A 140,205-nucleotide genomic window follows, 5' to 3' on the forward strand; every position below is an offset into this window, starting at 1 on the left:
GGGTTTGGACTTAGCTAGGAGTCGGCAGGCAACACTACCCAAGCGTTTTAAAATCGAAGCAAATTTAATCTTTCGACAATTAATGCAAAATTAAACGAGCGTTTAATTACGGTAACTTGTGACGTAACTTTACCAAGGAAAGCGACACGGTGGTAACAAGAGGGCGGTCAACTGAGCTGCTAAAACGCTACAAGTCGTTCGAAGCGTGAGAAAGTTATTAACTATGAGGAAATGTCTGTTCACTCTGAAATATCTGAAAATCTTTACATGATCAAAGATAAAAAGACAGAGGCTGTTTAGGTCGCCACTGTGGTTATATTCTAAGTATCTACTGTCGTGGGATTGTAGATGATTGCGTTACTTTTTTTTCGGCGATAAAGTTAGATTGCCTGAATCTTTTTTCTGCTGTACTTTCAACCAAGCTCTAAAACTACTTTAAACGTTTCCGTCCCGACTTACTGTCGCGAAAAACTCTAAAGTATTGCCCAGGCAGAAACTGTCTACAGGAGTACAATAAAGTAAGAGCATTTGTTACAAGTTCGAATATTCAGTTGCAACGCTACATACACCTCCGTTTATTACAATATCGAACTAGGTTGTTCTCATGCATGCTTCCATCCTGTTTCAACACAACAATAGCTGCCGCATCCAACATCACTTTGTTAAAGCTTCATTGTGGTTCTACGACAATTAACCGTGTGAAATTGACCGCGAACAAACTAACCGGGGACAACTGACCGTGACGTAAATTGACCGAGAACCAACTGACCCCTTAGACCCCTTAGTTCAGACCCCTTAGACTAGATATAACACAAAGAAACTGGAAACACATGGTTAGCAAGCAGGTCACGGTTCACAAAATGCATAGCGGTTGATTTGTGTCGCCGGCCAATTTGTTGCTGGTCAGTTGATCAAGACCAATAGTCGCCGGTTAATTTGTTCACGGTTAATTGACGTGATCCCCTTCATTGTTATGTCTATTGGTCAATTGCTTCTGTCACGGGATGTTTTTGCACGTGTGGTATTGTATCACCTTGTTTGTGTGGCGGGGTAGGTTGTTTGTTGCTGTGTACAGTTTGTTTTTATTCCTATTACTCCGTAAACTGTTATTAAGCTTGTGTTATATTGTGTGCGTGCACCGTTTGTTTATATGAGTTAAAATCTATTTTTCTTACCGCTGTGCATTGCTTCATTCGCGTGCTTGACGCTTTCTTCTGAATGCTCTCACGCTGTCGCGCAATTCTTTACCGTGTGCGTCTGTATGCTTTGTAACTTCATCAGGACGCGTTGCTCCGCTGCCCTTGAGGACTTCTTCCTGGTGATGATCGCCCCACTTGGAAGACGCTTGTCGAGGCGCGTCAGTAAATAACCTTTTATTTGAAACAACCCAAAAGCTCAGATAAAGTCTTAAGTATTATAAGATGTTAAAAACCTGATATTTTGGTGATGAACACTGGACCGTTGAAATGGAGCGCGTGAAGTTGTCAGCATGCTTATAGAATTAAGATTGGCGAGGAGCGATTAACATATATTATTTTATTACTATGCGCTCGACTATACTACCAACGAGTTGGTCAGAATGAAAGCATAACTAATTCAATCTCACCTGCTATGACCAGGTATCTTGGACAGCCTTCCACGAAACATGAGCGATTTGGGTTGGAATCGAACCCAGTACCTCAGCCATTGAGCCAAGCCCATGAGCCCATGCGTTTCAGCGTGATTCGCCATTATCTTGTCTAAAGGCGAAGTAGATAAATAATTTGTAACCTACATATTCTGCCTGACCAAAGCAATGTACAGTAGGTAAAGTTTGAAAACAAGATGTCAACATCGGTTAATGCGGCAAAATCCCTTTGTACGTTTTCCGCACCACCTCACCAGAGCTCGCAGGTTCAAACCCTTGCCCAGCCACCTGCTGTCCGGCAAAAACGCACAAATCCCTAACCAGTAAGGTGAAAATGCTCGGGGTTAGGGGTGTGGAATTCAAGACGCAGTGGAAAAATCGGATGACGAAAATCGGGAGCCAGCCAAAGCCAAGCATATAAATGAAATCAAAAAAAGAATATAATCTGGCGAACGATACCAATGTACAATTGTCAAAGTTTAGATACTGAACAAGACTTGATGCTAGAATAATTTACCAATTCTATGATACCAAGTTATCAACATTGGATAATGCTGTAAGTTCCCGTACAACCTCCTAGAGTTTGCAGGTTCGAAACCTTTTCCAACCTCATCATTCTTTTCTTGAAGAACCCTTCGGCGGGATTGTAACAATTTGGTTTCAAAAACGTGCACACAATCATAACAATTGTCATGGCGCAGTGGAAAAATCGGAGGATGACAATCTACAAGTCGCGGGTTCAGGCCAGAGAGTCGCGGAACTCAGAGTGAATTATATGCTTCAAAGCCCTGAGGTGGTTAACTTTTACTCAAAAATTTCTTTTTCCAAACTTAACAACTGATGCAACGTCGTTGTTTAAATACGTTACACCACATTGTTTTCATGATCTGTTCGTAGCTCGTGTGACTCGACTCTGCCCTTGGTGCTAGAGGTCCCAGGTTCGATTCCCGGCGTTAATCCCTTAAGCCACTTATGCTTGAACAAAACGTAAACAACCTAGTCCACGACCACAAGTATAAAGTACGCCGGTTGACAATATTTGTAACTGAGGCGCCTGCCAGACCGGGGACACGAGCTATAGAGTGGAATAATGGCGATCGTATGTAGCTCTTCTATTCCAAAGCATATAAATTTGAAAATCAAAGTGAAAATATGTATTTAACATGATCGTATAAACTTAGCTTTCTGCCATCACGACATAATGTGTGAAATTATTACAATGATAACCTTTAACGTTATCATTTATCTTGCTAGAACGTTTGTTAACATGACGTCTCCGTGGCTCAGCAGTAGCGCGTGGGACTCCAGATAAGAAGATTTCGTGTTCAAACCAGGTCGGAGTCAGTTATCCTTTTATCTCAGTGTTATCAAACTGACGAACGGTTTCAAGTCAATTCCAGTTCTGGACAGTCGAGGAAGATTAAACCTGGAACAATTAAACTCAGGATGAACCAACCAACATGTGTGGATTGAAACCTTGGACTCAATTATCCTTGGTTTCATCGTACGTTGGTTGAGTTCCAGAGTTGAATCGACCGTGAGTTGAAATGAACGGTTAGTCGGCCACCCTGACGAACAAAGGGTTATACGCAGAGCAAGCAAGGTTATACGCAAGGCATACCTCATAGAAATGATCGCGCTTTCCGTCATTGACATCGGTGATAAGGTTCTGGCTTTGACTCCTCACAAACTTCAACTTCTTTTTTTTCTTTTGATGTGATGATGGTATGTGTGCTAACACATGTCCATTAGGCCAGAGAATATGTAGCTTGCGACGTTTATCACAGAAATCGGAGCAAAAGTTACCGAGTTCAGGTCTCTGTGGAGCCATATATGACCTGTGTTTTTCCCTTTTCAAAATTTAACAACTGATGCATCATTGTTAGTTATATTTGTTACACCACATCATATACGTGTGCAACTTCATAGCTCGTGTGCTTCGACACTGCACTCGGTGCTAGAGGTTCAAGGTTCGATCCCGGGCCATGGCAGAATAGAAGGCAATACAGTGAGGTCGACATCTGGTCCATGGTCTAAAACCACCAAATAGGAGGTAGAACCGTGGATCCTCCCCGGATGGAGAGCAATGGGAGGATTGGTGGAAAGATTAGCGTTTTTTCTTATTTGGTTGATGTTGAAAGATATATATTTGAATTTCAATGCAAAATATATTCCTGCGTGTAGCGGGTTTGGATAAAATTTGCCTGCTGGCATGGCGGTAGTAGGTTCGATACCCAGCTAGGGTAGCGCAGGTAAAATATTTTTGGCGCTAATAATTGATAAATATTTTTAGTTCACTAGAGCGTACCGAGGTACCTACTCGCTATCTGTTTGGGTTAGCAGGGCTAGACCCAATCCTGCCAGCTAGTTTCTACCAATGTGGCCACGAGCTTAATCCAAGACGTCGGCTTCACTTGGCACACCTGTAGGCTACCTGTCTCTGAACGCATCTTGACTACCAGCAATGCCTTTCCCCTCTACATAATATATGTCTATTTACCAACCTTGTCAAGTTGTTGACTGACTGAAGTCTCAGAAAGTAACTGGATCATAGAAAACTAAAATGCGCTCCAAGCTGCCATCGATAGCAAGACAACTGCACATTATTATCTCTAACAGGGGAGTAGGCGGATTGGACTGAGCATTGAGAAAACAGACCGATGTTTGAGCACGGCAAGAAAAACTCCACAAAAAGTGTCACGTGGTTTTGCAATTAATTCTGAAATAACCACTGTGATGAAATCGAACAAGAATCGAACACCGGAAATTTAGTACCTCTTTACCAGAGTCTTAAAAAAACAACTGTATTTGCATCCCTAGAAGATATCATCGAAAAGGCGCCAGGCAAAACATAATTTAAGTTTTCCACCGATGCTCGAGCTTGAAAAATTGTCAACTATCGAGCTGCTGAAAAACTTCGAAAAACTTCGCCACATCAGTTTTTGGAAAGCCCCTAGCTGGTTTCGACGGCATCCCGGTTGATCACCTGAAATGATCAAAAATATCGTTCCACGTACTTCTTTACTCGGTCCTGTGCAAGTGCTCGAACACCAAAGCATAAGAGACGCAGAGATCGTAACAAAAGAAGCAATTTATTGTAACAACTGCAGAGATATCTCTTTGCTGAGCGTTGTTGGCAAAGTTATTCGATACCCAGACAGCTGATCCGGTAAAAATATTTATGGCGCCATTAAGTGATAGAGATTTTTAGGGTTCCACTAGATGGACACAAAACATACCCCACCCAACCCCTTTAAAGGTTTCCCAGAGTTTACAGTGTGCGTGTTTATAAATCCTAGCAGACCATTTTTACCCCGAATCTCAAAGGCGGCTTTATAAAAAACAGCAGCTTATCAATTGACTATATTTTTTCTATCCGACTAACCCAGAAAAATATCGAGAAAAAGGTCGGTCTATCGTAGTCATCAGATCATCAAGTTAACGCACGAAAGTTGGTGTACAACTAAATGATACATTCTAGAGAACTTTGCCTAGCTCAGTGACCTTCAGAAAGTAATGGATGATTGATGACAGTCTTCAAGCAACCGATGCTCAACATCTGCCACGAAATCGTAATGAAAGCAAAGAAAATGTGAAGTCGTACATATACGCGACTGGAGAGAAAGTTGAACGCTTTAATAGACGCTGTCTGTGGCGCACCAAGATCAGGAACAGCAGTTTGATGGAGCGCACCGGCTGCAGCTCTCTACTCTATTAGATGAAAGCTCGCCAAATCAAAAACCTAAGACATGACCGCTGACTTCCCGTTGTCGGAATTCCAAAGGACATCGTTCACCACGATGAACTCATTTCTAGATCCAGGCTCATTGGTCGACCTTCCCTGAATTTCTATGACAAGGTGAAGCAGGATATGAAAGAGTTCTACCTTGACAGCAACATGTGGGAAATCCTGGTCAACAACCGACAAGCTTGATTGAAAAAACTCGGAAAACAATATTAGTATTCAATGAGCCGGTGTCCACTAGAGACCCACCATATAATTCACACAGCTTAAACATGTCTTTAATTTTATTGAATGAATCGTCAAAAACAAAATTGACTATTTTACCCTCAGCCGAACTCGAAGTAGGTCACGCTGCCAGTCATTGAAGCTGCTTGGATTTTACTGGGTATTTGATTTAGTCCAGAAAACTTAAGTTAGGTTTAGTTATCTACAGCATATGATAAAACAATTTAGTTCGCTTAACGTGAAATATGGAAAGGAAATTATGAATGTACAATGTTTTTGTTGAAATAGCGACAGCCCAAACACAACTACCAAAAATAATATAAATTTCATGAAAACATTATGATTGGAGAACTTCACTAATCACATGAACAAAGTTGATCCACTACAGAAAACAAAGTTTAATTTTGTGAATTGTTTATAATAAAGTGTTTGCTTTCTAGCCCCTTGATTCTGAGAAGTTGCTGCATAAGAATGAAAACTTCACAGCGCTGGAAGACAGAAATTTCTAGAAAGAGTACGTTATTGGCAGCTTGTTGATCCGAGAATCACCGCTTGAACCTACAAACATTAATGACTAGATTGAAGATATCGTTTACGCTATTTTGCATCTAAAGTTTTCAAGTTAAAAACTTATTATATTTTACAACAAAAATTTAAAAGCCTATAATAGTAGCTTACAAATATTTAGGTTTATTCACAGGATGTCTGTTTACAAAAATATAACCAACCAAAGACAGTTTGAGAGCTAACTTGTACTTATATAACCTAGGAAGCTATAAACCAGCTTAAATAACTGATATAAACGTCAACCGAAAATGTATTCAATAAACCAAAACTCCAAACTGATAGTCTCATAAACTTCAGCCATTTAGTCATAGCACAATAAAGAACATGCTCACGCACAATTAACGAAAAGGAAAAAGTGGTAAAACTCGAACTTTTATAAAACATGCAAGATGCCAACAATACAATTGTGCTACGTCATATTAAGTTAGGATCAAGCTAACAAGTTTAGACAAAATTTGCCACTATCATAAGCATGTTTATCGCTATCAACAAAATACTGAATGTTCAACTCACCAAACGTACCAGAACAAGCTTTCACTCTGCGCTGTAATGTTGAACTGACCAAGCCAACGCACAAGTTCTCACAAGTGCGACCTTCTCAGCCACCGCCAAAATAAAATGACCACGAGTTTTTTTGTTTGTTTGTGACGTCACCTGGCATTCGGCGCGGCGCGCGTTAATTTAAGTTTGGCTTCCTTCCAAAATTATCCGCGTAAAGCGCTTAGGAGTAATTTTGAACTTAAACCAGCAATCTATGATGTCTATGGAAAATGAAATGAAAATCAACCGACTAAAGAAACTTTGAATAGAATAAATAAATAAAACAATAGAAACATTGACGCAATTAATTTGTCGCACCAAAGGGACATTCTGCTATCAGACTAAATAGCTTTTATAAACGTAAGTTTTGTATTTTTGTGCGTTTTTTAATTCCTTTTTCTCTTCTCTTATATTTTTTGTCGTCGGCGTTAGGTGTCAAATCGTCATTATCGTCGCAAATGCGATGATAAATTTGTTTCAGGTACCCCGGGTATACAGCAAACATACCTGAGGTGAAGTTTGGAAGATCCCAGGTAACTTATATCAACTAGTTTATTTGCTTTGCTTAAATATGTTGTCTTAGGCTTTCATACCAATAGTTTTTGTTCCATGTTTATGTCACTGTTAGTTACGCTTTTATTAAATTAGGAGTATTTTTAATATAATAGTAATGACGTAATAGATATATTTATGTTTCTAATTTTAACAGATTTCTATGTCAATGGGAGCTAATAAAGTCCGGTTGTTTTAAATGTTTTTAAATAATAGATTTAAAAAGATATTTATATTTTTATTAAATGCGGAAACAGTTTTTGTTAAAGTTAATTAAATTTCAACATAAATTGTTTGCAGTTTAACCAAAATACATTTGTCCAGTTCCAGTAACAAATCTGCTGGCATTAAGATATACAAACAATAATAACACACGTACTGCAGTCGAAGGCATAATGACTTTCTCCATATTGGGATTGTTGTGTTTTTACTGTTGTATTGCGTGTTGTTTTTTTTATCTGTGTGAACTTGGGCGATCATGAGCTAAAGGGATTCTTCTCTCTTCCTACAGTGTTGTGTGTTTACCGTGTTTCACGATCGCATTCGCGGTCACCAAAAAGTTAGAAATGTGGGGCTGGTGCTATCATTAATACAAGTGATGAAAGTGAACATTTATTAGCTTGTAGATAGCTTGTCTCTATCTGACAATTCAAGTAAATCAAAAAATTTTTAATGAATTTATGTATAATATAAAAATATATTCATCGCCCAAAATATGATGTTTGGCTTATCACGTCACAAACACGCGATGGCTTGTGTTTGGTTTAAGTAAGTACAAAATGTAGGTTGCGCATTGTACGTCAAATATAGGATGTCGATGGTTGCATTAAAATATCATCACCGAAAAGAACACGAACAAAAAATGAGACAAAATAATTTGAAAAACAAAAAATACAGAAAGTTCTTAAAATTCTTTGTAAAAAAACAGAAGATTACTTCGAATAATCTCAAAAAGCTTTCACACTTTTTATTTTCAAGCACGAATTTATGTGAAAAACACAAATAAAAAAAGCCAAAAACGTAATGAATATAACAATATTGTAATACTTGCAACATCGCTATTTGTTGAAGAGTTTGAGTTCATTTTCAGTTTTATTTGTGTCGGATTCAGTTACGTAAAACAATTGCAGGCACTGCGGAAATGTTTCTGAAGGTTTGGTAAAATAGAAAACCGTCTCTTGCAAACGTGACATGAAACCTTTTTTCATGCAAGTAGGTGGCAAAAGATTTTTTCCCACAAACCTTACAAACTTATCTAATGGACGCCAGAATGTAGGTGGTTGTGCCGAAGAACGCTCCATTTGGCTTAAAAATGCTTCGAGCAAATATCACATTTCAATTTTTTACATTTCTTGATTGTGATATCCATGGCATGCCGTTCCAGCAAAATTGATGACTCAAAATCACTCAGTATCATGGGTCAAATAGCTTTGAGTCATTAGCAGTATTCATATCATATTGGTGGCCGCCATATTTACTGTCAGATTCTGGATACTTAGAAAATGTAAGGTCTGCTTTATGGGCTGGTGAGGCCAAAAGATACATCCTACAAATCAGGCTCGAGATTTAGAAAGTTTTTGTTCTTATTTTTCATTACACGTTGGTTGATATTCAACCTTGAGATGGATTGGAACAATTGTAAAAACTCTTTACTGATAGCAGGTTATTACTTGTTTGACCGAATATGCTTACCTCGGTACAGACAAGGGCATGATGGGTGATAGTAACAGGCTTAGAAGCTTCCATACGCTAACAGATTATAAAGCGTTTATCATTGCGAACGGTTCAAGCTTCCGGTTCCATGAGGAAAATTACAACCAGTGGAGAGACAGAAAGGCATATGTACATATATAACTTATATATACTTATGAAAGCCCAACAAAATCACTGCTTGTCACACTCCCAATATATGATGATCGTATCGAGTTGTTGCTACTCCCAAGTCATCAGGGTCTGAAATTCTTGCAAGAAAAAGATAAGTTGCGGATTAGCTGAAGACTATGATGGAATATAACTTCGTCGTATCAATTCGTTCCAGATCACAAATATTTATTTAACTGTTATTAATACAAATATACATATTTCGCTGTGTTTTCGAAATATACGATGAAGCGTTAAAAAAAACAAAAAAACTCAAAAAATTGACTTGCTGTTTAAAAGCAAAATACTGTCGGCAAATTAAAAGATGTTTTACTAGCTGCCAGTAAATAACAGAAGCGACTCCGTAAGGTGGCGCCAATGCTTCACCAGTGACTAAATCATCACTTAAACGAAAATTGTTTGCTTTTTGGCGAGTTGCGTTTCAGGATTTGTAGGTTCTGTGACAACAGACAAGACAAACTCTAACACACGGTTTCTAATCCAAACCAAAATCTTTTAGGTAAAAATAATTAAAAAACGTACAAGATCAATTCCTACAACACAGCTTGATATACCGTACGCAAATAAGCCTGCAGTTGTCAATGATAAAAACAAGGGATTGAAAACTTTGTAATAAGTGACAAAAAGAGGCTAAGTAAAAACTTGTCTTGTGTTCACTTCAACTTCAAAGTTTTCACAGAAAAAATGTTTATTCGGAGGACGGATGACTTCTTTTACTCCAGGGGTTTACTCTTCTGGGAATTCTTGACTTATTAGTTGAAATCACGTGGTGCATGTTGTTTTTGAGGTCACTTTCTGCCCTGTTACGTCATAACACAAACATTGATAAATAAAAGTGATGTCACATTGATAACCTTGTTATGTTGTGACAAAATGTCTGGATAAATAAGCGCGAGAGAAAAACTGGCGATAATTAAATTCGGGGGAAATTTTTCATCCTAATTATTTCTTTTATTGATTTCTTATCTGTATTGTTTAATCCAGTTCAAATCATCGTCATTTTTATTTTTATCATTAGCAAGAAAACACAAAATCAGTTGCTAGGCGCGGGTAAAAAGTCACAAAACCAGAAAGGCTTAAAACGTGCACGAAAATAATAACATGTGGTTAAAAACAAACACGGTCACTACGCCCAGTAAATGTTTTTCCACAAAAATGTTGTCGCTAAAATTTCGTAAATTGTCAAAAGTGTTAAGCGATTTCTATTGGCTCCATTTTGTGGTTTGATATTGAAAAAGCACTCATTGTTTGTGTTGGGCAGAGCAGTTAATGTCAAACAAGTCAAACTGAGTCAGGCCTGTGCAACTGAGACTCTGTTAACGACATAGACCAGCAAGGCAATGTTGCGTATTCCCAAAATTATGAAGAAAACGTGCTAGTAGACACGCAGCAACACATTCTCATAACGCTATACAAGACGTGATAAGATAAGATAAGATATTTCGGCGTCTCGGTCTAAAACTCACAACAACAAAGTTAGACTAAAATAAAAACAGCAATTCTGCGGGGATTCCCCCAACTTGAGTCATCGGAAGCGGCAGACACGGAAACTTTCGCATCACTTGCGACTTGAGAACGCGACCGATTAATTATTATTCATCATCGTACGGCTGCGAACATTGCCATCTCAAGTAGACTTTCTCCTTATCCTAAAACGTGTCACGCTCAGGGGAATTGTGACGTCACCGCGATAATCGATAAACCCTTTTTAAAAGTACAAGAAAAAACACGCGCGTAAGTACATTCCAGAGCGGTGTTTTTTCGAGGTTCTTAAAAAACGAGAAGTTTCGTCAAACATCAGCAGTCGAAGTCAGTAAAACTGACGGATGGAGCTGTCATGGTGTTGTGGTCATGGCACGTATTTACTTGTCCGCTTAGGGGTTAGAATGCAAGTTGTTATAAATAATGCCTTAAACGTATTCAAGGGCGCACGTGTTTATGACACAAGTTACATAGTATTTGTCACCACGTAGGTAAAGACGATTTGCTCGAGTTAAGTTTCCATTTACACTGGGGGCAGTTTTCAGCAAGTTTCTAACTCAACTTTCAATTACAGAAGATTAATAATTGTTTGTCATAATAACTGAATTTTGACTGGTGAGATTCATTGCAGGAAAATCACGCACAATGAAGCTTGCATTTCTGTCGGTTCTAATCATTTTGAAAGTATCGGCGATTCTGGGTGAGTTTTATGCAATTTCTTGCATTGCATTTACTTCGAAATCTTGTTTTAAACGTGCAATTTTGCGCGTAGTTGTTTTTGTATCAGGTATTTCACTCTTCTTTATGGAGTAAATAAGACCCCTTAGTAAGCTGGATAAACTTTAACGATTTTAACCAGCATGCGCAATTTTCAACGCAAAATCTCAGACGAAACATGGAAAATTTTATAATCGCTTTAGGCAGCTCGAGCTGGCCACGGTTGACTGCACGTGTGACGTTAATTTTATAATTTTCTTTAAAGGCTGCAAAGAATTAGAGGCGCCAAGCCGCGGGTCTAAGGTCTGTCTGGATCACATTGACGGCCAGCAAGAATGCTATTTTGCGTGCGAAGACACGTGCACTCTCATTGGTTCAGAAGTGCTCACGTGTTCCGGAGCTAATGGCGAATGGGATGGCAGTCCTCCATTTTGTCAACGTAAGAAGATTTTTCGGTTTATATTTTATCCATTTTGTCATTTTGCCGATTTTAAATGATAATACAGTATTATCGGTATAACTATTCGCATATCGAAGACCGTAGCCATTATTAAATTTTTACCCAGGCAAATATGTTAATTAGTTCCCGATTAGACATGTTGTTAAATGTGACTTAGCACTTGAAGATATTTGGTGCCAGGATTTGAAACAATTTATGGAGGCGAGCGCCTTATTCGACTCAATCTAGCTACTAGCTAGATATCATAATACTCTGGAAGAATTTTGCGTCGGTTTTAAAACTATTTTCTCCTTTGTTTTACAGCTGACTTCACGAAATGTAAATCCGTAAGTAACTAAACGAAAAGTGTTACGTAATAATGACATTATGATGAAATTTCCGATTTAGAGTTGCACAGATTTGAAATTCTAAGTAAAACTCTTGTGCAAGCAGCATACAGACAGCAACTTTAAGGTTACCAGAGTTTCCGTGATGAAAGCAAGAGATTTTGCAACTTTTTGGAATGTGTGAAAGCTCGTATTCTGAAACTCGGTTAGCCCTAAAGTTGCTTAGTGCATCCTGCTTTGATGTTATAAGAGGTTGACAGGTTTTGCCATCGCCCTTATCCTTTTGCTCGGTCGTTGTAACATACCTGTCACGTGAGTGATTGGGTAATACAATATTATTATTCTCATTATGACGCAATAAAAAAATCATTGTTTGTTCACAGGGCAAAAAGTGTCCCAAGCTGAGCAAGGAAGAGTTTAAGTTGGCCAAAAAGTATAAGAACGTGACGTCAGAAGAGGAAGCTATTTTGGCAGAGATTGACGGCTTGTATTTCTCATATGAATCGTCACGGGGAACCTTCTCGCGGTTTCGCTGCATGCCGCAAATGTGTAAGATTCCTTGCAGTTACCTCAGAGGTACGTAGCCCGCCGATATACGAAGTAGAATTACTCTCCACGGTAGTTTTAGGACATTGCTGCAGACCGAGACATAACTGAGTCATTAAACTCGAGTCGCAAGTCAAGTCGAGTCATCTGGCCAATAAGACTCGGGTCAAGTCGTACGAGATCTGAGGCCAAGCCATTGATCTGAGGCCATATAGAAAACAAAAATACCGTTTCTGTCAAGAAGAAACGTTTATAGTTTTTCAAAATTTGCTTGGTTTTGCTGACCCCTGGACACCTTTGTAGACAAACAAAACCTCATTTTAATATAATTGAAAGAAAGAAATAATCGCCTTTATGCTGGAGCCAAATCAATCTGTACCGATTTGAATGAAGTCAAGTCAATAATGTAATTTCTTAAAAAGGGACTCGACAAGAGTGCAGTCCTTGCAAAATGTGACTCGACTCATTGCGACTCTGACTTCTAGTAATACTGTACCGTAGGAAAACTTGGCAAAAATTTTATTTTCATGTCAACCTAGCTGAAGGTTCGCTCTGAAATGTTGTTATTGAATTTAACTTTAAATTCATCTATCTTGATATTCATGAAATTAACTTCACCATTTTTGACGTCTTTTCTCGTGTTCTCTGCTGTCTGCTTAGTTTGAACAACGTATTTACTTGATTATAGCCATCTAACAGCCAATACCTTTCACTTCATACTATGTTCTTACAGTCCGCAGATTGTGTAACGTGTGCAGGAGCTGTAAATTAAAACGAAAATTAAAGTGCGGATCACAAGGAAGTTTATTTGGCCGCTAGATGATGCACTGGTGCTCGAAAAACTTGACTTCCCGAACAACTCGAAAAATTGACTTGCAGTTTAAAAAAAAATTACGCAAATTAAAAGATGTTTCATTTCTATTTCACACTGTCATTATACGGCTAACTTCATAAAGTGATTAGTTCCCAGAAAAATGGGACATTTATGCGCAAAGTATTGAAAGCAACACCATCAGTTCTGTATAAAGCGTAATGTGATGCTTCGTGCCTGTAACTTTGTGTTTATCTGTAAATTGCTGCATGTGCGTTCATTTGTGCTGCAATAAACCTTATTCTTATGTGTTAAGTAATAGCGTGTTGCAAATGACGGCGCCTTACAAGACCTACTGCAAAGTGTTTCTGTTTGGTGCCATGGCCAGGTGCAATTTTTTACCGAGGCAAATACGTGAAGTACGTTCCCGGTTAAGAATGTTGTTAAATGCAGTTTAGCATTAACAATATTTTGAGCCAGAATTCCAAAAAAGTTACGGAGGCTGGCGCCTGATTAATCTCAATGTGGCTTCGGCCTAGTTGTTGTAATGCAAATGTATTATTACGTAACATAGGTTCTACAGGCGTGGCTGAACGGTGATTATAATCACTCAACGAAATCGTTGTAACGCAATGTCTGTATATGTTCACGCACAGGATTATTATCATTCATCTATGCTTTCATACTTAGCAATTACCGTTTGATACATTTTATATTACCTTTAATTACGTTGTCAAAACTACGTTAAATGTAAGATTTGTCATATGATAATATCGTTAATCTCATTATGACGTAATAGTAACGTTAATATCCAGCAGAAATCGTCATTTTTAAACCGATTAAAGTTTTAAACGAACAATATAATTTATAGTTACACAGGGTCGTGTCCGCATTTCATCTTATTTCAAAAATACAGCAATTTTACCACAACATTTGTATTTTGGCGGCAAATCTTTTTCATCAGTTCTTTTTTGTGTCCAAAATAGACGGTAACCCTGGTTTCACAGCAAGTGTTGGACCGATATCTTACGTTATACTACAGCATATGCTGTCTAGCAATACCGCGCCTCTTCTCAAGGAGAATACCTCGGACAAATATTTGTGTTCGTTACACTTTCGACAACTGCATTAGCGAGCGTGCTTCGAACCCAAATATTTTAATAACGAAATCATGCAATTTTGTAGTTACAAGAACATATGTGAGTTTCACTTTTAAATCTATAGCTATAGACACACAACGCATAACCCCAATAAAAAGCGTTTTTTACGTTATTATATATCTCAAGTCAGATTAATGCGCATTGCAGTGACGGCATATACCATGTGAAATAACACAACATTTACATCAGTGGTGTTGAAACTTTACCAACGATTTGTCTGTATTACAAATAGCTTCCAAATAAACGCCGGGCTTCGTGCAGCACGTCTTAGACAACCTTACACAGTATAATATTAAAGGATAAGTTATGTGAAGGTCGTTAGGTCCACGTACCGTTACGCAAGTTGCCTTCACCCCGCTTTGTAAGATTTAATATAGCTCTGTTGACAGGCGATCAAAAAAGTGGTTGTGAAATTTGGCACGAATTCTTCACTACCTTTCAACAGAACGAAATGAATCAAATTCTTTTTCTGTGACGTATTACGATGGTAAACATTTTCCGATCGAGTTCTGTTTAGTTTGCAGAAACTAACCTCACAGTCCTATAATAGCATAGTTAAGAACCTTTGTACTAAGATCATAACGTTGTAATTTATTATTGCTGTGATTTAACCCTATGTTTTGACTCTCTCACACACACACACACACATACACAAACACACATACATACACACACACACACACACACACATATACATAGATGCTACTCACTTGTTTTGTTTGTATAGACTTGTTTGGTTTGCAGATACAGGCAATGTTTTTGCGACAAGACACAGCAATAACAACAGAGGCACATTCCATGCAGCACAGATGAATTTTTCACAAAGGTTCTTGTTTCGACCTGATCTGTTATTTTTAATAGTTATGTCGTCGTAATTTGCACTTTATAGGGTAACTTAGTCCTATTAGCTTAAATCCGCAGGTAAAAACATCATCGACCGATGGCAGATACCACACGTGTAATTGGTTATCATGAAGTTAAGCCAAACACACTCGATTTTTGCAACTCTTTGTGATGTTAACAGCTGTTAGTATTAATTAGAAGTTTATGATTGTTTGGAAGTTTCGCTGTAATTATATTTGTGTGTAAGTTTAAAAGCAGTTGTAATTTGGTTGAAAATTGGAAGCTTACGATTTTACGCATTAAAAGTCCAAAAAAGGAAGGCAATTTAAACCATCCTTGAATTGTCGACCCATTGCGGGCAAGCCTTGACAGTGGCCACAAACTATATTTGTAACCTACCATTTCAGTCCGATGACATCATCGTTTTATGATGTCATTTGTTTATATTCAAATAAATACGCTCGATTGAACTGGTGTGAGTCAATTGCTGTACAGTACACTACAAGTATTTCCGGGGTATGTGAAATAACACTTAACATGGCAACGCGAAACAGACAAATCCAAGTCTAATTCAATTACATCGTTTCCCTCATACCAAATATACCAGGATGTCATTCAAAGAACAGAGACACATTCAAAGCTGTGTTCTTACAAATTTGGTGAAAATTCACACAAATTCATCTTTTGCTGAAATACTTCCGCAGCTTTGAGAATGAGAAATAATGATTCGCATCGGTTAAACGAACAATAACTCACAACTGATATTTTTTAAGCGTGAGGTTTCCTTTTGCCAAACAGAAACCGCTTTTTTCCAAATAAAAACGTAGTTTCGGGAACGTAAGGGTGAAAGTAGGCAAATTAAAACTGCTAAGCTGATTTCATCTCGTGTACTAGAAAAGTATAAAACAGACCGGCAAACTCACGAGACTTAACATACCGGTAGGCGACTATGTTTGGTTTGAAATTAGCGAGAAGATTTTCGTCAATTTTCTATGAGGTCTTTGTTGGATCGACAGAACGGAAGGGGCAACGCGAAGGGTGCAATTAGCGGTTTTGACGTCTAGCTCAAATGCCCCGTAAAAGGTGTCGCGTTTTGAAATGTGACACCGCTAAAATCTTGCGTGACGGCTTTTGTTTAAGCAAAATCTGTTTAATCTAAATTTGATGATTAATAAACAACATTTAGAAGTTTCACTTTAAAGTAAAAAGATTCTTCTCCGAAAGTCAGGATGATTTCACAAGTTTAATGACCCGAAGCTGCTTAGAAATGAACCTGAACTTGGGGCAAACAACCGCAAAAGACAAACATTTCACTGTCACAGTTGCTGTCTGAGACGATATATTAGAAAATTTGGATCGTGAAAAGACAAACGATTTCCGTTTAGCCATTGAACGCTATGGTAGGCAAGTTTTATAATATTCTTTTTTCCAATTTCCGCTTGTGCTTGTAGCCTAAAAACACAATGTGGATTAAATTCAATGTCTTCGTTTTCGAAATACGCATGTTATGGTTTCTGAGAATGCATTTTACCGATTTTCTTGGTGGTTTTTCTACTTCCATTCCAACCACTCGCCCACCCAAGCTGTAAGTTATATTTGGCGGTTTACCTCTGTCCGCGTCGTATATAAATAGTTTTGATTATTTTATTACGATATCTCCACCAAAGCAATTACTCTACTTCATGCGGGATATGATCAATCGCGATTCGTAACAGCGATTCACAGAACGCTGACGATTTGATATCAAGGTTTTCACGTAAAGCTTTCGGTGTCGACCTATAATGAGTAGTACTACGTCACAATGAAAGTCGTTTTGAGCCAAGTGTTTGATCAGCCTTTGCCAATGACAGCTTTTGGCTTGGTCATACTTAAAAGCGCATTATTGTTACGTCATAAGATAAGTCGGACGTTGCGGTGATTGCAAAAATAATTAATCAAATCCGAAATCTACCGACGACATGCACTTCACCATCGTACCTCGACGAGTAAAATTCGATGACGTAGAATCTAGCGGGTCACAGCTGGCGGATTGCATGATTTGGTCTAGCTATGCGTGTTTATCTTGTTGAATAATAATAATTTGCTCGGTGCTTTTCTCCCGGTGGGCAATGAGTTTTATCAGTCAGGCATTGCAACCGCTGCTCATTTCTAGGGTCTAGACAGGGTTAACAGTGTCGATGATACGGACATTTTTTGACCTTTAGGCTTGTTAATCACAGCTTTTTAAATATTTACTACACCGGGTATGCGTCTACTATCCAGTCCCTGTGCAATACCAAATCCTACTCAATATGTTATACTTAATAGCTCGATATGGTACAGGCGCTGTTTTAAAAAACCGACATGTAGGCAAACAATCAACACAAAGATCTGTTTGTCTTGGCTAGAAAGTTTTAAATACCAACAGGCTACTTGTTTCAACATTGCTTACAATCCAGACGATCGGTTACACAAACATTCATAAAAGTAAGTAACTATACAGTCCTTGCTTTGATCCGAACTATACAATTGCCACAATAAAGTTAGGAAAGTGACTATGGCGGTTAGGTTAGGAGAATGGGTCATGAGATGTTGATTTTACAATATTTAGTGTTTAATTAAAGTTTGAATTAGGTTGCTATGTTATAACATTTAAGTCAGGTTGACAAGAAACTGTCAAAAATAGCATTTTCTGGTGAAATAATGGCAACCAATAGTTTTTTATCTTTAAATCAAAATCTGCTACAATACCATTGGAATATGTATAGTGACGTAATAATGAAAGCATGACGTTATTAGGAGTGCGAAAGAGACAGCCGGGCCTTGAAACGTGTTTACATGTAAACCAGATCAATAAATCAATTGTACAAGTTGGGCTGACTGGAACTTTCTCCTTTTTCGGCTGCGGGCGCGGTGAAAAGAAATTGGCTTATAAAAGTAGTCGCGTTTGACCAATTCAGCATTGAGTTAGTGTCATCCAACGTAGTGAGTTGATTTGAAGAGACGACGCAAAGACAGAATTATGTTTAGAAGTGGACTTTTACTGCTTGTGTTTTTGGCGGCAGCTTCAAGCGGTAAGTTTGCGTTTCGGTTGAAGCAATGGCTTACTGTATTCTAATTTAATAGCACTACACAAACTTGCGTGAAAGATCTATTTTGAGGGCTAGGCCTAACATCACTTAATGACAAATGTGAGAGAAAAATGCAACGATTACTTTAAACTGATAGCCTAACTTTTGATATTTTTACAGCCTGTCCGCCAATCGACCTTCCGCCGTTCAGCCAAATGAACTGTACTTGGATTAACGCTTGGGTGAAGCAATGCACATTTCAATGTCAAGCAGGAGTTGAATTGATTGGTTCGTCGGTCCTCACGTGCCGGAAGGGTGCAACGGAATGGGACAAAATAGTCCCCATCTGTTACTGTAAGTTTTTAAGAAAAAAAGCCTTCAAGTGTCAAGTGCTGTCGTTGTGAGCAGAGAAAATGACGCAATATTTTTGTTTTTTTCAGCTGACTACGTGGACTGCGGCAAGGTAAGATGAATAAATAAATGAATAAATCATGATTTTTCAATTGCATTCTATTATTTATCAACCGCAATTTATCATTACTATTTCCATTTTATGAGGTTATTCTTATTTAAATACACCTGAATGTTAAGCTGCCGGTTATGAGGTCATACTAGGAGAAACTTAATACCCGAAATCCGCCTGTGAGGTGTAATTTGATAGATTCCCATCGCTACGCCATTTGAAAAACGACTTCCACATCTAAAACGAATTTTGAATTTCTAAGCGTTCTTATGGACAACGGCTGTTTGTCACCTGATAGTTTGCCTGACTTTAGCCCCTAAATTGCCCAAAAATCAAAATGAATGACCGCATATACCTAAACTTTAGTATAGGATAAGTGTCCCGTCCGTTATCGACGCAATGTTGAATAAAAAATACATAAATAATAAAAGGAATAAAAACCCTTACAAAGAAGCGACCGACAACCCTGTGACAAAGTGATCTATCTGGTCATAGTTGACAAATTTCGGAATTTCTCTCTTCAGAAAAAATGTCCACGTATAAGCGACGAAGAAATCGAGCGATATTCTTCCATGAAGAGGAAGCTGACTCCCGAACAGATGGAAGTGATCCAAGAGGGCCGGATGATTTACAAGAGCAGAAAACTGATGAGGAGTCACTCAAAGATGCCGTGTTATGCGAAGCTGTGCAGGATAAACTGTATTGACTTCCGACGTAAGTCGATAAAATTCCTTACCAGTGTTACCAACCTGGGGTCTGTAAACATACGTGGCGCGGGGTATCCGCATGTTATCCTTTGATTCCCCATAAATAGCAATTTTGGAGTTGGGGTCCGCGAGAAAGGAATTATTGCAGCTAGGGGGTCTGCAAGTAGGAACAAATTGGTAACCACTAGTCTGTAGAGTCAACTGGTAGCCTAAGCCTGGAAGTTTAAATTTATTATGTAATTGTGTATTTTTTTCGATTGAGTTGTTAGCTTGAACTTGGACAGTTAAAAGCGTTTACAAAAATGTTTTTCCTCCTAATTTTTAGCGAACAATCGTATGATCAACCATTGCAGAAGGTGTAAGGCGCCTCCACCGCAAGGAAAGTTAAAGTGTCCGAAGTCGTCGGGAACTTTGTTTGGTTGATTTGCGGACAACGCCTTTATGCGAGCCATTTCGCAATGTGCATATAAGCTCCACAGCGACACCAGGCGTCGCCCGATAGAAGATGACTTTAATGCTTTTTAAGTTAGATTTCCCTAGTTTTCTTAATCAGCATTTTTATATTGTCTTTTGACACCATTTTCATACTTCATTGCCATTTACAAGATGTTTTTGCTCACGCGTTTATGAACACCGAATAAATTCCGACTGATGAGAATTTAACTGTCAAAATATTTTAATTGAAACCCGGATTCTTCCCATTCTTTAGTATCGCGTGGATCCGGTTCGATAGCTTTGATAAAATAAACAAAAAATGGAAGTTTATGTGAATTTCACCGACTACTCGACATTAGATTGCGCAGAAACTAGGCAAAAATAATTTTTGATGGTCCAAAGGAATGGAAAGGCTGAACACCTAGGAGGAGGGTCTTTGGAAGTATTCACGCGCTTTCTAATTTCCCGAAGTATGTAAAAATTTTGAGCAATCTCGTCAGAAGCTGTTGCTGAAAAAGCTTTCAAATGCGAAGTAAACGGATGCAGCCATCGCGCAATGATGTTGTCATGATGACGTAATGTCCTCGGCTATAGTGACAAAACTACCCAGATAAAATACCATCTTATCTTACACTACTTTTTTTGCAACTACGACAAACACAACGTAATGTGTAGTTTATTGTATCACGTATCGGTGCAATTGCAAGATAACTGTTTTATTTGTAGCTTGCGTAGTCTTACAAATAATCCAACTACGGATCGTTAGAAATATCTTTTCGGTCAAAGCAACAAAAATATAAATAAATTTCGGACAAAGTTATAATAAGTCGTCATAACTCGTTAAACTAACTACGCAGTGCCAATGACGTCAAGTAAAAATAAAGATCGAAATAACAGCAATATATAATCGGATGTGATTGCAAAAATTCAAATATCCAAGTTATGTGAACGCAACGCTATTCATACAGACGCTGATACAATTGTACATTCAGTATTATACATACGCGGCTGATATGCGGCTCTTGGGCACATTGCTTGGTTTGGGTTAGCTAGGTTACTGCACTCTAAAAACAAAGACTCTTAAATATGATTTGTTAAACTGACTATTTCAATCGAGTAAATGTCATTAAATGATTTCCGGTATTATCTGTTACGTCATAAATGAAGTTTTCTGCAAATGTAAAAAACGAAACCTCATGCACTATTGTTTAAGTGGTTATTTATTTTGTGTGTAGCAACATGGCGGAATACTGTATCGAAACTTGCTAAAGGGCGACACCTAACGCGTAATAATTTATCAAACTATAACCACGAGATAACGTCCTAGATCCAGAAGCGTCATGAGTACCGTAAAGTACCATTATCAGCAACGGCGCAAAACCATGAGGAATCAACAGAAACAATAGGTTAATAGATTTGGCGTTTATGACAGAAGCTGGTAGTTTATAGCCACCCTTAAACGTGCAGCAATATCAATAAGAAAAATCAAAAAAGATCTGTGTTTTTGAAATTGTAACTCGGTATGAGCGCCGCATCCTCTGTGTATGGCCACCAAGTAATGAAATTATGTTGTCAAACATTTTGCTACAAGACCAAAGCTTAGCCGGAGTGGAGCCCAAAAAGAATAAATAAAACTGACTGCGAGTTTACGCTGTTCACAGTGTTTCAAAACCCGTGACGCATCGGATCGTGGAAAATGTCTGGAATAATTTAGCGTCCACGTGACCACAGCACACGAGCGAGATCGCGCAGCCGGAGTTGAATTGATAACCAGGCAACGCATGGGTACAACCTACAACGAAACGACGGTGCGCTTATTATTATCTTAAAAAATCGGTTTTTAACGGCATGACAAGGGTGCCATCGTCTGTGGAATTATACTGCAACATGCCACATGATAATGTGAGATATTCGCACATCCAGAGGACTAAGCTACAGGTCCATTCGGCCAGGTACGGTTTACACTGGACCACGGCCGTGCCCACATCGGCGGTGACGTTAGTGTAGACGGGGTTTTCCTGGGTACTTGTTATCGTGTACTTGACGTTGTTCAACCCGTCTTCTTGCATTCTCTTCACAGAATGGGAAAGTATCTCGTATCTGTCGTAAGAAAATGAATTGTGACGTAATATTGCGGTTACTATAACACGCAAATAATTGTAAACAAAATTGTACCATGAGAAGTAACAGCATGAACTGTATTACTAAACAGAAAGCGAAAGGTAAAAAATATATGTGAGGTCACAGAGAAAGAAACACCGCATCAATTCAAAATCTAGTTCATATGCTTGGGTAAGGTCAGTACAGCTTTGACCAGGTAAGCGTGGCAACACTTTCAAACCATATCAATAACATAATATTGACAAAATAAAAAAGCAGAATACACGACAGCGCTCTAAAAATATTGACGCGACGCCAAGGGAACCAACCTTTGGAAACTCGAGAAAACAAAACGACAAAGCAAGTCGGTAATAAAGTGCTATAGGACATAGAAGGCACTGTTACCAAGCTATTGTTATATTTTATCCTAACTAAACAGCGCATTTTAGAAATTCAAGTTGGTTAATAAAGCTGAAAGAACCGGCAACGTGATTTCGTGACTGGCTATGTTTTCTTACTCAGGCACAAATTGAGAGACGTAGGTTCTATATTGGAAGCGCTTTTCAAAACACAGATGTAAAAGCGCAATTCAGCAAAGTGAGTTTGAATTAAAATAGCTCAGAACAAACACCAATGCGCTTCGTGGGCAAAGGGTTTAAAACTGTGTAAAGAACACATCACTTTAGTGAGCGCGCTGGAAACTAAGCAAAGACATTTACATTTTACAACGACGAATACCACGCTATACAACATGTCGGAAAGTTGCTATGTAGCAGCTGTAAATGTCCTATTCTGCTGAGGTTGTCATTTTCGCCTCTTAAGCGATGCCACACTTGGTTCAAACGCTCACAAAGGAATATAAATAAACGGAATTTTGACGTCACTTCGGCAAATTATTCGTTCACAATTCAAACAAAACCGTCACGAGATCGGGAATTGAAAGCCCGGACGGTTTTAACACTGAACCAAAGGCATTTATTATTATCACAGTATAAGCATGTCGTGGACTAGTAAAATATAACGACGTTAAAAGGCGAAGTTCACAAATTACTTCAATTATACCCTTGACCACAGTACAGATATCTTGGCAAAATAAGAAATTAGTAAAATATTACACAACTAACAAAAGTCGATTAATCTTGCAACATTTGATGTATATCGTTGCTAATAACTGCGGTTTGCTTTCCTTTAAGGTAAAAAAACGACATTGGGTTCGCGTCGCATGAAAACCGAATAAAATAGTTCCTGTGGTCCTTCTCGTTTGTTTGAGCAAATGTAATAAAAACGTCCAAATTTTTTGCGCTTTCAGGTTATTTCCAAAGAGACTATTAGGCCAGCTAGTACGTCACAGAATTTACGACGGTAGGACAATACAAGTGTGAATGAATTACATTTTGACCAAGTAAGTTAACAAACAACAAAGTTTACTGAAAATAACCTTCCGACGTCAAGTCGAGCCTGTTTGCATTAAGAAAACGAAGCATACGCCAACTGTAAAGTACTGTTACGGATCGACGATGGAGATTTTACGTAATTGACATTTTTAGGAAGGAGCGTGTTTTACCCAGAGATTGTGTACGCCGCGACAAGCCCAACATATAATTTTCCATGCTCATTCTATAGTTGAAAGGTCGATAGCTGGTAAATGTGGCTATTCCCGTCCGGTTTTACGTCTTGCGTGGGATGAATTCGGTACCAAAGGAACCCCTGCATTTTGTGCCATAGAGCTACGGCTTACCATCAGCGTTGACGTGACGTATAAATGAAAGCGAAAAACACTGGACGGTAAAAGCTGGCCCTATTTGCAAACATTTCCCAAATCCATCCAGGCTACAGCGTTGTAGGCAGTTAGCCAAACACGTTAGAGGTATCATTCAAGGATGACCAGCTATGATTAAAACTTACTGCGATCGTTAAAAGCGGAATTTCTTATTTATTCACACCAGCGAAGAGGTGGAAATGTAGTCAATAAAACTACAAAGGGCTGTGGCCAGAAACAACCCAGACCGGACCGATTAAATTGGTGACAATGAATCGGGCACCATACCTCATTAAATTAAGGCGATTCCCCTTGTCGCGATGATGGAAGGTCATCTTGTAGCGGGCGAGGTGAAAAGGAGGCCTTTTGATAGTGTACCCCCTCGTAAATATCCGGTTGAACATATCGTCGTCTTCACCCCCCCATCCCCAGTACATGTTCGAATAACCGTTGACGTCATGAAACTGTTCTTTCGTTAGCATGGTGACGCCTCCGAATAAGGATATATATGGCAGCCTGGAAAAGATATATCAATTATGGGTGTTGTGTGCTTAATTACAATGTGGGAAAGGCAGTCGCCAAGCGGGTGAAAGCGGCCGACTTTCTAAAAAAACAATATTGGCCGGGATGGGCCACAGCTGGTTACCAAGCATATCGTCGAGATTTCACTGGAGCATTCCAATCGAGGAATTCCGATACATCCGTCCCAGATGGATTTTGGGATCGAACAAAACGCGATAAACCGATGTTCTTTGATAAGAAAGCTGCTGTCCTATCACCAACCTGTATCCGTATTTATCGATGGCGACGGACAGATGCTTTGGGGTGTCAATGCAGCTGTACAGAAGCCGGTCGTCTTCCGGCAATAAATCGACGTCATGGAACACTACGCAATCGTACACGTCATCTTTCATGGCTTCCAGGTAGCCGATGTTCATGAGTTTAGCCTTGTTGAAGGCTAAGTTGCCAGCCTTTAAATGAACACGCACTATTAGCAATCAATAGATTTTGCATTACGCTAAATAGGATTCCAAGGAACGCTCAGTATGCTGCTGCCGAACATACTAGCGATTACTTCACTTAAATAAATCAATGTCAGTGATGTCAACATGACGTCATCAATGACGTGTGCATCGAACCTGATGGACGACGTAAATCTTGTAGTAGAGTTGCTGACGCTGTAAGATGGGATGAAGGTGCCACAATAGTGCCCTCAAGTGGAGCTCTCTGGACCTGTGAGGGACGATGAACGCGATACGGTACCGGGCCACGCAGTCGGGGGGATGGTAAGCCCCTCCTTTCCGTATGAACGGATTGTTGTCTGCCACCTGCTGGAGGGTGGGTGGCGTAGCGTTGAAATGAAATTCAAGCCGGCCCACTGCGTACAAAATAAGCGAAATTGCTGCATTTGTGGAAGCGATATGGTCAGACAGAAAATAAGTTTCATACAAGCGGTGCTGCCTGACACCTCTGACATCCGGAGAAACTGCTTATTTTTACCGTTTATCGTTTAACTCTACTGTCTAGGCCAGGGGTTCCCAACCGGTGGTACGCGTACCACTAGTGGTACGCGGGAGCTTTTTAGGTGGTACGCGAGCAGCTTTCCGTTGCATGCGATATACAGTATAGTAGTATAACAATTCAATTTTGAGTTGCTAAAATATGCGAACAACACTTTTATTCCTTTCCGTACTAAATTCTCTGCACTCAGTAAGCTACTTTTGTCGATCTTGCTCCCTGCTGTCATTGTTATTAATACAATGCTGCTGTGCGAATATTGGATAAAATTAGTTGTTTTGAAAATAGTGGTACGTGTTGACAATCCGTGGTGGCTAAGTGGTACGAGAACATAAAAAGGTTGGGAACCCCTGGTCTAGGCTCTAGGGCAGTGGTTCCAAACCGCGGCTCTTAGAGCCGCATGCGGCTCCAAGCTAGCCTTCTTGCGGCTCTCAATGAGCCCTGAAAATCCCACAAAAAAATAAAAAATCTATTTATAATAATTAGGGCGATTATTTTTTGACTTGTCAAAAAAAGTCAAAAATTGGTCTAAATTTATAGTGTTAGGTCAAAATTGTTTACAAATTTTTCATTTTACATCATACAGTTACACCTTGTAGCCTACTTTATACTGTTGTGAATGGCCCATTGTCTACTTATTGTGAATCATAAACGGCCTCCTGAATCCTAAACACAATTGCGCCTCGCTTTGACAAAGTTGTTAAAGTTCAAAGCCAATGCGAAGTTGGACATTAAATTGATTTGTGTTATTTTTCTTGTTAGTGTTGCTATTCGTTGCTACATGCTTTAAAATTTTCGTTATAATTTCTTGAGTGTTTTCATGCGGCTCCATACGTACTCTGAAGTTTGAAATTCGGCCCCGACACCAAAAAAGGTTGGGAACCACTGCTCTAGGGGGTGAGAATCTTTCACAAAATACGGATAAAGATATTTCTGTTGCGCATTGAAATCTTGGAGATGAACTACCGCACAAAGATAGCTTCTATTGAAACTTACATAAATTGGGCGGTGTTAAAGGACAGAGAGGCTTTGTTGCGTAACCATCATCCGAAGCGCGCCCGTCGTCCAGCTCACGCGCAGGCATCGCCATTGTCGGTTCGATCGATTTCCGGGAACGTGGATTGTCAAGCTTGCCTGGAATGATAAGAAATGCAAATCGCAATCTCTGAAAAACGTTTAGATCAATTAGTTTGAGACAAAAAGTGACCAATATGGTTTAAGAGTTGAAAACAATGGACGTGTTCATTAAAGGATGTTTCCTTCTTGTCTTGGACGGAGTTTAACCAGAAAGAACGAGAAATGCTTAATGCTTTACATTCAATCTAATTTACATGCATTCACATTCAAATTCGTAACCTGAGCAGAATATATTCAAACGATGCAAAGGAAGAAAAAACCGCTGTGGCTTGAACGCATGGCGATAATAATTCACATTTCGCAGTAAACTGATCACGTGACGCTAACGTGGCAGAATGCGCCAGTCCGCTGACCAAACACGAACATTTACTTCCGTTTAAGAAAAACTGCAAACCTCCACACACTAAGTGTTATGTGCCGGCGAGAAAACTTACTGCATTGTTTACAAGACTTGGCTCTCTTTTCGGCTAATTTGAGTTGAAATTGTAGGAAAGTGTCACTACACGAAATTTAACCACATAACCGAAACTTTCCACAGAAGCGTGACATGCCGCTATGGAACGAGAAAAACGTGATCGAGGCCAAAAAAATTAACCACGAACAGACTGTTCTGCAGTTTCGCTTCAAACTTATCACATAGACATAGAGCGCACAAAGTAGTCAGCAATCCATATGCGCTTACGATTAAGTTATTAGATTATCAACTTGATTTGATCGATTACAACATACAGACACCGCTGACGTAGCCATTACGCAATAATGCGAAGTATGACGCTTATTGTAATGACAACGTGTGGCCTTTAAGTACAGTGGCATTTATAAGTACAATAACATGCTTCGATGTAACGTAAAGAATTAACGGTTTTCGGTTGCAAAATATATACATGTGAACGCTAATGCCTGATATTTTAATCGCAGATTGCTAGATCATTGCTTTAAACTGATGTAGCCGCAGATTAGTGAAAGTTGAGCTCCGTGGTTTATAATTGTTTGCGCAGAGGGTCGTCCTTAAAACGACTTGACAGGATTAATTTCAACATCAAGCGATGCCACGTCGTTTTTGTCCTGAATTAGTCCATCTAGGAACTTAAACTACCCACTCCACAGCACACGACACAGCTGACAAAACATTGGCTAAGCTTAGGCCAAGTGCTATGCCAGTTTAAAAGCTCTTCGACAAAGCAAAAGCTTGTGGAGTGTTCATTAAGGTTTCTCGCTTTGGAAAAACTGAAAACGCTTCACCATTTGAAGACAAGATGGCAAGTAAATTGACTAAACGGTGATAACGAAAGGGTCACCAGACGATGCGCAATGCGACCATTTCACAGTTAAGTGAACTTTAAGTTAATTTGTAGACTGGTGCAAATCGCTTCCGGCCAAATCGCAAATACAGGGACAAAAATTACGCAAAAGTCTAACCAAGTAATGAATTTTCAAGCACAGGATTTTATCCGACGCAAGCCAGTTCTGATTATCACCTTATAAACTGGATATGTACTGACTTTTAGGAGACTGAACAAGCTTGAAATTGGGCAATGAGCTTTCAACATCGGTCATAAGTATCACGTGGAGCTGGATATTACCAACAACTTTTACTTCTAACAAATAAAATAAATGAATCGCTGGCAATACATTTCTGGCTGGCTCATGGACGCACAGTTGTGACAAAAGACGCTTTGAAACCGAAAGTAAAACGTCTGAAAACTATTTAATTCAAAACCGTGATTAGCGTCGAAAAAAAGTAATGAATTGGCGCACATGCCCACGTTTTAATGCAGGCGATGGTTGGCGATAGAGCGGTATGCCAAAATTATGCAAATTTCTACGTGGCAGCATGGGCGGGTGATTCAAACCAGTGACATTGTCTTATCATTGGCATGAATTTACTAACTTTAAAGGCAACCTTGATGAACTATGGTGCTACAAGAGCCAGATGCTAAAAGGCGGAGTTTCGTCAGGTTATTTCCGCGGTAGTCATACGATTAACATTATTACTCATGCATCGCAATTTCCTTTTGGAGCGTCAAAGGTTCGGGTGAAAGCGCACGCAAAACGCAGCAAGTTAAACGCCGGTATGTACATGGTGGTAAAACACGACCAACACCAACCTGAATGTCTAAAATGTAATTTTTTTTCTCCTTCGGTCTCGTCAGGAAACGACCTAATGCGTCGATCGCCGAATCGCTCTTCGGGAATTCCCCGTCCACGGCGGTCGGCTTGTTCTTCGGAAAATTGGCGAAAATCCATTTCGACTTCGTCTAGGTCCTGGTAATTGCCGGTGTTTCGGATGAACAGAGCAAGTTGCAAAAACACGAAGCTGAGGAACATGACTTTACCGAGCCATCGTATCGTAATTTGATCCATAATTTGTCTATATTTAAAACTTTTAGTCCTTAACATAGCCTTGTAGTCTGGACTTGTGAGACTTCCCAATGAGCTGAGTTCGTTTTTACCACTTCAACTGCGTCACTGGCATTACGTCATAAAGCGTTCTTACATCACTTCGCTAACTCAGTAAGAACAAAATTCACACAAGAACGTCCCAAGTTCCTAAGCCTGTAAGAAGCAAAGTATCTCTAAAGCCACACAACAATGACATTAAACCATTGCTGTTTGGCAGCAAATGGCAAATTTTTATGGCTTCTATTTCTTTTTCAAGCTGCTATGGAGTTTACGAATAATAAATGCAGACAAACAGCACATTGTACTTTATAGCTGGGTTACGTCATTGTACATGGTAATAGCAAAAGCATGATTACCGAAACCCTTGCGTCATGGGGATTTCCCATGAATTTAAGCCGGCTATGACATACACGATTCTAGTGATTCAGTTTCCCACTGTAAAAATCTGCAATTACAATGTTGTGCAATTTCTCAACTGGCCTGCATATATTACTATCTACAGAAAAGCATCGTTTCAGCTTGTTAGTTCGCCTTTAAAATACGCATCTGGGCATGAATACTAACATCTGCTGAACTGTGGATGACATAGTTGGCTGTGTTTGTAATTTTGGTGGATTTGCACCTTTAAAGATTAGGCCTAGCGGTATACAAAAAAATTTATGTTGTACAATCACCATATGCAAGTCCATGACAATAAAAAACTCTCCTTTGGATTTGTCTTAAGTCCGGCAAATGAATTGTTCATATAATTTATAAAGGTAAATATTTGGTAATACATCATCTTGTCTCGCTTGTATTACAAAAATTATTTGAAAATTGATGCTTCTTCACATGAATGTGAAACAAGACACCAAAACACAGACTTTAACGACACACATGGTGATGTAGAGATGGTAACAGCTGACAGCATGTACTGCAGTTTAAAGTCACCAAACCTTTCATCTGCTATATTACGCATACTAGCATGCAGTATATAAGTAATAATAGCAGCTTGTTAACTTCTTTTCATTAAAAAACAGTAAAGAAATAGCAATATTAAATATAACTAAGTTTCCTTTAAACATTCTTTCCTTAGCTTTGTCAGGTGCTTGTAAATAAGCAAGGAACATCTTTCTAATTAATTATTAAGCTAAGATCCATCGGGTAATGCAATGCTGTAATGGTGATTGAAACACTGTGTACACACATAGAATACGGAAGTAAATAATAAGGAGTCTTAAAGGCCAGATAATGTTGCTATTTATTTATCGTTCTGTATTAGAATGCGACTGTTAGTCACTAGAATGTGAAACAAAAGTGGATTAACTAAGATTTTCATATCATTATACGATACATCCAACCATGGAAACCAAATCCATTATACAGTGCAAGAAAAACACATTTAAGTGCAATATTACAATTGTAAACAATAAAGATGATCACTGCTACCTATAAGTCATATTTTTATGTAGATCATACCATAAGGTCTATTATGCGTGAGAATGATTATACTGTGATAGCACAGAATTCTATGAATAAAACCAGTAAACAGGATTGAAAGCGGTTGCAGATTATGTTATAGCAGCTATTTGTGTATTTTTAAACACTTTTCAAAGTTCAAAAATTTAACATTCTTAAATGATAAATTCTTTCAGTTATCCTACTTCCATGTATAGATGTTCCTACACTTTATCTATGTATTATTATGCCTGTTTAACTTTTGTCACAAGACTCAAATGCAAATGCAGGCTAATTTCTGGTTTCAGTATCTCGCTGTACAGAGAACAGTTTTATCCATTTTTGATTTCTTGAATTCTAAAGAGAAGTCTTGTTTGGAAAATGGATCTTTAAATTTGATTATGCATTAAGGTCAACTTAAGGGTCAAGAAATTAAGTTACACAAACCACAATAAGATAGCTGCTAATGATTGTCAAATATACAAGAGAATATATCAGCCAGTTGGAGGCCATTCATAACACCTGTGTTTTCAAATGACCAAGAAGTGTTTGACGAAGCAGAAATGAAATTGTAGACTTGCTGCAAATTTATTGTAGATTATATGCATTCATTATGCACATATTTTACTTACAAACATACTATGTTTTTAATCTCATTACTACACTTACTATATAAATAGTTCAGGATACCTTGCTACCCAAGATAAGACTACAAGCTTACACCTGTCGTTGTGTCAGGCCAGTCAGACTGGAATCCTGTTCACTCATTTCAGACTTCGTATTTTAGCATTTTTGGATCTTAGTCTACTGGTTTGTAACATCCTAACTTTCTTTCTGCTTTTAATTGATTCTATTTGTTGTTTTTGTATACACTCATAAATAGGCTACTGGTACTAACGATGCCATTGTAGACAAAAAACATGTGTATGTAAGAGTACAGTAAATATATATATACACCAGTTGCCAGTTCAAACATCTTCTGTTGTAAATAGGCTGGCTAAGGTATTCACACTTTTCATGGTCTGTGAAGCACCAACTGTGCTCCAAGGTGGAAAGTGTGGCACCTGCACGTGCAAGTCTCATTAACGTGCATGCCAAACTATTCCATCTTTATGCCAATTTTATAACAAAGGGTAAAAGTTAGCAAACTTAGTTGCTGATTTATAATAAACAAACAGGAACCGAAGTTTCAATGCACGCCGATACACCTCAATTTCTCTCTGATGTGCACAGGTCTGACAGGTCAGCAGGTAGAAAAAATAAGATTAAATACTCTAACTGCAAAATGATAACGATAACGTAAGATTGCAGTTTTCGTCGAGATCTCAGTTGTGCAGAAGCCAAATTATGATGTACCTGGAATCAGTGGTGTGCATCGTGGCCAAAGCCAGGATGATAAGGTAGTATTTTTTTATGCAATATTTGGTGGAAAAAAAGAGCAAAAACCAATGTCTTCTATTCATTTCTTACAGACACTGCACTTCTCCAGCCAAAGATCCGGCAGGTCATTTTAGCCTACTAGAGTGCCGATGTGCAATGGTGTTTTAATAAAAAATTTTGAGGTATACACCTGCCTACTCTCAAACTTTGCTGTCTGGTATACAATAAGGCCTTCTTTGGGATGAGAAAGTCTTTGTGTAACATGTGATGAACTAATTAGGCCTAGACCTATGTATCTTTTATATCCTGTCAGTCTTCCACTCTGGTAAGTCCATATCGACCATAGTGGGAAGCGTGGAACAAGCATGTTGTCTTCCGCCTTTTGTCAGGTTATAACACCAAATTACCCTAAAACAATTAACGGTATAGACTAGCGGCGGTAGTCTGAAAGTTATGAATAGCGTACGGTAGATTCAGACATTTTCTGGGTCTAGTGCAAAAGTGCACAACCAAATGACGTCACAGTTCAGTAGCTGCAGGGGGTCTAGTATGCAAATGCATGCTGTGGTTGTTCACTTTTGCACTACTCTCCATTTTCTGATGGACGAACGTTTCACATGCAGTTTTAACCACCTTCCGATAGGATACTTTAATCTACACATCCTGCGCATTTCAAACTTTATTGAAATAATGCCCGCATCTATGTGGCATTCACCAGCCAAGTTACCGGTACACCAAATTTCCCATCCCGTCTAAACACCAGCACCAGTTCTGATCTAACTGCGATAAAATCTCCATGGACAACGATAAAATTCTGCTGTTGTATGTCATCAAAGGGCGTCATATTTAACCCTTCGAGCGTGACGAACGGTGTAAACAGAATTTTATCAAAAGTCAACGATTTCTAATTAAAGGTTGGGAAATGCATTCAATATTATTACTACGTTTGAAGTTTATTTTGGACTATCTACATAAAAATTCCAATTGTAAGTCACAGAAAATAAAAAAGTGATCTCTTTTTATCGAAACTGAATAAAAGCGGTAAAATTACAAAAATATGCAATATTTTCTGTCTTAATTTTTCTCTACCAGTTTGTCTTGAGATCGAAAGCCCTTTGTATTTATCAAAAATTGATTTTTTGCAGCTGCTGAAAATTAAATTTTACTTTAAGCTTCCCATTTCTTTCACTAAATTCTTCAATATTCTGAACCAAGAGAGAGAAGTAGCCGACGATAGCATGACAGCGGCGAATTTTCGATACAGTTTTATTTTTCGGCTGTCACAAAAAATGCCACTGTACAAGATACAGATCCGATCTACAATTCATTTCACTGGACGCTTTTTAGACCTGAATTTCGTCAGAGAAATTTAAACTTAAAGAACGGATATATTGAATAACTGCATTTATAACAGCATATTTCCATAGGTGGGCAGGACCACGGTACTAGGCTACAGTAGGCTACCGAATTATTGTACCCCGATACTTTTTCAGCATCGACACCGGTACCGTGGTACTTTTGAAAAAAAGTACCGAATTATTCTTTGCAAGAAATTTCAGTCGGTCCCGGTATTCAGTACTTTTCACGTCATAATTTCAAAATTTTAACGAGTATATTTTGAAAAGTATAAGCTTATGTTAATTAATCATTAATACTAGTTTTAGCATCTGTTGATCTATTTTAATCTAGAAATGTCAAGTAGGCTATAATTACAAGCGATTAACGTCACATTGTCTTGACCTGGAGAAACCTTTACCGGGAGCATAATAGCGGTAAACATTGCATTTGCAGCAGCAGCTTTTACACAAGAAGTACCGAGTACTGACTAAGTGCCGAAGTACTTTTTTAAAATAGTACCCAATACCGGAACCGTCGGTGCATTTTTTGCCAAGTACTGGTACCGTTGCCAAGGGTACTTTCAAAGTGCCGACTGTTCAGCTACGCACATTTCTGTTCAAATTTCAAGAATATTTTATTTACATACCAAGTGGTTGCAATGACAGCCACAAAAGCTGGTCTAATAAACCTTTTATTTAATATAAGCTGACATGTTTCGGGCAACATTTGTTTTTATCTAAGCCTGAATGAACCGAAGTGGTAGATTAGCGGATATAAATATGGCATAATGTTACATGACAAGAAAAAGAGTTTGGAAATAAATATAGGAATATGGGTTATCAGAGTCTGAACCTCCTTGTTTAACTTCTATATCTCACAAATGGCTCGCATCGCAACCACTTGTTATGTAAAATGTAGTTCAACTCTGCTAAAGTAATTTTATATTTAACTGTTCATATTTGTTTCTTGAGTAAAACGCAAAGAGTTTATATTTACTAATAAACTTTATTAAAGTAGGCTATAACAGACCCAACATCTTACGGGTAATCTGACCTTGTCGAGTATAAAAAAAATTCACAAACGCTATCTACGACTAATCAGACAATCTACGAGCTACCTGGTAAGTTATAGTGACGCAGTGCATAACAGCTAGCAGCAATAGACAATGGTATGAATGGTTGATAAGACTAAGTCGAGAACTCGGTAGAAAAATAACAGCAATAGAATTAGGAACAGTGGATAAATGAAAATATTAAAACTAATAGAAGCAATGTCAAGGTGCTGTCCTCTTTACCCAACACTTTTGATTTTTAACCGTCTGCTCTTTGAGGTTTCATAAATTTACAGCTATCAGTGTTTCACTTTCCATACAAAAAGTTCAGGCCCAGAAGAACTCAACAGCAGTCTTCCGTCCGGGGAAAACCCGACTTTCTCGACGACCCCGCTGTGCCCAGAATAGTCTTGGAAAGTCCCGTGATTGGCGTCTACCAGCTCTAATAACCTGGTACCGGTACCGGAAGCGAGAAGTGTACCGTCTGTGGATACCGCCATGCACTGGGCCCAGTTCGGTAAAGGAATGGACTTGACAACCTGCACCGGGGAAAAATGAAGTAATCTTTCTGCTATCAACTACTCGCATTCGATGATGAGTCAATCAGTAACAGTTAGAGTTCGTGAATACCAATTAAGTACTGAAGCACTGAACTCGATTAACCTTTGAAATAAACTATTGGAAGGCAAAAACAAATGATTTGCGTAATATTATCAAGCAAAGCGATACGAGCTTGTTTACCTTTCTGTTAGTTAGACTGTAATGCTGTAAGCTTTTAGTCATTCCGTAACCGCAGTAGATCAACATATCTGGGTTCGTCGGGTGAAAATAACAGACGCTAGGTGGCAGGTGAGAGATAGATTTCTGTAGCAATCACAAGGTACAAGAAACAGAATTCTTTAAAATATTATTTTCCAATTCCATCCATTCTGTTACAGTTTATAATCATAAACCAAATACAAATAAATTTAATTTCGTAACTGCGCGTCAGTGACGTCACAATTACGTACCCTGTGGTTCTTCGGTAGTTGGCTGCCGTCGGGAGCAAAGCAGGGGGCGGGAAAGGTGAGCCAGTCAATCATGTTACATACGTCATGCTTCCATTCCGTGTCCCACACACTGACCCGTCTATCGCCACCACACAGAAGACATAATCGCGCACACCCGTCGTTGGAGGCGCTAGTGTGCATAGTAAGCGCAGCGGGGTGATCCTATTGATATGGACATGTAGTTATTGTGCTGTCCGTGTGCCTTGTCATATGTCTCGGAGTGTTAAAGAAGCTGTTATTTCACTCTCAAAGAAGGTAATAACTGGGGTTAAAATGTGGAAGTTTATGCGACTCTACAGTAGTTACTATGATACTTATTACTTACTATTAGTAGTTACTACAACAGCTATTAAAGTGCTACAGAGGCTGTTATCCAACTCTTAAAGAACTAATGTAATAATTGAGATTAAAATAGTGCAAGTCTATGTAGTAATACAATAGCAACTTACGTTTCTTAAGGAGCAAGCGATGTTATTTATGGGCGCCCCCCTGTGGTCTTTCAAAACTCTCATTGTGACTCCAGTTGCCATTGACGTGGCGGCGACAGTGCCATCTTTGGCGCCAGACAGCAGGGTTTCATTTGACGCCGCGAATTCCAACGCCGTGACGCTTGCTGTGTGTGGTTGGAATTTGAGCTTCAGGACAAGCTACAAAAGATAGACGGTTGTCGTTATCACAGCGGTTCCCACTCCTTTCTCGCGGACCCCAACTTTAAAGTTATCACAAGTGTAACACGCGGACCCCAGGTTCGGAACCACTGTGTTATCAAAATACTTGTCTACTTGGTATACTCAGAATACACCATGAATTACGTAGGAGTATCAAACTCTATTCTAAATAGTTACAAAATGCCATGAAGTAAAGTCAAGAAAAACAAAACGTCGGCTGTTATAATTCCTATACCTTGTCGACGTCAAACACGCGAACCGTTCCATCCTTGTAACCGGCTGACAACATTTTTGGCTGAGTCATACTGGTAGAAAGTGCTGACTTACACGGATGACTGAAGGTGACCGAAGTACACGCATGGTCAATCACCTGTGACGGAAACAAAAATCGTCACTTTTGATAAAGTCTTCGAAAAACAAGCATGTTAATTGTTGGAGTATATATGACGGGATGTGATCTCAGCAAAGGTGCTGTCAATCCAGCGTACTTAGGACACCAATGCAAAACATTACCACTACTATTTAAACCATTATATAAACACCATCAAACCACCATATAAACACCATCAAACCACCATATAAACCATCATATAAACACCATCAAACCATCATCTAAAGTTATAAAAACCATGAAACCATCATATAAACACCATCAAACGACCATATAAACACCATCAAACCACCATTTCAAAACATTCACCGTGTGCTAAAACCATGATAATACCTGGAACTGCACGGCAAGCTCGAGGGAGTGGAGATGCCACAAGCGAACAGTTCCTTCCTCACTGGAGGTCGCAAAATAATTCCCCTCATCGAAGGCGATGCCGGTTATCTTAGAAAGCAATTGATGTTAAGCTTGGTGTAAGAATGGTTGGCAAAAGCGGTTGAAAAGCCAGACAAGCTACAACGTTTATTAGTTGGTAAGAAAACGAAAGCTTCTATGACGTCACCTTTAATAGGATTATATTGATTGTGTAAATAAAATTAGTTTGGTTAGAACATAACGCCAAAAACTACGACAAGGTTTCACTAACGCACTATATAAACTAATCAATTGTAATACTGCGTAAGGAGTTAAAAAATTCGATATTGCAAAAGCATTCAATAAACTAATTTCATCTTGACACAAATGAACAGCACAAGTTTTTATACAAATATTACCTTGTCTTTGTGGCCGGTGACCATTTTAACTGTAGAGTGCTCAGACCAGTCAAGGTACCACAAGGTACCAGCAGTGGTGCCTACAATGCCCACATCTAAGCTGTCGTCAAACGCACCAGAGATAACCTGGAAACATCAATAGTTGAGATTAAGTGGTGACTGAACCTATCTTTAGGCTCATAACTTAACAGTAGCGCATGCTAACGAAGTTGTATTTCAAAAGATTTTAGTGGAAATGCCTACACTACATGCTTGCATCATACTTAATGTCTCATTTTCATTAACAAGAACTAATCATACATTATCTACAACCATTGTTCTTTAATGTAATTTTGGGGACAGTTGCTGAAAATGTTACTTCTGTAACTACAGCAGAAAATTAGCAGTTGGTCATTTAAAAGTGGCGATTTCCTAAAACTTCTTCGCGGTCACCGAAGTCAAATCTTAAAATAACCGTGATTACAAGTATCCATAAAAGTAAATTTTCCGCTGACCTCTGCGTTGACATTTAGTTCATCATCCATCAGCAAATTTTCTCCCGTCTCCGAGGCATATCTCACTTCCCCCACTCCCGCTAACCCCCACATCTTAGCTCCCCTCGATGCTCCCGCCACAAGAAGTCGATTTCCTCTCGATTTCATGTAACAGATCTCGGCGGAGTCTGCCCTCCAGTGGAGGAAACACGAATTGGTTGAGGTGTCCCACGCCGATACGAATCCAGTGTTTGAGGCTATAGAGAAACGTTTTGAAAAAATTGCCTTGACTTTAAATAATCACTTCTGGTTCACGCGTAGTTACAAGCGTGACATGCAGTGGTTGTATATTATGTGTTTATGTAAATTTGCACAGTATTCATACTGTATTGTAATTCATTTCATGCTTTGTGAAAGGCACCTCTTATAACTTGAGTTTTACATTACACGATGCTTACCAACATACAGGATGTGATCCTCCCCGAAGCAAGCCGATGTAAAGTGGACTAATCTTTCGTTTGTCTCATCCGTTTTAATGGCGTCTGGGATATCAGCTTCATGAACATTTAAAGTGGTCTAAAAAAAACGTCGTTTGAAAATACCAGCAACTCCTGATGACGATCACCTGAGCCTTATCATAATAATTCAACACCGGCCGATTGGTTATTGAGAAATAATTTTAACTGACTTTAAAAGTAATTAAAATGAATATTTCCGAAAAAGTGACCATGTACATCGAAACACAAACCTCTGTGCCGTGTTCATCTAACATCCAGAAACTGACTGAAGCATCTGCACCAACTGAAACAAACTCATTCGGGGTCGCTGGATCCCACACAACCTGCACACGTCATAAAGGGCATCATTTCACGATAGAGAAGCAATCCACGTTATTGAAACATTGCTTTGGATTTTTTTTTTTTTTTAGGCTGAATCAAACTGGTTGAAACACAGTGGATATTTCTCCAACAATCTGACCTTATGAACTGGTGAGTTGGTGTGAGTTGATGCCAGGATGACCGGTGACGATAACCCATTGAAGGAGCTCCATATCACGAGAGCATTTTCACGATAATCACCCATTGATATTAAAAACCTGCAAAGATTATGAGAAGATTATTAATGTCAAGTTTAGTGAAAAAGTCATGTCATTTGACAAAAACATGACAACAACAAATGCAAGTTTGTGAAATGTCATGTTGTGAAGTGTCATGTTGTGAAGTGTCATGTTGTGAAATGTCATGTTGTGAAGTGTCATGTTGTGAAGTGTCATGTTGTGAAATGTCATGTTGTGAAATGTCATGTTGTGAAATGTCATGTTGTGAAATGTCATGTTGTGAAATGTCATGTTGTGAAATGTCATGTTGTGAAATGTCATGTTGTGAAATGTCATGTTGTGAAGTGTCATGTTGTGAAATGTCATGTTGTGGAAGCGAAGCACGAACTCCGACCTCAGTGCTAACCTGTCATCACGTGAATAAGCAAGGGCAACGATGTCATATTCATGATGCTTAAGCGTTGCCCGACATGACAGGGTGCTGGTGTCCCATAGACATATCCTACTCCGCATCAAACCATTGCTTCCCGATGCGGATGCCAGGATCTAAGGAAACATTTGATGCGGGGGAAGTTAAAGAGCTTGTTTTGTTGACCAACATAACTCGAAGAATGAAACTATTTTTGTAACTGGGAACCGTAATTGGCAAAAAGGGAAATTTTAATCCATTTGTGAACAGAATGCACTCACAACTGGTGATAATTGCCTGGTTTTTTTGTATTTGACAATCCCCAGCATATGCCAATGGCTCCCAACATTATCCCACTTGCGGATCCCTAACTGCAATAATTCCTTCCTCACAGACTTCAACTTGGAATCGTTACTCGATAGGTTATTTATGGGGAACTAAAGTATAACTCGCGGACCTCTGCATAAACTTCACAGACTCCCAGGGTTCTGTGGACCCAGGGTGGGAACCACTGGGTTATGCAACGACATCTTTCAAATATCATCAAAAGAAACGAGATTGTACGATTATATACCTGGCCGTCATGCTGCATCGCAAGGCTGGAAACCTCCTCTGTGTGCCCGAGCAAATTAAACTTTTCCTTGCTTGTCAGTTTCTCGAGAACAACCACACAACCGCAAGAATAAGCAAGCACCCCGGTATCAGGGCTCCATGCGAGATTTCCGCGACCATTTCCATTGTAACTGTGAGTGAGACGGGAAAGCTTATTGCGACAACCACAATAAAATGCAAGCAGACACATGCAAGGCTATTTGGCGATGATATATCACTCTCAGATGTCATTTAGCTGATGTTGAACAAAATAATAGTTAAGATTTCTAGTTAAATGAATACACAACCACTGGATGGATTACAAGATATGGAAAGTTAACGGACCAGTAGTTCAAGACTATTGCAGTAAACAAGGTCTGGCATAACTCAAATTTTCGACAAAATAAGAACCCATCTAACAGAGTAATAACAAAAACTTCACCCACCCAACGACTGCTTTTAACTCAAGACCCTCCTGGCCAGCAGGGGCAGCGTAGGTTCGTTGCGGTGCCTGACTAACGGTGAGTCGAGGTGAGAAATGTGAGAGAACGTTCGGACATTCCGCAAAATTCGCAACCTCCACTGTTGAAGGAAGAGGTCTCGGCGATTCTTTCATCGGACTTTTTTGTGATTTTGCCATCCAGGCCACCTTTACAGGGACGCTGTCATAACTCTCATCCACTTCGTTTTCGTCCTTCTCCGGAACAAATCGAAGATCATTGACCTTGTTTGTCAAGTTTGTCATGTTTTTCTTGCTTGACTGCAACATACAAGAAATTTCTGACATTATGCATCACTATACTTCAACTAAAGCCCTCATTGAATGCTGTGTAACTTAGGTACTTTGTTTACTGAACAGCTACTTATTTGTAATCGTTAACTTATCTGTCGTTAACTAATTAATGCACAAATAAGTAAATGATTAAACGCAGAGATTCTCATCATCAACCCACTGATCCTTCTCTCTTCTTGTTCTGAGCCAGTTGGTTCATCATGTTTGCATCCACTGTGAACTCTGAGATGTTACTCGCATCTAGGTCAGAAGTCCGAAGTGTCTCGGGAGGAATCCATGCGGAGGACTGATCCACATCCGGATGTGAGGGAGCTGGAGGCTTAGAACGAGGAGTGATCCCTTCTTCATCATCAACAGCATCTGAGAAGAAGATTCAAAGACATCGTTAAACTTGAATGAAAATTTGAAAACGATCTTCACGATCCCTGGATAAACGGCAGCAACTACTCGAAGCAAGGCTGCTTCCTAGTTATCCACAGTCGATGTTGACCTAATGAAACTGCTTGTGCTTTTCAACTCAATCAGGTTTGTGCCATCAATACCCTATATTGTGTGCCAACGTTATAATTGCCGGCAAAAATTCTGCCAAGATCAAGTTTGTTTGAAATTTTACACGAGCGCAAGTTTTGCTTCTACAGGGCAATTATTCTCGTTCGATGAATTTAATTTTCGATTTACGAGATTGGATGAAAACAAAGTGATCATCTCACCTTGATCTTTCTCCGCTTCTTCGTGATCGGATTTATCTTCACAATTTGTCGAAGGTATCTGTCTTCCTTCACTCGCTCTTAAAGAAATCACATTGCGCTCATTGACAGCGCGAGAACGTGGGGTGTTGGTGACCCCTAAAAAGTCCCACATAAACACGGAGCCCTCCCCAACCGTGATGAGGGTCAGGTGATCCGGGGTGAAGAGGACGGTGTGGATCGGGGAGGAGTGTCCGATAAATGTCTAAAGAGTCAGAAAGTTTGATTAAATTAAAGTAAACTGGTTAAGATCGATTAATCGATGTTAGTTAAAGTTTGTTTACTAAAACTAATTAAATTAAGATTTATCTAAGAACAAGGAATGATGCAACAAAGATACGATTTAACAAGAAATACAAATCTGACAGACAACTGAGGCAGGTGCGAACACCAAGGCATAAACAAAGCCAAGATGGGATTAAAACATGTATTACGAGAATAACTTTAAAACTTTATTGATTTTAGTCAAATATCAGCGAATTTGATTTTGTTTCTGCGGTATCCGGCCTAAATCCTACTTTAACTAGATTTTCTGATGTTTGCCTGGCTAGACACAGACAATGTTGCCATGTGCAAAATGTTGTGCTAAATTTAGCAGTCGATCACAGCTGTTAAACTACCACCGTTAAAACCAACAAGTAAACTTTGCTAAACTTGATCGATGAAGTTAAAAAGTCGTCTTCACCTGACAACAGAGGTCTTTCGACATGTCGTAATCCCAGACTTTAATCAGCTTGTCACCAGCAGTCACTAGGTAGCTTCCATCACTGCTAGCACAGATGGCCGTTGCACAACTCCTTAAAATCAAGGTATTCGTTTAAAACTGTTGACTAAAAAACGCAATGAGTGGCAAAATCATACCACGCCGCTCACCTATGGATGTCTTCTGTGACAGATAACAATTGTCCCGATTTTACGTCGAGCTTAAGCAGACGGTTTGCCTTGGTCATTACAAGAAGATGCTTCTGGGCTGTCGGAGAAAATGAAACCTGAAGCGGTTGATCAACTTTCGGCCTGAAATATAAGATTCTAGTTAGTATTTTAATTGGAAGTTAATTAATAAGTTACTGTTTTAAAAATCCGTTAATATACAATATTGGTATTATACCGTGAATAGATCTACGATTATTTAGACGCGTGTGAATAGATTTTAATGTAATATCACTGTATATGATGTAATGAATCTTTACTTTTGCTCCAGAATGTCAGGTTCAAGTTTAAGCCCGGTTGAAACGTCCACCCGAAGCACTTCATCCAGCATAGACGCAGTTGACACGGTCACTGTGTACTCATTGGGTCCCACAAACGCAATTTTCTGCCCATCCGGGCTTGCTGCTATACTATTGGGGCCGTAAGCTTTTCCGGGTGCAGTAACTTTGGGTAAAGTTCGCAGAAGAGGTGCTCCCACGTGTTCAACGTCAGAAGTGTTGTACACTGCCATTGTACCTTGGGCGAAGGCAAAAATTCATGACACGTTTGAAAATTAAAAAATTGATGACAAAATGTTTAAAATAAAAGTAGAACAGCAGTTTAAAAAAGACAATTCCGACAAATTTCATTTGAAAAACTTAGAGCAACTGACAGACCTTTTTCATCAACACTAATCAGTCGTTCACCGGAAGGTGTGAAAATAACACTGGTAACCTTTGACCTTGCATTAGTGTGTTCTGATAGGACAGTCGTACTGCCGACGTGAAATACTCTTATGGCACCACTGGTGAAGCCACAAGCAAAGATCTAGAAATTTTGTGCAAAAAATACAAGAAATAGTGCTGCTGGTTACAGTTGCTCGGACACAAAATCCATCCCAAAATTGGTGCAATTTGAACTTTAAGTAGAGTTAACAATTTATGGATAATTCTAAGAGCAATATACATTGAGCACACTTGTGCCAAAACTACAGACATAGCTTAACCACAACCATTGAAAGAAGTTCATAATTTATAATTCAAAGAATTGGCCGTGGGGACCCGGCATGTAAATAGCCACCTCAAGCATAGGGTGACAGGTAATGGCTGAGGGTGTGTCATCAGGCGTGGAAAAGTCATAAAGTTGACGAAGGTTGTCGAAATCCCAGACACGAATGGAGTTGTCATGGGAACAAGTTGATATCGTTCGACGTAATCCATCCATGCAGCTGTCGGTTATGCTGAGCAAGCACAGATGAGTTTACTAGATTTATGGTATCATTCCCACTGATTATTCGCAAAATTATTTTTTGGTAAAATTGCGAAATCATCCAGCTTTTTTATTTTTTTGCAGCTAAATTCCAAGATCAAGTCATCTGTTTTAATTAATTAAAAAATTGACTAACCAATAATTAATTTTTGGCAAGATGTTTTTTTGGCAGCTAAATGTTTGAACTAATTGTTGTATTCGAAGCAACTTACACATCAGTATGCGAACGCATGATCGTCTTGTACTTCCTCGTTTTCACATCAAGGTAACCGAGAGTTGCTGAGCTGGTTGAGACTAATACCTTCTCGGCATCTGCCAATCAAATAAACACGAAAGAGTAAGATTTCAATGTTTAAAGTAAGCAGAGTTTATGAACGTTCCTTAGCACATCACTCGGCGCCTGCAGAACTTTTTTTAAGCTGATCATTTCAGTCTGGATATTTTTTTATTTTTACAGCAGCTCAAAAATCTGAAGGTGTGGCAACTGCTATATTTTAAAAATTCTATCTGAGCATCCTATTAGATTGAACTCATTGACAATCTTATTGAACAATATCTCAGAAAAAATTCAGTTTTATAAATAATGAATAGAGCTTTTATTAAACCACCTTCTGTGACATCGACATCAACCACGGGTCCGTCGTGTTCTGCTTCGAGGAAGACAGTTGATAGGTCAAGAGGCCACAACCTTAACACTCCATCGTCTGACCCGGTTATGAGATAATTCGTTGTGAAGCGTAACGCGTTTAACGATATTCCTAGAAAATAAGCAAATTGACAATGCTGATTGAAAAATGTATGGAAATGTTCTGGCTAAAGAAACAAAATTTTTATCAACTACGACAAAACAACACATAAAAGGCGACAATCTGGGAAAGCGCAAATAAAAATGCAGCTTCGCAAAAAGTGACAGTTTTTCTATTATCTTAACCATTATCCAGTATCGTTGGATGACCTTTCATTGTTTCATCTTTCTCAATTTCCTGACCAACAGATGGGAGCAGCTTATGAACTCCACGTACAACAACCTTCTGGAAATCAACCTCCACAAGAAAGCCTCCATTTGTTGAGGCAAACACAGACAACGAATCTTCGTCTCGCCCTTCTACGTGGTTGCTTGGCGACACTAGGTGGCAGTATATGTAATAATAAGCACTAATGCACTCATGAAACACAACTTGCAAAACATTAATACTTTTACATGAAAGTAAATTATAGTTTAAATGTTAACAATTAAATGTCATCTCATTAATAACAACTGAAGCTTATAAACTCATTAGAACATTTGTTTGTACGAACTTTACCGTCCATAAATATGGACTTTATTACAGAACTGATCAACCACTTGTAAATTTTTCTCACCAATTCCAAGCGGGGCGAAGGTCACGTCAGTTATCTCCTGGAAGCTGTGTTCAGTCGGCATGGCAACCGAGCAAGATCGAAGCTGATTGGATCGGACTCTCCAGAATCGAATGTTATCGCGACCGCACGAGACCATGCGCGTGTCATCAGTGGGGCATACCCTGATGCGATGGATCTAAAATTGTCAGACATCAAACACATGGAGAGGTAATAAAGTATTTCAGGTTGATAAGGGAATGGCTTGAGTAGAGAGCATACTTTTAAACATGGTGAGCAACGTTTTGTTTCAATCAAGAAACGTTTTCATTGCTGATGACAGTAAAGTATAGCTGCAGTTTATTTAGTCCTGGTGTTAAGTTGTTTAAAAAGAAATTCTTTTTGTGTTTATTCTACTTACAAATTCTAGTTAATTTTATTTGACTTTTACAAACAGAGTTCAATCAATTCAAGTGCTGAGTATTTCTATGTAAGAAGTATTTTTTGTCACCATAGACATCTACCTCAACATCGGAGTGTGCTTTTGCAATAACGTTCACTGAACCGTGACGAAGTGCGGCACTTGTATCCCAGACCATGAATAAAGTCTTGCCGTGACCATCTCTGAAAGATAGAAGAGGAAATAATTAGAAACATGGTCAAGTTAAAGTTTGTGTAAACTAAATGTTCTATTTGATCGAAATCACAATATTGTATTATTAATAGACACAAATCACAACTATATTGAACACAACACACAAACAATGCAATCATACAATGGTCTATTCTACAAATATTCAAATAAGCACAGTATAACTTTGAGTAAGCGATAGTGTAATAAATCATATATTTCAAAATGAAATGGCAAGCTATACCTCCCAACGCCAACAAGTACTGCTCCTGTTCGAGAAAAAGCAAGTGCATTCATGCACGTCGCATGTTGGCTTCGTATCATCGTTGCACATTTCTGCGTTTCAAATCTCCAGATGCGCACAATGCCACCAGCGCCACCTTGTGCTGAAGCAAGAATACTTGGGGATCCACCTATGAACGGAATAAGACATTTTGTCAGCCTTGATGACAAAATCCATTGCAAAATTTAATACATACCAGTGATTGCCAACCTGGGGTTCGTGAATTATTAAGAATCGGTTGGAAACCACTGTAATATACTAGTCAACAAATATACAACTAGTCCCGATTAATCCAACTATCCGACAACAAAAGCACATGTTATTCTCCTTACCGACGCAGTCATTCATGGCGATGGATCTCACATCTTCTGTGTGTCCAATGAAGAAGTGCTGCACACCACTAACCACTTCCATCGCCACGACGACAGCGTGCACAGCGTATACGACAATATCACTTCCTCCACTGGAAGCGCAAGGGTACCACTTCGAAATCGACCTGTGAATGAAAATAATTGTGACTTTTTGAAAAGCAATGTGTGAAGTGTTTTGTTTAGACAGCAGTTACGTGGTAAGCAAACAACAACAGATGCTAGCGCCATTATGTCTAACCTGTAGGATCTTATATCATTAGTCGAGTCCCCTCCAAACCCTAAAACTCTTCTCAGTTTCAAAATGGGGTCAGGCTTCAACGTGGCCATCGCTCGACGTAAACTCGACGCTTTTGTTATTTCATTTGAGCTTGATTTCTTTTGTTGTGATCGCGCTGATAGTACGAACGTAAGAAATGGTAAGTGGCATAAAACATTGTGTATCCAATTAACAAACGAAGACTAATGTCTACGGCAGTACAATGTGCAATTATGTCAACTACTTTGCTACAAACACTTTGACAACATGCACAACATCACAAACAACTTTTCAAAACCATAAAAACTTTTTTCAAAACAATACGACTTTCATAGTAACTATGAGCACAAACTTGGCAAAATACTTTTGATTATTTCAGTGACAAACTTTCCTGACAACCTACCACTTCTAATAGTGGTTCGTTTAGTTGTGAGTTGTGTTGATGCAACACTCTGCCTTCCCTTTGCTTTGCCTGAGAAATGTCTGTGGACAACAATGTCCTGCTCAGGTGACTTCTCTCCAACAAAGACGTGCACGTCTCCGGTTTTTGATTCAAGCAAAGTTGCACCGGGGTCTGAACAGCTGAAAGAGACGCAAAGATGAGAAATTGTTTTCCTTGTTTTAATTTAAGAGGTCGTTTCGGTTGCTCAGAACATCTTTTAAAAACGTGACTATTAAGACGTGTTATCAACAGTATTTCAACCAAGATTATAAGTTTTTGACAAAAGACAGCTTTACATTTTCAAGAATATGTAAACACGAAAAACAAGGAATAACCTACAAATAAATTAAAACTACAAGAAATAAATCACTGTAATTTATAAGATCTCTATCCGGCACCTTGCTGCAGTGGTTTCTAGCATCGATAATCCAACTGGAGGCAAATCCGTGACAATTTTACGTTTTGACAAATCCTTGCCGACATTCGTCGAGACGGCCATGTTTGTTGTGGAAGAAAAGATTCCTGCTTTTCGGCTCACGTCAACAGTTTTTGGCTGAAATACGACATCGACAACTAATTTAACGCGAACATCCCCTTAATATTTTAAATCTCAATCTACGTGAGAAGCTTCTTGTGCTTAGGATGTTATTTCCGTAGAAGAAAGATTATGTAGAGCAAAAGAGGTAATAATATAACAAAGACATTATAGCAAAATTAATATTATAAAATGATAAACCATACATATAATATATATATATACATAGAATTGGTTGATTTCACACAAAATACCATGCATGCAACGTGGCTTCTTGAAACAATTCTTATACCTGCTCTTTGCAGTTAAAGTGAAAAGGAGGGAAATAATAATAATATACGACTGAGTGCGTTATTAATCATTATTGCATCAGCATTAGCACAATAAGTCACCTTCTCTCTTCTTGGGCTTTTGATTACGCCCAGTCCACCTCTATGCTTATCTTTCGCCTGATTTTTCTGGCAAAATAATGGTTGATTGTTGGAAGCGTCGTCGCGCTGAATAGAGTCGAAGGGAAGATGTATGGGTTGTCGGGATGAGGTGGGATGCTCGAGAGGAAATCTCACGACATCATACAACTCATCCCATTCCTACACGCAAACAATTAACTTCACTGTGAAAAGACCTCATGTTTACGGATAAAACAATAAAAATAGCAAATTTAATAACCGGTTAAGACAATTCAAAAGCACAATTTTAAGGTGGTAGTTGATCAACTGAGTGACAGTTCATTTGAGTGACACATTGGTAAGTACTGTTCAAACTACAGTAATGGGTTAGGGTTAGGGTCACTCGAATGAATAATTTATGTCATAATTATGTCACCCAAATACTGTCACTCAAATGAACTGTTACTCAGATGATATACTCCCTTTTAAGGTATAGTATTATTTCAAATGCAGCCAATTGACCTTATTCTTTGGGAGAAAAAAGTTCATATCGCGAGGCATTGGGGCAAAGTTTTCATCGACACATTTTATCCCGAGCACGCGAGCCTGTCGCACAGACAGGCGGGGGTCGTACGAGAGGTCAGAGGTGAAGCAATTCTTAACAAGCAAGTTGGCACACAGCCTAATGTTCTTCAGGTGGGAATACTTCCTGAAAATTTAGAACTTGCATTATACTTAGAACTTGTACATTATCTGTAACTCACATTTTGAATATATCTAACACTAATTCTTTAACAGTAATGCGACAATTATTTCCTCTTCCTTCAAACCTTCTACCAATTCAAACCCAAACATTAAAACTAAACCTTATTGTCGAGTTAGAATTGTTGTGCTACCTGTTCAACATACTGGCATATTAAATAACATAATCTACCCTATATAAATAAGATATAATAACCAATTCGTTTACTAAAAAAATTCGTTACTGCAGTTGATCAAAAACACAACATTAACCTGTTAATGTACATGGACAGAATGTAATGCAGGTCCAAGACCAGCATAGTCCACTTCTGAGCCAATGGAGCTGGGCCCATGAAATCTTGCTTGGCTCCAAGAGAAGCAAAATGCTCAACACTGCCTGCAAGTGCAAGTATATGCAACGTGAGTTGACGACAGTTCATAAATTTATGTACTTTGAAGCGAACGCTTTTTAACTTAAAGCTGAAGAGACTAGTTCACAACTTCAGTTGTGCAAATGATTTATCCAAAGATAGGAAAGTTGACATTACTGCACAACAATTTTTCTGAGGCTTAAGGTAGATTTATAGTTTTCCAAAAGTTGAAGTGAATCAGATTTAGGTGATCGCACTGTGCAGTGAACAATACAATAATGACCAATACGGACCTTTCGCTGCGTGACATGCGAATGGAAACTGCAGCCAAGTTGAAGTGGACTTAAATTCCTTAAAAAGATTAGAGAAAGAAATCCTAACAACGAGACCATCCTCTGCAACTGTGTCAACATGGACAACAAAATATTTCGTGGGGATGGGCTGAAAAGAAATTGAAAGTTTCAAGAACAATTCAAGCTTTTTCCAAGCACATACTGTCAAGAAAAGTACTTTGAACAAGATGTACAGATATCTCCCGGTTAAACCCAACGACTGTGTTGTTGTTCGAGGAAATTGAATGTAATTTCCTGCTGGCACAGAACCTAGCACCAAAAAAGGTAAGTCTTCAAATTAAAGTGTTTTTGTCTTTTTAACACATTTTCAAATAGTATGTAATATCCAAGTCAGTTTCCGCAAAACCTTTTTGTACAGACCTTGAATTTTATAAACTGTACATTTCAATATCTTGTCAATAGTCGACGTGACGTCGCCCTCCTTGCTGGCTTTTTTCCAATCTTCTATTTTAAATTGCTTGAACACATTGACATATGGGTGCTGCCACACTGCAAAAAATTACCAACTCATATCGAGATAAAAGTATTAAGAGTGACAAATTCAAATTACAAAACTTCTGAAAGAAATGCAATGTTTCTTAGACATTGCAATTTAGCACGACAGACAATTTGAAACATGGTATTACCTACAAAATGAATAAAGCAAAAGAAGTCAATAATGACCTTCGACCACAAGAACCGGACTGACAACTTGATAATACAAATTTTAATCAATTTGTCATTAACAAACAAGAACATTTACAAAGAAATGAAAATAAAACTTACATAATCGTTCTGTTTTCTGAGCAGCATTCATTTTGATTTCTATTGTCCACGGTTAGGCTGGAGTAATCTTCCAAAGCGCTGACAGTCTGACACCCTCAGCTCATTTAAGATGTTAACAACTCAATCTGTTGGTGCCACTGCACTATCAAGCAAAACAACCTAATGTCTAATACATAGAGTTTTCTAAGAAACGTCGGACATAAAACTTTTAGACTACGCTTGAACTGTGACTGAGAAATATTTGCGTAGATATAAACAGTTAACGACGAAAAATAAACAATACAATTGCATAAAATCGTTCAAGAATAAGTTTACATCGGGAAAGACTTTATTTTTTGAGCTATGCCCACCACGATTACTTTCTGAGTTCCTAACTACCGCAATTTTCATATTTAATTGTTTGGTCACCCACGATCTTGCTGAAAACCGCCATACTCAGCAGACCGGTCTGCCAATAGGCTAACAAAACAAAATTTGCTGCTAGCCTAGTATGCAACAATCGCGACAAAAACTTTTGCCTACTAGGCTATAAAGCAAAACATGGCATAGAACTACTTGTGTATTGCTTTAGACACCTTAATACTTCATACTGCACAACAGGTACCTCTTCTTTTTAACCGTATTACCCGCCAGACCGAATTCGTTAACAATTATCAAAACAAACCGAAATGTCGTTGGTGCGTGACGTCAGAGCATAGAAATCAGCTTTGTTGGTCTTATCATAGATATTGCATTACAATGCTCTCTTGCACATTAGGGTTGTTTAGAGAAATTTGAAAATTCAATTCAATTAATTTAAATTCCTTCAAAATTTCCTTGGAGAACAGTTTATAAAAATGATTTGGTAGAGTCATTTAGCCGCGTCACTTTAGTTTCTTCTCTTGGTTTGAAGGTCCAAAGGGAAAAGGTATACCTGGCACTATGAACCTGGCAGTTAGGCTAAATTAACTTGTAACGTTTCTATAAAAGCTACCCCACTGCGCTAAAATAACTATGTGACTGCTTAACATTAACATATGCTTCAGAGACGACATTTTATAGACATACTGCACAACACAATTACACACGTAGATGATTCTCTCTTTAAAAGGCACAATTCTAATTAGGACTGTAATAATATTGCGAAAATGAGTTTCAACCACAAACCATACCGTGAAATTTAGTTGATTTGCAAATCGCTGTTTAATTTAGGGCAACAAAATAAACAGACCTGTTACATTACTGGAGGCGGCGAGCACAAGAAACAACCGCTAGGAACATTTGGTGTGCACGTTACCAGCGAGTAATAATTTGAACCAAGCAAACCATAAGTTTAATTCGTTTGTTTAGGCAAATGCATCTTCTATACAAACATCGCCGGCATAAAGACCTTAAAAAATTATGCCAACTTATGAAATGTACAGAATATTTCCGAGAAAATGTGCACTTCGATTAACACAAAGTCATAACCAAAGGCACGGTATAATACAACAACAGTGTTTACGTCCAGAATTGAATAAATTTCGACAAACTATAAATATAATGTTTTTTGAATTAACCTGATGGATAAGCGCTAAGTTATTTAAGTAATTGATTGATACTATAGATATTATACTATTGATACTATAAATTTGTTTTCAGTTTTTGTTAAATAAATTCTTCTTGTTCGCTCCAGACCGACAAAACGTGGATGACAGTCCTTTCTCCACTTAAGACCACACATCAGCAGAATATCGCCCTTTGTTCATGAGACCCTTCACAAAATCAGTCGCCTGTTGCTGGCTTTTACCTCCGCACTCTACCACGATATCCACAATGGCGTCATGCACCTCTCTTGCCATATGACGTGCGTCCCTGCGTCATAATGACGTCATATTTACAATATGAAAGTTAAGAACATTGGTTAATCGAACCTGAAGCTACTTTATAAAACAATCGGTTAAACGTACCCGCAGACATATATATGTCCGTGGTTTTGAATATTTTCCCACACTGACTGTTTGTTCTCAGCCAGAAGATGTTGAACGTAGACTTTTTTGGGGCCGTCGCGGGAAAACGCGATTTTCAGTTCGGTCAAAACATCGTCTTCTTTCCTGAGGTTTCGAAAACACTCAGTAAATGCTCCAGATCGAAGCCAGTGGTTGTCATCAATACATATTTCCAAGAGCATGTGTAGTTCGTGGAATAACATCAGGTCAAAAACATACGTTTTCCCAAGTAATGTTTTCAAATGGGAACAAAAAACAGGGCGCAAGATAAAAAATGCTGCAACAAGCGTAAACGGAACAAGCGTACTGGAAACCAAATGTTCATAGGACTTGGTAAATATACCACAGCAGTTGCTACTCTAAGAGTTACATTATGCAACTGCTTTTGCATAAAGCAGACTAGAGTTGGTTAAAGAAAAGGTTCTTATTGTGTGTAACATGTTCTGCTTAAACCTACCTCTCAGTAGCATTGGTGTATGGTACATCTACTTAACTAAGTTATAGCTATAAAGCAATGCAAGACCGTAAAGTATCGAGATGGACTTGCCACTTTGTTAAGTGTTCCTCATAAATGAAATCCTCTTCCCGCTTCCGGCATCCAAAGTACAAGGTAGTTTTTCCCACGTCCTTGCCCGCCTCCTTGTGGTAGGCACGATCCTGAATGAAACCGATAAACGGGGCAAGACCGGTACCTGGCCCCACCATCATGACGGGATGCGACACTTTAAATGGAAGTCGGAACTGAGACCTGACAACATAATCAAACTAGGATCGGGCAAAATAAGCAACCTAAGCTAGTACAGTCCCTGGTATGGTCTGGTGGGTCAAGCAACAAAACTCAATTCCCATTGTTGCAATGACACTTACTCGGTGCAAATGAAACTTGAGACACTAACAGGCAAGAGACAGTTACCATAACTTTATATACAGGTGCCTTGTTATGTAAGCATAGCGGCTGATGACATACTTTCGGACATATATGGGTACTCGTGGTTGTACGAAAGCCTCGCTGCCCGGTACCGGTATCTTAGTCTTCAGCCAGTTGGTCGCCACTCCTAAGTTCGTCCTCCCGGATGATGTGTCGTATTCTACGAGGACGGCGCAGATATGGATGCTGGTCGGGTGCATCTGGTGTTAAAATGGAAACGTTAAATCCAAACGAAATAGAAATAGGATTAAATGGAGTCTGAGTATGTGACGAAACCCTGTTTCGAAACTGAAACGAAACAACGTGACTCGTATTGCCAAAGAAAAAAAATTTAAAGTTGTTTATGAAAACTTAACTTGAAAAAAAAACTTAAAATGTGTGAAAAAACTTTAATGCAAAATACACTTTTCTGCCATGAAAAGCAAAAAATGAATGGAAAGAACGCTGAATATGAAAGCGAAAACCCATTGAATAACGCTCAATAACCAACTTAGCCGACATTGCCCCACTTTAACTGTGAACGTGAGTACACACAGGGGCAAACAGGTTTGCGTTCAGTAAATATTTGTTTTAAAGCATACTTCGTACATTAACCCTAATAGCTAGTATATACATAGTTGAGAAAGCCGAATTACCGTAACTGGCAGGGAAACCGAGGTGTAACTCGCCAATCGTGCTGTCGTGCGTTTGGTACTTTTGCTGTGACAAAGACTGACCAAAATGGTTCGAACCAATAACAATCTTTTTACAATTACTGTATTCTCCCAGGGGAGCATGGATGCTACTAGCAAGAGCAAAATTGATGGCTGGTCCCGTTAGTGGGCGCCATGGATAACAACAAAGGTCGCTATCAGCGTTAACACATCGATGACGTCATAACAATTTCCCAGCTTTTAAACGAAAGCTATTACTGTTCACTAATTGGCCGTGTATAGGAAGAGGCCATAGTCCACTTCACCCAAGACCGCATCGTTTGAAAATACTTCCCACAAGGGTTAATATTGCCGGTGTTGACACATTAGTCCTCCTTCTTTGTCCAAACGTGTTAATGAATTACTACGCATGAAGGGCCTATGTACATGCGATCGACTGACTGGTAAAGAAATTTTTGGGGCCAGGTTGTGTGACATCATATATGACGTTTATGCCACGTCTTTTGAAATACTGCGTGATAAACCAATAGGCTTTGGCCACGCAGACCATGTAGTTGCAACTGGGCTTTCAAACAACTTTCCGCTTATTTTATTCTACGAATGCGCGTGATCTAGTCACAAAATCATATGCGACCCGCGTCTAACCTCCGCGAATTCGCGACTACATTTGCGTAGCGGTTCTCAGTCACTCTGAAAATAACTTGTACAGCTTAACAAGACCAAGTGTGAAAAATTGCACGCAAGCACTTGGTTCTATGAGCGCAACTTTCCATGAAATAACGCAAACAAAAAGTTTTTCGTAACATATTAAAAGCGATTCAATGTTAATGGGAGTTGCTAACGAGAGAGATTAGTTTCTGATTAGCATTAGATTAGAGATTAGTATTAGAAAAGAGATTACTTTTTGCGACAACATTTAAAACTTCGCAGTTGCACGAAGGACAGTTGTAAACAAGCGCGTTGCGGTGACAAGTGCGTCGCAATAAAAGATATCGCTTTGGGCATTTCTGTACGAGATTTACATTTTTTCTTCTCTTTACTGGGATGTAGTGTCCACACTCTTTTGGCTTGCGAGAACTTTTGAAATGGTCTAATTCACTTACTCAAGCAGCGCTCTTACACAAAATGCGAAGATATTTAAGCAAGCTTATATTTGTGCTGCTACTTCAGAAACTTGGGTTTTGATTTAGCAAAATTTTAAGCAACTGCAAAGCGGTCTTTCGTCAAGTAAATATAATACCATCGCAGATAAATGTCGACAAATTTTTGAACGTCGTTAGATCCATCAGCATTGCTTCTGCCATCGAAGGACGACGCACTGCGCAGTCCTTTTCTTTTTTGATGGCATAACTTCATTGTTGCCAAGCGCCAGGTCATTTTGTGACAAAAGCTGGAAAGCTTTTCTGTTGGATGGTTTGTTATTAACGCACGTGCCCGTGGGAGCATACAACTGGGCAGGAAGACGCACCGACATACGCGTGTAGGAAAACGATTTGTCTCCTACTCCTTCACCTTACCCAGTTAAGGAGTTGTTAAAAATGTAATTCAAAAGGGTTTTTATCGTAACAATAGTTGGAACCTGGGACCGACAGCTCCAGGAAAACTGCCGGGACATTGTTTCCAATCTCTAAAATCTGTTCAGCGTCGAATTGAACTTTCTGTGAAATTTTGACGTCTTTTAACTCGACCGTTAGGTGGTTTGTAACTAACACACTGCCTTATCAAATGAAATGGTAGAGACATGATCACTGCGTAGAATGTTTAGCGGATCAATAGGTCGCCCACCCTGTACTGTCAGATACATGATCAAGGCAGAAGCGGTTTAGAAACTGCGAAACCCCGAACTATACGCAGCGGTGCAAAGAACGAGTTCATCTTACCTTGGGCGAAGAAGCGATGGAGTAATAACGAGCTTGCAGATGAGGAAGAAGCTCGCAGATATGATCCATGGCAGGATTACAGGATGGGACGTCATCTAGGATAGCCAGTAGGTTCCTGCGGGCATCCATCACCCACTCCTGGTACTTTTTCTGCAAATGAAGATGTGATGAAACCCTAATGAACTGGTAACACGAAGCCGCGTACCGATGTCTTGTCACGTCTACATTGACCGGTCAAAGGTCAATTCCTTGCGCATTGTTGTTTAACAGGTACGTAGCACACACACTGCGCGTGCATAGTACACACATTTTGCTACTGCCGCTCAACGACAAAATTGGGAATGAGTTAAAACGGAATTGAAAAATTGAAACATATTCAAGCTAAGTATAAATAAACACAAGGTTTATCAACTTGGCTGGTTACTTGGCTAAAATCTCTACCTTTCCCTCAGGTGTTGGCGAAGAGAGGAGTGTGAGAAATTCTTTGTCTTTTTCATCGCTCGTGTATTCGACAAACTCGCTTAAAACATTGGTGCGAAGTGGACTTGAGATGTCCAGGTAATGCAAAAGCGCTGTTCGAAATGTTGTGGGGCATGGAAAGGGATGACGCTTGCTTGCATCCTCTGATAAAATACATGGGCGTGTGGTTAAAACCGTCAAGTATAAACCACGTGGCACTGAGAAAGCGGGTAAAAATTTGTCCGTGGATTTTAAGCAATTCTATTTTTATGATGGATATTGTTACATCCAACTGTTCTTAAAGCCAAGGTTATAACAAACTCTTTCCACGGAAATTTCAATGCCCGGGATATTTTTAAAACCAAATAGTTAGCTGATGCAAGGTTATCTTGCTGAATACCGTCAATAGCATCCAAAGTGAAGAATGTATCCAAATCAACATCAAGTCTCTTTGCTATCTTTTCTACCATCGTGACGTCATTGGTAGGGTAAACTGCAACATGATCGCCAGCCTCGTATCTTCAAAGCAAATATCTCGTTTAGTGCTTCGTTGAATCAGAATTTGCATAATTTTCGACGCCAGACGATGTAGGAAAATTGTCCAATTTTGAATCACTAATAACTTAATGCCGGACACATTTACTGCTACTTACAGCCAGAAATTGCTATGGTGTTCTTACATGAACGAACACTTCTATGCGTTGCCAGCTCTTACCAGGCCGTTTATCAAAAACTGATTGTACGTTTTCATCGCAGCAGGAATTATCCTGGGGCGCTGGTGGTTACGTTTGATTGGTCAATTGCTGCTACCACCACCAATATAGAAAAGTTATCATTGCACCCGCCGCTGTGTAAGCTCACATCTAATTAAGTTTGTTAAACGAAATTCTTCAGAAAATAGTGAGATGTCGTTTGGTATGTGGGGACCATAACGTAATTAATTCTGTGTGTACGTGAGCCGAGTCTTTCTGTGTACACTAGACGAACGCGAATAACTTAGTTTACGAAAAAGGTCATTGATCGGAAACGCAGTGGTTCGGGCATAATATGCTTCGCTAAGTCAAAACACTGAAACGACCATACGTGCGGCAATAGTAACTCCATTCAAAAGTACACGCATCGCAGCCTGCTAAATAAACGGGAAAAACCGCAGATAAAAGAGAGAAAATAGGCCACCAGCAACTTTCATGGACGCTGGAGTGGATGAAACAGCCACAAAGTCTGGCATTTAACTGTGTTAATTCGTGGCAGAATTTCTAAGCACGTGCTAAATTCCTTAGACGGGAAAGATTCATGATATCACGGAACTAAACCTTTAAAATAGCCTGAACGTGTCGTCGTTTATTGTGTGTTGGCCTGGCTTTCATTATGCACGCACTGATGTGTCAAATGTTGTATACGTTACTCCAAAAAACCGGCGCAATACGTGCACTACGCTGACTATATGCATATTCCGGTTCGTATGTTGTCAAAATAGTCTCAATACCTAATCTTTGTGTCCGTGATGTCGAACTCAATGTGCATGCAAGATCGGCCACCGCCTTTGTGGAGTTCTCTGTTCACCAATACAGGTGAAAGATATGGGTTCTTCGCATCATACGGCCTGCAAAATAAACAGATGAACAAGGGGATCTAGGCTTTGGTAAGTAGGTTAAGTGAAGTCATTGCATAGGTTCCCTTATAAGGAAGGGAATGTTTGTTTTAAAGGAGAAAAGGTGGGTCAGTAGTTCAAGCAAATAGGAGACTTGCGCAACTTTAGAAGCGGGCAAGAAACTTTTTTCCAGGAACTCACGGCCTTTGGTTCTTGTAGGAATGCAGACGCGCCACTTCACCGCTATAAACAGTCTTCTCGTCAATATCATCTGGTTCGTATTTGGTGAAGGAGTAAGACCGGAACGAGCCTTCCTGCTTTGAAACTTCAATGCCAAACTTCTCACAAACAGTCGGCCATAGACCTTCCTTCCATGTCACAAAATCCTCTTCAATGCTAAATTCACAAATAAACAAACCGATGTTAAAGACTAAATTTAGACTGAAAAAAACCTGTAATAAGGTTAAGTTAAGAAAATACAAAACACAAACTTTGACTCATAACATGAAACTTGTGTATATAAACATCAGGATAACTTAGTGATAACTGATAACATATGCTTTGTTCAGACCACAATACTCCTGCACAGCGGCAGGAAATACCACCGCATATGCAGCATCATCAAGCCGCTGATTGCTTCACACACACACACAAGTGGCATAAAAAAGAGTTCACTAAACCACAGAGTCACTGACTTTGTGTCATCGTCTCCGAGTCCGATCTCATAGACTCTCTCTGCTCCAAGTTCTTCGAGTCTCTTGTCCACATATATTCCCGTTGAATTGTAATGTTCGTAGGTCTTGTTGCCCAGCCCAAACACCTTTATGTGACAAAATTAGTTGGTGGTGGATAGTTGGTTTTGATGGTGATAAAGAGGCAGGGTACTCTTGACAGGAGGTAAAGCATTCTCTTTCTGATAAAACCTTACGCGTTGACGGCTGTCAGTTGTTAACTGAACTTGCATGTAAAAAATAGCATTTTGCCTAATCTGCAACACATGCACTAAGTATATGCCGTAGCAACATTCAACTTTGCGGAAATACTTACGGCAAATTTGAGTCCGTCGAGTTGTGTATCTCCTTGCTGGAGCCAATCATAGAAATCTTGAGCATTATCGGTGGGATCACCTTCACCATACGTGGCCATGCAAAAGATGGCGAGAGAATTTTCAATTTGATGAAGTTCCGCTAACTCCTCCATGTTACATTCTGTATGAAATGTTACACAAACATTTTCAAATTTATTTTTACATATTTCAACATTTTTTTTGCAATACAATATGACATAAAAGAATTGTTCTGAAGCAAATGAATGCTCTGGAAAAATCTAAGCCGGACACATGTTTGATTAACCTTCAGGGTCGACAGCTAATGCTTTCATTCCATATCTCTGTGCATCTTTTGCCAACCTGGTTGCAAACTCTTCAGCCGTACCAGTTTGTGAACCATAGAATATCGCGATGCTTCTGCCCTGAAACAGCATTTTAAAATTGCGGGTTAACAATTAAGTGGACGAATGTTTTAACAACTAGAAACACTTTCAAATAAATATTAATACAAAATGTATCGTATGTGCTAAACTTGCACTATGGTACACTTTTAACTATGGCAGTAGACAGTCTAGCTGTAAAATATGTTGGAACACATTTCGTACAGATTTTTTCATTCGAAAGACTATTCCTGAATCTTCGGATTCACTTCTGTTTAATGTTGGTTGTCTGCAAAAGGGAAATGATAATTAGATATACAACAGTTACAAACAAGAGCATCTACACTAGTTACTGGCTAACTCCACTCTACGTGCAACTTTCGTTGTACATTGGTTTACTGCTGTGAAATCTGCAGCATATTTTGCGAAGAAAATCGTTCCAGACATTTGTATAGAACATACACAGGAGAATATTTGATTCATTTTCAGCTAGAGGGCTTTAGCATGTTGATTAGCAGAAAGCAAGATAAATGGAACTACTGTTCACATTTCACGTACACAACAGACAGTCTCTTGAATTCCTCGTCATTCGGTTTTTCATCTTTTCTAAAGAAGAACCAATAAACTACGAATCCTATAAGCGCAGAGAGCAAAAACAAATCAAAGGTTGACATCATTGGTGCCGGTTCTTCTGCAATTTCTTCGGTACCAGGCATTTTTCTTTTAATTATTCAAAAAACTTAAAGAAAATTAACTACCGGTAACTAAGTTATCCTTATAATCTACAATGACACGCATTTGTTGAAAATATAATCAAGATGGCTAAAACACACCACAAACTAAACATAATACTGTGCAGTAAATTATTCAAACATTTTGCGACCATTTATATAATAATGGCAATACATCAAATATAATTTATGTTGTAATTTATCATTGACGTGCAAAATGTTGTATTGTGAAACTAACACCTAATCTTGGCTGCTAAAATTCATTGTTAACTTAGCACCAAACAGTAATAGGCAATCTTTTTTAAAAACTACCTTCATGATTTGACATTATTCATGACGACAACAATGACAAATCCTGTGTGCCAAATAACACTGTTTCCGCATGATTTACAACTTTCATGTATAACGTGATACATATCCACAACAAAATAGCGAAGTAAGTGCTTTCAATAATGCAGCTTGTGTTCTAAACTTGCTGGGACTGCTGTTAAATATCCTTGGGCAAAGAAACACCATTTTAAGTTGAAGTAATATAAGCAAACTAATTAAAAAAAAATGTAAGAAATGCTTTTGTTCATCTGAACTTGCACAAAGGCTAGCTCAATACTGGGGCTTGAGGGATGAGGAATCTTTGCCAAGTTTAAATTGTGCAAAAGCTTTTCTCAATCCAAGGATAAAGGTTATGATACCACCATATGGCACCAGACTACAAAGTTTTAACTATATGTATATAAACACCAAAAGCACTTCACAGTAAACACCATTTTATGTGTCAAATATTTAGGCAATTTTATGTTCCACATTTAAATGGAAGTAAGTTTTTAAATTGAATGTGGTATATCCCAATCAAATATGACACTAAGCCCAACTGGAAAGTACTGCAGTTATCGACGAGAACTCCTGTATGCAAAGCCACGAATTTTGGCATGCACTAGCCTAGTTTTATTTAATGCCAATTTTTTGTTTATTTATGATCAAACCGGCTTGAAGATAAAATATTTCGTGTGCACATTCATGAACCTCATGTGTGCAGCTGCCACACTTTCACTCAATAAATAACAGAAATGTATAATGGCAAGTTAGGCCTATAAGGCTATCAGTATACCGGTATGTACAAATCTTAAAAACGCGAGTTAACTGGTATTAAATAACAAATTATGTGTTCTTCTTTTTGTATATAAAGAAAAACTAAATAAATAACCAGTACATACGGTATCTTATAGTTATATATAAGGTTAAGGTATCGCAAAAAATGTCACCATTAATTGTTAAAAACCATATCTGCCTAGTTCGAAAGGGCACAACCTTGTTAAAAAGACATAGTGAGGTCACGCTTAGGACTGGTATGACGTTCAAATGACTCATGACATTTCAGGCAAGACACTGTTAAGGCCTGCATTGCGCAATCTGGCAACTTTAGCAATTTGCATTTATTGCCATAACACTGTGACCTACTCACCGGAATTCAGTGCATGACCTAGGCCGTATCCGCTCTGTCTCTTTCGCCTGAAGTTCCTAGCACTAGCCGTTATCACAGCTACAATAACCCACTGCAGACTTGCGACTTTACCTAATCTCAATACAAACTGGACCTTGCACTTGGCCATACACAAGACGGAGATACGAACTAGAATTTGCGCTACAACTCACTCAGCTGATCTAAGGAAGTCGACATCAGTTACACTTACCACATCCAGGAACGTGTTTTACCACTTCCACAAACAAATGTGTAGGCCTTAACTTAAATTGCGCTTTTAATTTCGCTTCTTTCCACGAATCTGCAAAGTTAAATTGCAATCACAAGACAACACTTTTGTACAGTTACCGCAGTATTCACATGGTGCAGATTAGGAAGGAGGCGGTTTTTAAAGTCACACAAACGTCATACAAATGAACGTGGAAGAAAGTAAACGAAACAAACTCCTCATTTCCTCACTTTAACTCATCAACGCTTAGGCAAGAGTTTTGCAACAATTCTGTGACGACAACGGCAATTTGGCATATCATGACGTCATCCTATACGGTTGACTGATTATAAGATTATGCAATGAGGAGAGCGCCCACACCAATTCAATCAAAATTTATAATATGGCAAAGAATGTCATATAGAAATTAATCCTTTGCTGGAATTTATTCCAGATTTCCAGTGATGGTTACGCTATTGTGAAACGCATGTAAGTATCTCATTAAAAACTCGAAATCCTGTCGAAGAATAAAACTGTAGATTTGGAAACTGTGAAAACTTTCATAAGCAAACGAAATTCTTTTTTCTCCCCACAGTCACAGTCACGGGGAAAAAATAAACGATGCGATACGGAACAGTGTCAGCTGGCACACAGATAATACATGACGCAAGATAGCGGGCAGTGTTACGTTTATTCCATACCATAGGAATTTTGCGTTGGCATCTTGCAACCGCGGGAAATGGAAATACAGTCGTTTTTTACTATTCGTGTCAGTGTTTCCATTGAACATCTTCCCCGCGAAATATTCAATCGTTATCAGTATTGGAATAAATTGAGAGCACATTGACTGGGTGCTAGTAAGGACATAATATGTTTGCGAAGTGAAGGCGAAAGCAATGATACCAACGATCAGTGACCTATCTACAATTTTGGGTTGAGGGGAAGCATTGGTTTTTAAAAGCTGAGTTTAAAATTCCCGTGTTTGTCTGTCCTGCACATAATGCGCGAAGCGCAAAACTTTTAGATTTTTACGCTTCAACAAATGCCTTTGAATAATAATGTATTCTTATATATATATGTATAAATACGTATATATCAGATGGCAATTTATGTTGTAGGCTACACGTTTTAAGCGCCACGTACAACGTTTCTATAAGGCCCTATACCGCTTATAACATGTATTTCCTGAAGTTATACACCAAATAAATAGTTGCAAACAAAGTAGTGTGACAAACAAAATAGAATGAAGACGAAAAATATCCATGGCTCTCAAAAATTTGGGCTTGTGAGGGGGCCATGTCCCAATGCCTCTCTCCCTAAATACGTCACTGCCAGCAATAAAAGACATAGGCTACATACTACAGCCAGCACAACCTAACCCCTAACCTTGCAACCAAGAACTTTAGTTCCGCTTATTGCACTTTGGAACTCAACCGAAATTGGTTTTAAAAACATTCAGACAATGCAAAGCCATCTCATACAGGCGATTGTAATTATTAGAATGGTTAACGCAAAACAAAACGCTGCAAGTTAAAATAATTAAAGAAAATATTTACAGATTTAAACGTATTATCATACTGATAAAATCTCAACACATAGCAAAGCTTACAGGGAAAAATTAATGTCGATATAATCCGAACGTTCTTCAACAAAGATTTGATATTTGTCACAATTTAGCAAATACCTGAAGTTCAATTTAACTAACCGTGCATTTCAATCAAAAACTAAATATATACTAGATGTGTTGATATGATGATGTGATGTGAAGCGATATTTGTTACAATTTAGCAACAACTAGAATTTTAATTTTAATAACCTTGTATTTCAATCAGAAACTAGATATTGGCCTACACTAGATGTATAGCCTACATTAGCAAAAGTAATAATCGTTGTGTTTACAACGTGCTATATGTAGGCTACTCTTTGAACACAGCAACTGTCCAAGTAATACTTGCTGGTTATGTACATGCAATTGTTCAATTACTGTAGTTAGAATTAAGCTATCCGTTGATGTTGTAGACAATAGCAAAACCATGCACTTTCCACTTCTGCAAAAGTTGAAAATGCCCAATCAAAAAAATAGTCGAATCCTGTTTCGTTTGAGCTCGACAATAGAACCAACGGGGACCTTTAAATTCTGGAAAAAGATGAGTTTGTTTAACTTTTAGTTGTTTGCCGATGACGTCAACCTTGTAGAATTCTAAAGGAGAGTATTCCTTCTAAAGATACGTGAGATTTTGCAACACAAACAACTATGTTAATTTTTAAGCTGAAGTCTCACTTTGTATACAATTGACCGTTAACACCACCGTTGGATTACAGCAAATATAAAATATGCTTAATTATTGATACATTAAAACACGTTGTATAAGTTATATGAGGACAAATCTTCCAGCTCAACAGCAAAAGGCAACAATAATAACTTTATAATATAACAACTTTCTTCAGTAAAAGGTAACAATCGGTCTATAAAAGTAATGGCTTATAGAGCCTTATACCGTGTCTTTCATTTTATCCAAGACATCAAGAATTTTGATCCTTTCTGACTTAGATGGATCTCGAAAATTTCCTTGGCCATCGTCGAAGCTTTTAGCTAAGTCCAATTGGGTTTTCACAACTTTTAGCAATCCAATGATGTCATCCACATTTGTTGGGTCAAGTTTGTTTTGAATTAAATTCAGATTTGCTATCTACATTACATCTACATTAAAACAATTTTGTCGATGCTCATAGACAAATTTTACTTTACAAAACATTAAACGTTTTTTTATGTTGATGTTTTTAATGTTAATTAAATCTTCATTGACACAAAAAATCATACCTGGCCCGATTTCAAAGTTTTTATTGCAGAAGCGATTTGGTGAAAACTTTCCTTCTTCAAATTGCAGTTGGATAAATCCAGCATCTCTATATTCTTGGTAACGTGTTTTAAAACGAAGCAAAATGCTAAAATTTGATCGTTTGTCAACCAGATGCCAAATAAGCTAAGCGATGCTGGAAACCCTATGACTGCTATATCTCTTAAGTGTTGTTTTTTCTTCTTAAAAGCTTCCACCCAAAAATCTAACAGCTTTGCTGGATTATCTGCATAAATATTTTATACGTGAGTAAAATAGGTTTTTGCATATTCAGTATCAAAAAACTGATATTTCCTAAGCATTTCCTTTTGATGTTTTTAATTAAAATTACAATTCCGTGTATATGGGTGCAATTGGACCTACGATGCGTGGTGTGAAACACCGTAGATACAATAACTATGGAATCATTTTTGAATAGTCTATTTATTTTCAATACGTTATAATTAGCTTTATGCATATACCGGATGGGATTGTAGTAACACGGTTTATATCTTCAGAGATTGCATTTTGGTTTTCCTGAACGAAGCTCTCATCATCAAGGACTTCTGTACAAAACATTCCGGAAAATTATGATTGGGTTAGCCCATACAATATTATTTCAAGTAAAATGTCTAGTTTAGTTCTATATAATTTTTCCATCAAAGGCTTAGAGCAGTATAAGCGTATGCTTGTCAACTCTTTTCTGGCTTAAGTTATTTGGGGTTAAACCTGATTTCTCTCACCTTTATCACTATATTCCGTAAGAGAAATGTCGGCTTCATAACCATGTCTAAGGTCTTGAAGGCTCTAAATTTAATAAACAATAATGGTTGAAATATGGCTCCAAGTATGTTAGGAAATTCGATGTAGACCAAAGGGACCCTTTCTAGGCTCTTTTTCAATCATTTTGCAGTTATTTCAATAGTTATTAAGCGGCGTGTTTGTTTGTTAGGGTGCTCGTAAATAATGTTTTTGACCTTTTCTAATGCTTTTAACCTTTTTCTGATCTAACCAAGAAGCGCAAACAATCGATTTCACTGCGCTAATTTGCATGGTCGAGTCGAAACGAAGCTCGTGTCAGTTTAAAAAAACGTTAAGTGTCAGATTCGACAAACGTTTTATTTATGAATCCAATGAATCAAATGCTTGTACTAAACCAGCGTAAAAAGCGTAAAAATCGTAAAAAGCTCTTCCGCGAATTGCCGTAAATAGTATTACAAAGAAAAAAATGAAATGATTCAAATATTTTAGAATTTGCATTTAATTTTTTGACAATATATTTAGAAATAAGTTAATTGAAACTCACTTTGCTTTGCTGATTCTTTCCTTTTAGATGCGATTTGGAGGGATCCACTTTTAAATTGATTTCTACATTTGCCTGACTCATGCTTGATTGAAATTGGTTATCCGACATTTTGTTTGCGACTTATCATTAGCCTCGCTATGGAAAACATTCGATAATTTGTTACATTGAAGAGTGTTAGGTTATAAAATCTACCTTTAACTTCATACCTGCTTAATCTTAACAAACAAAGACATTCCTTATCAAAACAATTTATTGTTATTAGTTATTACACTTGCACAGCAGCAACTTGAGTCACTTGACTATCACCGTAACAGTTGCCTACATATTGTTTGTTAGGGGAACCATTTGCGGAGAAACAGAGATTTTCAGGAGAACATCTACAGTCTACACCGTATATATTTACACGATTATGCCGTCGCAATAAACTACACGAGCAAACAACTTTTAATGTTGTATTTAACTAAAGCGAGCTTTAACAGCTCTTATAAAGTAACCTTTTATTTTCCAAGCGAGCACACATTTATGGAAGTAAGTTGCGTTCTTGAACCTTCAAACTGTTTCCCCTTTCTTGCTTAAAGTGAGGGGCAAGTCCAAAAACTGCTATTTTATTTAAATTATTATTTTACCAAACTGTTCAGTTAATAGTGTTTTTCTTATAAGATCAACTTATTTTTGGACTTGCCCCTCACTTTAAGTTTCTAAAAAAGTTGACCGAAGTGAAAAATCTTTAAAGGTTGAAATTGTTTTTTTTTTCAAAACAACAATAAATTTTTATTTGAATAAAATAAACATTTGAATAATCTTTTCTATCCGTAGATTTTTCAAACTTTTGTCTCGACAGAAATTTTGCACCTTTCGCAGAACACTTGTAAACCAAAGCTAGCAACGTAGTGTTCTGTCCAAACCTAACCTTTACAAGTCGTCTTGAGATACTATAAGTTTGGCGGTATTAAAAATCTTTATTCACCTGTTTTATGATATCAGCTTGTGAGTTTGAAGCCATTTACATCCCATAAATACAAAGAAGAATTTTCATTGTTACTTATTAACTTGACATATAAAAAAATTAGCCCTCCCGTTAAGACTTCATGCGCAAATAATCTTGTCTTAACAAGACAGTTTGCGTTTGGCGACAACTGGTAGAAGTTGAAAGTGCTTTAAAATAATCGCCATAATTGTTGAATTACGATTTGTTAGCTTACTTCCCCAGTCCAAAAGTCTCGGCAACGGTTCTCCGCCTATGATTTATTCGCATTTCAATGGAACAAATGTCTTGTCCAGGTTAAGTAACAAAACTAATTCACTATTGACTACCAAAGTGGTTTTCTTGAGCGCACATCGTAATATATGATTATTACCTGATGCTGAATGTGTTTGCTTCCAACTATCAATCGGCATTAGATTCAAATTTCCTTCTTTATTATTGCACTGCGGTATGAAACCTTTCCGAGTTACGACCGCCACTTTTTTGGGATGGCAAACATTTTTCGATCGCCTATGCCCTATACTTAACAATGGAAATTGTCGACCCACTTTGATTCTTTTTAAATTGCAAGCGTTTTGGACATCGGATTGTAAAGATTTTGCTCAGGTGGGTGGCATGTGAATTCCTTTACACGATAAAGACAAATCATTGAAAATACGTTGCCTAGTATTTATTTTACAGCGGTTTGAATCCTACGCACTGGATATAACGTATTGCCAGTTATTATTATTATCGTAAATATTAAAAATCGTAAAATCAAAATAAGGAAAGTTCAGTAAAATGATAAGAGATGTTGGCATTTATGACATCACAGTGACCCATTAGCAATGAGCGAATGTTTGGACGAACTATGAATAGAAAGCTTGTAGTGCAAGAGACGAGAATAAAATTATTATTAAAAAATAAAGGTATTAAAATGAAGTGGTGTATTGCTTGAAAGAAAAGTAAAGTTGCCTTAAAGATTTGGTAGGTTACAGCTAAACATTCCCTGCGACCGCCTTCTCTTAAAGCCAGGGGGAGTCCGCCCAACCGTTGACGATCGTTTCATTTCATGTAATTACCTGTAACCTGTAAATAACCGCCGCAATCGCGCAAAAATGAAACAACGAGGTTGGGCGGACAAGCATTTGGGGACCCAAGAAGAAATATTTTAAAACTTTTTTATAGAGGAAAAGGCAGCAAAAGTAAAACAACAACTCATGACCCTACCTCATCTAGCAAATGTTAGAAGGGCCAAGCCTGTTCAAACTATTCGATAATTCGCCTCGGATCTTCCAAACGTCACCTCAGGTACAACTGATATATACCCGGGGTACCTGAAACAAATTTATCATCGCATTTGCTTTAACGCCCTCTACCGACGACAAACAATTAAAGAGAAAAAAAAAAGAAGTAGAAAAACACACAAAAATACAAAACTTACGCTCATAAAAGTTATTTAGTCCGATAGCAGAATGTTCCTTCGATACGACAAAATATTTACGTCCATGTTTGCATTTTGAAATTTATTGCGTCAACTTGGTTGATTTTCATTTCATTTCCACAGACATCATAGATTGCGGGTTTAAGCTCAAAATTACTTCTCAGCTTTTTACGCGGATAATTTTGGAAGGAATCCAGACTTTAATTAACGCGCGCCGCGCCGAATGCCAGGTGACGTCACAAAAAAATAAAGAAACTCGTGGTCATTTTATTTTGACGGTGGCTGAGAAGGTCGCAGCTGTGAGAAGTTGTGCGTTGGCTTGGTCAGTTCAACATTACAGCGCAGAGTGAAAGCTTGTACTGGTATGTTTGGTGAGTTTAACATTCAGTATTTTGTTGGTAGCGATAAACATGCTAATGATAGTGGTATATTTTGTCCAAACTTGTTAGCTTGATCCTAACTTAATATGATGTAGCACAATTGTATTGTTGGCATCTTGCATGTTTTATAAAAGTTCGAGTTTTACCACTTTTTCCTTTTCGTTAATTGTGCGTGAGCATGTTCTTTATTGTGCTATGACTAAATGGCTGAAGTTTATGAGACTGTCAGTTTGAAATTTTGGCTTATTGAATACATTTTCGGTTGACGTTTATATCAGTTATTTAAACTGGTTTATAGCGTGCTAGGTTATATAAGTACAAGTTAGCTCTCAAACTGTCTTTGGTTGGTTATATTTTTGTAAACAATATGACAACATTTTTGATCAAATTTTGTAAGCTACCATTATAGGCTTAAGTTTTTGTTGTAAAATATAATAAGTTTTTAACTTGAAAACTTTAGATACAAAATAGCGTAAACGATATCTTCAATCGAGCCATTATGTTTGTAGGTTCAAGCGATGATACTCGGATCAACAAGCCGCCAATGACGTACACTTTCTAGAAAGGTTCTGTCTTCCAGCGGACCAAAGTTTTCATTCTTATGCAGCTAATTCTCAGAATTAGGGGGCTGTAGCAAACTGTAGAACTGTTTATTACAGTTCACAAAATTAAACGTTTGTTTTCTGTAGTGGATCAGCTTTGTTCATGTGATTAGTGAAGTTCTCCAATCATAGAGTATTCATGAAATTTCAACTATTTTTGGTGTTAATTTTTGAGCTGTCGCTTTTTCAACGAAAACATCGTACGTTCATAATTACCTTTCCATACCTCACGTTAACTAAACTTCAATGTTTTATCATATACTGCTGATAACTAAACCTAACTATATATGTTTTCTACACTGTCATTCATGTGTTTAAAATTTAAACACAATTTTACTTCTTTAAACATGTTAAAGTGTTTAATTATGTGTTTAAGTGTATAAATTTTGTTAATTTGACAAAATTTAAACACTTTATGGGTTAAACACCACAATCCATTACACGTTTAATAATGATTTAAGCCTATTGTACACTTTTTCCACGCTTTAGGCGTTTAAATGTTAAACACATAACACAAAGATTACAAAATGTGTCAAACAAAAAGGTGTTTAGGAGGAATGTGTTTATTTTGATTAGTTTTATTGAATTATATCTTATACTTTAAGTTGCTTTAGAAAGAATCTATCAAAAACAGTTCGGTACTATATGCTTTAGAATTGTTCGCATTACCCAATTACACGAGCTATTGTTCAGTATAAATTTGTATCTCGGACTCAATTCTTAGGTTTAAAGTTGGCAACTTGTAGTCGTTTTAAAAATTTTCCTGTATGGAGTGGCTGAACACTAAATTGTATTGTTCAGGCCTTACTGTAGGCTATATTTCAAAGGGGTGAAAGGGGCCTTGGCCACCCCGCCCCCATATTTTGTGTCTATAGGTTTCTACATCGGGTGGTGGTGTCTTAAAACCAACAATTTGTATAGTTCTCTTTGTAATTTCATGAAATATTTGACCCCCCCCAATTTTTTTCTGGCTACGCCACTGGCTATGATTGGTTTTCAAGTAAAGCCATTCACCCAGGAATGGAGGGTGAAAAACCAATTACCATACTTTGCCCATCAAAGTTTGAAATTACTCGGGCATAGCCTAACGTGGGCGTTCTCTTCTCGTCGTTTGATTGAAAGGTAAATGATAAGCGTTCACTATCAGTTAGTGCAGGGGTGGGCAACATACGGCCCGCGACGGGATTTTGCGCGGCCCGCAGACAGTTTCCGGTCTTACATAATAATGTGGCCACATTCTGCCGCAATCCCTGTATTGCGTCACTGAATAAGTCCAAGTTTGCCAACCTGAGAAAGATGGCCATAAATCTACTTGTTCTGTTCGGGTCTACATAGCCTACATTTATGAGCAAACATTTTCGACCATGAACATTAATAAGACAAAGCTGTGTTCCAATCTATTCAGGAATCCGGCCCGCCAAGTACTTCATTTTCTCATATCAGGCCCGCCGACCGAAGAAGTTGCCCGCCCCTGAGTTAGTGGAACGTCTGAATAACGTTTGTTCATATAATGTAGATTGTGTATCTGAAAATAGTAAGTTATAACTATTTATTCCATGTTTAAATAACTCAAAACCTAAAATATTAAAATAAAAAAACTTTCATAACATTACATTAAACTTTATGTTTTACATTAGAACAAGTAATTGTTGTTTTTATTTGCTTTTTATCCAGCAAGTTTGCTATTTCAAAATTATTTTAAGTTCTATGAAATAATATGTTAAGTTCTACCATTGTCAAAAATGTGGGCGCGCAATTACCACCTTCAGACGGCTACAAGATATCTCTAAAATCTGAATTCTGAATCCTCTTTTCAGCTTACATAAAGACAGCGAATTGTTTTATGACGTTTCGTAGGGCTGTAGCTTATTGTCACAGTTTGTTTTCTGTAGCCTATATAGGTAGCCTGGTGTAGCATATTTCGCTGTATGGTTCAGGTTTGTTACTGCAAGGCCTAGGCTATATTCCAGGCATAAAGGTTTACAGAGTTACAGACGATAACAAATACTTATAGCATGTTTTCGATACCCGATGGTGCCAAACCGTTGTAATGCTCTTGGGAAAGGCAATGGCCTTCGGTAAGCATTTGATGTTGATAATTTATTACTGTAGAAAGAAAATTGTTGTAATAACTGTAATGATAAATGTCTTAGCCTACAATATAAAATATTTTGTACTCAGTTTATACTAAGCTGTTTCTTTACAGGCGTTTTCTGTAGAAAGTTATTGGAAAAACTTAGAAACTTATGTTGGAAGAGAAGCCATCCACCTGTGCCATCACTTATGGTATAGTAAACAACCCTCATCATTAGGTTTCCTTCAGCTACACTGGCAGGTGATGCAGAATTATATATTTATGATCCACATGACATTTTTATTATTAACAATATTGAGTTAATTTTAAAATATACTGTGCATGCCAAAAAGTGTTGCTTCAGTGGTGGATTTGCTTAGCACCAGGTTCAAACAATGCGAACTTATTGAAAATGTCCAGTGTTACTACTTTTGTAATGTTCTTGGGTAAGGCATTATTAATCTTTACTCTTCTGGTCCTGGTGAGCAGTGTCAGGGTTGGTCAATATGTTATAAAATTCAATAAACAAATGAAAATTGAGTTTTTGTGGAAAACTGCAGAGAGTGGAGGAATAATTGCCGAGTCCGAGTCTTCCAAAGACGTTCGAGAAGAAAGATTCTGACACCTTATCAAAAACCTTGATTACATCTCACTACTGTTTTAAAAGCTATATTGTTTAGTTTTATATTTTTAATCACTGTAGATTCAGAATGGACAAAAAAGGGCTACTGAAGCTATTAGACAACATTTAGAAAAGGAAGAATCAGAATGGGAATACGGTCTACTAAAACAGGTATTTAAGACCAATGTCTGTCTTTCACCAAGAAGCAATTAGTTTAATGTAAAGATGGATGCATTAGCGGAATCATTGAAAAGTTTTCATTATTAGGACAAATGTTAGTGTTTGAAAGAAACTTATTATAAGGTGTTTTAGATTTTCATGCTTTTGTAAGAGAATACAGTTGTAGATCATGTTTAGAGGCTGCAACACGGTTATTGATATAATGATAAATTTTGCAGATTGAGGAAAAATTCAGAAATGTTTATCAATTTGATTACAATACGATTTAAGAGGCTTGCGTAAGCATGCTAACCACGCTAGACAACAAATGTAACAGCAATGTTGAGCGGCAATGCCGTAAGAATGAGGTGAGCAATCTGAGCATTCATCCAGCAATTAACAAAAATCAAATTTGGTTGTTTTTGTATTAGTTTATTGCTTTGTTGAAGGATAATGTGTTCGGATGCTTGATATATATTAAGGGAAAAATAAAGTCATTATTATTAACAGTGTAAAAACCTAACGCAACTTTTGACATAGGATCCATCATCAGAGAAAGAACTTAATCTCATTTTGAGGTCACAAAAACAACTTTGGCCAATCCACAAAACAAATCTTTATGATGCAATGCAGACTGTTAATGTGAGTTGTAGTTGCTTTATTTAACTGGTGGCTTTACAGAACAATTTGTATACATTGACATTTTTGTTTTAATTTTTTAGGCATTTCGGAATAGTTTAAACTTCAGAAAGAAAACACTGCCAAGTTTGCTTGTTTCTTATAACGAAGCCGGAACCATGAAAACATTCATTGTTGCTGATTCAATCCACGTCAGATGTAACAACGATTCGAGGGTGGTGTTAGGCTATTTAATGCAATTTATCGGTTGTTATTATTATTATTACTCACGGATGCCGGAAGAGGAAGCGCAGAGAGGCCATTGCCCCCTTTTCTTTCTTTATTTTCCAAAATGACATTCAAAAAGTGCCCTTTTATCGAATTTTGCCCCTTGCCAAAAATAATTCCGGCGCCCGTGATTGTACCTGCCTTGTTTCTGTTGCACTGCTGTAATAAACGCTATTTTGGAAATTTTGACTGCCAAGTAACAATACGCATAAAATAGTAAACACCTAGTTAGTAAACACGTAAACACCAAAGATAATAAACACCTAGTTAGTAAACACCAACAAAATTTAAACACAAAACAGAATAAACATGTGCGATTTAAACATGTAACCATTTTAGGTGTTTCTTTTAGGCCTCACTTTTCGTGTTTAATTAAAGTGTTTAACAAAATGACAGTGTAGACTAAATCAAATACGCAGTAAAATCAAAGCAGCTTCGAAGACTGGCTGCCTGACCTATTTCGAGTTCGGCTGAGAGTGAAATAGTCACTTATTTTTTTGCGGTCCATTTAACAAAATTAAAGACACATTTAATTCGTGTGAATTATATGGTGGGACTCTAGTGGACACCGAATCACTCAATACTAATAGTGTTTTTGGAGTTTTCAAGAAATTTTCCATGTTTATGAGGTTTTGCCACGCTACAAAACGCTGTTCAAATTTTTTTCAAGCTTGTCGTTTGCTGACCTGGACGTCGTACATGTTGGTTTGGTGGAGCTGCTTCGTATCCTGCTTCACCTTGTGGTTGAAACGCAGGAGAGATCGACCAATGGGCCTGGATCTAGAGATGAGTTCACTGTGAAAGATGTCCTTTGAAATTCCGACATTGGGAAGTCAGCGGCCTTGCCTTAGGTTTTTGATTTGGCGAGCTTTCATCTAATAGAGTAGAGAGCTGCAGCCAGTGCGCTCCATCACACTGCTGTTCCTGATCTTGGTGCGCCACGTGACTCCTCAGGTGTCAAACACCTAAAACTAAGATCTCTATGAATTTGTTGGACGTCCTACGTAGGGCTTTAAAAAAATGTTTAGACCAATCAGAAGGCAGCATGGTTGGTGTTGTTTTCTAGCCTGGGAATTACCCTAGCAGTTGGCGTGCTTCAATATCCCAGCTCGCGTACAAAATTTGGCTAAAACTTAGCATGAAAGTAGCTAAAATTGTGTTTTTTAGACCAAAAATTCTAGTGTTTATTTTGGGCCTCTGTTAAAAAAGTTTGAACCATGGTTTTTTGATGGCATTTTATGGAATGGCAGTTCAACGCATACTAAATTGACATGCAAAATTTCAGAGAGCCTCATGGAGGATTTTTAGAGTAAACAGTCTTTTAGTAAAGTCACTGTATAATAAAACAAACAAAGATTTTATGGCATTTTTTGGTGTTTGACCTTAACTTTCTTCAACTTTCTCTTCTGTCACGTACATGTAAGACTTCTCATTTACTATAGGTTGTTTGCTTTCATTACGATTTCGTGGCAGATGTTCAACATCGGTTGTTGGTGCTGATGACCATTGAGAATCTCCCACATTTGTTTGCAAAATCATTCATGAGTGTAAGGGCGCTTGTACACTTAGGCAAAGTTCTCTAAAATGTATCCTTTAGTTGTACACAAACTTTCGTGCCGTCAGTTAAGGGTCTAATGAGCACGATGGGCCGTCCTTGTTCTCGATACTTTTCTGGGTTAGTCGGATAGAGAAAATAAAATCAATTGATGACCTGTTTCTATAAAGCCGCTTTATAATTCGGGATAAAAACTGTCTGCTAAAATTTATAAACGTTCAAATTGTACTCTGGCAATAACTTCGCCAACAACGCTCGGCAAAGAGATATCTCTACGGTTGCTATAATCTCCCTTTACCAGCGCTTTTTTGTTACGATCTCTGCGTCCCTCATCCTTCAGTGTTCCAGCACTTGCACAGGACCGAGTAAAGAAATGGAACGATGTGTTTGACACATTTCAGGGGATCAACCGGGATGCCGTACAAACAAGAAGTTTTTCCTGTAGCTGTTGTTGCCACGGCACTTTTCAGCTCCTCGCGAGTTGTCAATTGTTTAAGCTCGTGCATCGGTGGAAAACTTTGTGTTTTCCCCCCGGCATGTTTTTGTTTGCTCATTAATTGCCGCTGTTCGGTTTCATCACAGTAGTTATTTCAAAATTATTTGCAAAACAACGTCACACCTTTTGCGGATTCGTGCTCAGACATTGGTCTGTTTCTCGATGCTCCTCCACCTACTCTACTGTTAGAGATGTTAATGTGCAGTGGTGTTGCTATCGATGTAGCGCTTTTAAGTTTTCTCTGGTCCAGTTAGTTTGAGACTTTAGGCAGTCAACAACTTTATCGGTCTCGTACATGGACACATATTAGGTTGAGGGGAAAAGGCAGTGCTGGCAGCCAAGATAGGTTCAGAAACATGTAGCCTACAGGCGTGCTAATTTTAGCAGACGTCTTCGATTAAGGTCGTGGTGGCATCAGTAGAAACGGTGATCGGTGGTCTAGTTTACGAAAGGATCTGTTAATCCCAGCAAATCAGCTAGCGTGTTAAGGTCGGTTTAAGTTGCTTACGTTGCTTAGGTTAAGGTCGGCTGGACGGGATATGTTTTGTATGGCCATCTAGTGGACGCCTAAACATTTTATGACTCATTGGCGCCATAAATAATTTTACTGCATCTGCTGCACTAGCTGGGTATCGAACCCGCTACCTCCATGCTAGCAGGCAGATTTTATCCAAAAGGGCTATACACAGGAATTTATTTTGCTTAGAATTTCAAATATATATTTTTCGAAAGCACTCAAAAATAAAAAAACACTGCACGCAAACTGAATCGAATTCTCTCGTCCCTCCCCAATCTTGCAGGACCTTCGGTCCTACATCCTGTTAAGTGGTTTTTCACCTTCCTGTATTGCATTCTTTTCTACCATGGCCGGGGATCGAACCCGGAATCTCTAGCACCGAGTGCAGTGACCAAGCACACGAGCTATGAAGTTGCACATGTATATGATGTGGTGTAACAAATATAACCAACGACGATGCATCAGTTGTTAAATTTTGAAAAGGGAAAGACACAGGTCATATGGCTCCACAGAGACCTGAACTCGGTAACTTTTGCTCAGATTTCTGTGATAAACGTCGCAAGCTACAACGCGTCTGGCCTAATAGATAATTATTAGCACGGATATCATCATTATATCAGCTGAAAAAATAAATAAGTTGAAATTTGTGAGGAATCAAAGCCAGAACCTTTGCACCGATATCAATGACGGAAGGCGCGACCATTTCTGTGAGGTATGCCTTGCTCCTGTTCTGCGTATAACCCTTTGTTCGTCAGGGAGGCCGACTAACCGTTCATTTCAACTCACGGTCGATTCAACTCTGGAACTCAACCAACGTAAGATGAAACCAAGGGTAATTGAGTCCAAGGTTTCAATCCACACATGTCGGTTGGGTCATCCTGAGCTTAATTGTTTTAGATTCTAGAAGTAGATTCTTCCTCGACTGTACAGAAATTGAATTGACCTGAAACCGTTCCTCAGTTTGACAACACTGAGATAAAAGGGTAAGTGACTCCGACGTGGTTTGAACACGAAATTTTCTCATCTGGAATGAGACGCGTTACTGCTGAGCCACGGAGTCGTCATGTTGACAAACGTTGTAGCAAGATAAATGATGACGTTAAAGGTATACATGTAATCATTACACACATTATGTCGTGATGTCAGAAAGCTAAGTTTATACGATCATGTTAAATACATATTTTCAGTTTCGAAGATTACTATCAGTCGGAATTACGTTACACTTGTGACCGTGGACCAGGCTGTTTACGTTTTATTCACGCATGACTGGCTTAAGAGCTTAAGGCGGGAATCGAACCTGGAACCTCTAGCACCGAGTGCAGTGTCGAGTCACACGAGCTACGAATTAACTCATGTAAACGATGTTGTGTAGCAAATGTGACCAATGCACATGCATCAGTTCGAAAAAATAAAGACACAACCATTCCACTGCAGGGGGATCTGAACCCAGGAACCTTCGCACCGAATCCTGCGATTCCTATCGCGAGCTACAAATCGTCTGGCGAGCGTCCTTAATCAACACTGATATCTTCACCAGGTGACAAAATTCAAAATAAATTAAGTTCAAGATTTTAAAAAATCGATTCCAGAACATTTGCACTGATGTAAACAACGACTTGTAGGTTAAGTCGTCCAGGAACCGTTCGTCAGTACCAAAAAACTGAGATGAAATATCAAGTGCCCGCTTAAGATTTGAACACGCCACTTTCTGATTTGTAGTCAGTCGCGCTACCGTTGCGCCATAGAGTCGTCATTTTTAAAAGGTAGTACCAGCACACTCGACGACAATGAAAAGTATACATGCAATAACATCACATGCTATGTGTTGATGCAAAAAGGCAGAATTTGTACGACCCTGCTATAGATTCATTCTTTTGTTTTGCCTTAAATTGCAAACACGTGTATTTCGGAATAGACGATCCAAAAAATTCTCACCACTGCACCGCCCCATATCCTAATTGAACCCGTCCTAGCAGGAGCATCAGTTCCAGGAACGTAGGTGGCTTGGGGCAGTTGACCAGATTTCTCCTCCCTGCATTGCGTTTTATTCACCCATGAGCTGGCCGTCTATAATAATCTATGTCATTGGATCAGGGAATTGATTTTGGTACATCACATTGTGTCTGTATTATTACATTTGTAATGGTGCATTCATGGTAAAATGAGCCCACAGCTACATTCTTGAAGAATAAAAATACGCTTGCAAGCAATTAGACACTACTGGCATATGCGACCCCTTGATGGGTAGCCTACACGTTAATGATATTAAAACTTTCAAAGGAATTATCTTAACTATTAAAGAGAAACATGACTGCCAAGGAATCGAACTCGTGACCTATTGAACGACGAGGAGTTGTTTAAGGTCTGAACTACAAACCGGCTTCCGTCAATGCCGTTAATTTCAGTACATCCCTATCAGATGTAAATGGACAAAAACATACCCAGCGTGGAAGGGAATCGAACCCGAAACCTTATTCGAAATTCCATTCAGAAAGATTGTGCTTGCACTACATTTTAGGGCTGTTGGGATCTGCTTTGACACGGTTATTTTTTGTTTATATTTGTGACATTTGACTCATTCTAAGAAACCGATTCTTGAACAACATGTGACAAGGTTTTCTTCTTCACAATATATTTCTCACTTTTTAAGCAGTCAAGTTGGAAACTTTACTGATTTTAGAGCGAAATACACAAGTCATAACATTATCAATTAATATAACCCACACACAAAACATACAAAATGTACACAGTAAATGTAAAACTGAATACAATGAAACAGAAATTAGCGCAATAGATGCAAAATAAATATGATGACAACAGAAAACAGTATGAAAAACTTAATTGTAAATTAATTACTAATAAGCCGTGCCATTTATAAAGACGCGGGTTCCAATGTTTTATTAATAAAGCTTCCATCACTAAGCTGTTATATTCCCAAATTGCTATATATTGTTTATATGTTTTCGATAGATATGTTTCCCTATTCGTTTTCTTTGATGCAAAAACCATTACTCACGAAGTGACGCGCAGTGTCACTGATGAAAGCTCGTTATCAATCAATCATCGGGCGGCTACGACAAATTTATTATTTATTTACTAGGTTTAAATCGTGCACGAATAATGGTATTATTTTGCGGACGATAGCGAGCAAGTTAAGTTGATGAGATGTTTGTTTCAGCAAAAATGCCAAATACCAGCAAATAATCATGGTCGAAAATCGAGCGATTTGCTACGAACTTTGTTGCTACCGCAACTAATCGATTTGTTATATTTATATTGTTACAAAATTCTATATTAGAACTTTGATACATTATATTTTATTATATCGAACCAATGATTTTGTTTTGCGGCCACAAGTTCGGAAGCACTTAAACCGTACGACTATTTTTACGAGCTAATATATTATTTTATCATATTACAGTGACCGTCAATGGGACTCCAGAACACAGGAAAGAAATAGAAATGACCTTTATCCTGTTTCCAATCACCAATCACCAATCACCAATCACCAATCAGCCGTATGTCGATTTCGATTACGGTTTTTAACAAGTGACAAGTGTTACTTCGTTATGTATCATGTTGTTTGTTTCATTTATATTGCATTAGCATTGTGTATTTTGTGTATTTTATTAAAGAAATCAAGTTACCGTGAGACTTTATTGGTTATGAGGATGGTTAACAAAACAGTGTTTCCCAGTGATTTACTTCCAACCAATTTATATTGTTTTGTGCGGAAATATTTGGAAATGACCTTTAACCTGTTTCCAGTCACCAAACAGCCGTGTGGCTAATTCGATTGCAGTTTGTTGACGATTTCCATTTTATTATGTTATTATTATTATTATTATTATTATTATGGATAGTTCATTATTTCTAGAATTATGTATAGAACTTCCGTATTTTGTATATTTTGTGTATTTTATTGTACGAATTAAGTTACTGTGATCTTTTAACCGATGGTAATTAGGGTAATCTACAAGATTAGCCAGAACCTGTAACCAATAAGAGCCGAGGACCATCAGTCAGAAATTATGTCCATTTAGAATGGAACATGTAAGGATTTGTGACGTAATATGCAGTGCGACGTGCAATGCAGTGACGTGATAAGTGATACGTTTACACAGCAACGGTATAAACATTGCAAAGATAATATAGAACACTTTCATAGAAAGTCATGTTGTCGTCGTTCCATCAGAGAAGCTTGAGCGTACGTCTTAGGCTCAGGATCAAAAGTCTACTTGTTTTGGCTGAAAAAAATATAGAACAAAATCTTGATTAAAAGTACGAAGCCATAGAATTAAAGCTGATGTATGCCTACTATAGCATCAACGTTAAAAACTTGTAAACTTGCTGGTAAAAGTTTAAAATTGACTGCGTTTGGTGATGTTACCAAAAAGTCGACTGCTCTTAGTTTTTGAAGCCGTTCCACCGCGTCAAGGTGGCAGTCGTCGGAACGGTTCTTTGGGAACGGAAAGAATCCCCCACTTCGCTACCGATGGGTGTAGAGAAGCGGGATAAAGACCGTTGTTACAAGTCAAATGCCGAATTCTACTTTTGTATATATTATATATTTTATACTGTTTTAGTATAAGATTTGGTACGTTACGATGCGACCTCCTTCTCTTAAAGCCAGGGGGAGTCCCCCCAACCGTTGACCATCGTTTCATTTCATATAATTACCTGTAACCTGTAAATAACCGTCGCAATCGCGCAAAATGAAACAACTAGGTTGGGCAGACAAGCATTTGGGGACCCAAGAAGAAATTTTTTACATTTTTTCTATAGAGGAAAAGGCAAAAACAAAACAACTCATGACCCTACCTCATCTATGAAATGTTGGAGGGACCTAGTCGGTATCGCGCGGTGTGGTGTGTTGTGATAATTTTATACAAGGCATTAAGAGAAGGTCGCGTTAAATGTTTTGGCCTATTGTTGTTGTTGTTTTAATTTTATTTGACTGAAAATGCAGTCAACAAGACCGAAGTGCGGTCACCCTAGGATTGTTTTACTCTAATACTTTACCTGATAGCCTGAAAAAAAGGAGTTAAAACCAACACCGGTAACTCAAACCGGCCATACAGTATGTGAATTATTTTTTTGAGGTTGTTTGTTTTAGGTTGTGTTGCGCGCGAAGGCACCGATCCAACCGCTGCATTAGGTTGGAGTGCCAGAATAAAGGAAAGTATAGAGTCTTATGCCTAAGATTAGATACAGTATATATAAAAAATAGAAATATAACTGCACTGGAGTCGATGGACATAATGGGAATGAAACTAAATAGAATTGTGTGGTTCCGAAAACTAAAATCCTAATTGTTTATGCGCAAGGTTGAAATAAAATAGTGCTGGATAACCTAAGCGAGCTACACCCTAGGAGCACTATTTTATCTGGGGACCCAAAACAAACCTCATAAGCGTCGAATTGTTTGTCTGTGGCCTAATGCCCCGTCGGACCTACTTGTTTCATTCAGTGCCGTCATCTAGGGGAGGCGCAAAATGTCGGAAGTCCCTACCCTATTCTACACGGCACTTTGTCCCCCTAGGATAAGGTTATGAGAATGCAGGCTAGTATAGGGGCGCGAGGGCAAAATGTTCATAATTTGGGCCGGGGACACTGGATCGCTTTGGGCTTGGCGAACCCAGTGCTGCATCGGGTCCTGCACCCTCCCGACGATAAAACACAGTCAAAACACAACAATATAAGACAGAAGAACTCACTAACTATGAGAGAAATAAGACAAGCGATAAAACAATACACAACAACAATCCCATCAATTTTAAGAGATAGAGAAAGTCATTATGCCATCGACTCCAGCACCTGCACTATCTTATTGTAGGCCTATATAAGGTAATCCCAGTAAATTTGTTACTGGTTTTAGATAACTGTCCTTTGGTTAAATTGCAAAACAGTTATATTGAAAAAATGTTTAAAAATTATGTTTGCATTAATGGTAAAATGTAAATGTAACAGGTATCAAAATAAGCAATAGTTAATCTGCTCCATATTATTATTGCTATTATGTTAACACCCTCAATTAATAGCAAAATTATTGTAACAAAAATATATCATTATAAACTATGCAACATATAAAGGGCCTAAGCAAACAAGATATTTGAAAATTCACCTCGGATCTTCCAAACTTTACTACTTCAGGTACATTTGGGATATACCCTACCTGAAAGAAAATTACCATCGCATTTGCATTGACGCCCTCTACCGACGACAAAAATAATAGAAAAAGAGAAGGAAGGAAGGAAGTAGTAAAACACACAAAAATACAAAAATACGAAATGTTCCTGTCTTTCATAGAGGTGAATTTAATGAATTCTTATAGAAGTTATATTAGTCTGATAACATGATGTCCCATTGGTATAGAATGTCCCTTTTTGCTGCACTACAAAGTTTAACATTTCTACACCAGGGGCGCAATGTGCGATGGTAATGCCGCCTGAACCGTAACCTACGATGCACTGGCACGCCGGCAACTTGTCGTCGGAAGCTTCCTCTCTCTTCCGTGTTTGTCTCATCGCTACTTCTTCTCATCGTCCCTCGTTGGTTACCAGCGCGCTCCTAACATTATAGCCTAATGCTCTGCCACTAAATATTGCTTTGGTTGGTTGGTTGATTGGTTGTTGGACTTCCATGAGACCTTAAAAGTAACACAATGGTCAACCCATGCTTACAAAGCAAAGCCATCACCCATGATTAATAGCTTGATACCAGCAATTGATTATTTTAATTCAGGAAACTAGTTGCTCAAATGAGACCTACCGATGGCGAGTTATAGCTGGGTTGAGGCCGCACCGCCAGTTTCTTGATATTGAACAAACTCTATCCAAGTTATTGAAGTGGAATTGAATGTTGGCAAAGAGTCTGAAACAATATTGTTATTATTAGTTGACGATCGAATACACTTGCTAAAACTTTGAAGTAGCTTTTAATCGTAGATATGTGTCTAATAATTTCATTACTGTTTTGGTATAACCACCCACCACTGAATTTTTGTAGGGTCTTGAAGCTTGTGTAAGATGTCACAATGTTTGGGAAATGTGAAAATGTTTGGTTTATACGAGAAACTATCAGGGAAATGACCTGCAAGAAATTAAAACCAGGAATGAAAATAAACAAATATCAAAACCGATTCTCGGGAAAAGCGATATTTAACATGGTGAGAATTAGATACGGGCCCAAGAAAGACAGTACATTACCACTTACTATGGGCGTAACCACTATTAGCTACTGGTTGCACGGAAGTAGATGAAAGTGACTAGAAGACTTGGAACTTCAAAGTAGAACCTTCAGCTGATGGAAAAAATATCTTGGGAAACGAGTATGAAAAAGTCTAAGTTTTATTTTCAGCAATAAAACAAACTCACCTGGGCTATAAATTATCGTAGGATGGTGACGACTCACAAAAGGGCAATGACATCATAGTTGTATTGTTGGCAATTATTAAGGCCCTGGAACTTTTATGAAATAGAAAAATTCCTAAAAATATTTACAACATACCTTGCAAATGTTAATGTTGTCGGAGAGTAGCCTATGCTTTACACGTCACCACTTGTGTCATCTGAAAAAGGTGAAATTTTGGTAACGTGACCGTAATGTTAAATAAAGCATAAAATACACCCCCAACACAATCTTACTGAATTGAACAAAGCCAACGCAGATTTCCAAGTTTCTATACTGCCTACATATACTTTAGTTCTGGTAAAAATCTTGACATCTTCAGTTCACAGCAAGAAATGTTCAGATTTGCAGATTCCAGATCAGCTTTGAGGGAACAATGTTCCATAAACTCCAGATGCCAGATATCTCGAGCTCAAATTTTGAACAGAATCCAGAGAAACTGAACATATTTAAACTGAAGGTCACTGCATGGCCAGGACAAAATAAATCAATAACCACCAACAACAACAAAAAAACAAAAAAACCAACAAAACAACCAAGAAAAACCCAAAAAAGTCACCAATTCACAGGCACCAAATATACTCTTTAACACAAACGGTACAAACGCCAAAGCGCAGAAATGCAACAACAAAGACGCTAAAGCGCGCGCAGAGAGCAGCAGCAACAAAGCAGGAACTAAGGTTAACAACAAGAACATCGAAGTGTACAACAAAGGTCAAACAAATACCAAACTCAGCAACAAGCGCGAGCTGTGTTTCAGCATCAAACAAAATACAACTTGCGGCCCTGACCAAATCTCTATCGTTATAAAACAAGTCAGACAAACAAATATGAGCCTTTTCAAATATGAATCTTTTTAATATAAGGCAAGCAATGCAGTTTCAATTCAACATGGACAAGCTGTTGGACTTCAAACTGGATTACACTTGACTTTTTTAGTTGAGGCACGAAACTGAACTCCGCTTTATTGTAAATCCATTTCTCCTAAGCTACACCAACCAACCATCTCAACTCAACTACACGAGGTAAAAGAATGGAATTTTGGAACGAACACGCGCAGTGAAAATTCGAGAAATCTCGCGCAAATTCCTCAGCTGATGAAATAAGCGCGAAACTTGCTCCAAGGTTGACTCGAAGCAAATAGGTGCCAATTTCTTGCTGGAAAACTTGCCACAAGCTCTCCTATTGCTTAACAATGCGACAGCACTACACAATAATGTACTATATTGTTGTGAATTATGATTCAACTGAATCCTTTGAAACTGGTTTGAACGGAACAACGAAATGGTTTCCGAGTTTTCAAAGTATTAAAACGCTCTTGCTAACATTAAATGAAAGCCAATCTGACAAATTATTTAAGCATCAGAATGACGGTGCTTATATATATGGTATTTGCTAAAGAAAATGTCCGCTAGACGATGAAGCGGAGCTGCACAACTGGCGCTGATTTATAAATGAGATAAAAGAATGACGGAGCAAAAGTTCCAGTTTTCGGTTTATTTGATTAAAATTAGCAGTTAACCTTTAAAATTTTATTAAATATTTTAACTTTCGCCGAAGTCAAACCTGATGCTCTGTCTTTGGCTGCTGCTTCATAATCATAGCTGTTACGTCATTAACGATCAGACAATGTTTACAAATGTCATCAACAACTGATGCTTACAAATCACGTGACCTTTGTTGGAAATAGCTCAGATTACTCCAAACGACTGTGAAGTTGTCTCTGATGACGACTGATCCAGATGATAGATGATCTGATTTTGTTCCATCCGTAAATCGGTTTTGCTTCTAAACTCTTTTCGACAATTTAATTCAAAATTTCTGAAGAGATAAGTAGAATGCTTTGTATGAAGAGCGATCAACTTCTCCGTAAAGTTTAAAGTCAAATTCCATTTTCACTCGGATCCGCACATGGCAACGTACATGGCAACGCACAATGCAATGCACATGGCAACGCACAATGCCAGAATAATCCATACATGTAAGATTCTTAACAACAAAATCCTCGGAACGGTATCTCTTGCAGAAAGGAGTTTTATATTTTGGTGTTATTGCTTTTACGCGTTTCCGTTGGTTTCCATCGCTTCCCAACTAAGCGCAAAAAGGATGATTGTGAATGGACGTTTTTGGTATGAACATCGAAGGTGGAAAATACAACAAAAGAAAAGAGTACTTTTGAAATCTCTTTCATTTTAATCTGGTTACTTTTAACGTTACATTCCCACAACTGTTTACACCGGAGATAAACTCACGCTGTGCAATAAAGCTTAAGCGTAATATGCGAATGTTCCATTAATCAACCAATTTTCCAAAGCTGCTAATCACAAGCTTCTACATTTAAACAAATTGATTTTAATTTTTTCTGCTTGCACGACTGTTTATACTTATTATAGCCTACATCGTTTGTGGAGGATTCGAGCTAAAGGCACATTCAGTTAAGAAATTAAATTAAATCCATTAAAATGTTCTTTGTTTGTTCTTTTCATTACATTTTTTCTATTGTGCTTGTAGTGACGTCATTTTTTTCGTCATGATGACGTCGTGACGTCTTACTTACTCTAGCGGCGAGCAGAGCATACGGATAATAGCAAACGTTTATGTATTTGAACGAAAACTCCGGCTCCGCTACTATTTGCAACCACTCGTCTATTTGCACACCTTGTCCTTCATGCACTTGTCGCAAGCAACTACACGCCAGCGTGAAGTTCATGATTGCTTCGCCGTAATATGTGAAAAATATCGCAACGCGCTCATGGGAAAAGTGACGACACATCAAGAAAGTTGGCGACTTAGCACTGCAAAGGTGCTTTTACACGGAACTCAAAATTTGTACATTTTCAATTATTGGAAAGATTTTACATGCTACCATCGCGAAATGTTACTGCTTGTTAAATATTAAAGAAAGGAGCGTGTAGACGAATTTGCAGTTAATTTACATTCAGGCTACTGATTATGCGAGCCAGACAGGAAAACAAGAAATTGACATTTGGAAAACCGCCCGATAAGACAAATGTGCTTAAAATTTCTCCACTAATGGTGCTCGGGTTCATCGTAGCAGGGGTCATGACAAACAGCATCAGAAAGTTCCATTGCAAAGTCCTCGGTCAAACTGGCAAAACCTTCGCGGAATACAAAGAGATGATTCTTCACGCCGACTATGCTTTCAAGCTGGTCGACGTCAAGTTTACCGCGCGAGGACTGAACTCCAAGCGCAAATATCTGAAAATTATATATGTAGAGAGTTCTGTTACCACGTGAGAAATTTACTGGTAAAAATATTCATAGGTTACAAAACTCAGCTTGTATAGTACGGAAGCCTATGACGCAACACTACGCGCCTATGACGCAACACAATAATTTCAGGTCGTTGCTTGCTTATTTAGAACTTTACCAGGACACCCTTGTTTCGAAGTTTCATCGCCGGCACCGCCACGTCATCCTGAGATTTTCCATCAGTCAGCACAATCACCACATCCTTTGCGTCTTCTCTGCTTCCCATACGTGAGGAAAATACTCTGTTCAGGGCGTACCTTAAAGCCCCGCCAGTATTTGTTCCTATGTCGCAGATAGAAGCCGTTAAGGTCGAAGGTCACGCTGGTAAATGCATACTAATGTCCATGACCAAGGCACTTACCGCTTCCATCATAAGGCATGGCTCCTATCTTATTCAACAGGGCGGCTTTGCCAAATCTCTTTCCGTAGTTGAATGGCACAAAACTCTTCCTATCAACTTTACTGTTGTACCGCATCACAGCAAAGCACGTACCGTCTTCCATGATCGCGTGCGCTCTGAAATGTCAGTGAAGTTGTTATTTAATGACGTCGTAACTACGTCATTATTTTGCTCTACCAGTTTAAGCTTTAACTTGCCTGACTATAGTTTGGACGAAGTTGACCATAATTCTCCAACTCGACAAACCGACTGACGACGACGAGTCGAGAATGACAAGCACATCCATCAGAGGGTTGTCAGGACAAGGCACTGCAATGAAACAAAGTAAAAACTTTGACGCAACTTTTCACAAGGTTCAGATTATGCTTCAAAGTTCTACTGTAACAGCCGATTCCCGGGGATGCATTGCAGGTGATTCTGTTGGGACAAAAGCTTGTAATTTCCAGTATTGTTTCTATATATGTCGCATTTCGTATTTTAACCGAAGATCGCAAAGCTGTCGGCGCTCCGGCAAACACCGGTAGCAATGCACTCCCACCATTTCCTTCAAAGCATCCGAAGTTGAACCTACTTGAGCAGCATGGCGTTATCTCCGACCAAGTTTGATCCACGAGACAGGTCGTTGTTGGTTCATGGAGAGGGGCGACTCTGTATTTTCCCAAGCAGGAGTAGGTACATTTTGAATCGACGAGCGCGTCCTCTGTACACGTCCAGTTACCGTTCGTCACAGGATTCAATTCAGGGCAGAAGTTCCCTGTAAAAACAAACCGTTGACTTTAGGCGCCAAACGACAACGTTCAACGTCACAGGGACCATCAGGCGAGATGGTATTCTACAAATAACGGGAAGTGATTGAATCTGCTCTATAAAGATGCGAAAAATATCGACTTACTTTCACAAACTGGCAGCAAGTTCGTCCACGTGGCGTCACCTTCGACATTTTCAATGCAAGTGCTTCTTGATGACCCAATCAAGCTCGCAACTTCTGAGCATTTGAAATTACACGTGGAACCCACCGTGTCGCCATCGCACTCGACGCTACCAAGGGGCAGAGTTAGCGGCGGACAACGCTCTGGAAAAATGGAGAAAATATGTCGAATTTTGAGAAACTTCTACGAAGTTGCTTATATGGCACTGGATAAAGATCTTTATGCAAGCAATAGTCATCGCATAGAAGAACTTGAGTCATTTACGTTTAAATATATTTTATGAAGTTTCTTGAATAATTATTCATTTTTCAAATACATTGCAATGGGCAAACATCGATAAAGTATGGCAGACTTGAAACATGAATGATGCCAATTTGCCGTTCGTGTTTCCCATGTTAATTAAGGGTTTTGATCACAGATATTTCAAAACTTACTTATGCAGGCTGGTATCTCCGCGGACCATCTTGTATTTCCGTCAAACTGCTCTTGACAAATTACTGTCTCGGACCCGATCAGACCATACCCAGGGTCGCAAGTAAACTCACAAAGAGTCGATGGCGTGTAAATCTCAGACGAGCATTGCGCCTTTCCACTTGCCAGCGTAAATCTCCGACAACGTTCTGTAAAAGAAGATTTTGCATCGTACAAAGTGTTTGCTGTTTCCTTGCCTGCGATTTTTAGAACAATTTTGATCTTAGCAAGCGAGTAAGAATGATACGTATATCGGGAGCTAAGCTTCATATGTAAAACGAATACAAAAGCCGAAGCAAAAAAAAAACATATATTTTGCTGAGTTGTTTGTGCAGGGTATACTACATCATAAATGTATGAAAAGATTGCAGCATGGACGGAAATGTTTACATTATGATTGTGTTTTCCATTATACCGTTGGTAGTTTCGCTTTGTGAATGCACAAAAGAACATCTCGGCTTTAAATTGGATAACTTATATAACTTTCAACTCACTTTCACAAATCGGCGGTGACGTTGACCACGTGGCCACACCTGCCTCATTCTCAATGCATATCGCACTTTCCTGACCTACCAACACTTCTGTTGGTGGACATTCGAAATTACAAACTGCTCCTACGTGGCCGCCATTACAGGTGAGGCTTCCACTCGGGAAATAGAGCGACGGACACAATTCTATGGGTTATAAAAATTTATAAAAAGTGCTTTAAGAACATTTCTTTGCTTAATATGATATAAGCTGTTGGCGCTCAAAATGAGCTCGTAATTGTATGTTAATATCGATGATTGAAAGAAAATCGTTCAGAGCAAGTTACTTTTGCAAAGTGGCGGATCTTCAGACCAAGCGGCCATTCCTTTATCTTTATCTTGACAAGATGCGACTCTGGTCCCTACCAACTGGTAGTTGTCGTCACAGGAAAAGACGCAAAGTGTATCCACGCTTGGAGTAATGGACGTGCACACCCAATTTCCGTTGTCCATTTCGATTTGGGGGCAGTATTCTACGATAACGATGTTGTAACTGATTTACAAATTCAGTTAAACGTATTTTGAAGCGTGTGTTGCAACATTTTCCGATACTATGAATTAAGTAACTAATTGCGTCTTATTGGTTCCAACACTTGTGCATCGTTGCACTTACTTTCACAAACCGGTGTGGCATTACTCCACCTTGCATCACCGAATATATTGTCAACACAAGCTGTCGCTCTTGCTCCGTTCAAAGTGTACAGCTCTTCGCAACTGAAGCGACAGACTGAGTCCAGCTTCTCAGTGTCGTCACACTCGACGAATCCGTTGTCAATATTTAGGACAGGACAAAATTCTAAAATCAAACACATCTACGTTTGTCTCAGAATGGGAATCTGAGATTAGGCCCTACTGTATTTGAAACAAAGTATAGTTTATCGTCTTTAGTCATGCGGAACCTGTTCAATGTTTAGCACAAGAAAGCAGTCCTTTGTTGGTCAGTGTACTTCGTTCATTTTACTCATCAATCGATTAACCATTCCAAATACTTAGTATATATATATGGTTCTTTGATCACCTGATGCAGTCTTCTTAAAGGCGTACCAGCTTTAAGAACGCAACACCACTAAATTCCCACTGCATACCATACCCTGACACGAGATCAATAGTTACTCATGATAATTAATTACTTGTACACATCGGTGCAGCGCTGCTCCAAGCCGCTGTGCCGTCGGCCGATGCCGTGCATTCAATCTGCCGCTGTCCCGCCAAAACGAAACCGTTTTCGCAGTCGTAAGTGCAAACGGTGCCAAGAAAGTTAGAGTTAGTGCACGCCACGGTACCAGTAGGGAAATCCCCAATTTCGGAACAAATTTCTGCGGAGGAAATTTGTTCAAAGATTTCGCCATCGTAGTTAGGATGTTAGAGTTAGCTTTGCTACCGCACTTGTCACGTGGTTAGTAAAACACGTACAGTACAGGTTAGGTTATGTGCAAATGCAATACAATTAGTTCTACGTTGCGTTACGCGACAATCCATGATATGACAATCTCATATCATGGCTAAAACGCATTCAGTAAAAGGACTCCTACAATCTTGAAAGCAAAATAATACTTCACAGTTCACACACACACAGATGCCAACGTGCAAAAAACACGTGCTTTGCCATTCGGTTTTACTTTGGCAGTCTGCCGGTGAAGTGTCCCAGGCAACCTGTCCGTCTTTTTCGATGCAAGTCGCTTCATATTTTCCGACCAGGTCGAAGTCTCTTCTGCAATTAAAGCTGCAAGTCGCGCCCAGAACTTTTCCATCAAGACATTCGATCAAACCATTTTCGATTGGTGGGATTTCCGGACACTCTCCTGTGACGTCATAATCGCTGTTAGGCTAATGTGCATATAAATGATGTTTAGAGAAAGATAAATGTCATATCGATAATGGGCTTGGTATGAAATTTCGATCTTGATATATCTACAAGAACATAAATTCTCGTCTGAAATGTCATCTTTTTTGTGAATAAGCTTAGTTTCTGCCCTTAATGGAGTTGTAAAAATATCTCCCAGTTTAACGTCAACTGATTCTGATTCACCAAACTTTAAAATCTTTCTTTTGGATACCATCAGTATCGGCTTCAATATTACTTATGCCTTCAATATTGAATATTGATGTCTGTATGTTGTCATCTTTTTGCCAGTTGTTGCTGGGTTTTTGTTCTAAACTTATTTTAAGATTGTGACGTTCTAAATATTTTGGGGATTCCTCACGTCGCGCGTCACATTGACAATTACAGACCGCTTATGATGAAAGATAAAACTTATTTTACCATATACAATAACATACAACCTGCTGATATCGTTTCAAAATTTTAGATAAAGGTTGTCTCTACAAATATCTTACTTTCACAAGTCGGCCATTGAAAATCCCAGACTACTTTCCTTTCTTCGTCTTGCTTGCATCTCAATTCATCATCTCCTATTAATCCGAATCCTGGACCACAACTTATCCGGCAAGTTGTACCCACTTGGACGCCTTGAGTGCAGTCCACCAAGGCATTCGGCATATCTTTGAAAGTCGGGCAAGTTGGCAAAATTTCTGCGGAATATCGTTTATTTAATGAAAACATTGACGCTACTGTGTGTCTCGCACTTAACAACCCACAGAACGTTTTTTAAACTCTGTAATGACGTTTTCAGAAATATTTCAACTTGCAAACGTGTTGTTCAATTAACCGTTTCCCGTGTTTTCGGTCGCATACACTCGAACACTTGAGATCGTTTTGACTCACCTGTGCAGATGAATCCATCCCCGGAGTAACCTTCGTTGCACGAGCACTTGTAACTTCCGTGTGTGTTTGAGCATTGGGCGTTTCGGTCGCAGTTTGATTCCAGAGTGAAGCATTCGTCTTCATCTATTAAGATGGAGAGAAGGTTCTAAGTCAACGAGAGCACAAAGAGAAGAACTTATGAGATGGTTTAATCAAGTGAAAAGGTTTTAACCTCGACAGCTTAGACCGTTCCAAACAAAACCGGCCTCGCAAACGCACGTGTAGTTTCCATCGGTGTTGGCGCATTGAGCGGTTTCGGCGCATTTGTGCGCGTTTGTCTTGCATTCGTCGATATCTGCGTTACAAGGGTCATCTTATGGTTGCATGTTATCAGGACTTACTGTTCTTCGGTGATAACTTTGCCCTTTTTTAGCTTAAGTTTTTTTATAACCGTTTTGTAACTTTTTTCAACATGTCTTTAAATTTCCGGTTTTTTATATGATTTCTATACCTTTACAAGCTGCGGCTCTGTTGTTCCACGAGGCAATTCCGGATCGGAACAAGCAAGTTGTACTGGCCGCTCCGTTGCGCCTGTATCCCGGCAAACAGGAGAAAGTACACCTCGATCCCCCTCTGTTTCTTCTAGTACATGATACCGCTCCATTGTCAGGCACTTGCATAATGGAGCAACGCGCGCTTCTGGCGATATCTTTGATGTGACATGACCGTGTTAAATGGCTTTAAAAGCGCTGGAGATCATTTGTGTAAAGCTTTCAATATGAAAAGATGTTTGCTATGAAATTTTTTGTGTTTAAGATGCTTTTGTATTTTAACATCAACAATTTGCAAACAAGCCAAAGTTAACAATCAGTGAAATAGTTTGTTAAATATTTATTTTTTATGTAATGTATTTTACTCCTACCGTATAACATAAACTTGGCCATGGTTTAAAAGAAACAAAGATGCTTTTCGCGAATTTGACGTAATTAAGTTTTTAAAAACCAAACCAGTTAGTAGAATAAATCCAGTTTAAACGTGACTGCAATCACAGCGTGATCATGACATGATATTGTAACCTTTATGGCCGTTGTAAGCTTGTACGACACAAACATGAAGATTTGTAGCGTGAAAAAATCTGTTGTTTTGTGGTTTTTGCTGAATGGCATGCAGTGAATATGTCATCAAACAATAATAACGTTTTGCTTTTGACGGTTATACTTTACGTAGCGCATTATATTATACAGTATACAGTCCTGTGTAACTTGTGCAGTCAGTTTTAAATTTTGTCTCCTACTGTACATAGTGGCTCACGGAACTGTGCAGAATCACAAAATGTTACACATCAAAATCTAAAAACAATTTTATCCTTATAAGTTTCACTTACTAACGCATCGAGGTTTGGCGTGACTCCAGAAAGCTTGTCGTGCATTCACCAAACAAGTTGCCTGGTTTGTGCCAATAAGTCTGTTTCCAGGCTTGCAGCTGTACCTGTCAGAAGCAAGTTAGGACGAATTAATGGAATAGGATTGCAGTATATGTGAGTTCTGGTGATGATTGTACCAAACATTTACTCATAAGTTGAACCAAGTTGTTTTGGATAAATTCTAAGCAGATTGGTCGGGACCTGTATGCTAGGGATTGCAGTCATGGCCATAAAAACCGATAACATCCGTAGATCACGTGCGTATAGGCTGCAGGAATTTCTGTTTTTACATATTTTGATAAGGTGAAATCTATCAAACTTTCCCATGCGAACAAAAGTTCTTTTCTCGCTTTATAAGCTACCTCGACGCGTCGAAAGATCGATTAGACGCTGTAAGTGAAATGTCACCCAAATGAGAGATTTTTTTATCGATTTTCATCGCAGTGGGTTTTGCTCATGGAGGCTGAATTACAAGTTCCATGAAACTGTTCCGGTGTTCCTACGTATAACGGGGCTAAAAACAGCAGATTGCCGTGAATTTGATTTTGCCGTTTAATAAGACATTTTATAATGCAAAGTATTTTTAGGAAAATCGCAAACATGGTCTTATCAGAATAGAACAACAAAATGCGAGAATAGAAGTTTTTTGTTATAATATAAGCCTCATTAATTATAAGCCCGGCAACTACATCGACAGACTACTCGCAATTTTACGGAGATAAAACCTTCGAAATACTTCCTGGCTACAACCGATTTGCCCGCGGTGTAACAAGGACGTTAAAAGCATAAAATAACATCAAATTAAAGCAATCTTTTATCACTTTATCAATGTTGCAAAAACCAATATGGCAGACGTAGCGTAAACAAACGCAACAGTGCTGTCACGCAAAATCTGCTCTGCCGGGATCGGGGCCATTTTTATAAGATGCTTTAATCGAGAGTTACGTCTGAGTTATAATCTATGGCCCCAAACGCCCCGTTTTGAGTAATGCTTGGTAACTTTAACATTTCTTGTATAGAAATATAAACGTATTCACTAATTCATTGAAAAAAATGCGCGTTTGAAGTTATTGTTTACAGTTTTTTGATCTGACGTAAAGTTTATAACACAGTAACATAAATTTACCTTCTAAAATATTTCTTATGTCAATTAAACCTTAAACATAAAAATTTAGCTTTCTACGTGCCCATTCTCCCAACCTAACCGACAAAAACTTTAACAACAGGCTGCATAACTTATACATATGGTGAAATATTCACTTTCTGTATCAAAAACCGCCGATTGTCGAATGTCGCTAAAAATTTCAAAATTCTTGTTTTAAATTTTTTTGAAACTTTTCGATCATTTTTTGAACTAAAACAAAACTTTCCGGCGACCGCTTACCAAAGACATTGTATTGATGAATTCTTGTACTACAACTAACTCCAAGTGTGTGTTCCACGGCTTAAATAAGCAATCACCAAAATTAAAGTTTTTGTGAATTTTCGAAGAGTTATTACAATGTATAGACTATGTTATCATATGGTATTACGCGATATATTGTAGGACTATGCTATTTATGTATTGTTTCCCTATAGTCTATACAATCGTAAAACCCGCAAAAACCACGAAATTTAAAACGTTTTCGACCAAAAAACTACGACAAGTTTTACGACCATACCAACATGTTTTAACTTTGTTTACATAATAATTAGCGACCCAGCTATTTCTTTATGAGTGATATGTCGATATTACCAGTAAATGATAACTGATCAACGCTAATATGTTCGTTATTTTGCCTGCAGCGTGTACGCGCGGGCCTAAATCGTGTTTCCATGCTGAGGTTTAGGCCAAAAAAAAGGTTTTGCAAAATTTTAAACTGTTCGAAAACCGTATTTTGGAAGAATATTGTAAATTTTCAAACCTTAACTCTTCACTGTAATGTTTGTGCAAGTTCTTTTGAATCGAAAAATGACCAGATACTTGCTCAGTCCCACAAATGCAATCTAGCCGGCCATTCAACATGTTTACTTTGAACCAAACAAACCTGCAAGTGCTTCGAGGTGCGTTTGCTCGTGTGCAGGAGACAAGGCCGTTTACCAGGCTGGTGTATTCGTTGGAGCACGTCTGTTGCGCGCAGGTTGGAGGGACCCCGGCCCATAAACCACTTTTTCCTGCATAAAAAAAAGACAGAAGTTTTGTAAAACAGAAATATCAAAGGCTCATGATGTAATAAGGTCCCTGTTTACGTTTTACAGATTACTGAGCTATGACATCATCGCAACGAGGGTGCCTTCACCTGGGGCAATAATAAACAAATAAAGCTTAGGTTTTGTGGTAAACAAATATATTCGGTCCGCAAGTTTAGCATCCAAAGCATGTGGGTTGCTATACATCGGAGTTTGTTCGTTATTTTTCGGTCTTCAGGTATCAGAGCGTGTGACATAACGTGACACTAAACTTTTGCAGCTGCTACAATACATACGCGAGTGGTGTAAGTCAACGACTCTGACAGATGTGAACCAATTGTAAAAACTAACACGCAGCTTAAAATATCCCCAATTATACCCACTGGGGGACGAACTACGCTTTTGTAGAAGATGAGCTTGCCTGACGGCCATTATCAAGTATCATGTGTTTAGTGATAAAATCAGGGATCTTTTGCTTTGAATTTGACTCCTGGATTTGTGTTTATTCAGCATCGGGTATACACGTCATGGTACCGACCCTCAAATAGATGCTATTTCTATTCAAGTCTGCTCCACCAGATGGAAGTTTCCAGACACAGTAAACTATAAGTAAAATGTCAAGTGGAAACATGACGGGGTGTGACGTGATACAAGACGCCAAATGGTTTCTGCTTACTTATTGACGTCATCATATTTTCATCACATTACATATTAAAATGAAAGCAAGCACGATGAATAGCTCGGTAAGACTTATAATTTGACCACACGCAACGCATCATGTTCTAAGGAGAATTGACTGGAAAACTTGCCGTTTGCGCGTCCACCAAAGAGCCGCACGTCTGACACGACGCAAAGCGAAGCGGTTACTAGTAATGGTATCCTTTTGTTTACGCGAAATTCGAACTGAAGCACAAACTTCAAGAAGCGTTTCCGCTTAAAATCGCGTCCTTTCTCACCCCTAATCGACCTCTTAATTAAAGATAAAACAATTCAAGGAACTTACGGCAGATCAAAGACTCCTCTCCGCGCAATACGTAATCCCTGTCGCAAGAGAAAACGCATCTGCTCCCTGGGAAGTTGTTATCGGAGCATCTCACGCTTCCGTGAAAAGGATCAACAAGATGAGGGAGACAGGTTCCTCCTCTGGAAGTCAGATCGTCCGTGAGGACTTGATCCGAGAAAGGAAGCGGCCTCGGAAGAGCTGAAATTTCGCCAAATCATTGTTGAAACATAAGCACTAAGTAGACAATTGCGTTTAATTGAATTGGAAGATGAACATCTTGGGAGCCCAAATGAATGAATATTTCAACACTTTCTGGTTTCAAACTGTTTTTAAAGCGCTTTCTGGTTTGTTGTCTTGTTTTACTCTGATGTAGACTTGTAACTGATTTTAATGTAAGAACAATTTTAAACATTCTATGTTCAAACCGTCATAATGATGTATATTCAGTCGTAAAACCAACGGCGAAAATTTAAACGATTAACAAACGATTCTTAAGAACGGTGTTGTCCGTGCATTAGACAGACAGACAGACAGAAACATATTTTCACATATTTTACTTCTGTCGAAATTTCCTCTTGTTCCGTCAGAGAATAAACCTTGACTTCCTTCACGCGATGGAAAACAACTCAAACCTCCTCTGTTGCATCCGTCTCCGTCACAGCAGCAGTAACATTTGGAATTAGAAGGTTGAGACTCACAGAACGCCTGTTTTTATCACAACAACGGCCGTGACTTTTCAATCAAAATCGGTTGAAATTTTTCGTGATTTACAATCCCTTGTATTAAAAATCCGCTGATTTTCAAGCACTCACTAATCTTATATTATTGATGCAAGCACTTCTTTGTTTGCATCCTTTTGTGATGTGTTTCCGCCCATTGTCTATCACCCTGATCTCTGTCTTGCATGCGTCCTGCGTTTCAAGACATTACGATTAGCCAACATTAACTCAATGCGCCTTATTTTAATTAGACAACGACGGATTGATTTTTGTAAATTTAAGTGGCTTTTGTTGTAGTCAAAAGACCAAAATCCAAGGTAATAGTAAATTCTTAACGGGACACCGGTGTAAAAACTTTAACTTTGACACTTACACTTTGGCCCGTGCACGTTTCGTTTCTTCCGATCCTTTCACATTCATCGTTCGATGCCGCATTTTCACATCGAAGACAAACCAAACCTGACATAAAGACATATGCGTGATATCACCAACAAGAGAGCTCGTTTCAAACTTGATGGTTTATTTTTTGAAAATTTAAAGCTTTTGACTTAAAAGTACAAGCATTCTTATTGTTTAGAACATCCAAAGGAATCGAATCGCAAAAGAATTGAACAACTAAAAGCTACAACAACAAAACCACTTCGCAATTTTATTTGAGAGGTTTATGGAGATTTTCAAAATCACCGTTGGCGCGCAATAATTCTATAAAAATTTAGAGCTAAACAGTTTACTTGATTGTTGCGGTTATTATAGAAAAACTTCTTAAGAGCTGCCCTTTCGTTTTCTTTCTTACCCTTGCATGTCGGGATCAACAACGGAACAAAAACCACAAAAGTTATCAACGTTTTCATAATTTTCTTCGGTAACAAATCACACAACATAAGTCTCTGCTCTTTCAATTGGCTTCTCATGTTAAAACATTCTGTTAAAAACCAAATTTTGCCAGGAAGCATTTTTTTCTGGTTTTAGGGCCTAAAACAAATTTCCGGGTAGACTAGTACCCCCCCAGGCCGTTGCTAGGAACCGCTGTTTTTGGCCAAAACACGGTCTAAAGATCGCATTTGGGGCCATTACGGTAGAACGTCGCGATGTTAAAGTCTCTCAGGCTAATTGTTGTCTTAAGCAGAAGCTTTTCTCTTTCGTTTTTGAAAGTAAATTCGTAAAATCACCGCCAGCGTCGTACCGAGACAGATTGATAATATGTTACTGGAACAAAAGCATAAAATAAAAAAAATAATCCTGTAAAGTCCCTTTCGTAGGCTATAGCTTTTCAGATAGTCGGAAGTATTTCAAAGTCACAGCTTTGAATTCGTTGAAATTTTACGTCGTTACAATTTGTTGGTGATTTAATACGATTTCATTCATTTTAATTCTATCAAATTGACATTGCTGTTTTAACGAAAAGATTACTAAAAGCACGTTAATGAACCAAACCAATTTGATAAAACCAAAAGATGTAAAAGTGAACTTCGCATTATTCGAAGTTTAGTTTACGCTGAATTAACCACTCGATGGTTGCAATCACCATGTTTCAAACTTTTATCAAACTGTTTTTGCAATTATAGATTTTAATCTATTAGCTCAGCTTGGCTTAACCTTATCTTTATCTTACAGATACTTAAACAACGGGGACATTCAACCTCTATAAATGCATATTCCAGACGTTCTGCTGTAACGGCATTACTGCATATGCGTTTGTGATCGTTGTAAAAATAAATATCTTCAATTGGCGATGAAAATCACAATAATTGTGCATCAATGTGTTTATTACAGATTCGATCAAGAAAAGGAAACTTAAAAACGTGAGGTTGACTAAATCTCGAAAAAACGCTGACATTTGATCTGTGCGAGTTCATCAGCCCAATTGTAGATCACAACATACAAGATCAGAATACTGTTTCATAAAAATGTCACATCTGAACTTTTTTAGACAAGTGTTTAAGTTTTGTTTGACCTAAGCAGCTTTGAGACCTGTTTTCACAGAACCATATTTGTCAGATTTTTAATCTGAGTAAAACGATCCTGTTTAAGCTATTCTTTACTGACACCTAGTAGGCTGATGATGTCAACATTTACAAAAAGTCTATGAGTGGTCTTGTTTACGTGTGTACGAGCAAAATGCACATTTAGGCATTTCAAAAAGTATTTTGTTGTCAATACATTTCTTTAGAAAACGGTGATTCAAGAATTCGTATTTTCCAAGCAACATTCTACTGTTCATGAAACCAATCATGCGATTTGTGATTTGGATGAAATAAAAATTGTGTTTTTCTGTGTTAAATTGTGTTAAAAACATCATAGGATTTTGAAGCTTCAAAACGTATAAATATTTTGATTTTATTTATAAAACCACAATCGTTTATTTCCTGGCGGACCATCCAAGCCTTGATTTCAGTAAACAGAGCATAAAGATGCATAAAGCATAACAAAAATAAAGATGAATTCTAATTTGAAAACATTTAGAAGTGCCAATTATTCACAAAATTAATTTCATCATTTTCTACTTAACGTGTTTGTATATTATGCTCATGATGTTCAGCCTTTATATACTTTCATAAATTCAAGTTCAAGTTCTTTCTAAGGTTGGCTTTGTGTCAGCGACCCAACCACCATCGAAGATTAAAATGCCGCAAATCGACGATTTTCTTTTAAGTCAGTCAGCGCTTGTGCTTCAAGTTGGTCATCTCCCATCTTAATCCGTGATTAAGATTTGCCCGAGTTATTTTTCACCTCGAATCCGGTCCAAACACATTTTAAGCTCTCACAAAACCAGTTTGATGAACTTCCAAGATTTTGTGACGTTTGATCGTTTGAAGCACGTTTTGAAGTTATTAGTTCGGCTGATCAAAACTCAATCGACTTGAAAAGCGAAGCACTCGTGGTTCATATAACAGCAACTAAAGGTTTCCGACTTGGGGGCAATTATTGTCTTTATAAACCGCGATGTTTTGCCGGTTTGTTCATCTCATGGTGTTGTTACTGTTTGCGGATATAAGCCAAGGTAAGGATTTGTGACCTTGTTTCAGTGAAGTTGAAAATATTCATTAATAAATATATGATTTGGAGTGATTTTTCGAAATATTAAGAGGTAATTATGAAAAGCATGTAAAAGTTAGTATACGATTACCATAATGCTTTTTCTAAGCTTTTATTTTACCATAAAATATAACTTTTACTAAAACACAAACTTTTATTAAACCTTTTACTGCTTTACATTCGCTTCGCTGTTCAGAAAAGTAATTTTATTTGAATAAAGAAACATTTTTGGTGTTTTAATTTGGAAACTATGTTGTCTATGTATGTTATTCTCTTAATCATATGTGTTCATTATTTTGTAATTGCATCAAAGTAGCATGCCGGATAAAAACATCTCCAAAACTTGAAAATTTGAGCGAATAAATTAGGTTTTTTGTCTTAAAATCATGTATTTACGCTTAACATGAAGTACTTGTAAATATGGATTCTAGAAATGATTGTATTAACTGAACGGTGTCAGGTATAATATAAATTTAAATAATTAGCTTATACAGATTTTCATCCCAAAGACAACATTGAGTATCTATATAATGTCGTCGGAATTTGTGAAGTAATATTAAAAAATTGTTAAATATTCTCCAGGTTTGGTTTGTCTACGATGCACAAATGCGCCCTCACACGAGCAATGCGACAAAAGCGCTCAACTTCAGCTTTGCACCGGGATCAATGTGAGCAAATCTGTCAAAACATAGCATTTTCTTCAAGACCTAACCTCTGTAGTTATTGGTTTCTAAAGATTGTTGAAAGAACATGGAAAAATGCACTACATACAATTTGCATGTATAATATACATATATACTGTACATATAATGTAGGCTACACATAAAGTTTTGTGATATTTAACCGGCTACCAGAAGTTGATTGCAACTTTTCTTTGTGGCGAAAAGTATTATTTTTTTCTGTGACATTGTTTAAGCTTATCGTTGTAAGTATACCACTGATTCAAGTTGGACAAATATATTTCGAGCTATTAAAATTGTATTAGACTTAGTTAAATTTTGACCCAGTTAAAGTTTCTTACATGACGGCAACTTAAACTGCCGGGTTTTAATTTTTAATGAGTGGAAAGTGATTTGGCCAATTTTATTAAGTATTCGTGTAGAATTCCCCATTTCATAAACACTTGGGCATATTTCATACCAATTAGCGCGTTCGAGTTAATGCGATTAAAGTATAAACTTTCTCGGCGATTTCAGAAGATTGTTTTGAAAACAAATAGTTGGAACCTTGAAAAGGCTTATCTTAACCTATAGACTAAAATACCTTTCACGTTATCTAATTAAACAATATTTCTTGAAAGCGGGAATTGAGTTCAACCAATTTACTTTCTCGCTTGTCCATTGTGTAGCAAACGCTACAAATAATTGCTTTCAGTTTTACTAGAAACGTTATCTTTTTCATATAATTTTCTGTAACTGTAAATCATCGACGTAATTTTTTCGTATTTACCACCATAAATGTGGCATTTATTTCAATAGGACGCGTGCGCTACCGCGGTGAGGACGGATTGGTCAGGTGGCCAGAGAATAACCAAGTCATGCAAACAGAGACTCGCGTGCATGAATCAGCAGAATGTGGTGAGATTTTAGTGTAATATCGTACAACGTTTCAACTGGGTCTTCGTCGAACTATAAGCCTATCACAAAACGTGTATCAATGTTTTGAGGAAAGTAAATACCTTTTTAAAATGAGCGAACTTAACCGATGAATCTTGTATCTAGTTGAATATCTCAGTAAATTTAAAAGTATACTTTGGATTTTCTTAAATAGAAATACTGCTCCATGCCTCGTCCGGTCAACAAAGTCTGCTTCTGTTGCTGCGACAAGGACCAGTGTAATATGGGGAACAGCAGTTGTACGCAGGGCGAGCTTGGGATGTACGGTGACGTCAAAGAAGAACTTGGCACCAACGTTAAACTGGAAAACACCGAATCAGGTTTGAAGCGAGACTTTTCGCGATTTCCTTAATCTATTTTTATTGGTGATGTCTTTTGAGTAGTGATATATCAGACTTATAAAGATGAAGTAATTATTAACAAATATGAGTTAACAGTGCCCAATAAATCACATGTTTACCAATTTATGCTCGGGTCATGCATATATTACAATAACGTCAAACTTCATACAACTATGTATCATTTTGTTCAGATAAGCTTTACACTAAACGACGCATCAAATCAATTTCGAGGGCGTTATAACACGCGTATGCGTCGTAGGAAGAGCACAGGCGCCTATAGAAGTTGTATGATGGTTGTATACCTTGAGTCCAACCTATCTAAAAGTGTTATAAATCGTCTGATCGTGATGGAATTTCAGTTCTTCCACGCCACGCTATTTTAGTCTAAACTCATGTAGAATTTTATAATCCTTACATTTCTGCTGCATGAATATACGTTAATAGTTAATACCATAAACATTTCAATAAAGAAATCCTGATTGATCTTTAAGGCTCGCCACAATGTGTTGAGCCGAAGCAAATAATACCAGCTTAAAAATACACTTCTGTGTGCTTGAATCACAGCCTGTCTGCCACCTCCATCCATCTTGCACGGAACAACCTCTCGTTCTAACTCCGGCTCCTTACTTTTCGCCAAGGATTCCAAGGTGATGTACGAATGCGAGGATGACTTTGCTCTTGTTTCTGTGATGGGATCAAGCGTCACCGTTTGTAAGGAGGATGGAGCGTGGAGTTTGCCGTTCGGGAGTCTTCCCAGTTGTAGAAGAAGTATATTCATTGCTTTGCACAGGGTTTCTAGATGCTTTAAAATCTTCATAACAGATAATGTATAAGCATAAGTTTATCACTGAACGATTTTACTTAGACCGTTCTCAAGCAACTAATTTTGTTATAACATTTTTTATTCTACGCTCAGCCTGTCCAACGCCACCGTCGATCGAATTTGGTTTCTTGATGCCACTAGAGCGAGCCACGCCATACTTTGAAGGTGACCTGATCGTTTATAAATGCAATGATGGATTTGAAATAAATGGAGACTTTGTCGGAGTCTGCCAGGCTGATGGATCTTGGTCTTTGGCCAAACTTCCATTCTGCGGCGGCGGTGAGTAAACTAAGATCTCTTTGTAGCATTTTTACTCTCGATTTTTGATTCCAAGGGTTGATGTTGGTTTTAGAACCTTGAGAAAATTTGAAACAATATTTTCTATGAATGTTATGTATAATATTTATCTATTCATAGCATAAACTCTATTTTCATTTTATAAAGCAGTCTATTTTTGTGTGATGTTTAGTATGTCATCATCCGCTCCCACTTGAAAGAGGAAAAGTCTCGAACCCCAATCCATCCAGACCATATTTGGAAAAGGACAACGTCATCTACATTTGCGACGACGGTTACAACCTGATTGGACCAAGTGTAAGCACCTGTCAATTAGACGGCCAGTGGAGCGTGACGGTGGAAAATTTTCCTGAATGCATTGTTGGTGAGTTTGTCTGGAAAGAGTCCTTACAGAACAGACACAGAGTCCTATGTTAACGAGACACAGAGTCCTTACAGAACAGCCTTATTAAACCACACATCAACAACGTGTTTACTGTGCAGACTATAACAAACGCTATGATTTGTTGTAGGTTGTGGGGAAAAACGAAAACTTAAAGAAGATTATATCAGTGCAATGTTTACATGTTAGCAAATTTAGTGTTATGTGTTTTAATCTTCGGTTCATTTAGCATTGTCTGCATCAGAATGACGTATCCTGTGTGGCCGATGATTCCAGGCCGAATCAACCAACGGACGATCAAACCCAAAACGGCTAAACCCAGGATGACCCAACTAAAATCTGTGGGTTGAATAGCCGTTGAGTTTGATCGTACGTTGATTGAGTTGTCCGACCTTGACTTAATGGCTTTGCACTTTTAAACGCCGCTCAACTGGTATAAATTGGAACGAATCCGGCTGCAAATGCTAACTTCTCATTGTTCTTTATAGGATGCCCGGAGCCGATGACGATAGATCACGGGAAGGTGATGGAGAGGCATCCACCTCCTCCTCACTTCCAAGGGGATCAGGTCTCTTATCACTGCGATGAGGGATTCCTCCTTCTCGGCTCCAACATCAGCACTTGCCTCGTGGATGGCTCCTGGAGTTTGAGAGGAGTTGATCTTCCGGTGTGCAAGAGAAGTAAGTCACAGTATATGAAGGTATAGCATGAGACGCTGAACAAGCGCACAAGAGCAAGTGTAGCCTGTTTATGTGTACGGCAGAATATGTATTTTATTGCTTGAATATTGTGTAGTCTAGTTTATTAGATGCATGAGGCTTAGATGAAACTACTGTGTTTTAGTCAAAGGTTAAGCTATCAAAAGATGTTCATTGAGGCAGATGTTGTAGATCTATAATGATTTCGCATAAGCAAATTTTATCCTATTTTCAAAGCTTAGTCAAGGGAATTAAATGGATTAATTGCAGTCATTGATGAACGTAACATGTGAATAAAATCTTTAATCTTTTGTCCAGCTTGCCCCAAATATCCGATGCTCGCCAACGGTCAACTCATAAACCGTAAAATCGTGGAACCCTATTACGAAACTGAAGAAATCGCGTTTGCGTGTGACGATGGTTACGTTCTAAACGGCCCAGATAGCACGACCTGTCAATCAAACGGAGATTGGGATTCACAATACGGGGTGCCCTGGTGTAGAAGAAGTATGTTTGAGGGCTACAGTAAATTTACAAGCTGCGTATTGAAATATATGCTGAAAATAATTAATAAACGTTTTTGGTAACTATACTTCGCCAGCCTATCACAAAACAAATCAATAATTTGACAAATGTAAATTCAGTGAATCACTTCGTAAGTCAGGAAATGAGAAATGTCGAACATAACAGAATCTTTCGATGTTTCTCCTGCGAGTTTAAAATGTAAGGAACTATTTTTCAGTCTGTCCAGATCCGAAGCAAATCGCACACGGGTCTTTTAAGGACCAGCATCCCCCATTACCATATTTGGAAAACGAACAGATTGTTTACTTTTGTGACGACAAGTTCGTATTAATCGGACGTAATACCAGCACATGCCAGGCTGATGGGACTTGGACGCTGTCGAGAATGGACACGCCATCTTGCGAGTGTAAGTAACAACCGGTTTTCAGGATAGAAATTTTTAGCTTTGGGACTGTTCCAGAACTCGATACATCAGGTATTAAGACCTATCGTCGACAGATAAACGTTTAGTTAATTTCTTGCTGATAATGTTTTAGCGATTACATCATGATGGTTCTTCATGATTGAAAATGCAACGTTTATAAAAAAACTCTTAACTTTAAATAAGTAAGAGCTAGAAACATCAAGCCACTTATTTTTTCAGACACTCACTGTCCGATAGGGATCAAGGAAGGGAAAGTACCAGACAAAGCGATGACTGCCTCGTCATACTTCTACAAAGGCCATGAAGCTTACAGGGCCAGGTTGGAAAATCAAAAGAGTCACGACCACATTGGTGCCTGGATTCCACGACGAAGTATAAGTCTGATTATAAATTCCTGATAAAAAAATTTAACAACATTTCATTTATTTTTAACGAGCTGTCTTGTGAATTTTACAACCACCGAAATCTTAATTCCAGACTTAATTGGGGAGTGGCTCCAAGTGGACTTAGGCTACCCCATGAAAATCACCGGGGTTATGACGCAGGGCAGGCCGACTGACATCCCAGCCTGGATCACAAGCTTCAAAATATCATACGGAATTTCCCCGGACCGGATGCAGATGATCAAACGCGGCGGAAGGGACGTGGTGAGATTTTGTTATGACGTCGTATTCTTTTAACTAAGTAACTCAATCTGCGTTTTGTGCGTTTACCTTAAAACGCTTACGTCATCAACTCATGGTATCCTAACATGCCTAATCTGACGTCATGTAGACAATTTTACCTCCACGAAATTCATCCATTTTTTACAATACTTTTTCAGATTTTCGCTGGAAACACTGACACGACCAGCAAGAAGACGACGGTATTTCCAACTCCCGTATTAGCGAGATACATACGGTTGGTTGTCCGCTCCTGGCAAGCTTTTATAGCTCTCCGCCTAGAATACTTGTCCTGTTGATATGACCTGTGACCCCATTTGCTAGCCCTTTGTACTGTAGCCTACATTTGTTCTGAGACAATCTCAAACAAATTTAAATTCCGAAATGTAATGTCAAATTTAACGCTAAATAGTTTGTTAGCGTTTGCATGACTCATATTTATACGTATAATTTCTAAAAAAATTTGTATGAACACGTTGTGTCTTGTTATATACGCTGTTTGTTTTTCCATTTGTTCTGCTGGCGCAAAATGTAAAATCAGGTTTAACGATTGTCGGTACAGTAGCCTTCATTCAACGGGCATGTTACAATGTTGTAGATGACGTATGCCATGTCCTGTTTTTATGGAAGTCTTGCATTAAACCTGACATAAACCTGTGACAACTACTTTTACGATCATATTTACCCATATATTACTTTTTAAAACCATATGTACACACTTAATTCAGCAAATTACAAGTCACTCAACAAACGATGTACTAACTAATATATAACATATTATTATACAGTAATGTATAAAAATGTACACGAAACATTAAAAATACAGAAACCGAGTTTTGAATAAACCACGCCATAAAAATGTACAAAAGTTATTTTATCACATAAAATATCGAAAGAGTTAACATTCTATATAAACATTTTACATGCACAAACGTAAAAGATGAATTACATTGTAAAACAATTGAACAACAAGTATCAAGTTTTTATTTAAAATTTATTAAATACAAACTATTTTGCATACGATTTTCTTAAGTGTGAATGAACTTGCTAAAATGCATGCATTTATGTAACACATAATAAGCCTTCATAAATTACCTTTGGAATTGATGTATGTACGTCAATCATGATGCAATCATGTAAGTCAATCATGCAAGAAATCCGAATGATACAAAGATATCTGTTAAAGTATTTTTCATTGTTGTCACTCTCACAAATTCAAGTCTTGCAGGCAGGAACGGGCCAAATCTTCTTACCCAACGTTGTCTCAGCCTGAAGCTTAAAGTTACCTCCTCGAGCAGTTTGGCAAAGTCCAATATTGTATTTCACACGTGCAATGCTCTCATCACTCTCGTTTGTCTTCTGGAACCATCTGATATCTCAAACGGAGCTCATCGTGAAAAAAAGTGGACGCTCTTTCATAATTAGCTTTGTAGTAGGAACAGACACCCAGGCACTGAAGACAGGCAGCTTTCTTTTCTGGTAAGTTTTGCTCAGTAAAAACCTTTAAAGCTTTTGTTGCGTATACTATAGCGGAGTCGTGGTCGCCCAACTCAACAAGGCCAAATGCCCAAACCTCTAAAGCATTTGCTTTCTCTAATTTTTCTTTTGGCTTATCATCAACATTTACATGTAGATGTAGATCCACCACGTCTAGGAGGCCGCCTAGCATAGATAATCCATGACCATGTTCTGCTTCATCCATATTATGAATCGTTTCCAACACTTTCTGCTTTTCATCATCACCTAATTTACTTTTCTGAGAAACCTTAAGCTTGACTTCTTCTGTGTAACGACGCGATTCACTTTTCTCACCAAGCTGATACAAACAGTTTTTGATCGCGTTCGCAATTCACGTACACGCTGAAAAAAGTGAATTCTGACACATATGGTTAACCATAGACGTTTAATGGTTATGCAAGTAGTCCGCTGTATTACAGACATAAGCACGCAAACTCGCAGAATTTAGGTTGGCATCACCCTTTTTCAGTGAGAATTATCAGCGATGTTAATAAGAAATATCTTTACACATTTCTGTTTTGCAGTAACTGTACGCGCGTAAGTAACTGCACAGGCACAAACGAAATTGTTAGATGGCCCAAGTTTATACAGATGACGTCATGTTCTGGTGTGAAATCCACTGACACGATCATTCGACAACAGCGCTGTATGCGGATGGTCAACTTACTGGGCATTTACTGTACGAGCTTCTTTACGACATTACTGGAGCTAGGTTCACACGGATTTTCTTTGTGTTTAAAATATTAACAAAACAATTAGGATGAAGCGGCGAAGATGAACGCCTCAATCTCTGCCCATTCACAACTCGTAACTATAGCGATGGTGGATTTCTGCGCACTGCCGTGTAGGTGCTCTTTTGTTTCTGGCACAGGGCGACTATTCCAACCATGACGGCGATCAAGCTCATGATTGCCCCGCAGATTAGAAATCCTCCTCCGATCCAACCGTAGTAGATACAGCTTCCCCGCTCGTAAATTGGCCTATAATGGAGGATTATCAAAAAACGACTTCTATTCATTACACTTAACCTGTCCACCAACAATATCCGATTATTTTGTAAAAAATTAAAGCATTCAAGTCACGAAGCAATGACAATAATTGCAAGAAGCTTCGTATCACGTTTACCCTGCAGAGAATGGAAGATAAGCCTGATTGTCCTTGGTAATTTGGTTGTCATAGATGGTGACCGCGTATAAAATGGTCCCAGCAGATACGAGGGCTGACAAGAAATTTGCCATTAGGGAAATCACCTGCTCGGGCAGAAATAACTCACTTGTTTTAGAAAATAATAAAAAGCAACTAAATCTACGTTTTAAACCTTTTTTAACAAATTAAATCAAACTTTAGGGTTATATTTCAGATGCGCATTCACTAAAGTATGTCTTACCATTAATATTTTCAAACACATCCAATCTTTCCTCAGGCAAAGAACACGAAACAGCAATCCAGAAATTGTTGCAGCCACAGACATAATAGCGCTTGCCATTGAAATTATGCTGAGATATCGAGCTGCAAAAATATTTATGGAAAATCATAATTGTAGCTTGATGAACGCAAACAAGTACTTAATATTGTTGATTTCAGTAAAATATGAACAATATTGGTCTAAGTTTGGTCAATAATGAAAGCAAGAACGTTCTCTTGGATTTTGGATTATTAGGTAACTGTTAATCAGGACAATTCATGAACATAAGAAAACTTGCGCTATAACTTCACCAAGTTGTAAAATCGCTGGAAGGCCCAAGAAAAAATCGTCGTAATCATCGCAGAAATGCGTTCCAGTGTCTGAGTAGGTAACACATCTTTTCCACAGTCCATTGTTCTGCAGTTGTAAATTGAAGAGATTAGAATTTCATCCTAATCTTTCGATCTAGTCAGTCATGAAATTTGTTGTTAGTTGATCTGGGTTAGTGAAAAGATAAGCAAAAAGCAGTAACTTGTTTCAAAACGAATTAAGGAAAAAAATTTGTTTTTAGATTTCATTCGGTTAGCTTTGGTATAAAATGTAAAACAACTTAGTTTCGTTAACATTCATCCGAAAAAAATGTTTTGACCGTACAATATAATTTTTATAAAAAAATCAATTAATTTAATGAATTCAAGAATGTATTCCAGAATATTCAAGAAATTTCAAGTCATCTCATAAATTAGAAAATAACTCTGAGACAATTACCCTTTGCATTGATGCTTTGATAGGTCCAATGATCTCAGCTTCTTCAATTACCGGTTCTAGTACTTGCCAATAAGGCAGGAATGTGCACAAACAGACCAGAACTAAGCCTGAAAGAACTAGAACTAGACAGGCTGCTGTAATTATGACAGGAGCCTTCATAGAAGTCATGTTGCCAACTTTTCTTTAACTTTTTTGATAAAGTTAAGATTCTGAACCTAAGAACATAGCAGCTGCATTACTTGATAAAATAAACAACTTGATTCTATAACATTTCTATGAATACACGGAGATAATTCATTGCTTCATTTTCTGTTCTTTATGCTGCAAGAAAAGCAGTTGTGAAATCACACGCCCTGGGGGCTTATGATCGAGTTTAGCATCTCATTAATTTGAAAACCTCGGTATGTATTGATGCATTATTATCACAGTATATGTGCATTTAGCTTAGAAGGAATGAGTTTAATGACTTGTAAATACTGTACAACAATTCTGTCTGGATTTAACATTCCTTTTATGACTGATACACTTCTCTACTAACTATAACTTTCCCTGCGCTGGCTTAAAGCGAAATCCTACCATTGCGCGCGAACAAAGCTGCTTACGTCATGGTTACTGAACTGAATCAAAGGCGAGTTAATGTGATCCGTGAAATGCGAGTGTTTTTTTCTGTAACATATTGTTTTTTTGTATTTTTTATATCTTGACTTCATTTAACTCTCTCATAACTTTAGTGAAGGTATTTTCATTTTAAAAACACTCTTCATGTTACATGGGCCTACTGAAACTAACTTGTTAACGTTTAAAAGAATGCTGCTAGATGTTCCCTTATTAATCATAGATAACACATATGCATATCCATATATATTTGTTATCTATGATTTAATGAACTGCTGTCATCAGCCTTTTCTTCAAACTGTTTCGAAACTATCAGGTGTGGCCACATCCAATTTATTTTCTGCGAAAAGTTCCACATGGGGCTCCATGAAATTTTGTCATGTCGCTTCGGTATACCTTGTACTATTATTTGATGAAATCCTATTAAAATCGCATATCTCTAACTCTTGAAAAAAATGTTAAGTTAAGACAGCAATTTTGGGCCAAAAAAGTCAAATTTCATCAATTTTCTCCTACAATTTAGACTAACCTAAACATGCGATCTGCCAGTTTTTAACACGCCATTTGCTAGGGTAATCCCCGCACTGAAAAAAGAACATCTGACGTACTACCACCTGTTACATAGAACAAAACCATGGAAATCGCAATCGTTTTATCTTTAACAGATGAACGCTGTCTCCAAACACAGGTTGTTTGTTGCAATCTTCAGAGTATTTTATCTGGCTGCAGCTACAAGTTGTTGAGCGTCAAGAATCTGGCAGAATAGACCGACGAAATCCCATTACAGTTGTGAAGACAATTTGTGGCATCAAGGTAAAACCCTAGTCCTCACCACCAAGATTATATAGTCAGGGGGCAGGCCGAATATTGCGAGGTAATGTGTCAGTTTAGTGAAACTATTTAGCTTTACACTGTAGCCCGCTTAATTCCATTTCTTCGTTTTTACTATAATATTGCACGAAAGTTTTTATTTGAAGAACGGAAATGAAACGAACTGAAGTTGAATATGCTGTGGTACCGATAACAGATACAAAGAAACTGAATAGCATGCATAATAATGAACCGCGGTTTGACGCTAGCCGTTTCACGGAGAGATTTGTTCTCATCTGCTAAATACTAATGTACAGTTGGTGGACAACTTTTCCACCAAGTCCCTACAACGCAGGCAACTAATACCGAAGAATTCCGACCGAAAATCGTTACAGCGCAGCGGGGAAGATAACATAACATGAAAACGTTTAAAAAAGGAATTTCTTCAACATAACAAGGCAGTATTGGCTCACAAACCAGCCATTGGCTGAAACTTGTTCACGATTTGCAAAAGGTTTAAAAATAAGCGGTTGCTATAAACAAGCTGAAGTAGTAAAGTTTGCATTCCCGCTAAAATGCGGGTCTGTGAGAACAAGTGGGTTCACAGGAAGTAAAGTTTGTCCTGAAGTGTCGCTGACACCGGTTGGTGGACGCTCTGTCCGATCAAGAACGCCAACTTGTGGGCGTAGAGACAGGGTGCCGGCACGCGGATAGTTCCCTGAAAAGAATTACAAACTGCTGTGAGTTTGAAGAAAACGGCGGCTATGATCAGGCTGACGATGCGCTAATGCCCGCATTCTCATGCCCAGTATTTCATAGAATATCTACAACTGAACACTCTCTTCTTTTAAATGGTGGAAAAAAGTTTTAAGCCTGCAAGCAAGGTTCAAAATCACCCAACCATAACCATTCTCTCTCATTGTAACGGGATGAGGCTCCGTTCTCAAGTCTAACTCACCGGCCAGTTGTAGTACAAGTGGCAGAGTTTGTAGGCGAGCTTCTGCATGTGGTCCGGTTTTAACGTCGACGTGTCGTAGATGACGTTGTAGTGCGTCGGCGTCACCGTACCCTCGCGCACCGATTGACTGACGACGAAGAAATCGTACCTGTACGAGAGAGAGTTACGTCGTAATAACCTATTATATCGTAGCTCGACTTGACGCGGGCGAAAGGACGCGACGACACAGCAGTGCAGATCAGCCGAGCTTGGATGAATCGAAGTCCAAGCTACAACAAATTGCACTATCGTGTCGCGCGCAGTGATCCGCGTCGCCGGGGAAACCTTCCTCTGAAACGTTTACGTACGAGCGTGAATATGACGTAGCCGAAGAGTTTAAAGTAACGTCAATAGCGTCCACCCGCAGCAACTTACCAGTCAGGGCGGGTGATAACGTCATCAATTACGGTCCCAGGCGAAGGGTTTTGGAGTCTGTCGTGCACGCGGTTGAAGAACCTCGCGTTGACTCGTTTCTTCACCACCACAAAAGTCACGTTGGGTCTGAGCGTCAAATACGAAATGAAAAGTTCAACGTTCACTAGAGCTCGCCTTCGCTGCAGATGAGAACGCCTTTCGATAGAAGCGAATCACCGCGCTTACTTGTAATCTTGGGATTGGTCTGACTGAAGGCACTGCAGCAGTTGCGGAATCTCGTGGTCTTTCACCATTTCAAGCTGTCCGTCGCCAACTCCATCGCGAAATATTATGATGCGCATTGGCAAACAGCCGTTCATCTGGCGGAACTTCGCCAAAGCGCCTGCGACGTAAAGTCCATTAATAGGCGGTTGTGGTCATTGCGACGTAATACTGGTTATTGTGACAATTCAAATCACCCATCATGCATCTTTTCAAGCCGTCTATCAGTTCGCCGCCGGAATGTTGAAAAGTGACGTTAGAATACCACCTGCGAGCATTGTAACGTCATAAAGCGATAAACCGACATGGAGCGTGAATCGTAGGATTTACCCACCTGGTGTAATTGCTGTTGATACTCGCCACGAAACCGCCGACTGACCGACCTTTCTGTGCTGAGTCATGGTACGTGTCGATACCAATGATCATGCATTGTCGTAACTGCCGCCAGTTCCAGAAACAGCGACCGCAGTTGAATTTGTGCGAAGCAGATGGCATGGAGGTGTTTTGGGCGCGGATCATGGAGGATTGACGGAGAAATAAAACAAATTAAGAAAATTTGGAAAACGGATAAAGAATTATTAAAGATACAATTAGAATTTCTAATTGGATTACGAGATTACAACACAAGCGGAGGCATTTCAAGGTAAACTACCGGAATTTTTACGGCCCAAGCCTCTCCGCCAAGCTTGCAGTTCATCTGAATGGCGATCTTCGTAGCGATGCTCATGACACGTTGGGGCTTCGACAGCGTCTTTGCGAGCACAACCTGCCGTTCAAAGTCGCTCCAATTATAGCGGCAGGTTTTGAAATATTGAAAACACGCGCTATCCAATCACTTGCCTGGCTCGGAACTGGGTAATCGACGCAACAGAGCTTCTTTATGGCGTCATAACGGTCTTTACGGCTGCTTGGCAATAAGCATAAAATCTGAATAAAAGTTTAAACAGCATTGCCGGTTCAATATACGGTAGAATTTTCTCAATCTATATGGAAGCGTTATAACGTTTATTACGGCACCGGTCACAAAGCAAGCAAATTCATTCATAATCCGTCGACAAATCCCACTGCTCTTAACCAGAGTTAGAATCATGCTGAAGAAGTCAGGATTTTGATATTCACCATCTGCGTATTCTTGTTACGGCTCAGCACGTCCTTGATAATTCTCTGGTACTGGTCGGTTCGGTCGTCCGTCGCTTCGACCATAGTTGGGTGGGCCATCTTGAAGCCCATCGCGATCGACACCTAAACGATTGTTGCGTCATAGCGGACGAAATTTCTTCGTCAAAACGCGATCGGGTTCACCTGGCACAATTTCTTGGCAAGATCACTGGCACAGCTTCTGTCGCGTGCAACGTGGATGAAGAACCAATTCGAGAGATTGATGGATCGAACAAGTTTCGCATCGCGCATTTCGCGGTCCCACGACGCCTGGTGCCCTCCAGTGACGGTCTTATTCTGCGGACGAAAACTAAGATGAATGGACAGGGATTGCGATTGGGTTTAACAAGTGTTATGTTGAAAGTTGACGATACAGCATAAGCAAGGAGGTGAAATGAGCGATCTTTAGTAATAAGAACCTGGAACACAATCTGCTCTGGATCGAGGACGCGTCCTTGGAGTTTAACCAGGTCATTGTCGAATCTCAATCCCCATTCCGATAATTTCTGCTTTATCTCGTCATTTCTGAAAGTGACGTTTGTACATTAATATTAGCAAATATTTAAACTAGGTAATGGTGAAACAAATGACGTGTTAAGCGATAGAGTGCTTAGCTTATAGAAGCGCTCGTACAAGAAACAAGTATAAAAGTGGCATCGGTTAACGTGTTTCTGGTTATAGCAGAAGACATCATTTAACTTATTATTACCCGGTTATTTTTCGGATGAAGCGGTTGAGAGTATCGGCCCTTTGTTGGGGAGATTGCTTGGTTACGTTGCCCAACTTCTTCATGGTGTGAAAATCTGCTCGAAGCTAGGAACAAAAAAATGTCACTTAACTTAGAGATGTCATCATTCGATAATTGAAACTAATAACGAGGTGACTAAAGGCTGACCGGTTTGAAGGCAAGTTCCTTTTAACGTGAATGCTTCATTAAGCATAATCAAATTAACCTAGTTTACCACGTGCTCAGAACACATAATGAACCATCGAACATAACGTGAAAATTCAGAGGCGTTGGTGTCCACAACACAGAGCTATGTGTCCCCCTTACACAATCAACCTGGTCTAAGCGTGCGCAATCCCGAGAATAAACCTCGCGTGGAAATAAAGACAAGAAGAACCTCGTCCGTGAGTCCAGTGACAGTAGATAGCTCGGGGATGAGGTGGATTACTTCTAAGCCTCCTCGTCTGATCTCTCGCTTCTTTGGACGCGACAGGAGCAATGGCTGCCCAAGTTCTTTTATTTGGATGTTGTATTGCTGAAAAAATGCAAGGTTTTGTCAAGTAGGCAAGCGGTAATAGTAATATGTCTTACACACAAGCGTAACTCAGTTGTAATCGAAACAGAACGAACACAACGACTTCCATGCAGCAAATCTACCTCTTTGTAGTATTCCGCGTACGATATGGACGTTCCTCGCCGTTCAAAAGTTTTGCTCGGGTTGAGCCCCCATTCGATTCCATCGATGCGGTAAGTGTTGTTGTTGTACCTGAACAAAAAAAAATCCTGCATCGATGTGCACAGAACTATGGTGAAATTTCGACGAAATAAATTCGCTTTATTACGCGCTATCTTACGCAACAATGTGGCCGCTTCGTTGGCGGGCGCAGTAAAACCTTAAAAAGATGCTACGCAGGAGAACTTGGCTCCAGCGCATCAAATTACGTATTGATATGACCGTTATTCATTTTTGCAGTTGTATTTTCCTAACTAAATATAACTGACTGGCCTAACCGTGTATCTTTATGACGAAAACCGTCTAATCCGCCATGTACATTAAAGCACTTAGCGTGCAACTCGTAGGAACATATGGCTGTGACCAGCAGGTCAATTTGCGTTTCAACTTTAACACGCTGTTGAACCACAAGAAGCTTTTAAATTACTTGGAAATAAATAAAAAACGGATTTTATGGAAAGACAAATCAGGCGGCAATGGAATTTCCGTTAATCTCCATCCAAAACGACGGATTACTAGCGATTACGCCATTGACCCAAATTGAATGGATTAGATTGTAAATCACTTGAGATGGCGCAGCGAACGTGGAGAGCAACGATTGCTTAACATTTGGCTATTTTTATCCGAATCTACAGCATTTTTATTTGTGTTATATATTATATATACAACCGGCTAAAACAGCGGTTTGGCGAACTGGAGCGGAAAAAACTCATCCAGCGTAATGCCAACCCGCGCAAGTTTACACTTTATACGTCGACTCGAGTGACGCAGGAAAGCTTTGATGAGACTGCACAGTACTAACCTTGTAAGCACGATTTGACCGACCAGAAATCTCTGAGCTTCATCGTGTACGTTTCTTCCAGAGCGTTTGCAATCGGCCGATATCTGGTACAGGATATCAAGCACTGTGTCTTTCCTCATCAACTGAGATAAAGAACGTTTCTCGTTAAACTTATGAGTAAAATTCTTGATAACCCCGCTATACAGAATATTACGACTTTATACCAACGGCAAAACAATCTAACTTCAATCGCTTTAAAAGGGACTTCACCTTGTGCGAAATCTCGGCGCATAACAAGACGTTCCTTTCGTACTGAAGTATGCTGGTGACGAAACCAGGCCAGATCTCAAAATTTATGTTGCCGCATTGGACGTTGCAAGCCATGGTCGGGTTGTAGTAATTACGGCCAACTTGTTTCATACCGATTTTTTCCAATACCCTGCAGAGAAGCGAAGCAGTTACGCGGTTAACGGTTCTTTTGCTGAGAAGGGAGCTGACGGCGGGTACGTTAAGGACAGTGAGGTGCGACTTACCAGCGAAACAAGATATTATAGATTTGCACGGAGACCGGCGAGTTAGCTGAAAGTTCATTAGTCAGCGAGATTGTGATGCGGATGTTGCTGCCATCTGTGCGACGTTTGGAAAAAACCTCAGTCTCCTAAAGACACCAGAACTTGTGTAACCCGCTGCTAAAAACTAGTTATCATGCAGCGAACCACCCTTTAATTTCACAGCCGCTTGCGTGAGGCACGGCGTCTAAGTTCAGCGAAAAGAAGCTTTCTCACCTTCTGTGGGAGTTTCCTAGTAGTGAACAGCATGGTCCCGTCGAACATGTAGACCGGACCTAGCAGCTCAGTGTGATCTCTTAACATTCCCTTTCTGGCCCCTTTGTGATCAACTTCCGGGTTAAAATCGACCCTGACAAGGGAATAAAAACACATGACCACATTAAGAGAAAAAACTGAACCTATGTATCAATATAGAAGGTTCCAGGTCGATTAAACCTGGAACGGGCCAACCAACGCCTGGGTGTTGAATAGTCGTTGGGCTAAAAATTCGTGGTTTTACCCGGGCGTTGGTTGAATCGACCGATCACTCAAACAAAAATATTCACTATAGTACTTCACGACACAGCTACTGGTATTGCCGCTGTTATAGTCACCTGTACTGGTAGAGCACCCAATTCCGCGAACAACCGAGGGGAAAAAAGTTTGTGATTAGATCCACTGGTTTTCCACCGCTACCTGCGGTAAGGTAAGTCACATTTTATCTTAATCATTGATGTCTGAAGGGATCTTGGAATGTCCCTTTGCTTATGCATGCAATCCGTTTATGACTTTTCAAAGGGAAAGTTATGATGTCACACTGCATTTTACCTCTTTTGTCCGTAATATGCTCTGGTTTCGTTTTAGGATCAAACAAAGACGGATCAAAATTACTTCGTTTTCCAAGAAGAATTCCCGGGCGTCTCGCCAGGGCCATTCCGGCCACGCCACGTGTTGCTTCCGCAACGCCTAAAATAAAAGAACGAATGTTGAAGCAGGTCAGTGTAAAGGTCATCGCTAAATACAACTGCGGAATTGCTTCAAAATCGAAAAAAAAACAATGAAAAGCTCCAGCATCGAGAAAAGCATTGTCAGAAACACATGTAAACATATTATCAAAAACGACACAGTGTCGCTTCCACTACACCAGGAAGTAATTGTGACGTATTACTAGCTCCTATCTCAGATAAAATGGCAACTTGAACAAAATTATAAATCTAACAAACTGCTTGAATTAAATTATCAGTTAATATTAGACCAGACGGGAGCCAACTGCGGCTGTAACAATTAATTTGCCGAAAACCATTGATGCAAAAATGGTCTTTGGCAAACCAGAAAAGCTTTTTCCACCACAACTTGTAATTAAACACGAACTCAGTATGTTAGATGCGAAACTAAACGAATAACCGCTTTGTACAATAATTTCTTTTAACATGACGCTACTATCACTACAGAATATTATAAAATCATTCGAAGGTTACGCTTTAGTATTGCGGTGTGATAACACAAACAGTTACAATCGAATGGAATTCAGCCAAGCAACGATCGATAACAAATTCATTCACACACGGGAAGTCTGTACTTTCATTTCGGTCACTTCAAAAATATTCTAAACGATGCTGCGTACCTTTCGTTTGCTGCTGTTGGCTGCCATTTCATGATTCTACTAAAACGTCCATCTGCGCCGGCAGACCGCCTTTTTATTTGCGTTAACGCGTCCCCTTCTTTGTGCAATACAATCACGGGAATGCATTGCAATAAGCAGATCGTAATTAAGGAGCGGTCACACGCGAAGAATTAGAACGAAAGAGCGGATATTGAACTAATCGCTTAAGTCTGGCAGCTAAAAGCAACAATTTGAAACGAAACAATCGTACGATGAAAGCTGGAGTACGTTGCTATTAAGCTTGAAACAATGTGCTCCCGCTGTTAGCCGGTGTATCAGCTGCACGCGCACTGCGACCAATCAATGGAACTCACCTCATTCGAACGCGTTTTCAACGTGACGTCATTCAACGATGAAGCTGCTTTTTAATTGTGGAAAATAGACTGTGTCAAAATAACGACGATTTACGGGATAAGAAGTTTTCCCATCCCTTAGCCAGTTCGAATGACAGAGTTTCAAGTCAAAGGCAGTATTCCTAACTAACTGCCCGCGTCAAGATGGACCTAATTTCCCTAAATTGCTTAAAACTTCATTCACAGTGATGTTACTGCCCATACACACAAAATGAATCTACACTACCGTTGCAAAATTACTATAATGATGCAATTTTTGCGACGTCATTGTATGCATTGCGGGTTTATAACAGTGTCAGGATATTCACCACTTCCCTCTTACGTCACACTGAGACAGAAAATGCCGTAAAAAAATTCATTCAAGGGAGATTTCAAAATGGAAACAACGCGTAATGCCAACGCAAACTCAAACTCAAGTTAACAAAAAAGCCAAAATCGAAAGGGGAGACGATCAGTTTGACCTCAGTACTACAATATTATGGTGAGTTTGTCAGTAAGGACGAGCATAAACCAGCAGGAGATAAACTGGTGCGCTGTCCTCCAATGCTATATTGTCCAACACTTTCGGTGGGAGAAAGCAACAAAGAAAAATCTCACTTTGCTGGGAACAAATGAATCGCAGCTAGTTTTAAGATGCCCTTTATGACATCACACCAGCTTGGAGGGAAGTCGGCGCCACGCTGTGCTTGGCGCGTCCTTGTGACCACAAAGTGTTTTTGTCCAAATAAAACTCACTACCCACCTTAACAAGTTTTTGAAACTGTTATTAAATTTGCAAAACCATAACTTGAAGTTACAAAAGGATTGGTGGCAAAAGTTGATGTTTTTTCATTAAGACTTCACTTTTTAATTTACTTCACAAGTAGAAAGTTAAATAAAGGGAAATAATCAACTTCCGCTTTATACTGAGACTTCATATCAGCTGGGCATAAAATCTAGCAGCAAGCATAATACCCTTTACTAGAATAATCCCACTATACAAGAAATAGCAGCGTAAAAATTAAATTAAAAGATAGTTTTGATATTTCAAAATTCATGTTAGTCTTGGAATAAGTGTTGAATAAAATTCAAGAATTGTCACAATGGAAAACAAGGAACCTTAATGCAAGCTTTGGATTATCCTGCTGTTGGGACATGAGATGGAGAGAAAAACTCCAAAATCTAATCACATACAGTACAGGGCAAACAGTATAAACATCACCCAAAATGATCTCAAAACCGACAGTTTGAATTAATTTATTTCACAGATAAAACAACATGAAATTGGCTTCTAGCTAATTATGCTCAAACACAGATTCTAAACTGTTAAAAGTTCAACTACCCAGCATTGCACCAATATAAATACTTCTACACAAAAGAACCCTGATTTTGCACACTACCTCCCTCTCGAGGCTGCAAAGCTCCACGTCGCACTCCACGAGATGGCAGTGCATGCTCCCCACTGGGTCCAGCCTGGGCTGCAGGAGCAAGTTCTTTAGCCCCAGACCCGCCAGGTCGAACAGGGGCACGGGGCCCATCGCCTGAACAAGAATAATGCAAAAATGTTCGTTTAAAAACATATATAAATATATATACAAAGTACAAGTTATCCTCGACAATGAAAAACACAGCTTAATCGATCAAAATCATACCATCAGGTGGCGCACCACGTCCTCGTCCTCTTGCTCTTCCTCGCGCTCTAGTTTGTTCCTCCATTTCAACTCAAGATGCTGTGTCGTATAAGTGGTTAGTCGGAAAATTAAATCAAATGATTTAGCACTTCTCCTAACCTCCTCTAAGTACTGGAAACAGGAAAATAATTGGAAATAAATTTTCTGTTTGGTTTGTGCTATTCTTTGACCGACACCAAACTTGCGGCTTTTGTGTTGCTGATAGCTATTTCTAATAATACACAGAACCAGTCTATAGAAAAAAGCAACTGCTTAGGCCTATAGCATGAGCCTATACTTTACAACCAGAATACAAACCTCATTTCTACATGAAGTAACAGTAATAGTGAACACTGGCAAGCTAGAAATTCATGAAAAAGATACACTTGGCTAGAGGAAGCCTAACACTGGATTTACAGCAAATTTGGTGAAACTAATTTTAAAGGATATAATTAATGCATTACTTCAATGAGAATAGTTATAACTTAAGATGGTTTGGTAATAAATTATCATTAACCATTTAGTAAAAGATGTCCTTGAATGTTACAGAAGGACTGATGAAGAATTTGACAGAAGCATTTGATGCTTACCAACATGATTTCAACTTTCACTTATCACTAGTAAATGATCGTGTTGAGAAAATAATGCATGACAATGATGCTGTTGATTGCAGGTTAAAGACACGATGAGGATGTAATAAAAATATAGTGAATAACTGACCACCATGGCCAAGGCTAAAAACAGATTTCCGTGATCCAACTTTCATAGACTATGCTTCATGCTTTTGTTAACTTATTTTCCAAGATAGACAAGTAGGCTAATGTGCTGAAAAGATGATCTTGGTTATTTGGCGTTAAATTGGAATTAGCTTAAGGTTCTAATCATTGATTTACTAATTATGTCAGCCCACTATTAATGGTTTACATTCTATTTTTCACTCGTCCGCAAGAAATAGCCTGGTGGTTAGAGCGTCTGCCTCATATTTGGTAGATCTAGAATTCACCTTCCAGCCTGGTCGTACCAAGATTTAAAATTAGTGTTTGCTGCCTTTGAGCATGGCGCTCGGCGTACAGTTAGAGCAAACTACAACAACTGCCAAACACACAGAGCTACCAGCCTCCAGCTGTAGCTTTCACTGCATGTATCTGTGTGACCTCATCACATGTTTATATTTAATTGAAAAACTTAAACACCATTCCACTGAAAAATTGACACCCATGAATCACTTTAATGGCAATCACTTGCTGGACAAAAAATTTGAGAAGCTTCACTGTTTCAATTGAATATTTATCGTACAACTTTATGGACTATGAATGATATACACATGTGACCAATGTATCTATGATGTTCACACCAGTTTTAGAATATACAGATCTCAAATAAAAGACATTTGCATTCGGTGATTATCCCAAATACAATGTTTAATTGTTTTTTTAGGACAAATCGAGCATGCACTGTAAACAAATTTTTGAGTGACCTAGTTTACTGAAGGATAACCCTTTGTTCGTTCACAATCAATTGGTGTTTATACAATAAAGTTTGCTTAATTTGTTATGATCAGTTATTTCATGTTAATATTAGCAAGTTGCTACTTAGATGCCTACCAGTACTTCAGATTAAATTAAGCAAGTACGGTACATCGTATAAACGCACGGATTGACAGTTTAAAATCGGTAATACAGTAACTTGGACGGATCTAACCAGGATCGCCAAACAGAATGAAACAGGTGACAACAAAAAATACCGCCACGTTAGCGCCAAACACGTGGTTCGGAAATGTTGACTAATTAACAAAAGAGAGAGCGCGGTAAACGTAGTCGTTCATGAAAACGCAACTATATCTACGTGTCTGGCGGTGTAATGTAATTTGCTCATAAAGCGCCAGTGCAAGTCTAACTAATCTAAACCATCGTGACTTTAAATAGCATTCAGATTAATTGGATTAACAGAGATTAAAACCCAACTCACCTCCTCAAGTCCTCATTTCCACAGTGAAAATGAACACGACTTTCAGAGTGCAAGCGTAACGGTGACGTCACCAGACAGCTGATTTTTGTTTTCAGAAACGAGAGATTTTCTTATCTTGCGCCGGGGAGTAATAGGGAAATGGAACAGATGATGAGAAATCTAAACTGAATTTTGAAGAGTATTCACATGGCTGCGCTAATATCTTTGACGTTTATCATTAACCGAATGCCGATTAGTCAGTCAACTCAAAAAAGTGTTTTCAATAGGTGAAAAAAAGTTTTATTAACCAACGAAGCAATATTCTCTAGCGGCTGCAGAAAAATCCTCTCGGTTTTGGTCATTTCCTACTAACCCACGCTGACTTGCTTTATGTAGCCTATACCACCAGCAACTGCTTACACAGTCCACAAAAGTGAATGCAGGTTTTAAGAAATTAAGGAGCACTGAAACACTGGTTCTGCATGTATTTAATTGGTTTGTATTGCGTGTTGGGAAGAAACAATGGCTTAGATTAAAAACTTGGCTCAGAAGAGACACCGCACAATGGGGCAACTCGGCCATGTTAATCACTAATCGTCCCACAAAGCTTCGAGTTCCCGAGTTTTTAACTTACTCGTCCGACACAAAATTCAAACGACTGTAAGATTAAAACTGTAACTGTAAGATTGCTCGTAGTACAAAATGTGAAGGCACAATGTATTACACATGCAAAATCAGTGGCACATTCAAAGGTTCAGGTAACTCCATTATATAAATACAGAAAAATAAAAATGTTGACAATTACGAAGGCCCAAAATTATTACCGCTACCAAGCGGAAGTCTGATATCTTACAGACGACAAGATTTTGTAGAATGACAGCCATGGTAAAACGTCAAATCCTTTCATCGGTGCAAAATTTAAAAACCATAATAAAGTGTCACCGCATAAATGAAACACATCACAAAATTTTTGTATTTGACGAGCCTAATAAAAGGTCAACTTTGTAATCATTCTATTGCACAGATTTCGGTTGTCATAGTGCCGTTGTGTTACAGTATAAACATTTGGCGAGCCAACGCATCACTAGCATGAGACAATAATAACATAAAATTGTTAATTAATGGTCGATAAATAATTATTCCCATAATTTATGCTATATGAGTGGTTTGGACAACACGGATGGCTCTTTATTATTTAGTCAAATGACTCCAGAGGAAAAATTAGAAAGGTTTTAAAACACATGAAAAGTTTTCAGCAATAACATAAATAAAATATTTTTCAAAATTGTGAATAAATTTCGAAGAATATGAACTAGTGCCAAAGACATTCAAGAAAACAATTTCTGTAAAGCTTTTAAGCAAAGTAATAAGTATAAGCTTAACGCAAAAGCACTTATAAATAAAAATGAAGGACGGCTATACCAAAAAAGGGAAAAACAAATCTAATCTTTGTAAATATATAGACGTTTATAATCAAGATAAACCTTAGCCCTTTTATAACAACGAGCGGCAAAAATGAAATTTCATTGTTTCAAGCGAAACAACCTAAGCTTAATACGTGAAGCTATACTGGGTTCTTTTTATGTAAAATTTTGCTCGGCAGCTAATCTGTGTAGTGACGTATAAAATGAAATGATAGCTATCATATTTTGCATGGTGTTTCAAAAATGGAATCGAAAAATTTACGCAATTGATAGCTATATAACCACGTCTAAGACACGCAAACCGCAGTAAAAAGCAGAGGGGAGGCAATGGGGAGGAATCTGATAAAACTATGAAAGCAGAAAATTGAAGAATGAAGCATAAAGTTTACAAAGCAAAATACAAAAAAGGATGTTTTGAAGTAAGTATCAAAACAACTTGCTGTGTCCTAGAAACAATTAAATTAAAGCAGTAACGCGGCGAATTGATTTATGGACCCGGAACTTTGCCTGCTCAGAAAGTTAAAAAGGGCCACAAAACGGACAGATCGTCCACTCTGGCCAATTAGCTGTCCAAAGAGTTCAATCCGTTTGTTACCATGACATCAGGCAATCGGTGGAAGCTTGTTGCCTTCCGTGATCACGAGAGGATCTTCTTTACCATCTGCTAATTTATCCTGGATGCTGTTGGAAGGTTTCAAAGCATCTTTATCTTGATTTTCGGTCACTGCGTCAGACGAAATGAATCAAATCAACTACAAGTTGCATAATTAATTAATAAATTGCATAATGTTTAATAATTTCAAAAGTTGCGGTTAAAAATTCAAGTGGACTTTGCTGTTCCCTTTTTTAAGGTAAGCGCTATGTGTATAAGTCCTTAGTTTTAGGTCCGAAATCTAGATGATTTTCAAAAATTATTTTAAAAATTTGCACACCCAAGCTGTACCTCCATCTACGTCATCAGCTTCCAACATGCTTGTGTTTGATGCACCGATCGGCTGGAGGCGCTCGTGAGTCGTTTCTTGTCCGCTGAGGGTTTCAGCCGATCTGTCATGATTTTCCTGATCCTGTGTCTTCTCTGTCAATTTCGGATTTTCTGATCCGTCTCCTCGGTCTTCCTTTGGCTTCGGATCTTTTCCGCTTGGCTTCCGACCCGGCTTTCCAGATTTAAGTGGTTTTTTCGATACCATATCGCCGCTAGACGGTGCTTTTTTATCTAAATTTAAAGGATTTTAAATTAAACCATGATTGTAGCGGGCTTCAAGTCATGTGCTAATTATTACACTGGTTTCAAGAGTTAATTAACGTATTTAGAATTTTCACGTAGACTTGCTGCTTCTATTGCTGAATCAAATGGAAAGATCGCTGCATAGAAATGAAAAATCTCTCCTCACCTGAGCGCGCGGTCAATTGATTTTTGTCCTCATTGTCGCTGTGCGCGATGTTATTGTTTATTGCCAAAGATCTTCTGCTCACGTGGCGGGACTGTCCCCTCGTCTTCTGGAACCTTCCTTCGATGATCCATTCATGGTTCATTGCTTCGTCGGGAGTCATTCTCTGGGATGGCTCCCATCTGCAGGAAAATCACAAGCAATTTGAAATGGATTCATCGAAACAAAACCGTCCCAAAAGAAATTTTAATATTTCATTAAAGACCAAGGGTCGTCCGATATAAACTAGTGTTGGACAAAACAATGTGACTTATACGACACAAGTAAAACAAAATCCTTTTTTGTCACATTCGCTTAAGGATCATTCATGACTGTAATGGATAAAAGGCAACATTTTTCTCACTCGAAACATCTCCTGAGAAAATCCAGGAAAATAGGGTCGTTATTCCTCACTGCTGTGCTTAAATCCTTCGAGTTTGGTCTCCGCTTTCGGCCCTTGCTGTTGGTAATACAACGGGGGTTTCCCTTGGAGTCTGCAACAATTTGTATAATCATGCATTGTATTGCAATTATGACGTAAAGTATACCATAATAAATCAGGCGGTTATCTTGCAATATATTCAGGCTTTTTGCCGCACGCAATACAATTTATATTGGCCGCTAGACGGCACTGAAAGCCCAGTCGTAACGACAAGACGATTGCCGATTTAAACCGAGTTCATCATAAAATCACCAGATTTTTTCAATTTACTTGTTTACCAGCAAACGTTGTTTTAACAGTGCAGTAAATAATTTGAGTGATGCAATATCTTGATAAAGATTATTTGCGAGTTATTTGTCTGTTGTCACAACAAAGCAACATCTTCTTTGAAGGTGTTGTGACACAACAAGGAGTTATTATGAAATCATTATCAAATTACGATGACCTACGACATCAAGACATGAACGATCGTCTCTATGGTATTATTGTATCATGAAGTGGAGCGAAAATGCCAGTAATATTTATAACACAGACTTTTACAGGAAGAGTTTCAGTTTTTGCTTTTAATGTTTGAAGATTTTTTGAAAAATGTCAGCCTGCTGCTCACATCGAATTGCCAACAGCAGTATTTCATTAACATAATTTCAAAGGCATTGAATAATTCCGAAAATAGTGTGAAAGCAAACGCCGACATGATGGTGCTAGCTTGTTAATTTTAATAAAAACTTTCCACTGACCGAAGAACAATCGTCGTCTTTGTGCGGTTTCAATGTAATCTGTTGGCGGCAATCCAAGCACCTGGAAAATTAAAGATCCTTTTACGCCCTGGAAATATTTAGCTTCGAAACTGATCTTAGTGAGAATATAGATTTAGAGAAGTTGTTATCTTAAAATAAATTGCGTTTACTTTAAGATGATTTTCGCATAAACCCTATGTAATTATACAATCTTTACCAGAGGCACGAAATAAGATTCATAATATTACTTCGTCCTAAACAATAACGGTGGAAGATTTATCTTTGCCGTCGCAACGTGTACAATACCTCCATAATGCAAGCAAGTTGTTCAATTTCATTTTCCCCGGGAAACAACGGATATCCGGTGTAAAGCTCAGCAAGGATACATCCGAAACTCCACATGTCAATCGCCATCCCGTACTGATGACCTAAGATGACCTCCGGCGAACGGTAGAATCGACTTTGTATGTAGGTGTAAACTGCAAGAGTAAAAATAACGTCATATTTTTGGGTATGGCGCCAATTCAATACCGAAAACGTTGGAGAAAAAATACATCGGGTAGTATTGAGTTTTTTCTCATTACCTAAGATTAATATTGTCCCAATGGTCATTTGAATTGTAAAAAGTTAAGTTTCAATGCGAGGCGTTCCACAAGAAACAGGGAAAAAGAAACTGAACTGGCATATATAGACTAAAAATTTCATTCCACAAAATCCAAGAAAATACAGAAGAGAAAATGTTAAGAACTTGTCCTAATTTATTTCAAGCACGAACAGTAAAAAGCAACGCCACAGATGATAAGTTAAAACTGCAAGAGAAACAGGAGGGTTGCTGACAACTTTCTAGTTCCAAGAACAGATCAAAGAGGTTTCTCTTTACTAAGAAAAATGCAAATCTAAGACACCTACATCCTATAATATAGCTTCGTTGAACTCTATACTAGATTGCCTATAGTGAAAGTTGTCATGAATTGCGTGCATGATTGGACAGACCTTGGCAAATTTGTTAGCTCGATAAATAGACACATCGTAAAGTTTTATCATGGTTCCTGCTCTTTGGCGTTCAACTTTGCTTGAAAACTTTATTTTCATTCCACTAGCAAACATCAAGCACGTCATACCGCCAATGACGCCTCAAGACGTTTTGCTGGTTAACTCGAAAAAATATTTGGTGTGAAATTTTGTTTTTTTAGTGTTTAAGCAGTTTTGAATTAACAAAAAAAAAGAAAACAAACCTGAAAAAGTAAATAAATTTTGGGCTTCATAACAAGTTATTAGCTTTTGTACAGCATGAAATAAAAAAGAAAATTATACAGGACAAAATACGCTGAAAGTTAATATAACGTTGAAGCACTTTACCTCGCTGATGCTCGTAACAGCTTGACCCGAAGTCAATAACCTTTATTGAACTTTGACCTTTTTGTCGAATTAGGATATTTTCCTTGAAACAATAAAAAGTCGTCAGTGTTTGCAGGTCTTAAGATATTCAGGAGCAAGAAATTATTTCTCAAACAATAAAAACTCTAATTTCGTCTTTCCCTTGCTCGTATCCAAACTAACCGGCTTCATATCGCAGTGAATGATCCGCTCCTTGAACGTTAGGCATAGACATTTGAGGAGCGCGTGGGCAATACGTCGGATGAGGGCAAGGCTGAATCCTTGGAAATGGTTCTTCTTGATAAGTTCATACAGGTTCATTCTGCAGACAAAGAAAAAACAATAAAATCCAATCTCACAATAGAGGAATCCCTTAAAACAGAGCAGACACTGACCCCAGCAGTTCAAAGGTTATGCAGAGGTGGTTCCGGAAGTAAAAGTACTCGAGCATGTGAATGACGTTGTGGCTTCCGTCCTTATCGCGGCGCCTCAGCACGTCTAAAATCTTCACTTCGACCAGTGCCTGATGGTGGAACCTGTGTGAAAATAAGGGCGGCGGTTACGTCACAAAACCAAACACGGTGCCATGGCAACGGCATTGGCGATCGTAGTAGTACGACTAAAATGAAGTCATAATTCTTTTAAAAGGTCATGAAATAGTGGAAGAACAAAACATCCATCGCAGGAAAGCCATGCAAATGATAAGTAATAGCGATTTGCATGGATCTATGTTCTATGACGTATGAATGAACAGCGAGAAATTCTCTTTCTTTTCTGTGTGACGTCATATTAACCCAGTTAATATTTGGTTCAACATAAGGGCGCGAATATTTAAACATGAAGACAACAAAAGACAGATATTAACGCAACGGGGTGGACGACCTCATTTTAAACAGATCACAGAAATCTTCATCGAAAAGCAAATGTTAAAACTACGAGGGCGGAGTCATCAACACCTTAATATGCTCACTCACGTGTAGCTTAACGCATATGACGAGACTACAAAAATGTTTGAAGATTGGACAATATTTTGACAGCTGTTCGCAGAGGCGACGTCATATCGGTCAATGTCACTTACAAAGGCTGAAAGAAATGACTTAAACTAAGTGACATCGGCATACTTAGGTGAGGTTCGCTATGCGAGAAATGCAATAAAAACTTCAATCTTTATCGTCATAAATCGCGTAAATCAAATAAAATCTCCAAATCCTCGACAACAAACACCGCGACTTATGAAGTTTGAGTTGCAAGCGCAAATATAATAGTGAGAGCCTAACTAATAAGTTAACTAATAAGATAACTGCACCGTCTGCGCAGCAGTTTCAGCAAGTAAACAGTCTTAAGTCAATCTTAACACTTCGCTAACAATCCACGCGATTCTTCTCATCTGAACGACACAGCACAACGACATATCTACAACACTTTGCACCTTTTCTTATTTCTTATTATCTTCACCGCGACCAAAGTGTTGGTTTTATGATCGAGCGCTTTGACGACTTGTCCAAACGATCCTTTTCCGATCACTTCCAACACTTCGTACCTGTAGATCATGTGATCGTGCAGCACCTGAAAGGATGGTAGTAAGGTCATGGTTATTACGTCATAATAACAACGGAGTTACGTAGTTGTAGGGTACGGTAGGTGTACCTTGATGTAGGAACCGTTTTCATCGTCGTAACCGCAATTTTGCGAAGCACCTTGCACGCCCTGGACCTTCTTTCCGTCAAGACCAAGGAACCAGATGTCGGGGTAATCTAGGATCTCACTTTGTTCGAACGTGGTTAGCCTGGACCCGAACGCTTTGATTGATTCTGTTAAAGAGAACTGCTTGAGCGAATCAAACTTTTGTAATAATGGCGAGCAAGGTTTGTAAGGAAGCGTTTTCCTTTTTGTGTGAAGACAGAAGTTTACAAAAGTGAACTGTACAGCAGGAAGTTAAAATATTTCTGTTTCTTATACATAGTCAGCCGGACACGAAACCAAGTTTTCAAGCAAAGAAATACATGTTTCAAAAAGCAAAATCTGTGTCGACTCATACCTTCGGGGCTCAGAGGGAGTTTGCGACCTTCAAACACTCTTCCGACCACGTTCTCACGCGTATTCACGCCGTCTAGCCCAGTCACTTCAAAGGAATCCCGCCCCTGCGAAGAGGGGGCGACCGCATGTCGATTTCCAGCGTTCCGGGGTTTGGTGAAGATGTTCTGATGCCCTGCGACGTTGCGCATGCCACCTTGTAATGACGTAGGAACATTGTCTAACCTTCTAATTTCATATACGTTGCTAAAAACCTGAATCTTTAATCAACATCACATATACGTCACACTATACGTCACGCCACATACGTCATTATAAAAGTGGTACCTGCGAAAGTATTCGTCCGGGACAAGCCATTGGAAACATTGTCACTGAAACCGGTTTTGCCCCCTGCGTGTAGGGGTAAGTGCCCGCTGGCCCCAATCGTTCTGAACCCCATAGCCTTGGCGGACGGAAGTTTGGTGGGAGGCAACTGTACCTGATTACTAACCCCAGTTTGCCCGATAGCGTGCGAGTGATGGTGGGAGTCGGGTAAATGGGGTAAATGGGTAATCCCGGATATGTGATTCTGAACAAAAACGTCACAATGAAGCTATTGTTGATAACAATCACTTAATATGAAGTAAAGCATGTACAACGTTTATCTAGGGCACTTATAGTGAGGGTAAGCATGCGTGGTGTGGGTCGCCTTGACACGGGTCGACCTCGGATTCTCACAACATGAAGCCAAGTTCATGGGTGCAAGGTCATTTACAGGCATCAAAGGAAAAATTAAACAAAAACAGTTTTCATCTTTTACAAACTCTCAAAGTTACAGATGAGAAAACATGAAATTAATTATTAAGTAAATCACCTCGTGTCCGTGGTGGCTGGACATTTGTTTTCCCGCTGTTCGTTTCGACGACATTGCAAACTAAAAATGAAAATGAAAATTATGAATAAAATAAAATACTTGAAAAATCTCAAAATTTACTTGAAAAAAGTGAAATAATGATCTGTCACGTCGCTAGATGTTTCCTTTGTTAAATTTAATTCTATAAAAATTTAACTTATATTTGTAAAAAAGCGATTTTTTTGACTCATTAAAACAAGAGTGAATTATGACGTCATACTTGTAAAGTTTTATTTTGAGGCAGAGATGATTCGTTTGACGTGAAATGGCTTTTTCCGAAGGTGTTCGAACTCTGCCGAGATAAAAAACAAGTTGAACAAAATGTACCAAAGCTATAAAAGAAACTAAAAAAACTAAAAAAGACAAACTAGAAATGCCAACGGGCAAATTGAAATCATAAAATAATTTTGGATCCTTCAATTGTTCTTGCACAGCAGAAACTTAATGCATGGGAGAAATTTAATTTAAAACATTGAACTTCAAACATGAACAGTTGCATAAATTAAAAGAAGCATCCTATTATGTTTGGATTGTTAGACAACAATAGTCGTAAAACGACATCGTAACCCTTTATTCGGTCAACCAGCTTTGTGGGATAGAGATTTAATTGTCCGCTGTAATGAGGGCATGTCTGGAAATGTAGAAATAGAGAAACTTGTAAAGAAAATATTTTCCACCCTTTGAGTTGCGGTGATGTCGTCAAAAGGGGATTTTTCTGTTTCAAGGTGACGACTCTGCTTTGTTACAGTGAGCGAGGAAAAATTTCACATAAATCTCAAAAAGCTGCCGCAGATTTAAAATCGAACAATATCTACAAAATGGTCGAGATGAAAAAACGTGGAAATTTTATCGATTCTTTCACTAAATTGAAATGTCGACAAATGTTCGTAAACGACTCAAGAATCCTTCAAAGAGCCAGGACAAGCAGCAACAACAAACCAAGAATTCGAAGAAAGAAGACAAGTGGATGAGGTAGGTCCAAATCAACCAGAACAAATCTTGGGGATAATGGAAGATAATGCGATGGATGTTTAAAGAAAATGATAGACAGCCACAAGCGAATCGACCAATCGAATGAATGCCGGTGTTTGCGCAGGCTATAACCGACTATCCTGGTTACACAGACAGGTCTGGACTGGAACTAATTTATTTATCAAACACAACATTAAAACTAGACTTTTACATAAAAGCTGTTGTCTTGCCGCAAACTATACAACTTCGCATCAACGCAAAAATCAAAAGATTTGACGACACCTGCTGAACTTATGCCTTACGCCAGCTGTGTTAACCTATCGTTTCATGTTAAATGCCTTGTAGACTTGATTTTTTTTTTAATACCGATTTAAGATTTTTTTGTTTTATAATGTTACCTGATAATTTTGTAATCCGAAAATCTCCTGAAAACTCGTTTCGATTTGGGGTAATTCCCTCTCTAACTTGATTCGCGTCTGATGATGTGGGAGCGAGCTTTTGCCTGGAATCGCAGGATAAGTGACCTTTGACCTACCACTGCGACGTCTACGTCGGTCACACGTCAAGGCGGAGTTCATCCGGGGACGGCGGAAAAGCGGAGCGTCCGGTCGCTGGATTGAGAAAGGCCTCACATCTTCGAACGTATTAGGAGAAATCGGGGAATTATGAGGAATTACGGACTCGACCAAAGGGGGCAAATCTATCGGAGAAGGAAAAGACTTTTCCGTTTGCCAGGACGTTTCAAGTTCCATAAGCGGGAGCTTCCCCGATAATACTGGCGTCATTTCCGGTCTGGTCGTTACTTCATTTTTGTTGCGTTCTGACTCGGGAACACTTTTCGGTGTCATCTTCGTCTTAAAAGCGGGCAAACTCTCACCAAGTATTATTAAAGGCAACGCAGCCAGCACTCTGTCTACATCCATAAAACTGCGCAGAACAGGTTTTCGTGAGAACAACAAAGATTTTTCGCAAATGTACTAAAGAACGGCGGCAACTGCACTTAACTAATCGTTAACAGCATTAACGATCCTGTCAAATGACTGTTTCTTAGAAGTCACTTATCTTGCAACCTGCCTTGGCTCGGACAATTCGACGAAAACAAGGAGACAGGTTGAAAGGTGGACACGGTTGGAAACGTCGACCCACTGAGATGGATTAAGAGTTCCCGGCTGACTTCCAGAATAGACCGGCGTGATTAACGTGGCATTATGATGTAATAAGCGGCATTATGCGGTAATAAAATAGAACAAGGGCAGCTTAACCCACCGAAACGCGGCTCCATCCAGTAACGAAATGATCTAGTTTATCTAGTTTGTCCAAACAGTAACCTACTCTTTAAACCACATTTCGATGAAACTCCACACAGTGCAAAAAGCAAACAGACTGAACTGAATGGCTCATAAATGCCTCGTAGTAAGAAACCCTGAAACCGGCGCCTCATGCGAATAGAAACCTCTGATAATTTATTTTGACGGCCGGCTGTGATATAAATTAAGACGATAAAATAACAAAAGCGTTAATGTTAGACGTTAATGACGTCATTGTCGCTACAGAGCGTTTCGGTAGATCGATTAAAATGACGAATTTTGACACGAAAATCACTGAAGACGCAACAACTTATCTTTCGCTGGAAAAGCAATTTACCAAGTTGGTTGCAAGATTATTGAAACGCAAATCGCCTATCATAAGTATTTCTATATTAAGTTATACGAAAGCAAAGCTTATCCAGACATTCTGCTCTGTATACGAGTTCCTTTAAAATACCACATGAGCTGCAAGTAATTCCTTCTCTAAGCCATTTACATCGAAGAGAAACGAGGGCGCAAATTTGGCCCAATTTTTTCCAGACGTTCTTAGCAGGGGCTCTGTTTTGTCGAACCACAATACATGGCGAGTATAGAGAAGATGTGCTTAACAAGCTACATAAACGCTTGCTATGCCAAAGCCGAAACCACAAGTCTTATAAACGCTCTTATGTTTCCGTGTTGTCCTCCCGCGATTTGGAATTAAACTTGGAAACAGAATCTTAAAATATTTTTCGCGGTGTAGGATACAACACTGACGAAAGAAGCTGGTCTACACGGGTTAACATAGGACTTCAAGCAAGTCAAATAACTGGTTGCTCAATAAGTTTAAGTCGTTTTTACGTTGAAGGATTTCATCCCTATCATTGACAAAACAAAAAACATAGGATTCACTTCAGCACCAACTACTGCGACTAATCGGTCTAAATGCTACCTGATGTCGTCATACTTTAACAAGGTTTTAATCATCTTTCACGGCCGAATCGCGCATTTTAATTCAATAATAAGAGTTCGCCGAAAAAGTTTGTATAGAAGATTTCATTTATAGATAGCTTAGATCTATAGATAGTTCGATCTATACGCATATACATCACTACGCAAACACCAGGCTGCTTTGAAAGACCTTCCCTTGTGGTCAAATATTTAGAATTTGGAGGTAGGAATGAACTTTTATTTGCTTAGACGAGACACCGGCTCAAATATCGATTGATTATTGTGTAAAAGAACTTGTACCTCGCCGGCGCTCAATTTTTGCCCAATTAAGGCGGCCTCGCTCTTCATCTTTCAACTTGAGTATTTTTGTCGCTAAATCATAAACTTTCCTTACGTAAAACTCGCTAAATATTCCCAATAAATCTGCATCAACCATATAAAAGTACCGAAAAAAACTAGGGTACTAATTTCAAAACTTGGCCGGATAACTTTGATTTTAAAGCGACCGAGTTATTGTACAAGTGTTAGGCTTGCCGAGTAATCCTTAATATTGGCCTGGTTTAAATGGCTGCCTCTGTTGACACAGAAGCCGCTCTGTACACAAAATCGCTCATCACTGAGATAAGGTCGGCACGTTCGGGCATATTCCACAAGCACCGACTTAAATCTTGTGGTTATTGCGTAATAACTTTATAATTATGGCGACGCAAAGCGTGTCATGAAGTGGGGATTTTGAAAACTTTTCATGGAAAGAGTAAAAGTTTGAAAAATGAATTCGTAAGAAAGGAAATTTTAAAACCGAAAGCTTTCCGCTAGTCACTCTCCTAAAAACTTTTTATGGCTTTGTAGATGCTTCTCTTTTATAAGGCAATGGCATTTAAAACGATCGGTAAAATTTGAAGTGAAGGCGACAAAAAACTGCTGTGTCAGCCCGTCATGACGACACTTCCAAGAAAGAGACGAAGTGCGTTCTCATTGGAGGGTGCACACAGAGTTAAAAGAGCGTCCAATAATGTTCCGCAAAAATCTTTGTTGGAATTGGAATAGGTCTGTTTCTGATGCGCGATTCATGAAAAGATGCTAAAAACGATGCAGACGAAATGCCTGACTTAAGAGGTTATAAACCTCTGTCTGCACTCTGCAAACATAATTCTTCTCACATTAAAACTCCCTTTACCTCAACGCCATCTCGCGGCGAAGAAGAAACATTCAAAAGAACACAACATGAATTAGCTGTTAATTTTAAAAAACGTATATATAATTTGAGAAAAAAATATTTACCTGATGTTTGTCGAAGTCTTTTAAAGGCCCAAGTGCTGGCAGGAGGTTACTTTTCTTTTCACGGCGATGGCGCTCTTTTTTATAAGTGGAATGTCTGAAAAATGATGGAGATTATTTCACTCAGATAAAAAAGTCGATTTCAACAAAATGTCTCGTTCCTTCGCTCAGCTCAATATAAGGAACAAATATTGAGAAAATATTACGTCATAATTCCTTTCTATTTAGGCGCATAATTGCGTTGTAAAATCTGAAAAGTCAATAGTTACAATTTTCAGACATAATTTTAAATCTTTTTGAGTACAATACGTTATCAAGTCAGACTATTGCTGTTATAAGAAGGCAATTTTATTCCCTGCAACAATAGCATAGTTTTTACGTCATAATAAAACGGGTTGTTACTGATTACTGACTGAGTGCTATTTACCAAGTCATTTGTGAAAGAATTTTCTCGAAAACAAAGCGTGATTTTCAAAGAAAATCTAATAAAGACAGTAATAATGCCGATGACGATCAAAATTTGCCTCCCGCATTCAAAAACTTATATTCTCAATCTTATGTATAATTTAAACCAGATTAGGAACCCAAAGTTATTAAAACAAGTCATAGTCCAGACTTTTAAGATAGGCTACGACGAGCACGCAAAGAAGCAGATTCAGTGTTTTTTATTGTAAGGGTCTGCGAAATGCGAAAAGAACAAGCTACACAGCCGAATAAAAAACATTTATCTCTCTGCCTGACTGTAAGCTATTACGTTACCGATTCACCTTTATTCATCATTATTAGCTGAGTTAAAAACGTAATTCGACGCTGGAAATTTCAGGGCGACAAAATGTTGGCAAGTTTTATTTATAAATTCGTCATAAGAGTCAGTTAGCGACCGTTACCTACCGTATAACTGTATTAAGATCTCTGCTTTTGTTTATTTTGTCACAGTAGGAGTTTTGTTTATTATTGGCTGATATTAACAGGTGGCCGCGCTTTGGATAAACGTCGAGATTATCACGTCACAATAGCAACAAGGGCTGGCCAAACACAGATAATTCTCTAATCATTTCAATCCAGCCAGCCTGGTAATTATGTAAAGGCACACGTAACAATGGGATAATTTGTCACGTAACAATAGATTGAGGTGGTGCTGGTTATCGGGTGACATGTCGGGCCCGAAGCCGGTGGAAAGGAAAAATATTTTAAGCTCACACAGGGTAGAAAAGACGAAAGTTGGTGGAAGACTTTCCTTATTAAATATGTAACAAAATAATTTTATAGTATCATACGCTGTGTGACATTGTCTAGGTAACTAATAAATTCACGACTAACAGTTGGAAAATCTAAATATTTCTAAAAACAAATATGAAAGTTGTTGCATTTATATCAAAAAAATAGTAGAAAATTATTAACAATATATAAACATGATAAACGATTTTATAGTCCGGAAAAGGTTTAAAAACGAAACCAAAAAATTGGGACTTACCCTTTATCGGAACTTTTGTAGGAATGTGTGTTCATGATGGATTTTATATTATTCCAAAATTTTATTCCGAAGCTTTGCTTAATGCATTGTCAGCAAATACAGGAAAGAAAGTTTAAAATCTTTCATTGAAATCTTGAAACTAAAACAAAAAAACACAATCAAAATTCCGCTGATGTGACGAAAAACTTAAATTAAAAGATGCATTCAAAAAACAATCTACATAACAACTAAATATTCCTCAAGTTCTGATTGATTGACAGCTTATTTGATTGATTGATTGATTGGTTGCTGGTTCTATACTGATTTTGATCCTTCGCAATCCTATTACACGGAATAATACATGCTGATTGCCGTGTTTGAACGCAGTGATTTTGTTGTTTCGTTTATGCCGGTGAGCTAATTTGCGTAAATGGTAATTGGTTAATTTCCGAACTTTGACCTTACAAACCCTGCATCTGAAGCTTTCCTTGTTATTGCAAACGCCTTGCTAAAAATGCGTGAAATATGTTGAAAAAGATCGGATGTCTGAAATATTCGAAACCAGAAAACATTTCTGATGAACAACTCTGTCATTGACAAAAATAACTTTCTACCCAAAATGCTTCCCCAATATTTTTATCTTTCAACCCTTTTGCAAAAAACGAAACTAAAAAAATTAAACACAAAACCACTGGCATACTTTTGCTGCAATCCAATCGAGCAGTTCAAACCATCCTGCATATAGGTCAAAGCAATTTAAGACGTTTCGTCAGATTTTACAAACACAGTAATTATATCGTTTCAGTTTTAACCTTTTAACCTGCAAGTTGCTTCGCTGTTGCTGTACTCGGAGTGGGTCGTTCTAGAGGTGGTCTCGAAGAACATAACAGCAACACCCGGTCGAAGCCTATACACGGATAATATAGAGCTATTTGCCTGACTGTAAACTATAAAGTTACAGATCCACCGCCCTTTAGCCATTATTAGCTGACTTAAACGTAATTTGACTCTGGAAAATTAAAGGCTACAAGACACCGGTATCTCCCCTATATAAATTCATTATGATCAAACAATAGCCCATTATCAACTGGTCACCTTGGAACACGCTTTTTCTCGGTACGCTCGTTTTGGTCTACCTGTCAAAAGACAATCAGGAATGAAAATGTCCGGAAATCGGTCATAAAAGACGGCAAAGATGTACGGACGACCCACACGCGACCTATCCTATTGAGCTCCCGACTAATTCTTAAATTCTCATTAACGTATGTGCAGCGAACCGTGACCAAGCGACGCTTGTTGCTGCAGTTGGGGTAAACTTGGCGAAATTCGACCAACTTATCCACTTAAGGTTCACATTCGAATAATTAACTTATATCTGAATGAAAGGTTTGTGTGTAATTTAACTACAAGTAGCTGAACGAAAACATTCCAACTAACATTTTATTTCTGGTGATTTGGACACATGGATAATCTCGCAGTAAAATAGGCTACTTCTATGAGAGTTCCACTGATTTTTAGGGCATGATTTTTGTAGGGTTTAAGTTATGCATATCAATTGATTACATGGTCATTATAATTCAAAATGAACGATCTCTTCGAGAACTTTTAAGTGCGCCGAGAAAATCATTTATTTCATCATTTGCGTTGCCAATTCACCAGTTTCTGTTCAGGTGCGTTTACTTAATTTCAGAAAAATCAAGGGGCTTTGCAAGAGTACGGAAGGTGATTTATATCCATTTAAAATGCTCAGCTCGTTAATGAAAACCGACGGTTTGTTTCCCAGTCTGGCCAGTACAGGTATAGTCACTGAATGAACCCCTCAACAGCACAAATAAAGCGATAAAATTCCCTCGTAAAATTGTAGGTAATGTCCAGTTATTCTGTCATATCAAGGCGTAAAGCCCCGTCATCTGTATAGAAAAATAAACCATAAACTTCTAAAGCTGTACTGCAAACAGACGATCGTAAATCATAGCAGTTTACTTCTTATACCACTGCAAAGTTGTTAGGTTAAATTCTGAAAAGTAAGTATTTGTAAAGTTTGCTGGAAAATCCCTGGGAATACACGTCACTATTTTCAGAATTACTTAGGAAAAATTTAAGATTTACAACCAGTCTTTCCAGTCTTTCCAACATTTTCAGACAAAAATTTTTTAAATGCGATAACTGCAGTGTTCTTGATCCCGGCTGTACCTAATTAACTGTAGTTGCTTGTTAGTTCTATGACGATATAATGGTTAAACCGGTCGTCAGGCACTATGCCTTGTCAGTTGTGTGGACAAACTTTGTGACTATGTGGTGGCTTATTAAGTGGACGGTAAATTAACCTCAAGCGTGCAACTTGCGGTTATTAAAGGGAAGGGGTTAGAAAAAAATTTACACCGCAGTTTGATTTGAGGAATCAATTACCACAAAGTTTTACTCAAAATTTCTATTCGTATGTGTTGACGACAATCAATGCAATATAGCATACCTCTAGGACTGTTAGCAAGAAGCCGCATTAACGAAAAGGATAATGCATTCCGTTAATAAATATTCGTGGACGGTTCTCTTTAACAAACGTCTCGTAAAATGTGATTAATAATCGTCAGCTTTCGATACGCGGGCGTGAAGTTTTGTTGATTATTGATAAGGAATTGTTAGCCAAGCAATTTAGGCCGCACTCGAAAGCAACACACTCCTTTAAACTTTTCCGCTCTCGCATTGGATTATGACGACACAATGAGCAGGATTAATCGAATATTTGAAGGTCACTTAAACCAGATTTGGCCAATATTCACTTTGTTTATTAACTGGCACATGTTTGCGAGGTTTGGGACCAATAAAAAGTCTTTCCTGCGCGACAAGCACCATTGACTGACCATAAGTGGACACTGATTGTTTGGTCTAGATTAGAACGAAACGGGAAGTATGGGGATGTCTTTTGACGTCACAAACATGTTTGTTTACGCCAAAAAAAATCAATTGGCTGAAAGCGAAACTATATAAATTCGGAATCATACATTTTAATTTTTTATCTACGTGTCACGTGCATTATTTTTTCTCTTGTTAATACGATATGAGCAATTGTCTTACCAATAGTAAAAAGGCAAAGTCTCAAATATGTCTCTGTTAAACGTCTAACTTGTGTGAAACAGGCTTGCTCATAACAAAGTGAAAATGCCTAACGCTGTGTACCGTTGCTCTCGTGCACCGTCTACCGGTATTGACAATACCATGGTTTACTGATTTTTCCCCTTACGACTGCTGACCTACTGCTACGCTAGTACTGTAGCATGACAAATAATACAGACAGGCTGCAACAGGAGAGGACCTGTCGCGGAGTTAAAATGTGACTACGGTTACAATGCACCGGTAGTCTATTGGTGTAGCAGCAGCTGGTTTTATTATCATTTGGACAGTAGCACATGAAACACAATGACAAAAACGTCGCAGAAACAGAAGATATTTTGGTCGATCAAGCATTATTACGTCATTATTCGATGTAGATTCGGTGGAAGTCGTTGCCGCCAAAACCAGCGTTGCATTTTGGGCATTTCCTCTGTCTCGTGTCGTACCTCGTCTTAATGCATTTGATGCAGAATACGTGGTAGCACTTGGTCAGCACAGCGTCCTTATTATTGACATTGCAGCATGGACATCGAAGCTTGGTCTGTCGCCAATAACAACACTTTTGTTGAGCAGGAAATCATTTGAGTGAGACTTACAAATAGCGGAAAAATTTTCAAATACAGCGTCGTTATATATGCAATTGTAGAAGTAATTTTGAGATTACTTTAACGTGTTTTTTCTAACGCCAAAAGTCAAACATTGGCCTCAGTTTGTACTAAGTCTAAACCAGGAATGAACGACTCGTACAGTAGCCTAGCCCAGCAGACGTAGCCCAAGCGCATAAAATGCCTAAACTAGGCATATAGAGGTCATAGTAAGGTGAGCGTTACCTTATATTCCTTGATTTCTTCCATGAGCACTTCGTCAGCGCTGTAAAGTCCTTCAGTTTTCTTGTGTTTTTCCAACTTGCGACGGAGCTTGGCCCCTTCCTCCTAAAAGAACTCATGACATCAGACTTAAGACAAGTTTATATGCATCATGAATACTGATATCCAGTCAGACCTTTTCAATGCGGACCCACTTTGTTTTGTCAAAAAATGTCGGTTTAGCAGGTATCAGGATAAACGAAATCAATTTGCGTAAGACAGCATGTATTTAGGACTACACTAGATTAAGACGCGAAAAAAGAACTGTATTGAAAGTACAACTGCGTCCAAGCTGGACAATCCAAGTAAAAAAATCGGTCAACGGCTGATTTGCGGAAAAATAATGTCGGTGAGATGAAACACATGGTTTGGAGAAATCGATTAGAAGTTATTTGCAAACAGACTCTTGGACGCAGTGTCACGATGTAGAGGTACCTGCATCCGGCTCAGCTTGAAGTGCTCTTCTTCTAAGCTCTCGACCTTGCGATCCATTGACTCCTCCAGGATCACGACTCTTCCTTTGTATTTCTCCAGCTCTCTCTTGATGTCTTCCGTAACCTGGGTCATCTCTACTGCCTTGAAAAATATTTTATCGATTAATTGATGAGATTAATGCAGCAATGTTGTGATAACACAAGTAACAAAGGGCTACAAAAATCTAGCATGTACGTTTTATGAAAATACTTAAAAAGTTAAAATGGCAGAGTCGTGCTTGAGGTGATCAACATGTTGAGACAGCGCAAGCACAATTGTGTAGTCCTGACTTGCAAT

At 38.6% G+C, this 140,205-nt stretch overlaps 13 protein-coding genes and 1 long non-coding RNA gene across 23 annotated transcripts in view; 4 read left to right on the forward strand and 10 right to left on the reverse strand.

Moving 5' to 3' along the window:
* Positions 1-11,164: 11,164 nt before the first annotated feature.
* On the forward strand, positions 11,165-13,794 carry LOC143463302 (uncharacterized). Its single transcript, XM_076961761.1, has 5 exons — positions 11,165-11,319; positions 11,602-11,775; positions 12,100-12,122; positions 12,506-12,698; positions 13,402-13,794. The coding sequence occupies exons 1-5, from the start codon at positions 11,265-11,267 to the stop codon at positions 13,485-13,487; spliced, it is 531 nt and encodes a 176-aa protein (XP_076817876.1). The 5' UTR covers positions 11,165-11,264; the 3' UTR covers positions 13,488-13,794.
* Positions 13,795-18,347: 4,553 nt separating this feature from the next.
* LOC143463444 (uncharacterized) lies at positions 18,348-20,360 on the forward strand. Its single transcript, XM_076961911.1, has 5 exons — positions 18,348-18,535; positions 18,713-18,886; positions 18,973-18,995; positions 19,520-19,709; positions 20,028-20,360. The coding sequence occupies exons 1-5, from the start codon at positions 18,484-18,486 to the stop codon at positions 20,123-20,125; spliced, it is 537 nt and encodes a 178-aa protein (XP_076818026.1). The 5' UTR covers positions 18,348-18,483; the 3' UTR covers positions 20,126-20,360.
* Positions 20,361-20,797: 437 nt separating this feature from the next.
* Positions 20,798-31,555, reverse strand: LOC143462143 (beta-1,4-galactosyltransferase 4-like). The gene is made up of 6 exons (XM_076960187.1): positions 28,760-31,555; positions 26,511-26,648; positions 25,136-25,374; positions 24,780-24,967; positions 24,285-24,512; positions 20,798-22,237 (listed from the first exon to the last, which is right to left on the reverse strand). Exons 1-6 carry the CDS (start codon positions 29,049-29,051, stop codon positions 21,958-21,960), a joined length of 1,365 nt encoding a protein of 454 aa, XP_076816302.1. The 5' UTR covers positions 29,052-31,555; the 3' UTR covers positions 20,798-21,957.
* A 2,332-nt stretch (positions 31,556-33,887) lies between these two features.
* LOC143463008 (WD repeat-containing protein 90-like) lies at positions 33,888-50,048 on the reverse strand. Its single transcript, XM_076961357.1, has 38 exons — positions 49,861-50,048; positions 49,456-49,584; positions 49,253-49,344; positions 49,036-49,183; positions 48,645-48,768; positions 48,153-48,339; positions 47,634-47,831; positions 47,105-47,259; positions 46,668-46,846; positions 46,247-46,400; positions 45,970-46,133; positions 45,599-45,767; positions 45,248-45,347; positions 44,748-44,922; positions 44,341-44,511; positions 43,994-44,143; positions 43,598-43,697; positions 43,197-43,356; positions 42,794-42,944; positions 42,398-42,653; positions 42,081-42,221; positions 41,893-42,004; positions 41,172-41,412; positions 40,622-40,821; positions 40,115-40,428; positions 39,652-39,820; positions 39,075-39,214; positions 38,590-38,707; positions 38,360-38,452; positions 38,070-38,187; positions 37,633-37,868; positions 37,139-37,264; positions 36,702-36,809; positions 36,213-36,347; positions 35,759-35,956; positions 35,271-35,471; positions 35,002-35,124; positions 33,888-34,799 (listed from the first exon to the last, which is right to left on the reverse strand). The coding sequence occupies exons 1-38, from the start codon at positions 49,889-49,891 to the stop codon at positions 34,560-34,562; spliced, it is 6,006 nt and encodes a 2,001-aa protein (XP_076817472.1). The 5' UTR covers positions 49,892-50,048; the 3' UTR covers positions 33,888-34,559.
* An 832-nt stretch (positions 50,049-50,880) lies between these two features.
* On the reverse strand, positions 50,881-59,569 carry LOC143463009 (NADPH--cytochrome P450 reductase-like). Its single transcript, XM_076961358.1, has 14 exons — positions 59,325-59,569; positions 58,992-59,055; positions 58,691-58,808; positions 58,386-58,546; positions 58,034-58,158; positions 57,540-57,734; positions 57,234-57,350; positions 56,148-56,266; positions 55,730-55,911; positions 55,289-55,438; positions 52,795-52,955; positions 52,375-52,575; positions 51,789-51,932; positions 50,881-51,693 (listed from the first exon to the last, which is right to left on the reverse strand). Exons 1-14 carry the CDS (start codon positions 59,480-59,482, stop codon positions 51,549-51,551), a joined length of 2,040 nt encoding a protein of 679 aa, XP_076817473.1. The 5' UTR covers positions 59,483-59,569; the 3' UTR covers positions 50,881-51,548.
* A 3,084-nt stretch (positions 59,570-62,653) lies between these two features.
* LOC143463010 (uncharacterized) lies at positions 62,654-66,702 on the reverse strand. 2 transcript variants are annotated; one of them, XM_076961360.1, is made up of 7 exons: positions 66,684-66,702; positions 65,326-65,460; positions 64,763-64,826; positions 64,502-64,585; positions 64,004-64,266; positions 63,681-63,872; positions 62,654-63,319 (listed from the first exon to the last, which is right to left on the reverse strand). In XM_076961360.1, exons 2-7 carry the CDS (start codon positions 65,431-65,433, stop codon positions 63,254-63,256), a joined length of 777 nt encoding a protein of 258 aa, XP_076817475.1. In that variant the 5' UTR covers positions 65,434-65,460; positions 66,684-66,702; the 3' UTR covers positions 62,654-63,253. The 2 variants fall into 2 exon arrangements, with proteins under 2 accessions (XP_076817475.1, XP_076817474.1); XM_076961359.1 differs by lacking the exon at positions 66,684-66,702 and adding an exon at positions 65,532-65,552.
* Positions 66,703-70,473: 3,771 nt separating this feature from the next.
* On the forward strand, positions 70,474-72,752 carry LOC143463011 (uncharacterized). Of its 4 annotated transcripts, none has more exons than XM_076961362.1 (6): positions 70,474-70,793; positions 70,922-71,050; positions 71,493-71,582; positions 71,810-71,938; positions 72,111-72,212; positions 72,293-72,717. In XM_076961362.1, the coding sequence occupies exons 4-6, from the start codon at positions 71,876-71,878 to the stop codon at positions 72,542-72,544; spliced, it is 417 nt and encodes a 138-aa protein (XP_076817477.1). In that variant the 5' UTR covers positions 70,474-70,793; positions 70,922-71,050; positions 71,493-71,582; positions 71,810-71,875; the 3' UTR covers positions 72,545-72,717. The 4 variants fall into 4 exon arrangements, 3 of the variants coding, with proteins under 3 accessions (XP_076817477.1, XP_076817478.1, XP_076817476.1); XM_076961363.1 differs by having other exon boundaries at positions 70,935-71,050; XR_013118233.1 differs by lacking the exons at positions 71,493-71,582; positions 71,810-71,938 and having other exon boundaries at positions 72,293-72,737.
* An 8,777-nt stretch (positions 72,753-81,529) lies between these two features.
* Positions 81,530-82,632, reverse strand: LOC143463013 (uncharacterized). The gene is made up of 4 exons (XR_013118234.1): positions 82,260-82,632; positions 82,037-82,136; positions 81,816-81,917; positions 81,530-81,693 (listed from the first exon to the last, which is right to left on the reverse strand). It is a non-coding gene; the product is annotated as an uncharacterized LOC143463013 (long non-coding RNA).
* A 2,404-nt stretch (positions 82,633-85,036) lies between these two features.
* Positions 85,037-97,157, reverse strand: LOC143463014 (complement receptor type 2-like). Of its 2 annotated transcripts, XM_076961364.1 has the most exons (23): positions 96,866-97,157; positions 96,446-96,531; positions 96,166-96,264; positions 95,911-96,058; positions 95,354-95,551; positions 94,209-94,335; positions 92,143-92,246; positions 91,270-91,467; positions 90,991-91,113; positions 90,780-90,902; positions 90,392-90,586; positions 89,674-89,856; positions 89,185-89,370; positions 88,668-88,850; positions 88,342-88,527; positions 88,022-88,201; positions 87,491-87,676; positions 87,020-87,199; positions 86,699-86,881; positions 86,325-86,436; positions 86,089-86,243; positions 85,846-86,009; positions 85,037-85,673 (listed from the first exon to the last, which is right to left on the reverse strand). In XM_076961364.1, exons 1-23 carry the CDS (start codon positions 97,023-97,025, stop codon positions 85,485-85,487), a joined length of 3,648 nt encoding a protein of 1,215 aa, XP_076817479.1. In that variant the 5' UTR covers positions 97,026-97,157; the 3' UTR covers positions 85,037-85,484. The 2 variants fall into 2 exon arrangements, with proteins under 2 accessions (XP_076817479.1, XP_076817480.1); XM_076961365.1 differs by lacking the exon at positions 89,185-89,370.
* A 1,726-nt stretch (positions 97,158-98,883) lies between these two features.
* Positions 98,884-105,428, forward strand: LOC143463018 (C4b-binding protein-like). Its single transcript, XM_076961373.1, has 13 exons — positions 98,884-99,073; positions 99,691-99,776; positions 100,587-100,685; positions 100,879-101,044; positions 101,630-101,833; positions 101,982-102,167; positions 102,358-102,549; positions 103,056-103,247; positions 103,584-103,772; positions 104,008-104,196; positions 104,434-104,586; positions 104,692-104,861; positions 105,038-105,428. Exons 1-13 carry the CDS (start codon positions 99,016-99,018, stop codon positions 105,173-105,175), a joined length of 2,022 nt encoding a protein of 673 aa, XP_076817488.1. The 5' UTR covers positions 98,884-99,015; the 3' UTR covers positions 105,176-105,428.
* Positions 105,429-105,631: 203 nt separating this feature from the next.
* LOC143463021 (claudin-22-like) lies at positions 105,632-108,828 on the reverse strand. 2 transcript variants are annotated; one of them, XM_076961380.1, is made up of 5 exons: positions 108,568-108,828; positions 108,111-108,216; positions 107,782-107,903; positions 107,520-107,613; positions 105,632-107,374 (listed from the first exon to the last, which is right to left on the reverse strand). In XM_076961380.1, the coding sequence occupies exons 1-5, from the start codon at positions 108,733-108,735 to the stop codon at positions 107,316-107,318; spliced, it is 549 nt and encodes a 182-aa protein (XP_076817495.1). In that variant the 5' UTR covers positions 108,736-108,828; the 3' UTR covers positions 105,632-107,315. The 2 variants fall into 2 exon arrangements, with proteins under 2 accessions (XP_076817495.1, XP_076817494.1); XM_076961379.1 differs by having other exon boundaries at positions 107,520-107,644.
* Positions 108,829-110,123: 1,295 nt separating this feature from the next.
* Positions 110,124-120,040, reverse strand: LOC143463017 (piwi-like protein 1). 2 transcript variants are annotated; one of them, XM_076961371.1, is made up of 23 exons: positions 119,958-120,040; positions 119,220-119,369; positions 118,968-119,108; positions 116,401-116,538; positions 116,187-116,268; positions 115,810-115,942; positions 115,558-115,682; positions 115,295-115,463; positions 115,046-115,167; positions 114,168-114,276; positions 113,908-114,045; positions 113,493-113,596; positions 113,203-113,308; positions 112,928-113,080; positions 112,745-112,867; positions 112,466-112,552; positions 112,278-112,391; positions 111,960-112,063; positions 111,823-111,893; positions 111,590-111,746; positions 111,365-111,490; positions 110,951-111,098; positions 110,124-110,710 (listed from the first exon to the last, which is right to left on the reverse strand). In XM_076961371.1, exons 2-23 carry the CDS (start codon positions 119,281-119,283, stop codon positions 110,594-110,596), a joined length of 2,631 nt encoding a protein of 876 aa, XP_076817486.1. In that variant the 5' UTR covers positions 119,284-119,369; positions 119,958-120,040; the 3' UTR covers positions 110,124-110,593. The 2 variants fall into 2 exon arrangements, with proteins under 2 accessions (XP_076817486.1, XP_076817487.1); XM_076961372.1 differs by lacking the exons at positions 118,968-119,108; positions 119,220-119,369; positions 119,958-120,040 and adding an exon at positions 117,197-117,316.
* A 1,840-nt stretch (positions 120,041-121,880) lies between these two features.
* Positions 121,881-136,343, reverse strand: LOC143463016 (dual specificity tyrosine-phosphorylation-regulated kinase 4-like). Of its 3 annotated transcripts, XM_076961369.1 has the most exons (18): positions 136,278-136,343; positions 135,479-135,617; positions 134,008-134,101; positions 129,738-129,809; positions 129,479-129,538; positions 128,953-129,193; positions 128,630-128,821; positions 128,239-128,402; positions 128,021-128,157; positions 126,987-127,127; positions 126,775-126,913; positions 126,574-126,655; positions 125,521-125,693; positions 125,215-125,275; positions 124,400-124,529; positions 124,000-124,178; positions 123,552-123,821; positions 121,881-123,332 (listed from the first exon to the last, which is right to left on the reverse strand). In XM_076961369.1, the coding sequence occupies exons 2-18, from the start codon at positions 135,511-135,513 to the stop codon at positions 123,211-123,213; spliced, it is 2,292 nt and encodes a 763-aa protein (XP_076817484.1). In that variant the 5' UTR covers positions 135,514-135,617; positions 136,278-136,343; the 3' UTR covers positions 121,881-123,210. The 3 variants fall into 3 exon arrangements, with proteins under 3 accessions (XP_076817484.1, XP_076817485.1, XP_076817483.1); XM_076961370.1 differs by lacking the exons at positions 134,008-134,101; positions 135,479-135,617; positions 136,278-136,343 and adding an exon at positions 133,027-133,202; XM_076961368.1 differs by lacking the exons at positions 134,008-134,101; positions 135,479-135,617; positions 136,278-136,343 and adding an exon at positions 130,888-132,234.
* Positions 136,344-138,819: 2,476 nt separating this feature from the next.
* Positions 138,820-140,205, reverse strand: part of LOC143463015 (E3 ubiquitin-protein ligase BRE1A-like) — a 7,939-nt gene continuing 6,553 nt past the window's right edge. Inside the window, exons 19-21 of the mRNA XM_076961366.1 lie at positions 139,870-140,010; positions 139,399-139,500; positions 138,820-139,109 (exon numbers count right to left, since the gene is read on the reverse strand). Coding sequence (XP_076817481.1) covers positions 138,933-139,109; positions 139,399-139,500; positions 139,870-140,010 — 420 coding nt within the window. The 3' untranslated portion in view covers positions 138,820-138,932. The remainder of the gene's footprint in view (positions 139,110-139,398; positions 139,501-139,869; positions 140,011-140,205) is intronic.

Source organism: Clavelina lepadiformis, chromosome 6 (genome assembly GCF_947623445.1).
Source record: "Clavelina lepadiformis chromosome 6, kaClaLepa1.1, whole genome shotgun sequence".
Lineage (NCBI taxonomy): Eukaryota > Metazoa > Chordata > Ascidiacea > Aplousobranchia > Clavelinidae > Clavelina > Clavelina lepadiformis.

Coding starts and splice junctions, on each gene's coding strand:
- LOC143463016 (XM_076961368.1), bottom strand. CDS start 131,412: ATGGATGTAGACAGAGTGCTGGCTGCGTTGCCTTTAATAATACTTGGT. Junction 127,128..128,020: donor ATAATAAGAAATAAGAAAAG/GTGCAAAGTGTT, acceptor ATTTTCACACAG/GTTCCACCATCAGGCACTGG. Junction 123,333..123,551: donor AGCTGATGACGTAGATGGAG/GTACAGCTTGGG, acceptor CGTCTGACGCAG/TGACCGAAAATCAAGATAAA.
- LOC143463010 (XM_076961360.1), bottom strand. CDS start 65,433: ATGTCGGATAACCAATTTCAATCAAGCATGAGTCAGGCAAATGTAGAA. Junction 64,827..65,325: donor GAAAGAATCAGCAAAGCAAA/GTGAGTTTCAAT, acceptor TATTAAATTTAG/AGCCTTCAAGACCTTAGACA. Junction 63,320..63,680: donor TGGATAAAATGAAAGACACG/GTATAAGGCTCT, acceptor ATCTTTTTCCAG/AATTTAAAGGTCCCCGTTGG.
- LOC143463008 (XM_076961357.1), bottom strand. CDS start 49,891: ATGAATGCTGCTCAGAAAACAGAACGATTAT. Junction 49,184..49,252: donor ATCTGTACATCTTGTTCAAA/GTACTTTTCTTG, acceptor ATTTCTTTTCAG/CCCATCCCCACGAAATATTT. Junction 36,348..36,701: donor AGCTTGCCGTGCAGTTCCAG/GTATTATCATGG, acceptor TTTCCGTCACAG/GTGATTGACCATGCGTGTAC.
- LOC143463009 (XM_076961358.1), bottom strand. CDS start 59,482: ATGCCTGGTACCGAAGAAATTGCAGAAGAACCGGCACCAATGATGTCA. Junction 58,547..58,690: donor ATTAGCTGTCGACCCTGAAG/GTTAATCAAACA, acceptor CATTTCATACAG/AATGTAACATGGAGGAGTTA. Junction 56,267..57,233: donor ATCACGGACACAAAGATTAG/GTATTGAGACTA, acceptor TTTGCTTTGAAG/ATACGAGGCTGGCGATCATG.
- LOC143463444 (XM_076961911.1), top strand. CDS start 18,484: ATGTTTAGAAGTGGACTTTTACTGCTTGTGTTTTTGGCGGCAGCTTCA. Junction 18,996..19,519: donor ACTACGTGGACTGCGGCAAG/GTAAGATGAATA, acceptor TTCTCTCTTCAG/AAAAAATGTCCACGTATAAG. Junction 19,710..20,027: donor AAACTGTATTGACTTCCGAC/GTAAGTCGATAA, acceptor CCTAATTTTTAG/CGAACAATCGTATGATCAAC.
- LOC143463011 (XM_076961361.1), top strand. CDS start 70,766: ATGCTCTTGGGAAAGGCAATGGCCTTCG. Junction 70,794..70,934: donor GGGAAAGGCAATGGCCTTCG/GTAAGCATTTGA, acceptor CGTTTTCTGTAG/AAAGTTATTGGAAAAACTTA. Junction 71,051..72,110: donor TCCTTCAGCTACACTGGCAG/GTGATGCAGAAT, acceptor CTTTTGACATAG/GATCCATCATCAGAGAAAGA.
- LOC143462143 (XM_076960187.1), bottom strand. CDS start 29,051: ATGTTAAGGACTAAAAGTTTTAAATATAGACAAATTATGGATCAAATT. Junction 26,649..28,759: donor ATTACATTTTAGACATTCAG/GTTGGTGTTGGT, acceptor TTATCATTCCAG/GCAAGCTTGACAATCCACGT. Junction 24,513..24,779: donor ATCGATAAATACGGATACAG/GTTGGTGATAGG, acceptor TATCTTTTCCAG/GCTGCCATATATATCCTTAT.
- LOC143463014 (XM_076961364.1), bottom strand. CDS start 97,025: ATGCTTCCTGGCAAAATTTGGTTTTTAACAGAATGTTTTAACATGAGA. Junction 90,587..90,779: donor GGATGGATTCATCTGCACAG/GTGAGTCAAAAC, acceptor GATATTCCGCAG/AAATTTTGCCAACTTGCCCG. Junction 87,677..88,021: donor GTCACCGCCGATTTGTGAAA/GTGAGTTGAAAG, acceptor CTTCTTTTACAG/AACGTTGTCGGAGATTTACG.
- LOC143463018 (XM_076961373.1), top strand. CDS start 99,016: ATGTTTTGCCGGTTTGTTCATCTCATGGTGTTGTTACTGTTTGCGGAT. Junction 101,834..101,981: donor TCTTCCCAGTTGTAGAAGAA/GTATATTCATTG, acceptor TTCTACGCTCAG/CCTGTCCAACGCCACCGTCG. Junction 102,550..103,055: donor TTTTCCTGAATGCATTGTTG/GTGAGTTTGTCT, acceptor TGTTCTTTATAG/GATGCCCGGAGCCGATGACG.
- LOC143463302 (XM_076961761.1), top strand. CDS start 11,265: ATGAAGCTTGCATTTCTGTCGGTTCTAATCATTTTGAAAGTATCGGCG. Junction 11,320..11,601: donor GAAAGTATCGGCGATTCTGG/GTGAGTTTTATG, acceptor TTTTCTTTAAAG/GCTGCAAAGAATTAGAGGCG. Junction 11,776..12,099: donor CAGTCCTCCATTTTGTCAAC/GTAAGAAGATTT, acceptor TTTGTTTTACAG/CTGACTTCACGAAATGTAAA.
- LOC143463017 (XM_076961371.1), bottom strand. CDS start 119,283: ATGGAGGAACAAACTAGAGCGCGAGGAAGAGCAAGAGGACGAGGACGT. Junction 114,046..114,167: donor ACGCGGAATACTACAAAGAG/GTAGATTTGCTG, acceptor GCATTTTTTCAG/CAATACAACATCCAAATAAA. Junction 110,711..110,950: donor ACTTGTACTACAACTGGCCG/GTGAGTTAGACT, acceptor AATTCTTTTCAG/GGAACTATCCGCGTGCCGGC.
- LOC143463021 (XM_076961379.1), bottom strand. CDS start 108,735: ATGACTTCTATGAAGGCTCCTGTCATAATTACAGCAGCCTGTCTAGTT. Junction 108,217..108,567: donor TCAAAGCATCAATGCAAAGG/GTAATTGTCTCA, acceptor TTACAACTGCAG/AACAATGGACTGTGGAAAAG. Junction 107,375..107,519: donor TATCTTCCATTCTCTGCAGG/GTAAACGTGATA, acceptor CCTCCATTATAG/GCCAATTTACGAGCGGGGAA.